This window comes from Strongylocentrotus purpuratus, unplaced genomic scaffold (genome assembly GCF_000002235.5).
Source record: "Strongylocentrotus purpuratus isolate Spur 01 unplaced genomic scaffold, Spur_5.0 spur5_scaffold_14, whole genome shotgun sequence".
Lineage (NCBI taxonomy): Eukaryota > Metazoa > Echinodermata > Echinoidea > Camarodonta > Strongylocentrotidae > Strongylocentrotus > Strongylocentrotus purpuratus.
Genome location: NW_022145599.1, coordinates 3,490,541 through 3,612,436, shown reverse-complemented (window position 1 = coordinate 3,612,436; position 121,896 = coordinate 3,490,541). Strand labels below are relative to the sequence as shown.

The window sequence follows — 121,896 nt, the reverse complement described above, 5'->3', positions numbered from 1 at the left end:
AAGCAATCTGACCCTGGTTCAGTTCGATGATCGCTACATTGTGCCATCATTTTCCAGAAGGACGACAATACTTGACGTTAATGGGACATCTGGTCTTTACTCTTCTCGTGATGTTCTGATGGTGTGTGGAGTCATCCATCCTTTCCAAGATTGTTTGTCCCGTGTGATACAGCCCGGTACGTTTGTCATTACCAGTGAAAACAAACTCATATTTGACAAACTTGTCTTTCAACCGTCTGACTACACCCTTCAAGAAGACGGATCAGTAAAACTGTGTTGGTCTGACTATGTGTCTTTCTTTGACTTTACCAACACTCAGCGTCTAGTTTCTAATATCGCTTTTGGGATATCATCCATGTGTCTCTTCGCCACGCTGGTGATTTACTTGGTCCTTCCTTCTCTCAGAAATATCCAGGGTTTGATCATGATACATTTCCTCGTCACTCTTATGATTTCTCAGGTTATTATCGAGTATGGCACGAATTACCTCACAACTTGGCCGGTTCTCTGTCAGACCATAGCAATCATAGGACATTTTTCTTTCCTGTCGTCTTTCTTTTGGACCAACGTACTGGCCTGGAACTTGAAGTGTGCTCTCGTCGATGCCCTTAGATCCAAGTCGGACAACGACAGTACCTGTAGGAGAATGGCATTCTTTTATGTATACGCCATCGGGTTACCAGCCCTCATCGTCTTAGCAAGCGTTGCTGTACACTTCGCCTCTGGTGGCGAGACTGGACCCATCATCCTTCACTACGGAGGAACACGACATTGTTGGATCTACCCAATGAATGCCAACTTTGCAGTGATGCTTGGACCCATGGCTATCAGCCTTCTAGTCAACTTCATACTGTGTATCTGGATCGTTTTCGGGTTTCGTAGAAACCTGAGACAGGCGGAAAGTCTACGGAAGAGCCAATCGAGACAGTCAAGGATGGAAGCACTTGTTTATCTAAAGGTATACATCGTGGCTTTCCAAATGCTTAATATTTCTCCGTTTTCTTTTTATTGTCGTCGTTCCTTGCTAATGAATTACGAATATTCAACTCCAATCGAGACGATATAATGTAGGCCTATCTCTTTCCAAATCATGATATCACTCGTACTGACCTCGATAACTTACCCAATGAAATTATACCCTCCCCCCCCCCCAAAAAAAAGAGAAAATATAATATATAATAATAAATGAATTAAATATTTTTTAAACAAAAACTAAGGAAAAGAAAAACACTCCCTCAGATAAGTCCCGAAGAACAATTACCACCATAAAGTTACCTCCTGGCAACTACCATAACGGACAATCGCTCTCTAGGACAACGGCTCCAGACCTCTTCCTCCGGACACAACTAGCCTCTATCCCGTAGTTTGCCGATTGATAAAGTGGGAATAATGTTGTCTTGGTTGTCCAGGGGTTAGGTGTCTAGGGTTGATTGCCCTGGAGGTGGTCTTCCAGATACGGTGTTTTTTTTTAATCGAAAGTTCTAAAGCTGTTCTTTATCAATCTTGAGCTCATACAGTGTGTCACAGTGCGCAAGCACTTAATTTCTCTGTTTCTCCTTTCTCCTTCAAAGATCTCAGCTCTGCTTGGATTCGGCTGGGGCTTCGGGTTCATTGCCGCTAATACTTATCACAAGTCACTCTGGTATGTCTACATCATCATCAACTCTCTGCAGGGTGTTATCATCTTTGCCGCATTTGGGATGAACAGAAGAGTCAGGAAACTCATCTATGATCGCTCAAGACAGAGTCAAACTAGCAGCACACGAAATGCCGATAGTGGGAAATGAGGAGATATGCTATGTACGTGGAAATACATTATTTTGTAGGGGGCGTTACCCGGGGGGGGGATGCTAGCAACGTGACATCTCCCTCTCATATTTATTACTTTTCTAACTCAAATCATCATGTGTTTTGTCAACAATTTTTATCCTTTTTCTTTTCACTATGTTGGCAGATAGAAATATTTCATTAAAAAAAACTTGTCATATCATTAATTTTCCCCAAACATTTTCATAAATCCTGTCGACACAATTGAAATGTAGGGATTTCCTCCTTCTTCGTTTTTTCCCCTTAGCTTGTGCATACTGTCTTGGGCAAACGGCTTCGTCATTTTTTATTTAAAATGGCTACGTTGCCCCTGTCAAGCTTTGATAGAAGGTCGGCAAATGAATAAGATATCAAGCTGATTGAAATGGAGTAATTTATTATGGCAAGACATTTCAGTTGATATTAGCTAGTCTTTATTCTAATGCTTTGCTATAGGCCATGGTGGTGCCAAGAAACATTTTTGAAGTGTATTCAGAATAGCTCATTATGTAACTGTATATTACTGCACTTAAATATTATTGAAATGTAAATATAAACCTAGCTAATATAGTAATACCAAATAAATAGTTAAAACACCCTGGGTGATGTGCGTCATAATTATGATAATAATAATCACTGGATATTCTGTTTGTATATAGAATAAAAACTACCTTTAGCTAGGTATAATCTTGTGTTAACAGCACTTTCTAGTTATTGCTTTATTATTCAAAGTGAATCGAACGTCAAAGTGGAGACACGTAATATTTCTTGCAATATTTCGAGACAATTTTTAGACATTCAAATTTTGAATCATTAGTTACATTCCAACCATAATGAATCATCGACCTATAAACTGATTAGACCCTGATCAATCTCTGCTTCATAATTATACTTAACAGAATAAGGAGTATTTGAAGCGCCGATAAAACATGGACCTTTTAACCATAACATTAAAGTATATTATGTTTATGATGTAAGCACATAACAGGCCAAGACGTAATATATAGAAATATCCCGCATACAGTTAACGACTAAATTATTCATACCCTTACCAAATTTTGTAATTTTTTTGAGTATGAGAAAAACGATTTGTCACAATTTATGTTTCTTGAAATTTGATATATCAAAGCTTATATCTTTAAGTATTTAACAAAGTCCCTAACTCGACTAATCCACTATTCATACTCGAGTCACAACCCCCCCCCCCCCCCCAAAAAAAAAAACAAAAAAAACGTGAAATTTATAAGTGGCATAAATAATTTCGTTTTTAAATGTATATTATTAATTAGACATTCTAGCCGTTATTTGATCGGTATTCTATCAATCCTTCTATAATTAATTATAAACTGTATATCATAAATGTAAATAATGCACATGTAGTAGTACGAACGGTCTGCGTATTATGCAGAATGTGAATACAATATATAAACAAAAGAGGGCTAGACGTAATAGAAATATATCCCTTCTAGCAGTTATTCGATTAATTCATTGTAAATTGTGTATCATAATGTATATTTAGTAAGAATGTTCAGTGTCTATAACCAGAATGTGAACAAAATATAACGAAACATACTATCTACACCCAGGCGCGTACGCAGGATTTTTTCAAGGGGGGGGTTTTAACATTTATAAATCGGTCCGAAAATTTCGCAACGACTCAGCCAGCCGCTGAATAAGCGGGGGGGGGGGGGGGGGGGGGGGTAAGAGGACACATTTTTTTTTTTTTTTGGTCCCAAAAAAATCGCAACGACTCAGCCGACCGCTGAATAAGCGGGGGGGGGGGGGGGGGGGGGGGGGGGGGGGGGGTGGGGGGGGGGGGGGGGGGGGGGGGGGGGGGGGGGGGGGGGGGGGGGGGGGGTAAGAGGACACTTTTTTTTTTTTTTTTTTTGGTCTCGAAATTGGAAATTTTGACATTTTGCTCCGTTGGGGGGGGGTAAGGTCACCTTTTTTAGGTCGGCCATGGGAATAATTTTTTTTTTTTTTTTTTTTTTTTAATAATTAAAAAAAAAAAAAAAAAAAAAAAAAAAAAAAATCCAAAAGGGGGGGGGTTTTAGGTTTTTTTTAGGGGGGTTTACACACAAAAAATTTCCAAAGGGGGGTTTAACCCCCCAAACCCCCCCCCCTGCGTACGCGCCTGTCTACACCTGTTTGCGTATCTCTGTAGACGGAGGGTACAGAGTCTGTACCCTCCGTCATGATTGGCGTAAATATTCACTTCTGAATGAGAAAACGCCTATAAACTAAAACAACAACAACACAAAAATTGTGTCCATCTCTTTTCTAATCAATGGCCTGTCCTCTCCCTACCAGATATAACATGGACGATACTTTTATTCTAATAGACCGGTTTACTAACACATTCAAATATATGGATGTTTTCTTTCCTAGGGACCTAGTGACGAGGTATTCATTAACCTTTCAATAATGAATGAACTACAATACTTGGAATCCAGTCTGCATACATTATTTGTTACTTTGTCGGCCAAGCCTTTAGGTTTTTAAGAACAACCTTTGCTTGCACACAATTTGAATATGTTAGTAAACCGGTTTTATTGGCAGAAATTAATCAGATTCAAAGCATCGGGGGGGGGGGGGGGTTAAAAGCGCTTTACTTCACCTAAAACATTTCAGTTTTGATGGCGCATGTCCATTGATAATGTGATTTACCTAGGCCCAATTATTAAACAACTTTTCCCCAAAAAAATGGGGATGACTTGTCCCCAGGAATCGCCGCCCCTGGAGACAAATAATTATATACATAATTATGTATATAAACTATCTATGATATCATCTTTAATTCTCTATACCACTTTCTTGAAGTATGCTTATCATACTGCACCGGCGACGCAAATGTTGTGGTCTCTCATATCAACTTTGTAAGGTATGGCTAATTATGCATTAAAACAAAGAACTATATTGATATCTTATGAAGATTCATGTTTTCACCAAGCCTTGTCATTTGCGTTTTGTTTTTTCTGATAGCGTGTAGAACCGAATTGAGAAAAATAACGAGTGGAGGCTGAATGCCTTGGACAACCAAGACAATTATGCAAATGTATATAGGTGGAAACATTATTGAGCCGGTGCACTGATTGTCATTCAAATTTATTCATGTAACTCACCATCACGACAACAGCTAGGAATGCCCGGAATCTAAGAAAGACATTCTATTATGCTGTTTGGTTGACGTTGGCGCCTTTTAATTGTGCATGTACAGAGGCCTGTGGAGGTTACCCACCTAGCGGAAACGTGGTGCATTAACACATTTTAAATAATGTGCAACACTTGTAAGTTGTATTGGATATGGGACCTAGTAAACATAGGTGTCGCTTCCCTCGTGTGGAACCGCTATACTCTTTGTAAAGCGCCTCACTTCATTTGAACAGAGAACGGTCTGGGACTTATTGACATTTTAACTGAAAAAGTACCCCCAGGAAATGGAGTTTGTTTGATAACAATTTTGCATCTTTACCATATTGGATCTGGATAAAGGATTTATTGGTCAAGTTGAGACGCTGACCTTCTAATATTTGGTAAGTTGTTCTGCGTTATAACATTTTGGTTGATTCGTCGCCAAACGTTAAAAGAGCGTGGTGTAACCTGAAACTTTAGTTTGCTCTATTTACAGACATGTGTTTTAATGTTGTTGTAGGCCCTTATCTTTCTCCTTTTCTATATTTCTCTTTTTGCCTTGATTATATTTTGTTGGCAGAGAAACATTTGTAATTGCATGTAAATAACAATTCAAGGCGGGTTTAGCTACGAGACAAGAGGCGTGAACCTCGATTTAATGGCGCCAACATATCTAGCCTTGAAGAAGATACTGTACACTCTCTTCTAAATAGAAGAGAGCGAACAGCATTTTCTCTTCTAGGGCGTCTTGTCTTCTAGGGAAAACATGCTTGCAAATTTTTGCGCATTTTTTCACTCCTAACTCAAAATATCCCCCCAAATATACGTCTGTTGTTATTTGTTGTATTTTAGGAGTTGCTTTCGAAAAGTTATTTATGATCTGATTGATCTTGGTACTTGTTTGGATAATCCCATTGGCAGCTCACTCAGGAAGCTATACTGGGATGGTAGGTGAGGCGAGTAACTACAAAGAGTGTCATGAATCTATAAATTATTTATGTGTCAAATGCAGAAAGCTCATATTGTGATTATATTTGGAAAGTTGTGCACTGGGTTCCCGGCCCCCCTACTCCGAGAACGGACGGACCCCATGCGTGTTACCAAAGTGTCCGGTAAAGGGGTACTTTTCGTGCGACAAAGTCCGGCCCGAGAATTGTAAAAAAAGGGGTGTATTAACTTTTCACCCTGAGATTTCTTTAAAAAGGGGGTGTTTTTTCTTTTTTCTCTCATCTCTTTGGACTCCTGAGAAATTATTCCGAATTTAGGGGGGTACATTGTGCATTGTTCATGATTTAGGGGGGGGGGGAGATCTCCAAGGCAGGAAAAGCCCGCGAAAGGGGGGTTCGGAAATGTTGGCAGTCCTCAGATAGGGGGTGCTTTCAAAAAGAGGGAACAAGCATATGCGTACCCTAAATAATAACACTGAGTGGGGGGGGGGGGGGGCCGGGACTAGGTTCTACGAGTTGGGTATTTTACATGTAAATTAAAATGCAATAGTGCTTTCTTTGATATCGATCACGCAGGAATCATCAAAGAATTCCATTCAAAATGTGTCTTTGTCTTCGATCCAGGTGTTTTTTTCATTCCCAAATCTCAAAGGGACGAGCGATATTCATTATTGTATTGTTAATTGGGCATTGATCTCATATATGATGCATTGCTAATCTGCATTACAATAATAACAACGAATTGATTTTGGTATCATTTACAGGTCTGAAACTTCTAAGCCATTCTCAAGTTGATATCTGAGCTTCTTGATCACGATGTCATCTGACGACGAGCAGGTGTTCCCAAATGTTAATGGCGACCCCGAGACACCTCCGACAGCTGTCTCCAGGCCGAGCAAAGCAGCAGCTCATCCTAAATACTACGACATGTTGGTAGAAGCTATCAAGGCACTCGACGAGAAGAAAGGTGCTTCTGTGATTGCCATCAAGCACTGGATCATCCAGACCTATCCTGAGCTCGAGCAGAGCAGGATAAGAATTTACTTCGAATGGCTATCAAACGTGGAGTCGACTCGGGAGCCATTGTCCGACCCAAGAAATCCGAAGCGATGGGCGCCGCATTGACAGGGCGATACAAGCTTGGTAAGCCACCTAAGCCAGCAAAGAAAGCAGCTGAGAAGAAGAAGAAGGTGGAGAAGAAGAAAGCAGCAGCAGTGGGGAAGAAGAAGATTGCCAAATCTCCCACAGCTAAGAAAGATCGAAAGGAGAGCGATCACGACATCTTTGATATGAAGATGATACCGAGGGAAGTGACCCCGATGGCGGGAAAACTCCTCCGCCTTACAGGAAAAACCGCGCAAAAGAAGTAAGTACCAGTGGAAAAGTCGAAGTCGAAGAAAGCAGTCGAAAACCGACCACGGTCTTCAAGTGCCAATGCGACACCGAAGCCACGAGTGAGTAAATCAAGAGCGATAATGCGACGAAGTAAATCCCAATCTCCTGCTCCAAGTAAGATCAAGAAGGCATTAAAGAAACCAGTATCAAAGTCCCCGCGAAGAAGCTAAAGGCAAATCACCGGCGAAGAAACCGATGTCCAAATCACCGGCGAAGAAACCGAAGGCGAAAGCCGCAACGTCTAAGGCTTCACCAGCAGCTACCGGAAAGGCAAAGAAACCAGCTGCCAAGAAGAAGGACAAAACACCAACAAAGAAGCTGTGAAGACGACGAGAAAAAGATAACCAAGTAAAGTGATGCTTGATTTGATTTCTGCAAAAGACAGGACAACACAAATATTTAACATCCTCTTTTTGAAACTCCTATCGTAGTATATCCCTGAATATTTTTCGTTATTTTTGATGATTCCCGATCTAGAACTGCTGTTCAGTGCAACTGGAAAAAAAATGATTTACATGCTCATGGGTTGTACAGAGGTTCTTTGCTTTGCACACTTTCTACTGTTAGGGTTGTCGTTTGTGTGGGTAGTCGGTAATGCATACGGTTAGCCACCTTTTCACGACTAATAATCATTTTTGATCATACTTGATTTTCGTGGACTTTGAAACCTAAATAATATACAATTATGGAATATAAGAAACGAATATTCAACTCTTTCGTACAGATCCCATTTGTCGTTTTATCTTTAATCATGTAGCTTTGAAAGAAAAATAAGTGATAAATATTGATTTCCGATTCCTTTTAAGTTACAGTTTCCACAATGGGGCTTATTGTAATGCAAATGTGAGCGCAGAAGGGAATTTTATAAACAAACACAAAATCAGTATTATCTACAGTTTTTCATGCGCATGACTTTGTCACCAAATGAAGTAGGCCTTTTACGTTTTCCACACGTTTTTCATACGTTTCCATGTTGACGGTATTATATAATCTGGCAAGTTCAAGGTATTTTATTTTAAGGTCCATATTTCCTATCGAATAATGTTATTTTAAGATGGTATATGAACATGTGTTTATATCTATCTTATCGTTAACGTTATTAGTATTACACAACGTTTTGATAGCCTAAAACAAATTCTCAAGTTGTGTGTTAGGATGCAGACCTTTCCCATTGTCAGAAAGTAGAAATGAAATATTTGTAGGACATGGCATAGCGTTGGGACTATAGAGGGCAGACACTTCTGGACAAAATGAGGGAAAGAAATGTTTACGTCAGTATTCCCCTCCTGCTGTACTTCTTCTCTCGTTCTATCTCTCTTTATATTGTTATCATCTCTCGATATCATTCTCTCTCTCTCTCTCTCTCTCTCCCTCTCTCCCTCTTTCTCTCTATTTCTTTGCCTTTCGATGGGGGCCACATGCCCCCTCCCAGGTTCTACGTCACTGTTTGCAAAGACTGCTCTGAGAGTTTCAATATTAAGCGTATTTTGTCTTGTCGAATTGTCATTTATATTACGAGTGTTCAAATTTTTAACAAACCATGTGGGATGATTTTTAAAAATTGTGATCGTTGCTCTCTGTTACAGTAATAAAATGTATTTAGTTATAAGTGTTTTTCTGTTTCTAGAACATTTTGATGTGGTGTTTAGTCATTTCTATAGATTTTCATTTAATTGTGTTCTTTCTAGATCGTTGTAATAACTCTGTTTATGCTGTTCATTAAATATTTTCTTTCTTGCGTTACCGTACTTAAAATGTTTTCATGCTTTTGATTACTGTCTAAACAAAGTTAAGTTCTCCTTAACAACCTTCCCTGAACATGGAAGATGAATGTTGTGCTGGTTTGCAGTCTTATAAGAAAACCCTTATAGCATCTTGAATGTTTATGATCAATGGTTATCCCTGCTTGGTGTTTGGACCAATCAGGGAGTTGGACCAATGTTGCATGCACCCGAGTGGTTTAATGATGCCGAAGGTCATGCATGTTGACGACGACGACGACGACGACGACGATGATTATGATGATGGTGACGATAATAATTGAGATAATGATGATGATGATGCTGATTGTGAAGATGACTGTGATGATGAGGATGGGGATGATGATGATGAGGATGATGATGCCAGGCGCGGATCCAGGGGGGGGCCGAGCGGGCCTTGGCCCCCCCCCCCCCCGCAAAAAAAAAAAAAAAAAAAAAAAAAAAAAAAAAGAGAGAAAAAAGGAAAAGAAGCGAAAGGGAAAGAGGAGAGAAAGGGAAAAGAAAGAAGAGGAAGAAGAAAAGAAAGGGGGAAGAAGGAGATCGGGGGCCGAAAGGGCTTTTGCCTCCCAGGCTGTTGACCCCCCCCCCCCCCCCCCCCCCCCCCCATATAACAAATAAGAGAGAAGGAAGGAAAGGGAAAGGAAAAGAGGAGATACTGGCGTACTGATAGGGGGGGGGGGCTAAGTGGAAATCAAATTCAAACGTGGTTTATTTCTAATTCCATAACGGTGGATTACAAATAATGCTAAAATGACATCATTTCCGAGATTTTTCCTCACTTTTTAGTAAATTATACGTTTGTATGTGTTTGTTGGAAAATGACAAATTCCTAAATTTGCAGCCAGGCAAGAAATATGATTCTTGAGATTCCTACATGTCAGGGCCCGAGGTACGGCGGGGATCGGAGCCCCGAGCTCTCCCCCCCCCCCCCCCCCACACTTTTTTTGAAAAATTATATTAAAAAGAAATAAATAGAATAAGAGCAAGAAAGAAAGAATAGTTAACTGCCAGTGTTAACAAATAATGAGGCATCAAATATGCTCATCTGACCGTGATTAAATGCCTAAAACCCCTAAGCTTCCGTGGGCTCTGCCCCCTGGATCCCACCAAAGGCCCTACGACGGGCCCTTAGATGCTCATCTGACGGTAATTTAATGCCTAAACCCCTGATTTTGGGGGGCTCCGCCCTTGGACCCAACGCCAAATAGTTACCTGCCAGTGTCACGAAATAATAAGGTATACAATAAAAAATATGCTCATATGACCTTAATTAAACGCCTAAAACCTCTGAGCTTCCGGGGCCGGCTTCGCCGCCGCCCCAGACAAGGATTAACAATCGAGAACGGTACAGCGAATCGTCTTCTTTCTCTCATAATCTTATGAAACGAGAAGCTTCCGCGCATTGCGCGGGAGGGGGAACCTGAATTCAGACAAGGATTCAGAGGCGAGAACGGTAATATTAATCTTTTATGATTTAATAAAACGTAACAGCTTCCGCACTTCGTGCGGGATGGAGGGGGGGGGGAACTTAATTCCGACAAGGATTATTTTCGAGAGCGGTACAACGAATCGTCTTCTTTCTCTAATGATTTAATGAAAATTAAAAGCTTCCGCGCTTTGCGCGGGAGGGGGGAACCTAAATTTAGACGAGGATTAAGAGTCGAGAACTGTACAACGAATCGTTTTGTTTCTCTAATGATTTAATGAAACGTAAAAGCTTCCGCGCTTCGCGCGGGAGGGGGCAGAATCTAATTCAGACGAGGATTATTTTCGAAAACGGTACAACGAATCGTCTTTTTTCTCTAATGATTTAAGGAAACTTAAAAGGGGGGAACCTGAATTCAGACGAGAATTTAGAGTCGAGAACTCTACAACGAATCGTCTTCTTTCTCTAATAATTTAATAAATCCTAAAATTTTCCGCGCTTCGCGCGAGAGGGATAACTAAATTAAGACGAGAATTATTTTCGAGAACTGTACAACGAATCGTTTTGTTTCACTAATGATTTAATGAAACGTAAAAGCTTCCGCGCTTCGCGCGGGAGGGGGGGAGAATCTAAATTCAGACGAGGATTATTTTCTAAAACGGTACAACGAAACGTCTTTTTTTTATGATGATTAAGGAAACTTAAAAGCTTCCACGCTTCGCGCAGGAGGGAAAGGGGGTAAACTAAATTAAGACGAGGATTAAGAGTCGAGAACTGTACAACGAATCGTTTTGTTTCTATAATGATTTAATGAAACGTAAAAGCTTCCGCGCTTCGCGCGAGAGGGGGCAGAATCTAAATTCAGACGAGGATTATTTTCGATAACGGTTCAACGAATCGTCTTTTTTTTATGATGATTTAAGGAAACTTAAACCCCGGGACGGGGGGGTTCTTGAATTCAGACGAGGATTAAGAGTCGAGAACTGTTCAGCCAATCGTCTTCTTTCTCTCATAATCTTATGAAACTTAAAAGCTTCCGCGCTTTGCGCGAGAAGAGGGGGGGGGACTTGAATTCAGACGAGGATTAAGAGTCGAGAACTGTACGGCGAATCGTCTTCTCTCCTAATGATTTAATGAAACGTAAAAGCTTCCGCGCTTCGCGCGGAGGGGGGAGGGGGGGGGGAACTGAATTCAGACGAGGATTAAGATTCGAGAACGGTACAACGAATCGCCTTCTTTCTGTTATAGTTTAATGAAACGTCAAAGCTTCCGCGCTTCGCGTAGGAGGGGGAGAGGGGGGGGAACTGAATCTAGACAAGGATTAAGAGTCGAGAACGGTACAACAAATAGTCTTCTTTCTCTAACGATTTAATGAATCGTAAAAGCTTCTACGCTTCGCGCGGAAGGGGTAAACTGAATTCAGACGAGGATTAAGAGTCGAGAACTGTACAACGAATCGTTTTGTTTCTCTAATGATTTAATGAAACGTAAAAGCTTCCGCGCTTTGCGCGGGAGGGGGAGAATCTAAATTCAGACGAGGATTATTTTCGAAAACGGTACAACGAATCGTCTTTTTTCCCTAATGATTTAAGGAAACTTAAAAGGAGGGGGGAACTGAATCTAGACAAGGATTAAGAGTCGAGAACGGTACAACAAATAGTCTTCTTTCTCTAACGATTTAATGAATCGTAAAAGCTTCTACGCTTCGCGCGGAAGGGGTAAACTGAATTCAGACGAGGATTAAGAGTCGAGAACTGTACAACGAATCGTTTTGTTTCTCTAATGATTTAATGAAACGTAAAAGCTTCCGCGCTTTGCGCGGGAGGGGGGAGAATCTAAATTCAGACGAGGATTATTTTCGAAAACGGTACAACGAATCGTCTTTTTTCCCTAATGATTTAAGGAAACTTAAAAGGAGGGGGGAACTGAATCTAGACAAGGATTAAGAGTCGAGAACGGTACAACAAATAGTCTTCTTTCTCTAACGATTTAATGAATCGTAAAAGCTTCTACGCTTCGCGCGGAAGGGGTAAACTGAATTCAGACGAGGATTAAGAGTCGAGAACTGTACAACGAATCGTTTTGTTTCTCTAATGATTTAATGAAACGTAAAAGCTTCCGCGCTTTGCGCGGGAGGGGGGAAAATCTAAATTCAGACGAGGATTATTTTCGAAAACGGTACAACGAATCGTCTTTTTTTCCCTAATGATTTAAGGAAACTTAAAAGGAGGGGGGAACTGAATCTAGACAAGGATTAAGAGTCGAGAACGGTACAACAAATAGTCTTCTTTCTCTAACGATTTAATAAATCCTGAAATTTTCCGCGCTTCGCGCGAGAGGGGAAAAACTAAATTCAGACGAGAATCATTTTCGAGAACTGTACAACGACTCGTTTTGTTTCTCTAATGATTTAATGAAACGTAAAGCTTCCGCGCTTCGCGCGGGAGGGGGGGGGGGGGAGAATCTAAATTCAGACGAGGATTATTTTCTAAAACGGTACAACGAATCGTCTTTTTTCTCTAATGATTTAAGGAAACTTAAAAGCTTCCGCGCTCGCGCGGTAGGGGGGGGGAACCTGAATTCAGACGAGAATTTAGAGTCGAGAACTCTACAACGAATCGTCTTCTTTCTCTAGTAATTTAATAAATCCTAAAAAATGTCGCGCTTCGCGCGAGAGGGGAAAAACTAAATACAAACGAGATTTATTTTTGAGAACGGTACAACGAACCGTCTTCTTTTTCTAATAATTAAATGAAACGTCAAAGCTTCCGCGTTTCGCGGAGGAGGGAGGGGGAAATTCGCCCCTCCCTGCACCTTCCCCCCCCCCCCGCATCATGTCACTGTTGGTCACCATTACGTACCAATATTTGGCTCGCAAAATTTCAAATTTGGGCCCCCCCCCCCTAAGAAATCCTGGATCCGCGCCTGGATGATGCTGATTGTGACGATGATGATTGTGATGATGAGGATGGTGATGATGATGAGGATGATGATGATAATGATGATGGTGATGATGATGCTGATTGTGACGATGATGATTGTGACGTTGACGATTGTGACGATGGGGATGGTGATGGAGATAATATGATATTGACAATGATCATGGCGATAATAGTTATCTTTTATCATTGAAGATTCGATCTCGTTTTGACGCCGAGGTTGATAATGTTCCTAGATTCTCATTACAAGGCCTATATTATCGAACATAAACTTCTTCGTAATGCACTGCGATATACTGTACACACACATAATCATACACACGCACATACATACTCTCTCCCTCTCTCTCTATCTCCCCCACCCCTCTCTCTCTCTCTCTCTCCCCCTCTCTCTTTTCTCTTTTCTCTCTCTCTCTCTCTCTCTCTCTCTCCCCCTCTCCCCCTCTCCCCCTCATTTATTAGGATGATGACGATCACAGTGGCGTATAATTTACAGCGTACTTGGGTCCAATCATAGAGGGGGCACTGATGTCATGACATGGGGGAGGTGACAGTCTCCTCACAAGGTAGATGAAACATGACCATCAAATAGGGAGGGATGGGGGTAGTGTGACGTGGGCATCATTGCACTCCCGCGTGTGCAGTGATTCAACATTATCCATTTTCATAACTATTATGCCATAGGCGCCTCCAGGGGGGCAGACTAGGGGTATTGGAAATTCGTTTTATTACAATGCCATAAAACATTGGAATCCCCTTCCCAATGGTGTAAAAGAAATAGGAAACTATGATCATTTTAAGAGGAAATTAAAGGAATACCTAATACTTGACAGTCAGAGAAGAGAAGTGAATGACATGTTATATGATTGAAATTGTTATTCTTCTGTCGGTTCATACTTTTTCATGTTGTATATATACTTATCTTTTCGTACGTTATAGAAATTCTACAAATTCATCATTATTTTCCTCTTCTTCCTTCTCCTCTTTTTCTCTTCTTTTTTCCCTTGTACTTAATATCATTTCTATCATCAGTTTAATGTTGTTATTATTATTATTATCTTTAATAAGTAGTTCTTTTAGTTTTCTTATCTGTCTGTAAATATTACTATTTTAACTTATTAATTTTATACATGTCTGTAAGGGACCCCACTGGAAATAAGCTCTCGAGCTTTCGTGGGTTGTCCTGTTCAAGCTGACTTATTTTTGATCTGTTATTATTGTATCTTGTTGTATGTTGGAAGCTTGTCGAATAAAAATCAATCAATCAATCAATCGGGGGGGGGGGGCAGGGTCGATACCGGGCGATGGCTGTCGGTGAGAGAGATATAAAAGGAACTTGAGGAAGAGGGTAAGCCGGACAGGAGTGGAATGAAAGAAAGGGGAACGAATAAAGAGGGGAAGACAGACAAAGGGTTAAGAGAATATACTTGACGCCCGTAAGAATTTGTGTAGCTGTACAGTGCGTCCCAGAAAAAACGAAACCGAAAATTATCGTTGTTTTATCATAACTTAATCACAATTATGATGAATAAATGACACATATTTGTAAAGCTTATATCCTCCTCTTTCATTTGATACAACTATTATTTCACGCGTGAGTGATTACAAACAATTTGAAGAGAGGAAAAGACTTAACTCCGTTTCGTTGACGATCAGCCATGCATCTAGTCATTCGTCTTCTTTGTGCCGTGGCTGATCTTCAAAGAAACGGAGTTAAGTCTTTTGTCAACTCTGGTTGTTGCTACGGCAGGCAGCCTGTGAAAAGGAACTCGTTTAATCAAATTATGGAAATGCAAGCGTTACTTTAAACAAACAGAACTTTGTTACTCCTGGCCCTTTTTTCCTGATTGAGGTGTCATAATTATGAAAGGGCAGAAATTGAACTTTCTAGAAATGTAATTTTCTCCTTGAAATTCAGATACCGCCCGCCAAATGACTCTTTGTTTTCCTCTCTTCAAATAGTTTGTAATCACTCATGCGCGAAATATGCATGATATGAGTTGCATCAAATGAAAGAGGAGGATCTATATATTATGTGTAATTTATTTATTATAATTTTGATAAGTGAAACATCGATAATTCTGTTTTGTTAAGTTTCTGGGACGCAGTGTGTAGTTAAACATCGCGTTGTTAGTGTTTATACAAAAGCTGAAGCACTTCTGTCTTGAAAGAGGGATAAACTGGTAAAATGGAGATGTTGGTTTAAGTGCTAAATAATTATCAGTGATAGCGGCTTCTTCTTTTCATCATCTTCTTCTTCTTCTTCCTCTTTTTCTTCTTCTTTTTTCATCTTCTTCTTCTTCTTCTTCTTCTTCTTCTTCTTCTTCTTCTTCTTCTTCTTCTTCTTCTTCTTCTTCTTCTTCTTCTTCTCTTCTTCTTCTTCTTCTTCTTCTTCTTCTTCTTCTTCTTCTTCTTCTTCTTCTTCTTCTTCTTCTTCTTCTTCTTCTTCTTCTTCTTCTTCTTCTTCTTCTTCTTCTTCTTCTTCTTCTTCTTCTTCTTCTTCTTCTCCAGACACCTCTATCATATTTGGTCGGAGGGCCAGCTTACGCGTCTAGAGATGGCGGCCAGCGGCATCATATTATCTCGGGATTCACGATATCACACTACGAGACTTTTATGCATCAACGAGAAATCCGTGAACAGCGTCGTTCGTACTTCGTCCATTGTGTCGAAATATCTTTGAAAAATGGGGAGAAAAAAGAAGAAGCCGATGAGACCCTGGTGTTGGTATCCTTTCTTAAAATCATGATCTCATGTAGATGTGAATTAATATAAGTTTGATATAATTATTGAAATGATTTTACTTATTTACGTGATTTGATGCAGGTGTCGGCTCGCTCGTTGCAACCACGTCTCGATAACCTGTGTGCGAGTGCATGCCCCCGTGTGTTGCGATTGCGTGGTTGGATCGCGTGGCTGTGCCTGTGGCATGATTGTTGATGAATTGAGGATAATTGATGCGAGGGAGGTAACTAGTTCTTGAAAAGTCATTTCATGCAGTGTCATGTAATTGGGTTTTCTATGCAGCTGATTTTGTTATGAAAACTCGGTTGCTAATTCCTTGTGTAGGCCTAGATCTATTGAGTCTGTTGACGTTGTGTGTCTGTTTTAAGCGGTGGCGCTGGTCCGAGAATAAGGATCGTTCGCATAAACGAAGGTATCTTCGTAAACATGGACAAATTGCATCCTAATTATTGATCCACGCGTTGACAATAAGAAAAAACGGATTACGTTTTTGATAATGCATGTGGACTAATTAGTAATTACGCAGCACAAAGACTTTCACGTTATGAACGATAAATCCTCAGGAAGACGGACAACTTTTAACAGTTAGACTGAACTGGGGATATTTTTTGACGAGGAATCCGTTTTTCGCATTATAGGTTTGGTGTGCTAAAACCCTTCCCAATGCAGTCTACGTGCATTGCGCGCTCAAGCAAAATTGGTCACTGTTTTTATTACCAAATCAAGATTCAAACCTTTATCACTTATCATTCGTGATCCTGAAGGCGATGCTCATCAAATGAGGTGTCATATGAAAGAGCAGGTTTGGCTCTACAGACTATATGCCCACAAAGGGTCAACTCAAAACTATCTTGATCAAAAACGGCGATTTATTGATTCCATCGTAGCTACGAGATTTCCCACCTTCGTGAACTGACCCCCTCGAGGGATAAGTAGTTCATGCGCATGATGTCAATAACAAGGGACCCGATGGCGTCATGTGCAATGTCAAGGGTCATCAGGAGAACGGACCTGCATGCAGATACACAATGAAGACAACAGAGAAGGGGTTTGACGATCAGTCTGCACAGTGTGGCGTGCACTATGTACTACTTTTGTGCCCATTCTGGACAAAAATTGGATGAATAAAATTGCCTAGATTTCTCGGGCTGTATCTTTTGATAGAAACATCAGTGAGTCTTGAAATTTTGAATGTGTTCTTCTGAGTAGTTGATTTTTTCAATTATTCAACCTTAATTTTTAAAAAAATTTAAAAAGGGAAAATTGAAAAATCCTTCCGACACCCTAATGCAAGTTTGTGACATTGTGCGGAAAAGAAACCTAGTCACCTCTAAATATAGCCTCAGAGGCTTGGTGATTTATGAAAGATGAAAGATTGGCAATCTTGATGCAAGAATTAACATTGAAGCACAGTCTACCAGTCTTACCAAGTGCACATTGCTTGTAGATGAGACTCTGTATGCTTTTACATTCTATGGATTTGTGAATTAACAAGTAGTTAATTTCAAATGTTGCTTAAAGTTAAACGATCCCCCCATCAATTTTCATGAAAATATGTTGCCAACCTGAACTATGAAATATTAAAAAAATTCTACCCATCTAATATAGGACTAATTGCTGCTTCAAATCCATACTCTTAAAAAAAAAAAAAAAAAGTTGGTAAAGTATCACTCCTTGGGATTAAAGAAAAGACTTACCCCTCCCATTCGATAGAAAAATATAAAAAATGAACCTGATCCGTTAGTCTACCGGTACTATAGTGTGATTGAAGGATAACTGAATGGAAGTTTAATCAATAGAAGACCAAGGTTGTTAAACAGTCCCCAGTTTTCCTTAACCCCCAATAATTTGTGTCAGGTACTGCAACCGAGAGTTTGATGATGAAAAAATCCTGATACAACACCAGAAAGCGAAGCATTTTAAGTGCAATATATGTTACAAGAAACTCTACACGGGTCCCGGTCTAGTCATTCACTGTATGCAGGTAGGTTGGAAACATGTCAGGTGGGAGATCAATAGTATTCCATGTTGTAGCCCTGAATAATTGTAGGATCCCCTAGCAGATAATTTTAAGGAGGTTGATATTAAGGTTAGATCAAGCCTTGTGTTATTGGATTTATCAGTCTGTTGCCGTAGGCTTTCTCATCAGGTGCAGTGCTTCGCTCGAATCCTGTGGAAAATGTTGTGGTACACATCGGGAACATTATGAGTGACTTGTGTCACTCAAGAGTGTATTGTTCTTGCACCTGCGTGTGATGAGATCGGTTATGCAACATACTGTATTAATCCTCTACCATGCTTTGATTGATACTTTAAAACATCCACTTATTTAATTTACTTTTTTACAATGTTTTAGTGTATTCTATAGTGTTCAAGATTGGATGTTATCTTCCTTAACCAAGTTTATTTCTATCAGGTACTGTAACAGGAGTTTTGAAGATGAAAAGGTCTTAATATTTCACCAGAAAACCAAGCATTTTAAGTGCCACATTTGTTACAAGAAGCTATACACTGGGCCAGGATTAGTAATACATTGCATGCAGGTAAGGCATCTCAATTTCCAGGAATCTTTGAAGCTGTTTGCAACTGTATGCATTCTAAAACTTTAAATTTACATTTTCTAGGTGCCTGCATGAACATTTTTTCAAATTCAGACCTTTATACACACCTTCCCCTTCACTCTACCACCTATTGATTGAAACAGTTATGCACATGGTTATCTGGGAAGGGGGGTGGGGATGAAAACCATTAGAAAAATATACAGATATTATCAATTAGGCAGGGGGTGGAGTACTGTAATTTCCCTGCACAAGACTAAATTTGTGTAATTCAGGATGAACATTTCAAGCTAAAACAAAATTGAATTTGAAAGGATATCATTGAGGCCATAATAAAGTACATCATTCCTCAATGTTTTATCACTTTTTGAAAAAGTTGTTTCCTTTTTCAAGGGCTATTTTAGACCTTTAAGAAATTCAAACTTATCCCGAGAAGGAAATCAGTAGCTAATGTATGGCCTACATGGGGCTAAATTTATTTCAATTTTTTAATTTGATACTGGTACAAAATCGTCCATCTTGTACCAGTATCTTTAGAGTGGCAGTTTAGCTATCCATATATCACATTCAAGTTAATATAATGACAGTGGTCATAAATATTTCTATGTCTCTTTCCTATCTTTATTTTTCATGTGTACCCTACAGGTTCATAAAGAGAATATAGACAAGGTTCCCAATGCCCTACCTCACAGACAAGATACTGAAGTGGAGATCTATGGAATGGAAGGTATTCCTGAGAAAGATTTATTAGACCATCAAAGACAACTAGGTGAGGCTTCATGCAGGGCAACCCGCAAATTAGAAAGTGATGTGATGTACATGTATTTGTACAAATCTTTTTGCGAAAAAAATTGTTGCTTACAATCAGTCAATTTTCAAGTGTTTTTTTCTTCATTTGTTTAAGGCAGAATTACGGGAGTTACTAGAGTTTAAGTAAACTAGAATAAACCTCAAGCATAGGGAAGTCAAAGGAATTCTCTGCTGGAGCTAGACAAACAATGATTCCTTGGCCTGTATTCTACTATAATTTAAATCTGACACTAGGTTTAAGATTTTGTTTGAAATCGGTTCAAAAAAAGAAGTTAATCTGAGGTCTAATATTTCCTTAGTTAAACATAATCTTAAACTTAAGATCAGGTTTAAATGAATTTCCAGAATAGTTTCCATTTTGTTAAAAGCCTTCAGTATATCTTCCATGCCATCCTTTTGGAGGTGTATTATATACTACACTAGCAGGACCCGCGGAAATCCGCGGGATTCTAGATGGGGGCGGGAGGTGTAAATAGATATATAGAGACTGTCTAAATTAAAACCACTAAGAACTTTATTTGCCATTCAGGCCATTAAAAAAATATACATGTTTAGCGTCCCCGCCCGCTTCCTTTTTGGGGGCCGCCTCCTATTTTTTTTTTTTTGAAATTTTTTTGAAATTTTTTATTTTTTAATTTTTTTTGAAAGAAAAAAAACAGCGTCCCCGCCCGCTTCCTTTTTGGGGACCGCCTCCTATTTATTTTTTTTATTTTTTTTAAAAATTTTAATTTTTTTTTGTAATTGTTTAATTTTTTTTTTTTTTTTTTTTTTTTTTTTTTTTTTGAAAGAAAAAAAAAACAGCGTCCCCGCCTGCTTCCTTTTTGGGGGCCGCCTCCTATTTTTATTTTTTTTTTTTTATTTATTTATTTTTTTTTGAAAGAAAAAAAACATGAAAAGCACTGCTAAAATGTATTTCTGTTTTTAAAAAAGAAAAAAAAAAAAATTGTCGGCCGCCATCTTGAAAAATAGCCAGAGTGTCAGGGAAAATGTACGGAGCGGCCATTTTGAAAAAAAAAAAAAAAAAAAAAGGGCCTCCTCCTTCCCATTTTTCGAAAAAACAGGATGCTAAACATGTTTTTTTTTTTAATTTGGCCTTATATATAAAAAAAAACAAAAAACGATCCAACTGTACCTGTAGTTATTCTTTAAGCCACTGGAACTGCGTAGAGTTCCGTAGTGTGGCGTACCGACTACGCAGAAATTAGGCTGCATATTAATGAGAAAATAGTCCCTGCGTAGGCTGGCGTACAGGTTTGCTTATGGTTGCTTACTGTGTAGAAAGCTTTTACTGCTTTGACGATCTGGCGTAGGGTAGCGTACTGTTGCGTAAAAAGGCGTACTTTCTGCGTCAAGTTTCTACGCCGAAAGTACGCGAAAAAAATTAAACATGTTGAATTGTTTTCGTTCATCTTGCGTACCTCTTTCCGTCCCTCAGCATATAGTAACGTAGGCCAGCGTAGTTGGTACGCAACACTACGCAACTCTACGTATTGACCCCACGCCAATTAGTGACCCGCAAGTGTCACAAATAAAGTATTAAAAATATGCTCATCTGACCCTAAACGCCTAAACCCCCCAAGCTTTCGGGGGTTTATGGCCCCTTGAAACCCGTGGACCCCACGCCTATATTATATATACACTCAACTCAGGACCCGCGGAAATCCGCGGGATTCTAGAGGGGGGGGGGCGCAGGCAAAAAATTAAGTTTTTTCATTTCTGGGGCTCCATTTCAAATTTTGGGAAATTTTCGGGGGCTACTTTTTCAACTTTCGGGGGCTCTTTTTTCTGGGGCTACTTTTTCATTAATTCATAAAAGCATAGGCCTACACTTTGTTGAGATTTGTTTAGTAGGCGAAGGTTTCAGGCTTAATACTTCATAGGTCTAATTGCCTATTTAAAAAAACAACATTTTTCTAGTTCAATAACTAAGTTTTCATGCATTGCTTTGATGCAAGAACTGTAACATAATTAAAAGATCTAGATTGTGATTATTTCTGACCATGAATTTCGATAATCATTTTTCAAAGTAAAATTTTCACAAGAAAATCAGACAGTCGTTTAAAAACGTACGTAGACATTAGTAATACTTTTACTAATTCTAAGCTCAGGTTTCGTAAATCTATTCACGAAACTATATTGAAATCGTGATGCAAACCAACAGATAACACTTTCAAAGTGTCAAATCTCTTCGACTCGAGCTCAGCTCAGCTGATCGAACTCGCACACACTCCAGCGTAACTCCATGAAGCTCGAACACCGACGCCGCAGGCCTCGGAAGCCTGCGGTGCGCGGTGCCGGTGTTACACTGCACTGTGTATGTGTGAGGACTGAAGGCAGCTTGCGACTGCAACTGTCAGTCCAATGGTTTTCTTGTGAAAACTTTCCTTTAGAAAGTGATAATCAAAATGTAGTATACATTAACCGTCATAATCACAAAATAAGCTTTGATTTCATACCTCCATTCACGAAAACTATATAAAAATCGCGGCAATAATGATGGAAATAGGTCTCTAAGTTTGGACGTGGACGGGAAGCTTTGTGTGTATCTCTGTTGCTTGTGCAGCGCTACTACAAAGGATATCCTATAGAAAGATGCTTTACTCGGGTAATCCCGACCCTGTCCATCGTGCATTTAATACGCAACTTAATGTGAGTGGATAGTCATCGATCGTGTGTCTACGGATGTCATGTTGAATATCCATGAGGTATCTCTGTCGTCACGCATATCCTGCATTATGCATGTCGCGTCTGTTTTCGCCCTGGACGTCGACACGGAGGAGGACCTCGGGCGGAGTATAGCCAATTCCACAGAGTAGACTCTCCCGCGGACGATGGCACCGGGCACGGGTACCCCGAGGGGAGGGTTCAGGAGGAGATAGCCGCACCAACTTGGGTCGGCGATCTCATTAAAAAACAATAGAATACAAAGGCTCGCCGAGACGTCGCGCCCCCCGCGGAGCCTTAGCGTATTATTATTATAGATATTTACTCCTTTGATATAGTAACAGTAATATCTTCACATTTAGAGAATAATAATTTATTTCTTTTCAAGCGATATTAATTATAATTTGATTTGAAATGTGAACTGTGAATGGCTTGAAGTGGAATGATGGCTCTATCTCCTTCATGCTGATAATAATAACATGTGGATTGTTTGTACTTGCAGCACAACAAGCCAGCAAGCACTCAGGTGGTGGTGGTGGAGGGGGAGGTGCGTCAGGTGGTGGTGGTGGTGATAAACCCGGTCCTAGCAGCCAGCCCCAGGTAGGAGCAACACCAGGCTCGGGGGTACCAGCAGGGGTACCAGCTATGCCAGGAATGCCCCAAATGCCTGGTATGCCCGGGATGCCTGGTATGCCTGGCATGCCACCCAGAGGAGCCATGAGTATACCTGGCATACCGGAGATGCCCCCACCCCCTATGCCGCCGGCAGGATTCCCCGCTATACCCCCTATTCCAGGGATGCCTCCCTTCATTCCACCAGGGATGCCCATGAGATTTCCTGGGTGAGTTTGAAACATTTATCATTTCTTATTATTTTGAAATAAACCAAACATCTAAAATATACTCATTTGAACTCATTATCGATGCGAAAGATATTTGAGTGAATTCCACAAGAGAGGTGTACATGATTGTAGTGAAAACACAAAAGCGGTTTTACGGCATTGCATGCATTTATTATGTTCTGTTTAATTAGAAAATAGGTGAGAAGATTATATGTATGATTAAAATTGTATTTCAACGTAACAACGTCTGCTATGTGTCACATTTTTCATGGAAAGGTCTCCGATGCTTCCAAGGCATCATCCTAGGTAAAAACAACATTCATATATTCCAGTACTAAAATAATATATTTAGGTTATTATTGTTTGACTGTGAATGTATGCTTTCATTGGTGATGTAAACAGGGGGTAGAAAAGCGAAGGCTTTATGCATGGGCTTGGGTGGTTGGTAGTTTTAATTTTTGCAGGGTTGATTCCAGATTATCCAAGCTGTCTATCTGTGCAAGATACGCCATACCAAACAGATATTTCGCGGTGATTTATTTATTTTGTTTCAAGTTTTTTTTATTGAAAGCAAACTAAAACAGCCAGAGGTTCAAGACTTAAATTTCAATGTAATGAATTTGTCATAAGGTCTTTCTCTTTCTAATTTTCTCTCTCTCTCACTCACAAAAGAGGCTTACCTGGTATCGTTGTTATGACCGAGATTCCATGGCATTACACCTTTTAATTCCGTTTCCAACTTCTCATTTCACTGCATCGATGCAAGGCATTTTCCAAAGAAGACATATTGGTTGATAAGCTTACCTTTATGCATCCTGGAGACGAGTATTTCCTCTATTCTGTGTTAACTGTGACTTGTTTTCTTATTGCTAGGATGCCAATGCCACCCATGCCTCCCCAGGCCATGATGCCCATGGTTGCAGGTCACCCTGGGGCTCACCCTGGAGCTCACCCTGGAGCTCAGGTGCCCATGTCCACCGCCTCAGCAGCAGCTAGGATGCCTCCCATGTCTACAGCCATGCCATCAATACCTCCCATGCAGGCTGTGTCGGTCGCAGCTACACCTTCGTCTCGTCCTCCTCCGGCCCCGCCTACTGCCAAGCCTCTCTTCCCCAGTGCTGCTGCAGTAAGCTTTCATTCATTCTTTACCAACTACAGTCAAACCTGCTTTAGTGACCACCTGTCTATAAAGCAACCAAAAAATTACTTTTTTTTTTACGAGGGCTCTTTTCAGATTTTCCCTTAAAAAAATAGCCCCCCTTAATTATTTTGCGGTGGCTATTTTGGAGCTCAGGGGGGCTTTTTATGCCTCCATTACGAAGTAGCCGGAGGCATTATGTTTTCGGGTTGTCCGTCCGTCCGTCTGTACGTACGTCTGTACGTACGTACGTACGTCCCGTTCTCGTGATCGCGTTATTTGAAGAACCGATTGATGGATTCCTGCCAAACTTTGGTCAAGTATGTATCTTGCAGAGCCGATGAACTGATTAGATTTTGGGGTTACGATGTCAAAGGTCAAAGGTCACAGGGCTCATTATGTATGCAAAAACAGCTCGTGATCGCGTTATCTGAAGAACCGATTGATGGATTCCTGCCAAACTTTGGTCATGTATGTATCTTGCAGAGTCAAAGAACTGATTAGATTTTGGGGTCATGAGGTTAAAGGTCAAAGGTCACAGGGCTCATTATGTATGCAAAAACAGCTCGTGATCGCGTTATCTCAAGAACCGAGTAATGGATTGCTGCCAAACTTAGGTCATGTATGTTACTTGCAGAACCGATGAAGTGATTAGATTTTGGGGTCACGAGGTCAAAGGTCAAAGGCTACAGCGCACATTATGTATGCAAAAACAGCTCGTGATTGCGTTATCTCAAGAACCGATTGATGGATTGCTGCTAAAATTAGGTCATGTATGTTACTTGCAGAGCCAATGAACTGAGTAGATTTTTGGTTCATAAGATCAAAGGTCAAAGGTCATGGGCTCATTATGTATGCAAAAATAGCTTGTGAACACATTCTCATTAGAACTGACAGATGGATTACTATTTAACTCAGGACATCTTGCAGAGCCAATGAACTGAGTAGATTTTAGGGTCATGAGGTCAAAGATCAAAGGCCACAACGCACATTATGTATGCAAAAACAGCTCGTGATCGCGTTCTCAAGAACCGATTGATGGATTCCTGCCAAAATTAGGTCATGTATGTTACTTGCAGAGCCAATGAACTGAGTAGATTTTTGGTTCATAAGATCAAAGGTCAAAGGTCATGGGCTCATTATGTATGCAAAAATAGCTTGTGAACACATTCTCATTAGAACTGACAGATGGATTACTATTTAACTCAGGACATCTTGCAGAGCCAATGAACTGAGTAGATTTTAGGGTCATGAGGTCAAAGATCAAAGGGTCATATATGTATATGAGAAATTGCTTGTAATCACGATATTCTGAGAACCTGTTAATGGATTACAATTGAACTTGAATTCGAAAAATGTCTTCTGTTTTGGTTTGTAAAATTGCTCTATGACGGAGGCATCATTTTCGACTGCGCGCAGTCGAATTCCATCTAGTTTTTTTTAAAGGTTGTATTTTTTTTAATCGCGGTTTTACCTAATTAAATTCCAAGCAAAGGCAAATATAGATACAATATTATGTACGCTACTATTATGTCATGTAGAGTATTGCAGACATTCAGATACCCATGATTTATTCACTTTGTGTTAAACGTGTGGCTTTATGATTTACATATACATGTAACTAAAACTTGTCAAAAGGAGTGTTTTTTTTAACTGTTCGTTTTTCATATCCTAAGAAAATATTATCAGTGACACGTGGGCTAGGAATTAATTTTTTTATGGGGGCTACTTTTCCCCATTGCCTAAAAAAAACCAAGGGGCTACTTCCTTAAAGCCATATTGTAAGCTGTAACAAGAAGTTGTGTTTTTCCTTAGCCATCATACTACTAGCAACCAAATTGGTAGGTAATATGTTATTTAGTCTTTTTTTCTGTCCCAAATTTAATTATTATCATGGACAATGCAATCCCATTAAAAAAAAATGTAGACCAACTCCCTTTAAAATTGTGTTATTTAGACCATTTATAACCATTAAATGTGAGTAAATATTTTTACTGTTGTCCCACATACCGATGTAGGGTCTATTTGTTATGCCGAAACATGCAAAATCATGGCCTTATTTTTTTTTATAGACTCTAATTCTAAAGGCCAAGCCAAAGCTAGTTTCATTTCGTAGACAGAAATTTATGTCATCATCACTCATGACAATTGGCCTGGCATCGATCGTATATAAATAATTTAATTTAATTAAACAGTTGTAAGAAAGATTCTGAGGAGTAGGAACATCCTTTATATATTTATTTACGTTTTTTTTATAACAAAATTCAATTTCTGTGTACGAAACTTGCTTTATACCGATTTTACAGGAAAAAATCCGGCATTGATTTTGCATGTTTCGTTATTACAAATATATCAGTATGTGGGACAACAGTAAAAATATACTCGCATTTAATGGTTTTAACTTATAAATAACACAATTTTAGACGGAATTACATTTTTTTTAATGGGATTGCATTGTCCATGATAAAAATTAGGGCCAGAAAAAAGACTAAATAAACATATTACGTACCAATTTAGTCGCTAGCAGTTGAGCTCTCGTCACTCGCAAATACTTATTTGCTTCATACAAGGAGCGTGCGGGCGGCGCGCGCTGAAGCTGAGCTAGTACGTTTCTGTGTATTGTCAATGTGTGCGGACTGCGTATGCATTCATGCTGTGCACAAAACTACATCGGAGCCGGTGGCCTGTCCGGCCGCCGGGAGCTTAGGCGCAGGCAGGCGGATACCGCTGTAGATCTAGCTACAGTAGGTACGACCGCCGATCCGCTGCAACTCACAAAACTTTTAAAATGTTGATGGAAGTTTCTAGTTTTGGAGTTGGTAGTTGGAACGGAGATTTCACTCAGACACATCAATAAATTGGTTTATTAATTCATAGGGAATATTAATTTATGGCGGGGGCGATTTTTAAAGATATTTTGATTTTTTTTCGCCCTCGTCTTGATTTTTACCGTGGCGATTTCAGAGGTTTAGGGGGCGAATCGCCCGTCGCCACCGTGTATTTTTTTCGTTGCTATAAAGACCACATTTTTTTCTCCCTTGAAAATGAATTCTCATTGAAACATGTAGTAAAGGTACCGGTCTACAAAGACCACCTTTTGTGTTTCCCTTGGACGGTTGCTATAGACAGGTTTGACTGTACCTGATATCTATCTGTCTATGTCCCATATCTTGGATGCTGTTAGGGCAACAATGAAATGGACTTTGAGACACAGGTTCTCCATAACTTTTTGTCTTCAGCCTTTCTAGTTAGCTGCTCAAATGATATTCAACACTCTGTTATTTGTTTTCTGCTTTATATAGAATTTGTGATGACATATTAGGTTTAGATAAATAAGAATGAACATGATTTCAAGGTATGAATCTCTCATGATTACTGGACTACTACAGCTCTCACTTTTCAGATTTTATCTACACGTATGCCATGATTGCTTGCAATTGATAAAAATAAGTACTAATGAATCACTGGAAATGTCTGAAAATTAATGTTGTGCATCCACTTAGCTCAAGAGATTGATTTTGCCATGAGACACATATCTTCCTTTATTGTGCAAAGGTATTTTTAATAGTTTCTTGTATAGGTCAAGTCTATAGAATTGTTATTGAATATGCTTTGCCTCTTGGTTTAAACCTGAACCTGACATCCTTTCTCTCCTAGACGGCTACATCAGCGGCTAGTTCACCAGGTCCTAGTGGTTTCTCAAGGCCGGACATCGTAGCACCTCCCATGGCACCATCCAAACCAACATTCCCAGCAGCAGCAACAGCAGCATCTGCCCCACCCAAACCAGCTCCACCACCAGCTGCATCTGTTCCATCATCATCAGCATCGTCATCATCGCAGCAGCCACCTGACCCTAAGCCTCCTGCGTCCAGGACAGCAGGTGGCAGTAAGGGCAAGGCCAGCACTATCAACACAAGTTCAAATAGTAATATTATACATCCAGATGATGAACGGTCATTGGTAAGTAGAGATCTACATAGGAACTCAGTCTGATAAATTGGCCAGAAAAAGAGGTTGGTCGTACAGTTGTTTCTTTGTTTTGTTTTTTTCACTTACAAAAGAGTGTTTGGTAACATTAAAGCAGTCTTAAAACCTTGTTATGCTTATACTGAGGAACTTTATCAAATTGATTAGTAAGCTTTTAAACATGCAATTAAAAACTTGCAACAAATTAATGTAAACATTGAATATTTGTAATTGTTTCTTGTTAGGTGCAAAGTTATGCAATAAGATATTATTTTACTTTTATTTATATTATTTCATCAATCAGCTAAAAGTATGATTGTTGTAATTGTCTTGCTTGTAAGAGGTTTCAGTATTCAAAACCTTTCTTAATCATTATTTGTTCTTCTCTTTCCTCTTGTTTTTCCTTCTCTTATTCTCTTTGTGTTATACAGGAAGAGATACGATCCAGGGAAGAGAAGTATAAGAAGGTCGCACCTGTGGTTCCAACGTTACCACCCCCACCACAGCCCCCTACACTTCCTACATCGATAGCCCCGCCCTCCTCTGCACCTCAGCAGCAGCAGCCACCGCCCCAAGCACCACCCCAGCCAAGCATAGGGAACATGATGGGTGGTGGGCAGATGCACCCCTCTATGAGGCTTCCAATGCAGATGGGTCATCAAGGTAAGGACTGCCACTGAGAAATGCTTGAAGACATCCACATTATAATGATATGAATATTACTAGCAAAGTGTCATAAATGTTTAAGTAAAGTCAGTGAAGCATTACTTTTGTTACATGCCAGTCTTGTTAGTGTACTGGCTCTCCGTCAATTCCTGGCCAACCTATTCAAGCTCAGTTCTGAAAATATGCAAATGATGTTCATAATGTGTATTCATTTGCAGGATCTATTAGAGACTGTTCAGTTGTGCCTGTTAGACATGCTTTCATACTTTGAAATTTGCTGATCGAATGATACAATGTTATTTTGGCTGTATTGGGTGAAGTTCCCCAAACAGTGTGTTATGACATTGGTGTGTAGCCATACAAAAATAACTTTGTCTTATTTCTTGTTTTCTGTTTTGTAGGTCACATGGGTATGCCTCCACAACGTATGATGCAAATGGACCAAAGAGGTTAGTTTTACAGTAATTTACATAAATAAAACTGAAATAATCATCACATTGTTCAGTTCCAAGATGAAATGTGAATGGCAACTCGTCGAAACTTTTGACTGGTTCAAATCTCTCTTTGTTTGGGGCACCAAAATCAGGCTATTGTATAAAGTTGTCACTGACAATGTCAAGGTCCTCATATTTAGCTAGGGTCTGAAAGTTCATTATCAGGTCCATTAAAAAAAAATTGTAGAAATGTTTAGTACTTTTTAGTATACAATGAATGGATAAGCAGTTGCATGATGTCTGCACACATGACTGAATTGCCGATGGAAAGATCTCCATATCAATTAAATCCCAATATTTAGAAATCCTAGCCTCTTGCTATGTCAGATTATGTTTCAAGCATTCACTAATTATTTCTTATATTTGTTTGTGTATATCAATGACACCTCTGAGCCATCATCCCTTCTCGTTGTACCCTTTCAGTATGATAAGATCTCTCCTATTACTGTATTCATTGTGTACTCTTGGTGTGTTCCTATTACAGGTGGTGGTTTACCTCCAAACATGCCTCAATTCATGCCTTCAGGACCCTATCCAGGCATGCCAGGGATGGGTATGAACGGTGTACCCGGTATGCACGGGGGACGCCCACCTAATATGCCCCCTAACATGCACCCTGGTATGCCCCCCAACATGCCCCCTCATATGATGCCTGGTAGAGGAGGCGGCGGGGGCCAGATGTACTGAGGAAGGGATCAGCAGCTCCGGTCGGTCAGTCGTAGCAGGGAAGGAGGAAGAAGACCAGCTTGAGAAGGTTGGACTTAAAATGTACATAGTTTGGTTTTCGTAATTCCAGATTAATCATCACTTCTCTGTGCCCGTAACATGTCCTCTTTTTGATGCACACCCAGAAGCTTAATGTGATGTGAACCATAGACGGTACCAACTATCTCATGTACACGGAGAACCTGCATGATTGCACCGTGTCTCTGCGCTCTCACCAGACATTGTTGAACATCTCTGCAACTCAGGTTTGAGATAAAGTCCGTATGATTACGATTCGAACCCTTGTCAGATGGTGATGGACTTTTCTGCAATGCAGGTTTGAGATATAATCTGTATTTTTTTTAAAAGAACTCTTGCCGGACCATCAGCCGCATCAAGATTTCAGGTTTGTCAGATCTGATGTACATATTGCATAAACCTGTAGTTATCGTAGCAAGAGTTCATGTCTGTAGCTTTCTATATATGGGAGGAGTACTTCTTTTGCTGACACAAACTGGAAATATTGTTATACCTTGGTCACACCGCAACCTGATTCCAAACCGACTGATTCTTGGTTGTTTGGGGTAACATATATTTTTCTTTGGGTTATCGTTGGTTTGTTTTCGGTCTAGTTGGTGTGACCGAGATATGACCCTAGTTCAGTCCTTGATTTGATTTTGATGATGATCTCTCGAGGCTTGTACAGTTTTTATTGTTTAAATGAAAATAATAATTGTGAGGCCCTGTGTAGAATATCATCTCAATAAAATAGGAAGTTCTTTGGCCATTTTCTGTAGGCAAAGAACACTGCCCTTTGTTTTGATTACACAATGGCCAAGAACATGCCAAAGAAACTCATTCATCTACATGATAATGCTCTGTCATGGGTTAGGTTGTCAAAATGAAAGGTAATAATCATTTTTAAAATAAAATGCACATCCCACAAATGTTCCTTTACATCATAAAATCAACTTTGGCTGTCAAGAAAAAGCCTTGCATGTTTCAATTTAAAAGTTTAGTGTCATCAAATGTCTTACAACCTCCGAATCATTGATTAGAAATGTGATAGTGCCAACTATGGGGTAAATAATTTTAATTATGTTTTGATGCATCATTCAAACTCAGTTGTTAATGTCAGTCCATCTTGCTGATATACAGATGGCTCTTATGATAATGCTTATACAATTTTAAATTAAATTTTATTTAAAAACCTAAATTATGTTCCTAAATCTAAATCCAAAGTATAAGAAGCTCATTTAATTTATAGGCAAAGAAAGCATTGTTAGGGCATGTAATTTAACTCTTAAAAAGAAGAAGGAAGTTTTCATTAAATCATTCTGTTTTTTTAATAAATCTTAAGTGATGAAATGAAATTTTATTTTATGCTATTAATTGAGATTTGTGTGCTCAGTGTCTCCACAACGAGTAAGTACATCAATTGGAATTTTTTGAGAATGTGTGTTCTTAGCATTGTCATCTCAATTTTTGTAATATCTTTCTGAATTTGTGCATGTGATGCGGCCACCATGTAAATACCATTAGAATGCTTATAATACTTTGTCATGAATTCAGTACGTATTTTGACGTTTGCATCCATTTCAGTTGTATTGTTTAACAAGTGACTCTTTTACAATGGAAACTCTGTATAGAGAGTTCTGACATAACAAGATACCTTGACTCATTTACAGTGGAAACTCTGTATAAAGAGTTCTGACATACGATACCTGGGGGGTGTTTCACAAAGATCCTTAGTTGAACTTATCTCTAAGTTGGACTTAAAAATTTTGGAAAGCTGTTTATAGCATCTTTGAAAATATTTTGTAAAAAATATTTTAAAAGGCATAAAATGTTAATTCAAATCATTCACATTTTCTATAATCAAGGAAATTTCTTGTTCTTGATGTGTAATTTATGAAAAGTCTAAAATACTTGCATTTTTTGTTTGAATGTATTTTATTATATGGCTACAAATGGCTCTCCATAATATTTAAGTCCAATTTAGAGTTAAGTTTAACTTAGGATTTTTGTGAAACATCTCCCTGATATAACAAGGCCAATTTTGCTGACCCTGGCTCTTTAGTTGCCTCTATGGTTTTTACCCTGATATAACTAGGTAATTTTTAATGGCCATTGTCCTCATTATGACAGGTTTCCACTGTAGCTGTGCAATCATGTTTAATAGGTCACTTTTGTAATGTAATCAAACCAACCATAATTTTTGTCCTACCTAGCAACAATTAATGTATGTAATTCGCATTCTGACTATTGAAATATAATTATTCGTAACGGGTGAATCAAATAATTTGTTAAATGGCACTTACAAAGATTTGTGCTTTAAATTTGATTACATTACGAAAATGGGCTATTGATATTTTCTGAGTCCATATTATCATGAAATAATCTTCTTTATCTAGCTGATTAAGGTATTGGCTTCTGTGAATCTGGAAATGATTGTTAATGTATAATTTGAGATTCTTGTTCATCATTGTTGAACAGAGAAACAAAATCTTTGAAAGGATGCAATACAAGAGATGAAATGTTGTTGAGCGCACTCAGCTGGGTACAAATGGTAAGTGTTTTCTGACAAGGTAGGACAATGCTTTTGATGATTATGTTATATTATTAAGACGTGGGTATCTGCAGATTAATGTCTGCCATTAAATTCAGAATAGAAGAATTCACAGCCCATGAAGTTCAATTGAAAACTTCTGCAATATTATTTTGCATCATAACTACAAGACATTTCATGTTAAAGCACCTTTTGTATAGCCTTACGTTGCCATGACACTGACATCAAGAGAATATAATTTGCAAATTACACTTTCCATTCTGGCATCAAATTATTTTCATAACGTGCTTAAAAAAGTAACAAAGAAATATCTTATTGTATTGGCAGTAAGATTTTGGGACATTCCAGTTGTATATCTTTGATTTTCACTCACCTTATTTGATGTGATTTCATTGCAATTTCATGTAACAATATTGGATGGCAATTCTGCATCACTATTAGACAAAGACATCAACAGATGCATATACTTTTTTACTCTCATTTTGGGTATGAGATTATAACAACCCCTCTCAAAAGTAATCCAGTCTTTAGCTGTGCATGAATTATTTTGTTATTTTTATTCAATTTAAACACTAAATTGTGCATGAGGAAACTGCTTAGCGAGGCATGTCAATTAAAGATAGTACCGGTAAACGTTATTTTAAGATTTCATTACAAGCTGTCCATTTTATAGCAGTTTACTACATTGCATTGGCACAGGTAGGGAGAGTTGGAAGTGTTGATAAAAATAAAATGTACAGTATATGTTTTTCATATGTTGTAAATGTATTTCCAACAAATTTTCTCCTTTTCATTGATCTGGTCATCATGGATATCGCTTCCCTTGTGAAACATAACCAAGTGAAGTGTATAACTAGCCAAAGATAAATTCAACATTTTACTTAAGAATCTTTAGGCATAAAAACTTCTTATTTCGTAAATATTAGAATTTGCACAATGTTCATTTAATGTGATTATGAATTGCCCTTCCCAGTGTATTTTAAGCCAGCCAGAGTCGTATGTTGTTTTAATTACCTGTTGATACCTTTCTTGTATATTTGCATGTTTATAACCATATTGTATGTTGACTGAGAGCATAAGATGTATTATCCAGCCTCGAGAGACAGGTTTGAATGACCCTTTCTTATCATGTTATTTTTTTCTTCTTTGTGCCTCAATGGTCTTTAACAAATCCATCGCGTAAAATTATTTCTTTGTATGTGTATAGCAGAATTTGTGAATAAAGAATTCAGTCTTTATTAAAGTTGTAATTCATTGTGTTGTGCTGTTTATGTATGATGTGATGAAGGAAAATTGCAGTAATATCAGCAGCAAGACTTAGAAGTGATTAATAAAAGGAGATATTTAATGTACACCTCTCTGAGGTTGTAAAGCTTCTCCATCAAAATATGTTTCATGTCTGTTGCGAATATTTCTGTAATTTTCGGTTTGTTTGATGATGAAACAGTGAGAATGTGAGCTTAAATGTTTAAATTTTCCTACATTTTCCAGATGCTGGTTTACAGCCCCTTTGCTGATCTCTGTAATGTATTCTCAAGGCAAGTTCAAAAATGAAATTGTTAATCAAATTTGTTGCTACTTTATTTTTGTTCATTATTTTGGGAAAGAAATTCAGCTGTTTCACTTAATTTTGCACCATATCACAAAAGTAAACATGGGACAGTTTGAGCAAATTTATAGAAACAGTTGATAACAGATTTTTAGTAATTTATACATCGTATGAAATTGATGGTTTTAAATTTAATTTCTGTGTTGAAAATTATGTTTAATGGTACTGCCCTGTATAGTCGAAAGTCGGCTGTTCAAACACAACAAATTGCTATTAAAATAAGTAAATAGACACTAGTTTAAAGATTACACTTCGAGACGGAAGCAATGCTGTAGATTGTTTGTCAGTTCAAAACGGCCTTCTTTTAATTGACCAGTTCAAGGTTAGCACATGTTTCAAATGACCCTGAATATCCATAGATCTTCAAAAGATGAAGAGGTCCTACTTTGTACATTTTGAAATAATCACTCCTACAGCGATGGACATGCTACATAAATAGCCTTTGTTTCGCTTTTTCAAAGAATAGTTCCCCATGTGCATCATGAAGTGCACTGCCTGTGCATAAATGAATAATTATTACATAACTTTCATGAGCACGTATCCAGTATTTTGTTGGCCTATTGAGTCTAACATGGTGTGTGTGTTTATATATAGAGCTGATAAACCTGTCCCAACCCAAGCCTTCTCTCTCCTTGCCTTATTTCTAATCACCATAGTCTCATCAACGAGGAAGCGCTCGGGCCTGCAGAGAAGTGGCCGGTTATTTTCTAAATTTGGAAAAACCGACTCTTCCCAAGGCAAGTCCTATTTTACGCATGTGCTCTTTTTCTAGATCAGTAAAACGTGACTTTCACAGCGGTCTTGCTGTTGGACGACATGCCCCATGTTGTCCCCAACGTGCATTCTCGCATGTTTGGTGAAAATAAATCAAAATATTTAACAGTTTGTGGTCATGTGGAGTACTAAAGTGTGACATTACATCCCACAAATTTGTCTCTTTTACAGCCTTTGTGCATACCAAAAAGCAATACATTAAATCTTCACTGATTTTGTCCAACATTTGTCACTGTTAAATTGGCAAGAAGTAATGATTCATATAAAAAAAAAAAACTGTTGAAGAAATACAGTTCTTCGTAATGGGGGTATGTGACGAGCACTTTGGTACTACGGTATATAGCATTTTCTGATAGCCTTTTCACACATATTCTAAAGCTAAATGCTAAAGATAACCCAACATTATCTGTTCAAGTTTTATACATAACAATACATCTTCTGGCAAATTTAGTCTGATCTTGCCTTTTCCAGTCTATGGCTTCCAGGTTTTGTGTTTCACATCTTCACATTTCTTAATTTTTTAAAATTCTTTTAGGCGTTTTCCTGAATTTTCAGTGTGATAAAAGGAGTTGCTATGATTTGAGAATAGTATAATTTCACCACAACTTAAATGGGGGTGCCGCAACTTGTCACATCACTGGATGTGCTTTAATTGTCAAAATATATTAATCTTTGATTAAACCTAAACCAAAAAGGAATCAGCAAAAGTGGATGAAATTCTCCTTTACAGCAACCAGTGGAGGTCTATAATCAGCATGAGATGTAGAATGGATGTGTAGAAGATGTGAAAAGGCTATGAGAAAAAAAGAATTCTGCAAAGCAGATTACTGTTAGGCAACCTTATGTTGTCCATGTCCGGTGAAAACTAAAATGAACCATTAATTCATATATTCTACCTGTTATTTGTGGTGTGAGGTGAAAATAACAATTTCACAGCAATTTGCTGTTGGATGGCCTTGCCATCCCCAACATGTTAATGACATGTTTGGCGAAAGATATTTTTTTTTAGTTGGTGTTGGTAGGTAGGAGGCCGCCTTATCACAAACTGGAAAAAACAAATGCAAGGGACTATTAAAGGTAATACAAAGTTTTGGTATGGGGTCATGAATTTGATCCAAAATGAACATATTGGAGGCATCTGCGATCCTACAATATTCAATGATCGTTGTAGCGGTTGAAATTGAGTCTAAATTGATGACATTGTGAACTATAAACTCATAAACTTTTTATGTTGTATAGCTCCCTCTCAACATTGATATTACTTAAACTTCAAAACAATGTTTCTTGACTAAAATCGAAGGAATTTCTATTTCCGTTTGAAAATTATATATCAGAACTGCATATTCCGAGATTTTCATGGTTGCAGCTATCATTGTATGGCCGTAGGCCCTATTTGACATTTTTGGGGAGCACTAATAAATTTGATGTTTAGATTTCTTGAAATCCTAAGTGTTTTAGAGCCCAATTTTTTCAAAGTTGCTTGTTTTTAACACTTGGTTTTACAATGGTAATGCAAAATTTAAATTTCTTAATCCAATCCTGTTAAAATATAAATATTACCAAAACTTTGTATTACTTTTAAGTTTTAGGGCTGTTGTCTTTGGTTCTGTCTGTAAAGGAAGTACAAATGTACCTGCATGTTTACTGATGGTAAAAAAAACAAGAACAAAATCAGAATTAAAAACCATTGTTGATCAAGCCACTGACTCTAATGTTGATCTATAAATTTCTCAGACGATATATACACTGAATCTATCAAGAATAAATCATATTGTCTCATCCTTTAATGAACAAAGGTGAGAAAAAATTATTCCAACTCTATGTGCAACAGTATGTATTGTGAATAGACTTCAAGAGTCATAGTGAAAATTTGTATTTACTTGTTTTTTCATTGAAAGAAACATTAAATTGATTTATTTCACGGGAGCCATCTTCTGGTGAAATGTACCCGGGTTTTTGTTTTTGGGCGAAATATTGACCTTTCCTCAAAACAAACAGGATATCAATGTATCTTGTCTCACTCTGGTATAAAGGTAGGCTTACTCTGACCCTCTCTTCTCTGGAGAATCCAGTCATTATCAAATGTAGATTTTATGAAGGTGTTTGATTCGTGAAACAAGGAACATTGCACACCAATATATATAAGAGGTTTGCATTTTGGTAATGTACCTGCTTCCAGAAAAAGATTTCAGAAAATGAGGTGAAACATCTGAATGAGTAGAAACATAAACTGGTTTTTCGGGGGTTTACAGTATCAGGACTGATGCAGACCCTACTCATTTTATTTGATGAAATGGATGAAGTGGAAAAGATCTGCGTTATTCCTAGGGGGAAACACCTCATTTTTGCTCCTATTCACCCCAATTACAGTATTCTGACCAATGACATGGTCCTGTTTACAGCATTTTAAACTCTAGTTCTTGTGTGTATTGACAATTTCACAGTACAATTACTCCACCTTGGATGAGTACTGTTGGACTTCTCCAAGTCCCCAACATGCCCGGGACATGTTTGGCGAAATATGAATATGACCAGATGTGTGTGATTTTTTAAAGACTATTCATACCTTTACCCCACTCTATTTCTCTCTCTTCCTCCCTCCCACTCTCTCTCTCTCTCTCTCTTTCTCTAGTTCTCACTCTCTGTGTTACTTAGGTTTAAAGATTTCCCTCTATTTAATGTTTGTCTTACATATCCATCACATCTCCCCCCCCCCCCCCTCTCTCTCTTCTTTCTTTCTTCCTCCACCCCTCCCGTCCTGTCTCTGCCTCTGCCTATCTTTCATTCCCTTTTTTTTTTACAGAATAATCTTCTTTTTTTTTAAAACATTGATAATATGTTCTTTTATTCTCTCCATGGCAGATTTAGAACAAAAATCTGAATAGTTTTTGGAAGAACTTCAATTTTTGCATTATGGACATGTTCAAAAAGGTCAACAAGTTCGGTCAATTGCAAACTTGCCATTAAAAAGAGACCCAACCAGACAAAATAATAAAAAATTATTTACAAAGGTATATTGTTAAAATCAAACCAATTTTGTGTAAATTTGCTCTGAAATTTTATTGATCTTTATTAAGCTGTGAAAAAAATGGAAATGATTTCAAGTGATTGTATATCGTGGCCAGTGGCCCCTTTCAGCAAGTCTTTAAATTTGTTATGCTTCCTTGAACATTGAAATTGTTATTTCTGGTGATCAATTACTTTCCCATTAGCAGAATATACCTTGTATATGAGTGACAAAATTGATCACCTATGTAATTCAAAATTTAACCTTTTCAATCTGTCATGAAAAATATTGGCAAATGTTTTACCCTAACTTATCATTTTTTGCTTTCACCTTGAACTATTCAAGTCTCCCCTTTTCAGACTTTTCCTTTCTATATTATGGAGACTATAACTTTAAAGAATTTTTAAAAAATCATGATTTTTCATTTGGCCTGTTACGCATTCTGATTCATAATAAAATCAATTTACAGCAAATATATCAAATAATTTGTGATTGTGATTTTGTTTACATGGTTCTTGTGTCATGAATCTGAGATGGGTGTTTACTGCTTAGTATGTCAAACTTCTGGGTTTCAACCATGTTTAAAGACCCTCTAAAGTGTTGGGAGCCCCAAATTTGCCAAAGATTTGATGGCAAATTTTCACTTAAATTGTATCATAATGTGAAATAGGTTGTCATTTTAGACTCACTTCTGCAAAGATTTCCCCCTTAAAAAATGTGTTTAAAGACGAATATTGATAAAAGAATACATGATTTTGGTTTTCTGTTTTACATAGAAAACCTAAATTTTGTATCCTTTCTTCAATATTTGACTTCAAATATATTTGTTTTAAAAATCCTTGCAGTAATGTGTCTTAAATGACATCCTCTTTCACATTATAATACAATTTAAGTGAAATGTTGACATCTAATTTTTAGGGCTTACAACACTTTAGAGGGGTTTTAAGATTGAAATGCCAAAGCAATGCTGGGTTAAGAGCCATCTATACACCAAGTTTGGCCAACCCAGTTCGAGTTGGACACAATATGATGACTACTGCTTTGTTGGCCAAACTCTGTATATAGATGGCTCTGCTTGCAGGCCCTCAGGAATAACACTGTTGGTACCTGTGAGACCGCTCTTGAAAAGCAAGACCATAGTATATATTATTTTATATTCATGTATTTCATAGTCAACAGATTGAAAGAATAGAAACGTCGGAAAAATCAACGCAGTGATCATTATAACTTACAAGACTGGCTTTACACTACATGTGTATTCTCAAATTTTGATGAGAATGATTTTATTTAACAAAAATGTGTCGTATCTCATATAAATTATCTTCAGCATTAGCCTGGCATTGTGTTTCATTCAGCAAGCTAGGTGGCAACTCTGTTGATTGGTTATGGTTGATTGTAAGATTGATGGGAAGATTGAATGTGTGGTTGAAGTTTCAATGACGTGGTGATATATTGGTATGTTTTGTAAGATATATACAAAAACACAATCGCAAAGACTTTCGGTAAATCAACTCGAGGGTAATATTGCAGTACCATATTGTATATCCCATAGAAATCACATTCACATCACGCATACCGGTAGTTCAAATGGTGATGGACAAGGCTGTAGAAATTGCCTTGGGTTGATTTTTCGAAAGTTTTTGCGATTGTGGTGATAGAGCATTGATTGGGTGGTGATGAGGTGGGTTTGAGAAACTAGTTGATTTATCAAATATTTCTTCATTTATTTCATTGCATTTATAAGAAAAAAACAATTGATAATAAAGATAAATAGTTGATTACCCGGTATACAAATACAGACAATTCAAAACGATGAATGAGGACTGGATTGAAAATCGTATTTCATTTTTCTTTTGACCCCTGTACACAATAAACCAAATTGGATGATCTGAATGCGAGTCAGAATGGAGAGAATACTTGAAGTTGTACACATATGCTTGATTGAAAGATGAATATTTAGTTGACTGGGAGAAAAGATTGGGTGAATTTGGCAAGATTGAAAAGCTGGTTGTTGAGAGGTTGATTGAAAGACTGATTCAATACATTCTCTCTCCCTCTCTCTCTCCTTTTCCTCTTTTACCTTCTTTTCTCTTTATTTTCTCCTTTTTCTTCTGTCACTCTCTCTTTTTTTAAGGCAGCAAAAAAAAAATAAGTGAGGGCAGCAGTCAATTCCCCCCTCCCCACGCTATCCACCACTAATTTATACATTATATGAACACATTACGCATATCTTGAAGTAGGGTGCTGGCAGGAAATACTGGTAAATACCGGGAAATATTGAGAAATGCTCGCATGCGTACCATTCAAATTTTTTATACCGGTAGTGTAATTCCTGGGTGCATTCCCATCCCCACAATTTTCAAGTACCCCCAAAGTGCCCTCTTTACATAGGAAAGATCCCCTTTTCGTCCATATAAGCCCCCCCCCCCCCCCCCCCCCCCCCCCCCACTCAGAGGTCGGAATGACCGCATGCGTGTTGCCAAAATGTCCGGTAAAGGGGTACTTTTCGTGCGACAATGTCCGGCCCGAGAATCGTAAAAAAAGGCGTGTATTTGACTTTTCACCCAGAGATTTCTTTAAAAAGGGGGTATTTTTTCTTTTTTTCTCTCATCTCTTTGGACTCCTGAGAAATTATTCCGTATTTAGGGGGTTACATAATTTGAGCATTTTTCCTGATTTAGGGGGGTCTCCAAGGCAGGAAAAGCCCACGAAAGGGGGGGGGGGTTGGAAATATTGGCAGTGCAGATAGGGGGTGCTTTCAAAAAGAGGGAACGAGCATATATGCGTACCCTAAATGACATTGAGTGGGGGGGGGGGGCCGGGGTTTTTTGCAAGTTCTTGGTACCCTGGTTACATCATGAACTATTTTGGGCAATTTAAGTAAAGATCAGCTGACTTTGTGCTAGGATATTACAAGCCGCCGTAGTACATATTACACAAGCTCCGCCATAGTATGTGAAGGTTGTGTTCTCGCCCAAATTCATGAAACGACTTGTTAAAGCCTACATTGTAAATGAATGAGGAGAAGTTAGTGTGTTGTTGGTACCCAGTACGGAATGGTCGAACTTCTCGAACTGATCATGCTAATGTGATGATGCCTCCCAGACAGTAGGATCCTACTACTACTCCGAGACTGATTTCGAGTCTTCTCCTCATGCTCCTTGTTCTTTAAGTAGGATCTACATGCAGAGAGCTAGCTGTTAGTGTTATTCGTTCATCGAGCAGGTGAGATTACCGGCAGTCTTGGCCCTTGGGGGCATTATCGTGCACTCGGCTTTGTCTGCTGAAAATAAAATCCTTCCCATAGGCATAGATTTCTAGACTAATTGATAGAGATTGCACGCATCCCTATTAAAATCCCTTTATGCAGTCTATGTGCATTGTGATACTCAATAAATGAGGTCAAAGGTGTAGATTTAGATGAACAGGATGAAATAGCAGGTTTTTCTATAGACCGAAAGCTTCAGTCTCTATACCGTCGGTTGTTCCACTGAGACTACGTCTGGCTCCACTAGACCTCCGGTTATAGAGACTGAACGATCGCCTATGCCAGCCTATGTTGAAGATATCACGGCTAGATTTTAGCCATTAGGCCCCTCCCACAAACATGAACAAACTTGCCACGGCCGTATTGTTATGCCCCCAAAATCCCCCAAAATGTCATTTTACCTCGTGCATATCCAATTTTACATTAGGCCTAGGCTATAATACATCGGTTCCACTTACTAACTTGATTGAAATAATCCGTTTAATGGTCCCTTTTAAGGAAATTATGGGTCAAAATGGACATCCATGTTGAAAATCTTGCAAGCCGTGTTAAACTCTCGCTGCCGTCAATCTCATCCCTTCTAGTCTACGCCGAAGGCAAAAATGATTATGAAGGAAAAACTGTGATAACGCCATTACGAACGTGTAGATGGCGCACAGTTTTTCCTTCATAATCATTTTGCCTTCGGCGTAGACTAGATTCCCCCAGCATTGCTTTGTGTCCAGTTATGGTAAGAATGTTGTTGACATATGAAAAAAAGTTGTCAAAGTTGGGGGTGCGGCCTATGCGGCGCTGCGACCTTATCGCCGGCAAATACGGTAATGGATTTTTTTTTTTGTCTGTAGAATTATAAAATGAGAAATCATAGATCTGATATCACATTTTCTAATATTTTCAAATCTCCAAAAACTTTGGTCACCCCTTCATACACGATAGAAACATCCGAAGGATAGCTATGTTTATGTTCTAAAAAAACCCTTTATAATATATCTTTGACATAAATGTACATTGGTTTTAGTGTTTTTTAATTCATTTTTTTCTACTCACATTTATATGAATCTAATTTTCTTCATAAATAAAATTTGAAATAAATGTATGATTTAACACGGACATATCTGAGAACCAACTTTGTGTAGAATTAATCAAAGTTGGCTGTCCTTTGAGGTTAATGATTAGTGTGTCAAAGAAAAGACCTTTGTACTTCAATATCAAACAAACTCCATAGTGATGGCTCTATGTAAGAGAGCTAATGAACTAACTTGACGCTTTATTATCTAAAAATACCTTGGTAAGCAAATAGTGCTTACTGTAGTGACGCAACAGCTGGATGTTGCAATTAATGCTCTTGGATGTACTTATCATAATGTTGGTTTCACTATCTAAGGGCTTGCATCGCTGTGCTGTTAACTTGGTATGTAATTGTATGTAGGGAGGAAATGTACTTTTTGATACCAAAATGTGACTTTTTTTGTCTTTTTTCACATCGATTCTTGTTTTATATTACTGGTATTTATTAGATGACTACTTTGAACTGATGCTGTTATACTAGGTCCTGTTGTAATTTTTAGTAATGTAAGTTACATAAATGTTATACTGTAAATCACATCAAATCTCATATTTTTATTGCTGTATTCAAAGATACTGTCAACATTACATTTTTCAGAAATCAATTTCTAATGTAAAAAAGTTCATGAAAACTGTAAAATATGATGATGTCAGTATATTTATCAGCTGATTTGTTTTGTCTTTCCCTTTGTAGGTACAAGACCACATGATGACATGCTGTACAGTGCAGTAGAGTTTTGTTTCCACCTAGATTGCATAGTCCAATCTCATCAAGTTTGATTTCATCTCTGTATTAAACCAACTGCTTCAAGATGGCTCGCATCCTAAGCCAGCTGCGTCTCCTTCTCTGGAAGAACTTCCTCCTTCAACTCAGACGCGTAATAGCGACCATCTTTGAGATTCTCATCCCCGTACTCTTTGCCTGCATCCTCATCGGGATCAGGCATGCTGTGGATTACACCGTCTACCCTAACGCCACCGTCTACGACACCTTTAACATCAACAACCTGCCGCACAATCTGACTATCTTTCCCTTACCTGTAACAGTATGGCAGATGGCTTACACACCCAACACATCCGCAACAAACCAGATCATGTCGCACGTTGTGAAAAATCTTGGCCAGCCGTTCGTTAGTCTCGTAGATGGTGAGTATTCTAACTTGTGGTCAGGACAATAAAGTAGTGATGTGTAAATGTACCCCTGTTTTATGTTTGCTCAATTTTAACATTAAGTGCTTGATTATTTCTAAAAAACATTTTCAGTCTAACAATCAGATGCTACATGTTGTCTAATAAATAATTTGAAAGTTGAAACTTATGTTTATTACCTCAAAAGGTTTTTTTTCTATGTAGATCAGATTTTGTAAACAAATCTAAAGCTCAATAGTTTGTTGTTTTATATCAAATCATCTAATTAAGATTGTGAAGAATTTTCTGGTTTTCCAAAGCAGTTTTTTTAATACTGTAAAGACCTGTACATACATCTCATTCAGTGAGCCAAAGTCAGAATGCAGAAAGAGGGAGAGAGCAAGATAATGAGGGGGGGGGGGGGGGGGGGGTAATAGGTAACTTAATTTAAAAATGATTAAGAATGATTTACTTTTCTCATATTGGTTTCCATGTAAACAGGTCCAGGTTTTCCAACTGAAGACGCTATGCTGGAGTACTTCGCCCAGATCAACGGCACCAAGGATTCTCCTTTGCTGGGTGGTATTGTGTTTCATAATGACTTCCCAGAGAATGGTGACTTACCGTCCAATCTCAACTACAGGTAAGAAGAGAATAACATCCCGTCTCACATACTTAAATTGACTGCACATCATATGACCTTGCCGTCCCTCGAACCAGTAAACACATAGGTGATAGGGCTTCAGCTCAGCCCTCAACAATCGAACTAGAGTTTAGAAATAGCAACGAGATGGAGTTTCTATAACAACTCTTTTGCTGCCTCATTGAAAGGAGAAAAAAGGAGCTTACATTTACTACATGTTTTCAGTTATCGTCCCATTACAGTATAAGGTTATCATCCAGCCAGAGGAACTCTCCTGGTATGATTTATCCAAAAGAGATCTCCTTGGTGGGATTCAACTCACCCCTCAACAATTAAACTAGAGTTTAGGAACAACAACGAGATAGAGTTTCTATAACAACTCCCCTTTGCTGCCTCGTTGAAAGGAGAAAGGAGAATCTTACATTTATTTACCAATGTTTTTTTTGTCCCATTACAGTATAAGGTTATCATCCAGCAAAGGGAACTCCCCTGGTATGATCTCTCCAGAAGAGAACTCCTTGGTGGTCTTTAACTCAGCCCATCAACAATCAAACTAGATTTTAGAAACAGCAACGAGATGGAATTTCTATAATAACTCCTTTGCTGCCTCATTGAAAGGAGAAAGAAGCTTACATAGACCATTTGTTGTTTGTCCCATTGCAGTATAAGGTTATCATCCAGCCCAAGGAACTCTCCTGCTATGAGCTCTGGAGGGCAAAGCTCCCTGAATGATCAGAAGAGTGAATGGAAGACAGATGAGCTGTTTCCTTTCATCATGACCATGGGACCAAGGGCTAAGCAATACTCATGGGGCGGTGACCCTGGTAAGATTATGTGTGTTGAAACTTTTTTCTGAAGCCTTAAATAATTATAGCACATAGACAAAAAACCCTGAAATCATGCTCTGTTTTTACGATGATCTCCCTTTGCGCATTGAGATACACTACCTTATGGATGGAGAATAACTGTTCAGATATTGTTTAATAATAGTATGGACTGCATGGGCATGTGTGCAATGCTTCCACTTTAGTTCATTTAACCTTGAGATGCAGTAACACATCATTACATTCTACAAGCAACTGGCTGACAGTCTGTCAAATGGTTATTTCTTTCTTCCAAGAATCAGATACAGATTTGTGCTTTATAAAGTTTGTTCCCATGAAAGGAATTCACATTTTAGTTAAAAAGAATGAAGCCAAGAATGAACCCCATATTAGACTCTTTAAAGTTTCTTTTTAAAGATATACATGTATGTGTGTATACCTTATGGAAAAGAAGGGGTTAAAGCCCGTCTACACTAGTTTAGCCATGAGGGATTAGACCTCCCTACAAGGTCACTGACGGGTGGTTATCTCATCAAATCAGCTCTCAATTTGCATAAGAAAAAGAGGAACATGGGGGACAACAGTCACCGCTTAGACATTGTCTGCTATATAGAGGGCGCGCAAGTAGCTATAAAGAGTGCAGTGGGGCTTTAAGGAATCTAAGCTTGTAACCTTTCTTCATTTTGACAGGGTATATGAGAGAAGGCTTCCTTTCCCTGCAGCATGCCATAGACAAGGCTTTCCTGCAGTACATGAACCCGACCCTGACGGATCAGTTCAGGATTGACATGCAACGCTACCCATATCCTCCATACCTGGACGATCTGTTCATCCTGGCCATACAAGGCCAGTTACCATACCTTCTCTTCATCAGTCTGGTCTATCCCATGATCAACATCGCTAGGACTATCTGTCTGGAGAAGGAGAAGAGGCTCAAGGTAAATTCTCTTTAAAAATCAGTCTGTACTAGTTTGGCTAGGGGGATTAGACCACCCTGCAAGGTCACTGACAGGTGGTTTTCTCGTCAAATCAGCTCTCAATTAACATACGAAAAAGGGGCTCATGGGAGACAACAGGCACCGATAAGGCATTGTTTGCTATACAAGTTTAAATTGTTTCCATTGACTCTATGAATTGGAGGTGTATGTCATTTATGTGTAACATCTACAAAAGTATGAAGTAAAAATTGGATTGCTATACTTACTTTAAAGGCATTTTAATGCATGTACATGTAGGCATGGTGGTATTGGATGAGAGTTTTTGATTTTTTCTCCCTTTTGGGGGCGGGTTGGGGGGGGGGGGCATTGATAGAAATACTAGCAAATCGATTTGAAGTAAGTGAGTCTTTATTACATTGACTTTTTTTTTACATGTATAACCATGAGAATAAATCATCAATTTATTGCCCGAGATAATCCAGGAACGAGCTACCTGCATTTCACTTGGCTATTTCACAAACTATCTGAAAAAATATCTGTTTCCTTCTCCTGTATCAAAGTATTGACACTGCCTCTTAATCTATGGTAAAGGTGTCAAATAAATCGTTATTTTATCACCATCTTTTATATATTTCTAATTGATCATCAGGAATCGATGCGTATGATGGGCCTGAGTAACTGGCTCCATTGGATGGCTTGGTTCATCAAGTTCTTCGTCTTCCTCCTCATCTCAACCATATTCATGACCATCCTCTACACTGTCCCAGTCGGACCACAGGGGGCGATATTTAAAAGCAGTGAACCTACTGTAATCTTTGTCTTTCTGCTTCTCTATGCCGTGTCAACTATTGCTCTGTCGTTTGCAGTCAGTGTCTTCTTTTCAAAAGGTAAAACTTCAATCATGAAGCACATAGAATCACTTTTTGAAAGTCACTCTGACCAGGTCCCTTTTGCAATTTGTGACCCATATTGGTTCAAAACCACAAATAAGTTGCTAGAAATTAATTTGTCTTTGTTTTGTTAATTTTCTCCAACTGATTTCAAGATTTTTCTTTGATTTATGAGCAAGCGATAGCATTTACTCAGAAGACCACACTCTCCTTTGTTTGCTCCATTATTGATTTAAAAAAAAAAAAAATTTTATTGCAACTATATTAAAGTAGTCACCCGAAGAATCAAAAGTGTTTTGAAAATATGTTTGGGGCTCGCAGTAATCATCTCTCAAAAATGTTAATTTTGAGATCCAGATTTTCTGCCTTCAGCGGTCCTTCGTAAAGCATCAAGACTCATGATGTCACATGCAAGACACAGCTAGCCGCAATATTACATTTTACGTCTTTCCATGATATCTACATGATTTTTCATCAAATTATTTGTGTTTTTCAAGAGAAAATATTTCCATCTATATATAATTTGTCCATAATTATCAGTTTTCTTGAATTTTCTTTCTGGTGACAACTTTATAGATGATTTCAAGCAAGTTTTTGTGAGGTTGTTTTTATTGTATTGGTTCAAACATTCAATCTAGTACTGCGACATACGATGCCCATACTAGATCTCAAGATTAGCTTTAATAGCCTTTTTGATGGTTTGGACTTTGCTCTCATTACAGTAAAGTTAACAATGTAGATGTGAGTCTGAGCAAACATCGTAAATTTCTTTGCCCTTCTTAAAGTTTGCTGTACCTCTCATTAAGTAAATGTCTGGTCATAAAAAGTTCAGCAAACTTTAGATTTTCAAAGGGAATTGACAAGACGTTTATGACGGATGATAATACCTCTACAAGTATTTAAATCCATAAAGATAGACATTTTATATTTACATTTCATTGAGTAATGGCTATGTATGCACTGAGCAACCAAATGCAAGTCACGCAAGTAAAGTGAACAAATGACATCATTGTTTACCCTGTCAGGTCAGTTTCATAATTTGGTCACTACAGGCAATCAAATTCATAAACGTGCATCATCTTACAATTTATGCCATTTTCATTTTTTGTCAAAAGATATTCATGTTCGATTGTGCATTATTAACAAGTAGGCTTGATGAGCTTGTTTTTGGTATTCCGTTTCATTCATAGATGACCAATTTACTAATTCAGAAGTAGGTTCAATGGATATGGCATAAAATAGGGGATAAAATTATTGTAATCACACCTAGGGTCAACCTATCAAATTTCAGGGGGTACACGCTAGTGGGACAATAGACTATTTTTTTTTTTTTTGGATTTCACTAATATTAATGTGAGTGTAACAAATCCTGAGATAACTGTCAGAGGGCCTGGTGAGAGCATTGAGTATGTGTTATGCACTGGGAAGGACTGTACTTGCTCATACAAATGTTTTGACGCAACTCCCAGCCACTTGCACACCTGTATTTTGTGCCATATGTTACCAACCAGGGTTCGTCGATTAGTCTCAACTTATCTGCGATTGATATCAATCGCAACTGTGTACATAAGAGATAGGAGATACCCCTCCTAGACCTTGAAATCAGATAAATCAAATACTTATGGGACATACCCTGCACTTGTCCTCCATGGGTGCGTTTATCAACTTTTGCTACTCAGAAACATCGTTTCTATTCGCAGATAAAGAAACGTGCATACAAACACGATTTGCGGGATGTCACGTTTATCAACTTGCCAATTTGCCTGAATCACGTTTGAAAATGCTGATTATAGGCTAGAAAAGAGTTGATAAATGCACCCGATGTGAAAAAATCACAGATCAGTGATTGTGGTTACCTAGTACAGACAGACAATTTAAGATTCACTGCAGTTAACTGCCACTAAAAATAACTGCTGCATTTCCAAAATGTGTAAATGAATGACAACTGCATGCAACAAAGGTCCTACGTGTATTTACTTAGCATATCTTAACAAGGCTTGAGTTTGTAGTCTCAAGGGCACATTGTAGGTACTGGTATATTATGTAGAGGTGTCATATTCAAGTGGCTTTAAAACACTTGCCTGGAAATGAGAAGGTCATGACTTTGAGCCCCGTGCGGCCTTGGTGTCTTTTGGCAAGACATTTATCTACGTTTGCCATCTTCCACCCAGGTGTTAAATGGTTACTGGTAGGAAGGAATTCCTTGAATGATGTGAGCACTGAAATAGGTAGCCTAGCTTGAGCTGAGGTAATAATGTAGCGTCTTGAGCAGCTTGTGCTGTGATTGTAAGTTCTATAAATGTATATCCTCTTAAAGCCTGTCTACACTAGTTTTGCCAGGAAGGATTAGACCTCCCTGCAAGGTCAGTTACAGGTGGTTATCTCATCAAATCAACTGTCAATTAACATAAGAAAAAGGTGATCTTCGGGGAAAAACAAGCACCGCTTGTTTATAGAGGGCGCAAGAAGCTACAAGTAGTGCAGTCTGGCTTTAACATTCTATTTATCTTTTTGTTTCTTACTTTGCAGCCAACACTGCTACTGCAGCCGCAGGGATAGTATGGTTTCTCTCCATCGTACCCTACACCTTCATGTTTAACACCTACAGCTATCTATCAGCTGCAGAGAAGGCAGCAGCATGTCTACTTTCAAACTCAGCCATGTCTGTTGGTCTCCTACTCATCGGAGTATTTGAAGGAACTTGTAAGTTCATTTAATTTCTCTTTCTTGTCAGTACTATTCAATTTAATTTATTTGGCATTACCAAAAAAATGAAATCATGAATACAGAATACATAATAGACCCTCTAAGATGCAACTTGTGCTTGTAAGTGTGGCTCTTGTAAAAATAAACGCAATATTGAACTAAATTGCAAAAGAAATAAAAATTACAAGGTATATATATTTATGTTTAGTATAACAAAAAATGACTGACCATTTACGGCAGCTTCATTTTGGTCATTACAAAGGCATCGCTTTAAGTACTTGCTTGAAACCAGTTGAACACAAAGGGAACATAAAACAGGAAATGAGATGACGTATTAGTGCGATTTATTAACCCTTTAATTACCAGACATGTGACATCCTCAGCTTTGCCTTAATTGACTGTAAACCTAGTTCTCTTTCATCTGTTGTAGCATCTCAAAATAATCTGAAAGTTTTTTCCTAAACCTCCCCTGAGAATATTGTGTGACCTTTATTAGTAATCTCCTTGAAAGATAACAGAAGAAATACTTGTATTCCGAGATTTGTATTAAAAAAAAACAATAATAGTAATAATAATGTACATTGCTATTTTGATACAAATACTAGAGACAGACTTTTACATATAAAGGCCCAGCCTTCCTGTCTTGTCTCCAAATAATGTCATTAATGTACATATTTAGATTTATTTACTTTTTTCTTTTGAGTACTTATACATTGATGCATGTTACAGGGCATCTACACGTATTGCTTGATAGCTCTAATTCATTCTTGTGCCTATTCTATTTGATCAGCTGAAGGAGTACAGTGGTATAACATGGCGCAACCGGCCACTGCTGATGATAACTTCACCTTCCTAGCGGTCCTCATCATGCTCCTGGTTGATACCATCCTCTATCTTCTCATTGCTTGGTACTTTGAAGCTGTGTATCCTGGAGAATATGGCATCCCAAAACCGCTCTACTTCCCTTTCACCGTAAGACTGAGAATTAGCTTCTTTTTGGGGTGATCTGACATAAATATGCTCTGGGGGGTGTTTCACAAAGACTAAAATCGACTTTAAGTTGGACTTAACTACGACAGGCCGTTCATGTCACTGTTTGCTCTTACCATTTTGATCTTTAGATCATATTTTTTACTTCAATAATGAATCATCGTATAAAAAAAATGTAAATTCTGTTGATGACCATGATTTGTACATGTATGTCCTTTGAGAGACCAATGCCAGGTAATGGTGAGAGTAAACATTGGCATGAACAGCCTGCCATAGTTAATTCCAACTTAAAGTCGATCTTAGTCTTTGTGAAACACTCCTCTGGAGACATTTACGCCAGGCACTACATGTATTTATATACATTTGGATTGGGACAATCTAACTATGAGTGAACGTTGTGGCGTCATGTTATCAAAGACATGCTTAGAGATATATTTAGGGTAAGGGTTGCGATTGTGTTTTAAGTTAGATTTAGAGTTGGGGTTAGGCGAGTGTTGGATTTAGACCTGAAGTTAGGGATTGGGTTAGCATTAGAAAATGACTGTGAAGCAATTGTATCTGGAGTAGTTTGTTCTGCACATTTTGGTTTCATTATAATAGGAGTAGGCCTAGTGCTTTACATTCAAATGTGCAATAGTAGACTAAATGACTACATTATGTCACTTGTTGCCATAGTTTTAACATGTGTCTTGAAAGTATAAAATACATGTACATGTATTATAGTGTGAGACAACGTCAATACATTATGTCATTATACCAACTTACACGTGGCACTTAACCTTATTTGTATGTTTGGAGGATTGCCGAGCCACCTATGCTTTAAAATATAGATGCCATAGTTATTTTTTTCAGCAGTTGTAGTTCCTCATATTTTTTCTCTTTGAAATCTTAACAGAGGAACTACTGGTTTGGACCTAAGAAGGGTAGCTATGCTATAGACGTGGAGAGTGCTCCTGTACTCAATGGCTCATCATCAAACCATGACTTCATGGAGAGGGATCCGGTGGGGATCAAGGCAGGGGTGCAGATCAAAAAGCTTAGCAAGGTAGAGTTCCGCAGTCTGAAGAATGTTACAACGTGTAATGATGATGATGAGGAGGAGGAGGATGATGATGGTGATGATGATGACGATGGTGATGATGATGATGATGATGATGATGATGATGAAGATGATGAAGATGATGATGATGATGATGATGATGATGATGATGATAAGATGATGATGATGATGATAATGAAGATGATGATGGCAACAACGACGATGATGATGACAAGTTTGATGATGATGATTGTGGTGATGACAATTGTGATGATGATCATGATGAAGATGACAATTATGATGATGATGAAGATAAAAGTCAGAGTAGAAATGGTACACGTATGGAAACGAATGCATATACATATGTCAGTTGATAAAATTTGTTTCAGTGAGAACATTTTAATAGTTTGAAGTATGATAAAGGTCAATAATGAAAAAACTTACCCGTGATCATATTGATTGTGAAGATAGTATTCATGTAATTGCATTGTGCGTCTTGATGCTAGGAAATATTTAGAATATGATAATAATGGAGGAATTTAGACATTCATAATTATGCTTCTGTCCTTTAGCTAAAAAAAATTAAGTGAGAAAAATTAGAAAGTGAAGAGTTTTCCTTTTTCAGAGGATCATTTTTCAAGACTCTTCATTCAATCATGTTTTAATAATCGCTCAATAACCTTTGACCCACAGACATTTGGAAAGAAGGTAGCAGTGAATGATCTCTCAATCTCCATGTATGAGGGTCAGATCACAGCTCTACTAGGTCACAATGGAGCTGGTAAGACAACCACTATCTCCATGCTGACTGGACTCTTCCCACCGACATCCGGCACAGCGGTGGTCAACGGTCACGACATCTGCATCGACATCGATGGTGTCAGGTCCGACCTGGGTCTATGCCCTCAGCATGATGTCCTCTTTGATGATATGACTGTGGAGGAACATCTGTATTTCTTTGCCACGGTAACTTTAGAGTTAGAGTTAGATAAGATAACGAAAGATTGGCTTTGGTGATAAGTGAATTAAATATTAACTTATTGCCAGGGTAACACTTGGGAGCGCTAGGAGTGTCACGTATGACAGACATGAGCGCTGTACAAGAACCCACTATTATTATTATTGTCAAAGCAGTGTTTTCTTCTGTATCAGAGTTACTTGTTTTTCTTCAACTACATTTAAGTGATTTCGTACTATTAACATTTTTCAAATGTTGCTTTCATGAACATGTGTAGATTTTGATTGTTATTTGCATCATTGCTGATAAGAAACTTTCTCACCATAAACCAATAAACCTGCAAGATAATGTGTCTTTAAGGACCTAGCTAAATACATGTACATGTAAATAATATTCCTAGTTCTGTGATTTGTAAATGAAAGATAAGGTCATGTCATGTGTCAATGTTTTTAAGAGACATTGCACATATTGAGCAATGAATTATATTCAACAATTCTGTATTTATTGTCCTGAAACAGAAATTTATGAAAGAAAATACCTTTGTATAAACAAGCAAAAACAAGGAAGTAAATGTATTCACACACTGAATACATGTACTTACATGTAGATACATTCATCAAAGCATAATTCCAGTGGCAGTTCTTGCTATTGAATTGTTCTTTAATGATAAAGCAAAAGGCAGTCATGTGATGAGTACTTCCTGTTTCATTACCTTAAAATGAAACCACTTAAATTAATAATGAAACTAGGAATAGAAATCACAATGCTCATATTGGTTTAGAAATGATTAATTATACAATTTGTACAGATGTAACTGCGTAATTTGTTATACTTGTTGATAAGGCTTGTTTTGGTCTTTATATGTTTTAGAAAATGTAATTTATAAACATTACACAATCCAAACAATTATAATCACATATGTTTAATGGATGCTATTTCACAGCGTTTTATACATGCCCTAGTTGTTATTAAAACAGGGCCCCGTCTTATAAAGAGTTGATATCAATCGCAACTTATTTGTGATTGATATCAGTAGCAACTATGAACATAAAACACAGGAGATTGCAAACTTGCGATTGATTGGAGGACCTGCGATTGATTTGGATCAATCGCAACTCTTTATAAGACCGGGCCTAGATATGCTCTGATGCTATTGTGAGCAAGGAAGTACATGCAGTCCTTACTGCTATCGATGTAGATTCCCTCCTGTACTTTAGATTGTGATGCTTTGTCCATTGGATTTATGTACAGTCAAACTGCTTTAGTGACCACCTGTCTACAAAGGCCACATTTGTTGTTTCCCTTGAAAATGGTTTCTCATTGAATCATGTACTAAAGGAACCTGTACATAAAGACCACCTGCCTATGAAGACCACTTTTCTTGTTTCCCTTGGGCGGTCGCTATAGACAGGTTTGACTACATGAATCATAATTTGTAATAAAATGTATAATTTTTCGTGCAATGCAGCTGAAGGGTTACCCTCCTAAAGGCGTACAGGATGAGATAGATCGTTACATCACTTCCGTGGGTCTGGAGGATAAGAGGTTTGTCAAGTCTAAGGCTCTCTCCGGGGGTATGAAGAGAAAGCTGTCTGTTGGTATCGCCCTCATAGCTGATTCCAAGGTGAGAAAGCCAACCCTTAATGTTTCAATTTTGGAGTAGCATGTGACTAAGTGAAACACCAAGAAAATCTGTTCATTATGAGATCATATTAGAGACAATACTCGTAAGAGCCATGCTTCACATCCCAAATATGTCTTTATTGGGACCCGATGCATGCTCAACTTTCCAAATAGTCTCAGACTGATACTTGATGAGTCTCCTACAAATTATTGGTATAGGGTGTTCAATCATGTTTAAAAGATTACAGTCAATCAACTGATGGAACTGCATGATCCCAACAGCTAACTGGCAGCCTACACAGACCTCACTCCCAATGACCCAGATTTGGATTGTTTAGGGCAGTTTTTCAATGTGCTGATTGTGGCCAATGGTAGTACAGACCTGCCAACCAGTACGATTTAGTCGTATTTAGTACAATTTTTAGAAGCAAATACGACAGTACGATTTTCCTTAATAAAATACGATTTTCAATTTTTTTTTTTTTTTTTTTTTTTTTTTTTTAAATATTTTTTTTTTTAAATATTTTTTTAATCAATATTTTGTGTGTGCGTCCGCCAAAATGGCAATGTCAATGGCAAAATGTCCATTCTGTCCTGTAAAGTATCCTACAAGCATCTCACATCAGCAATTTGGGGATGTTTATTGGTTCATCGAACACACCAGTCGTGACGAAATAATGCATATTCAACCAATGATCAATAAAAAAAATCTTCCTGTAGGTAGAAACTGTAAGAGGCATTGATTCGCGTAACAATCCGTGTTTATTTTCAAGAATACAACTTTTGTCAGTAAAATACAACTTTGACACTAAAGAATACAGTTTTTGAACTCCAGAGGTTGGCAGGTCTGGTAGTACAGCAAAAGAGTACTTACATCCAAACTCCTTGGAAATGGTAAGGATGTTTATTTTAATGTGATATATGTTTCTGCAAGAATCATACATTGATGATGATGTGGTGATGGTGGTTTGTTTTACCTAAGAAAGCATGTGGATGCTTGTAAGTAAGCAACGTGGAGACCGATGGCCTCAGCTCATCACCAAGGGACTTGGTAATGCAGATTAATGCCTTACCAAAGGGCACTAGGATATCGACTTGGTTTTGAACCCAGGATCTCCCTTTTACAAGCTAGGCCACTGCTCTACCACTGAGCCACCATGCTTCCTCCTTACTATTATCATCATCTTTATTTCTTAACACAGATTGTTATGTTGGATGAGCCAACCTCAGGGATGGATCCTTCCGCACGTCGGTTCACATGGGATCTCCTCCAGCAGCATCGTAAGGGACGTACCATGATCCTCACTACACATTTCATGGATGAAGCTGATCTTCTAGGAGACCGCATCGCAATCATGGCCGATGGTCAGATCAAATGCTGCGGGTCATCACTCTTCCTCAAAAAGAAATATGGTAAGATGAAGTTCTCTTCTGGGAGATACATTTGAGTCTTTTTTTTATAATTAGCAATTTCTCAGAATAGGTCCAGTTTGTGGCCACATAGTTTTTCTGACAATTAAAAACCTGCTAAAGAATGGGTCTGCATTTTTGGAGTTGCTCCAACTAAAACAGCATTGGTAACCAATGAGCAAGCTTACAGGTCATATGTTGTCATTTGTAAGCACACAATGGTCTTTAGTGAGTAGCTGTTTGTAGTATGAAATACAACATGCACATGGAAACATAGAAGATGATCTTGGATGGATGAATCACAAATTTATTTTCAAGGTACAGACAGCATTCTTGTAAAGAATTTCATTTGTGTTCATTTACAGGTATTGGGTATCACATGGTGATCGCCAAATCCGCTGACTGCAATGTGAATGCAGTGACCGAGATCATCAAGGATTACGTCTCTGGAGCACAGATGGAGAACAATGTCGGTGCAGAGCTCTCGTATATCCTACCGGAGGAATCGGTAGATAAGTTTGAGCGTCTCTTCTCACAGCTGGAGACTCAGAAGACAGAGCTAGGGATCGATAGCTATGGTGCCTCGGTGACTACCATGGAGGAAGTCTTCCTCAAGTGAGTCGTTGTGATGAGGAAAGATTATATGAGAGAGTGAAAGAGAGAGAGAGAGAGAGCATGTGAGAGAGGATTGAGAGGGAGAGAAAGGGAGAGTGTGAGAGAGAGAGAGAGAGTCTGTAAAAGCTATGGATTGTTAGCTATGGTACCTCAGTGAGTCGTTGTGATCAGGAAAGATTCAATGAGAAAGAGTGAGAGAAAGAGAGAGATAGGATTTAGAGGGAGAGAAAGGGAGGGAGGTAAAGTAAGAGAGAGTGAAAGAGAGAGAGGGAGGGAGAGAGAGAGAGAAAGGGGAGAAGTGTGAGAGAGAGTCTTTTTGTAAGAATTAGGATTGAAGTCTTTCGCAAGTGGGTCATTTTGATAAGGAGAGATTAAATGAGAGAGAGAGAGAGAGAGAGTGGAAGAGGATAACAGGTATGGTACCTCTGTAACTACGATAGAAGATGTCTTTCTCAAGTAAATCTCTGAACAAGAAAGACAGAAGAACAAAGAGCTCAAATAAAACAATAGATAGGGTTATATTGAGCCCTAAGGACAGTGGGGTAAAATGAAGATTGTCATTGTAGAAGACATATTTTGATGACATCACAAAGGGGTTAGGGAAGGAGACAGGATATAAAACCACCTACCTCTCTCAAAAAGAATATAGGAAGATGCCCATACAGAGATGTATGAAGATTTGATTAAGACATAGATTAGGGATATAATTAGATTAAAGGTAAGATGACTTTACTAGATCAAACTTAAAAAGAGGAAAACATGAGTGGTGGGAGTCAAAGGATGTTCTGTAGAGAATGGAACAAAAACAAAAAAATCCCCACCAGTATCATGCTACATATGTTCTTTTGTATCAACAGTATATGACCATGGACAATTTTGCAAATATTAGACAAATATAATCAACGTTTTGAAACAAGAGGATGGAAAAGTACATAAACCCCTAACTAATTCACTATAAATACAGTTATAATGTAATTGAAACACATTTTCTATGACAGGGTTGGCATGAACATGGGCCAGAATGAGGAGAGTGAACCACGTTACCGAAGCACCTCCAATGCTGAAGCTAGTCTGGATAGTCTACCAAATGGAAAAACGGATGCACCTAAAGAACTGCCAGACCAAGCGTACGACAATGCAGCCTATGTTCTGGAAGAACAAGAGCTTGAATCAGGTATACAGACTGAGACATACCGGTAGACCAACTGGCCATTAGATCTCATGACCCCTCCAAACAATTGTCAGCAGGACCATTGAACTAACATTGTTATTCTGGTGGACTGTCGAAATCAACAGACAGTTTAAAAGAATATTGGTGTCTGAAGTAAAAGGAAGCAAACAAGAATGGTATTTGTAATTTTGTGATCAAGATTCTTTAGATACATTTTATCATCTGTTGGACTAAATAACATCATATTCATTGCAAATTCCTTTATATGCAAAATTGGGGTTATAAAGAGGATGGACAAACTATGTTCAACTGTGGCAGAGAGGAGTAGACAATAGGAGATCTTTTGTCTGTCCCATCTTACCAGAACCATGTACTCTCACAATCTAGAAGGGTTTGCACCTGAAGACTGGATCCAGCATCTTGCACTGGACAGGGATATTGTAGTGATGCAAGAAGAAGATTGCCAAAATCTCTTGACTAGCTAGCTGTACCTTTTTGATGTTACCCAATGTAAATATTGTATACTTTAGCTTTGTTTAACAATGACTTTCTTTTTTTCTTTCAAATCCGTTTCTTTTCATTTTACAGAAATGCAGCATGAAAGCGTTAACAGCCAAGGATCTATAATTGTTCCTGATCTGAACACAGGCATTGTGCTGTACTGGCAGCAGTTCCGTGCCATGTTCCTGAAACGAGTCCTGCACACGTGGCGCAACCTGATCCTCATCGTGGTCCAACTCTTCATCCCAATTATCTGTACCCTGTTTGCTATCCTAGCCACCAAGTTCTTGCCCTCTCCCGGTAATTCTACGCCTATCACACTCAACATGGAAACCTACGGCAAGGACACCATTGCTCCCTTCACGTCCTACGATCCATCCAGCTCAGTCATTGATCAGCTCACCAGGCAGTATGCAGACCAGTTCATCAACACTGGCACAACAGCAGTCAACGTCTCCACCAATGCTACCTATGACATGTTGGACTACCTGATTGACAGGCGAGAGGAAACCTTGTCAGAATTCTTCCGGGTTAACTTGATCTCGTCAACGTTTGATGATGTGGTCTTGCCGAGCAACGCGACGCGTGTTGAAGGTGTCGCCTTGTTCCAGGAGCAACCGTACCACGCCCCTCCCATTGCCCTCAATGCCTTGGACAATGCTCTCCTACGTTACTATCTGAATGGCAGCTACCAGATAACCACCATCAATCATCCATTGCCAAGGACGATTGAAGAACAGGCTAGTGACCAGCTTAACCTTGGGGTGCAGACAGGGTTTGCGATATCTTTCAACATGCTATTTGGGATGTCATTCCTGGCCAGTAGCTTTGTGGTCTTCCTCATCAAGGTAAGAATTAGGATCCGTTATCAAGAAGAGAAATACACTCGATGTAATGTGCAAACAAACAAACTTGTACATCATTTGCAATTCCGACCAGTTTTGCCGTAAATATACACAAGTCATTTGAGTCTAGAATCAAGTCTACTTTATGCATTTAATAATAATAATAATAATAAATAAACCTAACCTATATAGCACCAAATGCACTCTATGGAGTGCTCAAGGCGTATGTAGAAATAATTACGAATTAAACAGAAGCATTTTTACATGATTTTTAAAGAAATCGGATGTTATACACTTTTTGATGTCTTCAGAAAGGCTATTCCATAAAGTAGGACATAGGATCTCCCCCCCCCCCCCCCCAAGTTTTATAAGGTTTTAAAGAATTTGTTGAGGATACCAATATGAATCATAAGAATAATGTTCTATTTTTCTATGGATAATTTTTTGCTAACTTTCCACTGATGATGTACTGGTAATTGAAATAAGGAGTAAGATCTAATGTTTCATGTCAAATCCTTACTACTTTTTGTGTTCTTTTTCACTTCAGGAGAGTACAGTCAAATCGAAGCATGTCCAGTTCATCAGTGGTGTTCGCATCTCTAACTTCTGGTTCTCCACCTTTCTTTGGGATCTCATCAACTACCTGGTGCCCTGCATCATCTGTGTTCTCATCTTCATCATCTTCAGCATCGAAGCTTACGCTGGTATCAACAGTCTCTCGGTACTCCTCATCCTCTTCCTACATGGCTGGGCCATCATACCCCTCATGTACCTCCTCTCGTTCTTCTTCACCACCCCATCCACCGGTTTTGTCGCTCTCACCATGTTCAACATCATCTTCGGGTCAACGACCTACATTGCCGTGGAGATCTTGTCGGTGCCTGAGCTGGGGCTAGTTTACATCGCTGATATTCTGAGCTGGACGTTCATGTTCTGTCCATCGTTCTGCCTAGGATCAGCATTGTCTAACTACTATAACAACTATCAAATCGTCAAGATCTGTACCGAGAACGAAGTTGCTAGACAGCTCTGCAATTCTCAACCAGGTAATTACATAGACATGTAGCATCTCCTGCATACATGCCAACCGTTCCGATTTTAACGGAACTGTTCCGTTTTTGAAGTTTTTATAGCCCTAAAAAACGGAACGTTCCGATTTTGGGGAATTTGGCTTTCCATACATAGCATTGATCCGATCGAGTGCTGAACGGATTGCATTGCGCAAGGTGCGTGCAGCGTGCACTGATATGTACATACAGTGGCAGCGTGTTGCTGCGCGCCACGTGCACTCTGATATGTGTTTCCGTACGTAACATTTCCGTACGTAAATACTTGCGCTGGCAAATCTCGTAAGTATAATTTCTATACGTTTGCATGCGCATATCAGCATGCATGCATTCGCTATCGCGGCTAGCGCACTGTATAGGGTCCCCATGCAAAGTACGTGTTTCGAGGTACCGTATACTTTGTGATTTGTGATTTGTCTCGGAAGAAAATCTGTCAAAATGAGCGGAACAGCAGCAAGACAAATTCAGAAGTACAAACAGGAATACAAGGAACAATTTCCCTTTATTAGAGCAAGCACAAAAGGGGAGGAATATGCATACTGCATTTATTGTCGGCAAGATGTCTTGTTCTGCTGACATTGATTTTGACAACCTCATTTACATGTAGCTCAATGAGTTACAATAATTTTGGATTGTTGACTGTTGTCTGGAAAGTTGAATACCATTATTGCCAGTCTCATTTTATGCATAGATCTATGTCATGTATAATTATTTAAAAAGTAACTAGACTTAAATGCATCACTTTGCATGAGTGGCTAATTAAATCTAGATCTATGTCTATTATCTGCTCTGCCTCTGCCAAGGATAAATTAAAATGTGGAATTCACTTCAATCACTTTTTTGTTTGGTATGACACAAATATTACCCATAAACTTGGGTTGAATTTTAGGGGAAATGGTCCCTAAAATAGGCTCAGATTGCACCAGAGAGCATCTGGAAACCCAGAGCTTCCAGGGCCCTAAAGCGGGCCCTGGACCCCGGCTAAAAGTACTTCGCGCTTCGCGCTCGTGATGTGCGCTTTGCGCACATAGTGTACAGATTTCTGATTTTCAAATGTTGGCATGTATGCTCCTGGTGAAATGCCCGTATGATAGATTTGGCTTTTGAGCTGAATTCTTTGTTTTTCATTCATTTGTTAAAGGGAATCATAATCTTGATATTTTCCAGAAAAAAATGTTTCTTTGAAATTAATTCAAAAAGTATTTACAATATATCCTTTGAAAATTGCAAACTGAACATGTGTGAAGTCCAGAGATAATCAGTCCTGGAGAAAATTAGACCACCATGAAAACAGAATATTATTGTTTGGTATCTGTTAAGACTAGTATTACTTTTTAATTCGGAATGAACCACTGGCTGTAATGAATTATACTTTTTAGAATGATGATTTATAATTCCTTAGAAGTTAGAACTCGGTACAATAAAATCTAAAGAGGTTTAAGAGGTATGATAGATTGTATACTGTTTACATGTTTTTTTTTTCAATTCCAAATTAACTTTCACCAGACATCCATTTCCAAGAGAACATGTATGCTTGGGAGGAGCCTGGTATCGGGAAGTTTTTGATCTTCCTGGCAATAGAGGGAGTCCTGTACTTTGTGCTGGTCTTCATCTACGAGTTGGGATGGTTCAGGAATCTCAGATACTTGCTGCAGAAGAAGAGGGCCATCAATGTGATAGAAGATACACCAGCTAACACTGTGAGTTACAAAGACAGTAGTGATGATGATGATGATGATAATGGGGACCGTGGTAGTGATGTTGGTAATGGTGATGATGGTGGAGTTGATGATTATATTTATAATGACAATGATGGTGATGGTGATTGTTGTGATAATGATCTTGATGGTGGTGTTGATGATCATGAAGACGATGAAGAGGATGAGGGGTGGGTTGTTGATGCTAATATTGGTAATGATGATGATGGTGGAGTTGATGATTATGATGGTGATGGTAATGTCACTGACTGTATTGGTGATTGTTGTGATATTGGTGTTGCTGATGATAATGATGGTGATGAATACTCTGGTTAGAATATACACTTAAAGCCCCACTGCACTACTTAAAGCTACTTGCTCCCTCTCTATAGAAAACAATGCCTAAGCGATGACCATCGTTCCCCCATGATCCTCTTTTTCTTATGTTAATTGAGAGCTGAGTTGATGAGTTAACCACCTGTCAGTGACTACGCTAGGTGGTCTAATCCTTCCTGGCCAAACGAGTGCAGACGGGCTTTAAAGGTACTATGTCTCATTTGCAGGCCAAAAAATGAAAAGGTTAAACTCCAACGGCATTTGAAAGTAAATACTAATTTAGAACTTCCCTAAAATTAGGGGGGCTTGAAAATGTCTTTAAGTGGGAAAATGAGGACTAGAGAAAAGGGACATAGTATCTTTAAGACTAATGCACATTTTTCCATTTCACCTGTACCTCTTTGTGAAGGAGGATGAAGATGTTGCAGCAGAGAGGAAGCGTATCCAGACCACGCCCAAAGAAGAGCTCTTCAGAACCAACGTCCTGGTGATGGAGGATCTCCGTAAGATCTACCCAGGATCCAGGAGGAAGGCTCCGTTGGTGGCTGTCCATGGGACCTCCCTGGGGGTGCCTCCCAGGGAATGCTTTGGGTTGCTAGGGGTTAATGGAGCAGGGAAGACCACTACGTTCAAGATGCTGACAGGGGATGAGGATGTGACGGGAGGAGAGGCGTACGTTGAAGGCTTCAGTATCAAGGATGATTTGCAGATGGTAGGTGATTCTGGCATTGTTGGTCAAACAGTTTTTGAGCGTCAAGTAACGCCTGGGTAGAATGCTCCACAGGGAGTGGGCAAGTACTGAATCAGATGACCGGGGTAATAGCATATCTGTAAAGCGCTATTAAGTGCTATATGAAAGCGGAATATTATTATTATTATTATTCTGTTGTTAAGCAGTTCAGGGGGGGGGATACAAAGATATTTTGTGAATGAGTGAATACTTATTTTGGAACAAGATCCAAACATATTGGACAGGAAATTGCCTTCTTATTATACACTTTAAATACTTGAAAATTGGAATAGAAACATGTAGGACCAAGATGGACATGTATATGTAAAAATGAGAGTAGTTTATTCTATGCATCCCTAAAAGCCATTAATAAACTAGCTATTTTCTGAGATCAGACTTTCTGACCGATTGAACTACACAACTCCTTACATTCCCTACACCATTTGTTCAGCAGTCAAGTATAAATGTTTTACAGTGGTGAACAATGTTGAACACTTCCCTTGTAGAATGAGATAATGTATTAATTACAATTCTTAGAAGTCTCCACAGTGGAATATCTACCAGGAAATCTATCATGTTTCATTTTAAGTTCCTTGTCAGTATTTTGGAAGATTTACAAGCTGTCTGCTTTTTCATGAAATAGGTTCAGCAGCGTGTTGGGTACTGCCCTCAGTCTGACGCCTTGATTGATCAGATGACATGCAGGGAGACATTGTTCATGTATGGTAGACTGAGAGGTATGCCTGAGGTTAGGATACCACCTCAGGTTCATAAGCTGCTTCATATCTTCAGACTGGAACCTCATGCTGATAAACAAGCCAAGGCACTCAGGTAAGATAACAATTGTGCATAATTTTGAAGTTATAGAAAGTAGGATATTTTTGTTGGAGAGCATCCTATTGGCTGAAAAGATGCCATGTGACTCTTGACATTTTGTTATATGTGCAAGAGCATGCTATGTAACAACTTTTTTTCATGGTAAAATGCAAACAAAATAAAATACGACTTTGCACCGCTCTTCCCTGTGTATGCCCATTGCTAGCATTGTCTTAGCTGCACGCATCTGACGCCTGAATCCAAAGGATCGCAAATACCCTCAATTTTATATAACAAATATTGCGTGCGTCTGTTGTTCAATATACCATATATTCACCTCCAAATTAAGAATTTATCAGTTTTCCCAAGAGGTCTTTATATACAGGTTTCTTTGTATATTGCATTTTTTCCTTGGCTATAGTATAAGTTTCAAATCTTTAAAAAAAAAGAGGCAAGTGGGGAAAAAAGCTTAAGAATTTCATAATAAAATTTCATATTTATATTCATAAATCCAGAAATTCATGGAATGAAATGCAAAGTACACACTAACAGTAATGCCATGTAACAATTTCTTTTTTAAAGATTATGTTTCACTTTCATCAATCTTCATAGAAATTGCTATCATTCAGGCCATAACTATTTCAACACCTCAATCTTAACAACGTTTGTTTAATTTGTGTACTAGCTCTTTCATATGTATTTCCATCTTTGTTTATTAACAATGTTTTCTACTGGAATCTATTTCTCTCCCTCTTCCATGTGTAGTGGCGGTAACAAGCGTAAGCTGAGTACAGCCATAGCCCTGATAGGTGATCCACCCATCGTCTTCTTAGATGAACCATCCACCGGTATGGATCCGGTTACTAGGAGGTTGCTATGGGATGCACTCTGTAAGGTGCGAGATGAAGGCAGGTGCATCATCTTAACATCACACAGGTATGACAAAACATCAATTGATCTCTAAAATTATGTGTCACATATTTAACTAAGTATTAAGTTATTATCTCTTTTGTTATTTAAAAAGTATTGAAGCAATTCTTTTCTTTTAACACACAAAACCTTCATTACATAGTTTATCCAGATTACAGTATACTTAAGTACATCTACATGAAATGTACATGTTATTTGTAAAGTGTACAGTGTTTGATATTTAAGCAGAGACATTAGCATCATTGCTTTAGTTTATTTTCATACCAAAGTTTTCTTGTCTAGACTTCTTGTTACATATAAGTTTGTTAATAAAAAGTTACATTGATTGAAATTGAGGATATACTGGTGGTTTTGTTTATATCTTCTTCCTCAGCATCCATGTTCTTGCTCATACTAATGTATTGTGGCATAAGGAATCCTTATAGGTGAAGTACAGACCTTGGAAAATCTATCAGTCTGTCTCTGTCTATCTCTTCTCTTTTAAGATCCGGAGGGGTTCAAATTTGAGGCTAAATCATACATCCTGTAATAGATGGGTGTAGTGTAGTGATATGACAAATATTGTGCATTTCTTGGCTTTGCCAAATAATTACTGAGAGAGAGAAAAAAAATATTTATAATGATCTATGGTCTCCTAATGTCCTCGACAGCATGGAGGAGTGTGAAGCCCTGTGTACCAGGCTTGCTATCATGGTGAATGGAGGCATCAAGTGTCTAGGATCAACGCAGCATCTTAAGAGTCGCTTCGGTCACGGCTACACCCTCCTTGCCAAGGTAGCCATCACCATAGAGGGCGGTATTCCAGATCTACAACCTCTCAAGAATTTCATCATGGCCGAGTTTCCAGGTGAGATGAAGATTTTGATAGGATTTGTTTTGATTATTAGACCCACTTGTGGCCCAGATTTTGATGGTAATCCGTCAGTTGGAGTTGGTCTGGCAGTGTGTCACGGCACATCAGTACTATCAAACAGGAGAGTTGTCAAAGTAATCAACGCGTAAAGTGTACCAATCAACCAAAAATGTTTTGTTTTGTATGTTATGGGTTCCATGTCCCTCTACTAAATTAAAATATAAGACCTTCAAATATTTCTTCTATAAAGAATTACATTTCAAGCCCTTTTATTTTGAAGGAAGTTCTAAATTAGTATTATCTTTCAATTGCCATTGGCATTTAACTTTTTAATTTTTTTGAAAAACATGTAATGATCCCCCGACCAACAAAAGTTTCCTGTATCATTTTGGTCTCATTCTATTTTCTGCCATCAGGGAGCACTGTGAAAGACGAGCATCAAGGGATGGTCCACTACCACATCACCGATCCATCACTAACATGGGCAAAAATATTTGGGACTATGGAAAGGGCGAAGACCATCTATAACATAGAGGACTACTCGGTCAGTCAGACCACGTTAGAACAAGTCTTTGTCAACTTTGCTAGGATGCAGAGGGAGGATCTCAATCTCTCATAGACATAGAGGCTATTTTCATATCCACACAAATATATTATTTTTTAGTATATATTGATGACAATGTGACAAAATGGAATATTTCAGAAATGATGATTAGGGTATTTTGCATTTAATAAGTGACTTTGAAATGAAATTATGAAGCTGTAAAATGATTGACAATTAATCATGAAGAATAATAGTATACCAGTCTCCGATTTTTGCAATATGTTATGATTTTGTGTAGTTTATACTGTACATAATGCCAAAGACTAATTTTTTTTTAAACTTCTGTCATAGACTTATATGCATTGATATTTTTAGATACATGTAATATATATTTGAATAATATATGTTCTTAGAGTTTACAGTATAAGGTAAAATTAGAGTATAGTATCGTTATTTCTTATCATCAAATTCATATTTTCTTTTGATTGTTCATTGTAAGATAATAAGAAAATACAGAGAGCATGGATATGCATAATTGTAATTATTTGTTGATTGGTGCAGCTGATACATGTTGATGTAGTCGCATGAAATGAAATGTCATATTTAGTGGCACATGTAATATAACAGACCAAGAGAGAAACCAAGAACTACCTGGGAGGGTAACATTAAGATGTAGAGTGGGATGTTGACACCCTAGGGAGTGTACTAGGATGGCAGAAAACAGAATTGTATGGAGAATGTTGCGATCAACCTCCAAGTTCAGAGAAGATACCTTGATAGATAGAATATGTGTATTCTAAAACTCGAGCATTCCAATAATGTAAGTACAGGTACATTTAATGTACAGTTTTGAACTCATGTGTGATGACATTCGTAGACATGCAAGAAGAAAACCGACATGAAAAGCTTTTTCTGTTCCTAATGACAAGAGCTGTCATTTTTATCTCTGAACAAACTCTTTTCAAATCTGGTAGATTTGGTAGATTTTACAGCTGTTATTGTGATGTTTCAACATTATGCTTTGTATAGTGTATATAAGTAGTTGGTATATTGTCCCAATGCATCCAGCTCTCTTCTGGATGTACTCTCTTGTTTTTTGCCTTTTTTTCTTCTTCAAAATTTACTGCTCTCATCTGGAGCATGGTCATAATTCCAAACTAGATGTAGATAAAGATGTAGAAATTTCTCTTCATTGTTTGCATACTGTACCTGAAGCCCGTTAGTGAACAGTGGAATACATGTATGTCAAGTTTTCATCGCAGCGCATCGGTATCTTTTTAGTTCCCAAAAACATTTGTGTCACCTGTACACCTGTTGTATTACCTCAATTTTTTGCACATTGGGTATCAGTAGTACTGTATAATTGTATGTCAACATGCGTTTAGTGTGCCTTTTATTTACAGTGGCTTATTCTAGGGAAACTAGTATATTAATTATGCAATTTTGTATCAGTCAAATTACTTGCGATGTTACTGTATATGTATATGTTTTGATCAATTAGAAAAGAAATGAACCTCTTATAGAATTATGAGAAATATTGTTTATATTAATTTATGAATAAACTTGTCTGGTAATTCACTGCACAGTGTATTTCTTATTCAGCTCTGCACATGTATTTCATTGTAGGCCTATGTGGAACATATATCAAAGTGCAAATGTACTACTGTATGTCAGTCGTGAGATGTCCTTGAACTGTTGAATGTGTATGCTCTTTCACAGGTTTCTGCTGAGTATGGAGGACCTGAAATACAGGTATATCAGAAGAAGAAAAATGTGACTTTATATCAAAGGGCATTTGTGATTTATGCTATTATTCCTAATGCATTTTTATATTATTTACCAACCAATTTATACACCTTTAAGCCTGTCTGTACTAGTTTGGCCAGGAGGGATTAGACCACCCAGGATGGTCACTGACAAGTGGCTATCTCATCAACTCAGCTCTCAATAAACATAAGAGGATCACGGGGGAACCAATGGTCACCGATTAGGAATTGTTTTCTATATAGAAGGAGCAAGTAGCTACCTACAAGTAGTACAGTGGGGCTTTAAGTGAACACAATTAGTAGATAAGGTTAAATCCTCAATCAGAATTTCACAGTATCATCAGATTCTTTTGTTGTTTTATTATTTTTTAAATGATGAAAGTGGTTTTATCGTAGTGTAAGAGATACATTTATTCTTAATTTAATGGCATATCGAGGTTCCCATAGACTGTCTTATGTTGGACTTGGCATTGGTCTCTCAAGGGAAGTGCAAATCGTGGTCACAAATCTACAGAATTGACATTTTTGTATGGTTCATTGTTGAAGGAAAAAAATAGTGAGAGATCATAATTTTACATCTGGTTCAAGACTTTTTAGGGGCATAAATTGTCCACCATAGTACAAGTACAAGACTTAAGTATAATTGAATTTGAGTATTTTTTCCCCCTCTTCAACAATGAACCATAAAAATCTGTATGAAAGATATTTTTATATTGATTTTATCTTTAATATAACCTTTGCTAGGTGAATAAAATGTGAAATGATAATGTTTATTCAATTCTATATGTTATGCTAAAGAGGAGTAGTGTGTGTGTCATTTTGCCAACATGTTCTGTAGTTCAGTTGCTCACATATTTCATATCTTTATTACTTATGTGTACATGTTCATCTGTCATTTTCGAGAACATTAAAAATCTAATTATATCATCAATTACTAGTCGCCACCATCAACACAATCATAAGCCCCCCCCCCCCCCCCCCCCCCCCCACTCTCCCAAACCAATTTATTAGCATCAGAAATACCAGTGACATGTACCTACACCACTCTAAACCGTCATGGTTTTTAACGTTTGCAGGCCAAAAAATGAAAATAAGGTCAAGGTTAACGACTATTAATTGTCGAATTGACTTAAGAGCTATAGAGCCAGTAAAGTAATAGTCTGATTTTCAGACCGTTGTACCGAAATGGTCGTACGTTTTATGCTGCGCAAAAATTCAATCAGTTTGTATGTTATTACCAAAGAAGAAAACGAGCCAGTCAGTCACTTAATAGTGTCCGACAGTGAAGTCTAGCAAGTAAACGGGTTTCTTTGCATAATTAGAATATAAGGACGCTGCTAACGTTTAAATTTCACAGATAGGACATACACAACATATTCATAATTCCTGCAAAGTTCTACAGAATTTATCTTTAAAGACCGTCACCACTACTGGGCCAGAAGAGATTAGACCACACAGCGAGCCAGCGAGGTCACCGTGACAGGTGGCTATCTCATTAACTCAGCTCTCATTTAACATAAGAAAAAGAGGATCATGGGGGACCTACAGGCACCGATTGGGGAAGTTTTCTATATAGAGGGAGCAAGTAGCTTCAAGTAGGACAGTGTGCCTTTAAGGTACTAAGATCCAGAAATGTGAAGCATTAAGATTTACTTTTACACCCCTTTGAGCAAGTGCTTGCCCATCACTCCAAATTTGTGTACATCGACAATTTTGACATACAGCCATAGAAAACAAATTATTAGACCAAGCTCCTTTTATTGAGGTATCTATGCATCATTGTAACAAACAATTGTCGTACTTCCTTGATTGCATAACATATTTCAGCAATGGTACCTGTATTTCATGTCCTTACCACCAAATCAAAATTACCAGTAGCCTTTTGTGGTCTAATAATTCCATTCCCAAGGCTGTATGTGTAGAAGATTGAACACAAAGAACAGTTGAGGCCGGCTGGTTATGATTTGCACAATATTTATAACAGCTTCATTAAAGTTCTGAGTATAAGTCAACAGTGTATTAATGAAAGATTACATAGATATAAGTTCCATGATTTTGCTTCAAGCTTTCACAAGTTTGACTACTCTACTGAATAATATGACATAATAAAATATGGTACATAAACATGGACAATGCAGCAAGCACACTTGCGAGTGAAGCTTTTTCTCAACAGAAAACATGTATTTGAAAAATGAACAAATAACCTGACATTGTCATTAGTTACAAGTATAGAAATGTAACTTGAAGAAATGTGTGGTACAAGACTCATACTTTCAGTTGCTTTATAAACAAATACACATATCTTCATCCCAATAGTGGCTTAATTGAGATTTTGTTTCCAGTTTAATTGTTCTATAAGGCCCATTTAGTCGGGTATTATACTGCTTTTTAAAAAAAATTGACTAGAACAGCAATAAATGAAATGTCACAAGCATATGACACATGACATTTTATACTAAGATTTTTAAAAATCATGTAAATTTAATAATTGCAGGCTATTTTCCAACCTGTGACGTACATATCCGAACAGCAAAATTAAAAAAAGTATTTAAAAGGTGATTGTTTTTGGTTGTTACCCCAGTTTCTACTAAAACTCTTTTATTTAATCATCCTAATGTAAATCACAATTTCCACAAAAAACAGAAGCCCTTCTAGCGAGTCCATAGAATATTATCGCTTCCTTGCATCCATCTTCTTCTTTCCATAGTCCATCTTCCTTCCATAGTTGCGCTTCTTTTGACCTTTAGGGATAGAGTTGAACCTCTCTTGTAGCTCCATATATTTTCTCTTGTTATACCTGTGTGGAAAGGGAGACATATATGTTAGTTACAAACAGTCATATTCTTAATAACAGCAGTCCATTTCCACTAGGACATACTAGTATTCTAATGACTGAGAAGCAGTATTTTGCTGGGGGTAATCAAACAAATTCAAATAAAGATTATAGAATTACACAGAAACTATATCTTTAAACATCACCATCTTTGTTAACTTATAGTTTTGTATTAAAGCCCCATTGCACTACTTATAGTAGGGAGGTGTAACCCCCCCCCCCCCCCCCCTGGCCAAACTAGCACACATGGGCTTTAAGTTTCAGGATGAAACACTAAAAATCGGTTACTATGTGAAATCATAAATACATGAATAGTACAACACAGGCATATATGTATGCTTTGGTATCTCTGTGAAACATATGACATGTGTACTGCACATTTTTTGTTTTATTTGACGAATACGTCTTTTCCCTATCCAGAATGTAACAGGGGCTGGAATGTATGTGAAGTAGACATTTAATTGGCTATTCAATACTACCCTGAATTCATCAAGGTTAAGAAATCTTTTGATTGGGCAGATGAATCATGGATTTCTTTACAAATGTAACATAATTTCCAACCTGCCTTTGACGACATTTTTGGAAGAAATTGCAATAACACAAGATATGAAAATATATAAATGTAAAGCAATACTTATTTAGTTTCCCATTTGGTCATGTAAATAGTAAAACTTTCATAATTGCAGGGTACTGTATGCCTTCTATCGGACTCTCCTACAAAAAACACTTCCTGAAGAATGAAACAAGGACAAATATTATTTCCAATGAAAAAGATTTTCCAGTAACTTACCTCCTCGTATCTGAATCTGCCAGTAATTCATCCACCAGGGTTTGCTTGCGTTGTTTCTTTGGAACGCGAGAATGGTAGAAGTCTACAGGGTTGTCCACAACCGTACCAATCTGGTAAGAACAAGAATATTGGTATTAAAAAAGTACATGGACATATTCAGACAATGCATTTTGAAACTTGAAGCAAATGGGAAGCATTCAGCATTTCAGGAGCTAGAACGATACTCCTCCACATACATGTAGGAAGACAAAGATTGAGAAAGCTCACAAATGTTTTGCACCTTTTCACAACCTTCTCCTTATGGTATGGGCTATCAGTGTTATCAAAAGCATTAGCCTCTAAGCATCTCAGCACAATTACAAAATGCATTCAGAAAAAGTGGAGATAAAAAATTCAAAGTTTTCTTTAACATCAAATTTTTAATTTACCAGAGACTTTCTAATATGCTTTTTCAAGCAGTTTAACATAGATTTTATATACACGTTAACCACATCAACGCTGGTTAAATAGCGTGAACAATAAGAAATCTACTCATCATATTACATACAGATACAATTGAAATACATACCTGGACAAACTTTGGGATAGCTGCCATATCATTGCTTTTGTAGAATCTCTTTGGATCGAGAGTCGATCTCATCCGAATCACCTTGATGTCATTCCGTAGCTCCTCCGTCATCTCTGGAGCCTTCATGTTGAACCACCCATCTCCCTTCGTTGACTCTCGCTCTTGCTGTTTGGGGGTAATTGAGTAAATGAGTAGGTGTAACTATTGAACTGAAATCTAAAATCTTCTTAGTTTTAAGTGCTTCAAAAGACTATTCAAGAAAACACGATAATTATTTTAAAATGTAAATGTAGAGTCAAACATGCTAGTAACCATCAGTACTACAGACAAACATCATTTATTTCATTGTCAAATCCATATTTCTTTAGGGGATTTCATGAGCTCCCACTAATATTTGCTGCTACTGGTATTTCTGATGACAAACTGATACTCAGATTGTCACCATCAGGCGCGGATCCAGGGGGGGCCGAGCGGGCCTTGGCCCCCCCCCCCCCCCCCCCGCAAAAAAAAAAAAAAAAAAAAAAAAAGAGAAAAAGGAAAAGAAGCGAAAGGGAAAGAGGAGAGAAAGGGAAAGAAAGAAGAGGAAGAAGAAAAGAAAAGGGGGAAGAAGGAGATCGGGGGGTCGAAAGGGCTTTGCCTCCCAGGCTGTTGACCCCCCCCCCCCCCCATAAAACAAATAAGAGAGAAGGAAGGAAAGGGAAAGGAAAAGAGGAGATACTGGCGTACTGATAGGGAGGGGGGGGGGGGGGTTAGTGGAAATCAAATTCAAATGTGGTTTATTTCTAATTCCACAACGGTGGATTACAAATAATGCTGAAATTACATCATTTCCTCACTTTTTCCTCACTTTTTAGTAAATTATACGTTTGTATGTGTTTGTTGGAAAATGACCAATTCCTAAATTTGCAGCCAGGCAAGAAATATGATTCTTGAGATTCCTACATGTCAGGGCCCGAGGTACGGTGGGGATCGGGAGCCTCGAGCTCTCCCCCCCCCCCCACACTTTGTTTGAAAAAGTATATTAAAGAGAAATAAAATAGAATGAGAGCAAGAAAGAAAGAATAGTTAACTGCCAGTGTTAACAAATAATGAGGCATCAAAATATGCTCATCTGACCGTGATTAAATGCCTAAAACCCCTAAGCTTCCGTGGGCTCTGCCCCCTGGATCCCACCAAGGGCCCTACGGCGGGCCCTTAGATGCTCATCTGACGGTAATTTAATTCCTAAAGCCCCTGATTTTTGGGGGGCTCCGCCCCCTGGACCCAACGCCAAATAGTTACCTGCCAGTGTCACGAAATAATAAGGTATACAAAAAAAAAATATGCTCATATGACCTTAATTAAACGCCTAAAACCTCTGAGCTTCCGGGGCCGGCTTCGCCGCCGCCCCAGACAAGGATTAACAATCGAGAACGGTACAGCGAATCGTCTTTTTTCTCTCATAATCTTATGAAACGTGAAGCTTTCGCGCTTTGCGCGGGAGGGGAACCTAAATTCAGACAAGGATTCAGAGGCGAGAACAGTTATACCAATCTTTTATGATTTAATAAAACGTAAAAGCTTCCGCGCTTCGCGCGGAATGGAGGGGGGGGGAACTTAATTCCGACGAGGATTATTTTCGAGAGCGGTACAACGAATCGTCTTCTTTCTCTAATGATTTAATGAAAATTAAAAGCTTCCGCGCTTCGCGCGGGAGGGGGGAACCTGAATTCAGACGAGGATTAAGAGTCGAGAACTGAACAGCAAATCGTCTTTTTTCTCTCATAATCTTATGAAACTTTAAAGCTTGAGCGCTTCGCGCAGGAGGGGGGGGGGGGAGGGGACCTGAATTCAAACGAGGATTAAGAGTCGAGAACGGTACAACGAATCGCCTTCTTTCTTCAATAGTTTAATGAAACGTCAAAGCTTCCGCGAATCGCGCAGGAGGGGGAGGGGGTAAACTAAATTCAGACGAGGATTAAGAGTCGAGAACTGTACAACGAATCGTCTTGTTTCTTTAATGATTTAATGAAACATAAAAGCTTCCGCGCTTCGCGCGGGAGGGGGGAGAATCGAAATTCAGACGAGGATTAAGAGTCGAGAACTGTACAGCGAATCGTCTTCTTTCTCTAATAATTTAATGAAACGTAAAAGCTTCCGCGCTTCGCGCGGAGGGGGGGGGGGAGGGAACTGAATTCAGATGAGGATTAAGATTCGAGAACGGTTCAACGAATTGCCTTCTTTCATATAGTTTAATGACACGTCAAAGCTTCCGCGCTTCGCGCAGGAGGGGGAGAGGGAGGGGGGAACTGAATCTAGACAAGGATTAAGAGTCGAGAACGGTACAACGAATCGTCTTCTTTCTCTAATGATTTAATGAATCGTAAAAGCTTCCGCGCTTCGCGCGGGAGGGGGGGGGAGAATCTAAATTCAGTCGAGGATTATTTGAAAACGGTACAACGAATTGTCTTTTTTCTCTAATGATTTAAGGAAACTTAAAAGCTTCCGCGCTTCGCGCGGGAAGGGGGGAGAATCTAAATTCAGACGAGGATTATTTTTCGAAAACGGTACAACGAATTGTTTTTTTTCTCTAATGATTTAAGGAAACTTAAAAGGGGGGGGGAACCTGAATTCAGACGAGAATTTAGAGTCGAGAACTCTACAACGAATCGTCTTCTTTCTCTAATAATTTAATACATCCTAAAATTTTCCGCGCGTCGCGCGATTGGGGAAAAACTAAATTCAGACGAGAATTATTTTCGAAAACTGTACAACGAATCGTTTTCTTTCTCTAATAATTTAATAAATCCTAAAATTTTCTGCGCGTCGCGCGAGAGGGGTCCACGATTTACAAGCATCGCTTCACAGTGGACCTCTCCGTTTCCAGCTTAACATTAATAAATTATTTTAAGCAGCAATATTTCTTGATATTCAAATATGTAATTCTGTTAAATTCATATTTTGTATTGCATGGTTACTACTTTGATTGTTTATTGTAATGATATTTCTATGAATACTGTATTCTTTTGCTGGAAATGAGAAAAAATAAAATTGAATTGAATTGAAAAAGAGGGGAAAAACTAAATTCAGACGAGAATTATTTTCAAGAACTGTACAACGAATCGTTTTGTTTCTCTAATGATTTAATGAAACGTAAAAGCTTCCGCGCTTCGCGCGGGAGGGGGGGGGGGGGGAGAATCTAAATTCAGACGAGGATTATTTTCGAAAACGGTAAAACGAATCGTTTTTTTTTCTCTAATGATTTAAGGAAACTTAAAAGCTTCCGCGCTTCGCGCGATAGGGAGGGGGAACATGAATTCAGACGAGAATTTAGAGTTGAGAACTGTACAACGAATCGTTTTCTTTCTCTAATAATTTAATAAATCCTAAAATTTTCGGCGCTTCGCGCGAGAGGGCAAAAACTAAATTCAGACGAGATTTATTTTCGAGAACGGTACAACGAACCGTCTTCTTTTTCTAATAATTAAATGAAACGTCAAAGCTTCCGCGTTTCGCGGAGGAGGGAGGGGGAAATTCGCCCCTCCCTGCACCGACCCCCCCCCCCCCCCCCCCCCGCATCACGTCACTGTTGGTCACCATTACGTACCAATATTTGGCTCGCATAATTTCAAATTTGGGCCCCCCCCCCCTAAGAAATCCTGGATCCGCGCCTGGTCACCATGTGTTTTGCTAATAATGATGATACTCCTTGTTAAAGACTTACAAAGTTACTAAATAGCATATTAACATGTGGGAGAATACATTACTTTGAATGCAATCAACAGTGAAAGGGTTAAAGTTAAAGTTAAATGAAACTTCACAATGTTTCAGCCATTGATGAAAGAGACGACAACCAACACACAATTATGGTCACAAATGGTGTGCTATAACAGCACCATGGTGGAATATATCACAAGAGAACTGGATCATTCTTAAAGACTTGAACAGTATTTTACCTTTCTCTGCTTCTTCAGCTGTCTCATTCCAATCTTGTACGGAGGTATGCTGTGCTTCTTCTCAAAATCTGGAGTTAACACACTCTTCTTTATCAGCTGCAAAACAGAGAGAAAATGCAAGTTCAAAGTCGTCTAGTATAATACACCAATTAATCTTAATATGTGCATTAACTGTGCATGATGCCACATATATGTAACAATTAATATTTCTTATTTTTGCTTAAATTGTAATTCTATACTGGAACAGATGATCTAAAGAGGCTCTCAAGCCACAGAAGAACATATAGAATAATTTGATTTTTTTTTTTAATTGTTAAAAATGTCCCATTATCTTCCTTCGGAATGTCAAGAGAAATCTTGTAGGAAAGAGAAAATATAATGGATCATTTTGAACATATTTTCAAAAGACATAACAGTTTACATGTTCTTCCATGACTTGAGAGCTTCTTCTGACTTGCCAGATAAGGGAGTGAATGAATACTGTACTTACCTCATCTTTCTGGCTCTTGAGAAGGATATTTTCCACAGCCGTCTTGCTTGACATAGCATCCTCTCCATCCAGATTGATATAACAATCTCCCAGGTCCATACCGACATCAATCTCACAGGGAGCAGCTAATGAGGGCAAGCTGCAAAGAAAAAACAAATAATTTCCGTAATTCAGAAATTCTCTTTATCAAAAGAATGTGTACATCCTATGCTCGTTATTCGATAACACCAAGTAATCGATCAAAAAAACTTTACTTTGATATTTTCCTTGCACATATTAATTTTATAGGGTGATTAAACCTTAAGTTCCTCAACATTAAAATTAAAGAGGAGATATATCAAAGGCTAAACAAAAAAGTTGAAATTACACATTTCTGATTTTACTTCTTCATGGGTTGAATTTCCTCAGACATTTTTTTGTTGTTGGAACTACTTTGTGTCAAAACAAAAACTATAGAGAAAAAAAAATGAAGAAAGGAGGCAAGGAGAGAAAAGAAGAAACAGTACCAGTATTAATAGTTGGACAAGAAACTAACAATTCTTTTTTCATTAGCATATTTGTAAAGATTTCATTAAGTGTTCTCAAGGCTCCAGCAATACTGCATCATTCCGAAATGTGATGCTGAGGCACTTCAGATATTCTCTTGATTAGAGTCGATTGTTTTTTTCAGGAAAAATTTCAGTAAATAAAACATATTCTGTCTAGACCTATTTATAATAAGAAAGAGCAGAACAAGATCTCTTGCTTTAAAATGATCTAAATAATTTTCAAAATCTTCTACATTTTTATTTTCTCAAGCGTGAATGGTATCTAAGCATTCAGTCTTTGTCTGTGTCACCTTAAATACAAATAACATTTTCACATCATGATCATCCAAGTCAGCAACTCAACTGTATTCATAGTTCCAGCTCGCATGCAATTGCACTCAATTTCAACTTCAAAATACCTCACATCACACCATCAAACCGCCATTGCTGTATAAATTCATAGCACATGTGATCTAACTAAGAGTAAGAATCAGACGTAAAGATACATGTAGCCAGTTCTATTGAACAAATTTAAATAAACAACATAAAATTATGTTTAACAAACTGTAGACTACACATTCATTTATCATGTATCAACACTCCGGCCATGCGGCCAGGGAGCTCCGCCGCCTACGCCACGGCGCGGCAGAGCTCCCTGGAGCTGGAGCTGGAGCTGGACACTCGGTCCAGTTAAAATGTGCCTGGGTCTACCTTTTCTTCTCCTGTGAAAGTTTCTGCTTGCTATGTTTGTTTTCACTACTTTTCTTTGATAAAGATGAATTGTCACCACGTTCAACGTTCTCAGAGTCAGACTCTTTCACATTTGTTTTGATTTGTCCATGTCTAATTTTTGTGGAGCTGCCGACTTTATCTATCACAAAACTCGACGGGAATTCAAATTCTGAGTCATTCTCGTCATTTTCCGAGTCACCATTATCCACATTTAATCGAAAATCTGGCTTGGAGTCAATGACAAACTGCGGGAAAGAGTCATTTGAGGCATCCGAATCATCGTCCTGTTCATCCGTCCTCGTATCCTCTAGCTCAACGTCTTCCTCCCCCGAAGTTTCGGGTGCTTTCACAACCATCGATCGCTTCCTAGCGGCAGCTGTTCTGTGAGACTTTTGAACAAACAATTCTGTCTCCTCTCCAGTTTCTAATCCTGTTTTACTGCCAGCTTCCTTCGCGGTGGATGATTTGGAAACTTTCTGCTGCACTTTCGATTCACTATCTCTGTTTTTTCGTGTTGATTTTCCTTCTGTCTTCTTGGGACTTCGTCCACGTTTTGCTCTAGTCAAAGCCATGTTGCCAATATTTATTATGGTGTCTTTCAAAATCGAACAAAATAAGATTTTCCCAGCTTTTACTCCAAAACAGTTCCACCGGCTCCCCTTTATGTTAACCGGGTGGCATATAAAAGACAACGTAATATGAAATAAACATTGACTGTATTTCAATTATAATACTCATGTAATTTCATCTTTAAAGAATGTCCTTATTTTTTATATAAAAAGTTTCAGTATGCAACTATGCATATAGGCTCCACTAACAGCTTGTAAAAGTTGTATATGCTCTTTTCTTTCCTAATTTTCCGCTTTTCTTCAGGCTCTACTTCTTTTTTAACTGACTTTATCTTTTTGACCACGCACAATAATCATTGGGAGGGGTCGGCGTTTCGCCCACCTCCCGATCCGCCTATAAAATCCGCCTGCGACTTTGCGTTTTACACCCTGGCCTGGACCTTTTCCCAATAAATTTCAAGGAACCGACTGGGAAAAGTCTATCCATGACAAGATATTGCGCGCGCACGTAGCTCTTCTGCAATGCTCAACGTACGTCCTATTATTATGTCCAGTGTCGCGGTACGCGGTACATGTACTTTTGTATCGAGACGTACGAGTGAGAGAAAACAACGAATAACAACAGAAGGAAATAGAGAAAAACAATAAATAATTAAAGAACAGAGAGGAAACAAAGAATGTCATAAGCAGAGAGAGAAAACAAAAACTAACTTGAAAGAAAGAGAGAAATTAGAGAAGGAATTAATCAAAGTAAGGAAAGAGAGAAACCAAATAATATTATGGTTTTTGTGGTTTAATTCCGCCTTCTTCAGGGTTTCAATTTTTGACGTGTAGCCTACTTTCAAACCATTTGCTGATTCGGACCCCCCCCCCCTAACACACGTGTACACATATCGACACATACACAGACTACACTCGACATAATATGTGTAATGGTAATGTAATACATAAACTGTGATTTAAATATTGCACTCGTACCATTTTCTATTATTGTGGGATCACGTCTTTCATTTTTTAAATTCATGTCATTTGTTTCTAAGACCTAATTTCTCTAATTCTCTTGACCCCTCTCCCTTCATATTTGTTTTCTAAGACCTCCCCCCCCCCCCCCTCATCTCTCTTCATATTTGTTTTCTAAGACCCATTTCTCCCCCGCCCCCCCCCCCCCCCCCCATCTCTATTCATATTTGTTTTCTAAGACCTCTCTCTCTCGACCCACTCTCTCTCTCGTATGTATTTCTCAGACCCCTCTTTCTTTCTCTCTCATTAACCCCCTCTTCATATTTGTTTCTAAGGCCTCTCTCTCTCTCTTCATATTTGTTTCTAAGACCCCCCCCCCCCTCTCTTTCTCATTTCTTGATATTTGTTTCTAAGACCTCTGTCTCTCTAGCTCTCAATTCATGATATTTGTTTCTAAGACCCCCTCTCTTTCTCACTTCTTGAATTCATATTTGTTTCTAAGACCTCTGTATCTCTCTCCCTTTCTCTCTTTCTCATAAGTTAAATTCATGATATTTGTTTATAAGACCTCTCTTTCTCTCTTTTTCCATTCATCACTTTGTCTAGTGTAATGTACAGACACATAACATATAAAGGAAATTATACACCAGTTTTACATGAATTCATTTGCACTTTATTTACTGCTTTACATTCATATACTTTTTTTTTTCGTGAAGGTAATCTAATCCTTCAATGTCAGAGAAGTAATACAAAAGATACAGGAGTATGTGTATGCATAAATAGTTATATAAAGAAGAAATATGTAGTAAAAGTGAAAGCAAACAATAGTAGAAATTTGAACAGATAATTTGACAGTGTGTTAAGATTTAGATGCAAGAAATGACTATAAGAAATTTTTATTTGAAAATACATGCACATGTAGATAAAAAGAGATCTGAACATAGGCGGATTCATGGGCGCAGAGGCGTGCACCGCACTTTACTTTGGAGATAACGAACTGAATACACATAATAATGGATGATACGTGAAAATATTTTTCTTCAGCGAGTAACAATATTTCACGTATTTCGCGAAAATTGATCATCCAATATTATAATCATTATTTAGATACTCCACAGAGATATTGTGATTTATTCACCATTTTTTATAATATACTAGTACATGTACTTGTAAACTGCATCTTGGCAATTGAAGCTTGAAACGAGTGCAAATAATGAAATTTCCCAAGCATTTATGTGGTGCTGGTGCACAACTAACATGAAAAGTTAAAAATGTTTGAATTTCAAGAAAACAGTAGGCCTACCGTAACACTAATATAATCATTTACCTGTACAAAGTCGAACATCTAGAATTTACATATCCCAATCCAAGTTGTTACTTGAAGTTATCGTGCAGCAAGCTTCTTAACTTGTTGTTCTGAACTTGAAATCCTATATCTTCTCCCTTAATCTTCAGTATTGCAGCTGCGTACGGTGTGTATAAATGCTGCATCGACGTACGTCTGTGCATGTACGATTCGATTTGGAACTGGCGCGCCCGATCGAGGAGCGTAGACTAGACTCATTCAAGCAGTTTCATTGCTATTTACCGGGAAAATGTCCAGGCCAGGGTGTAAAACGCAAAGTCGCAATCCGCCTATAGCATTATACTCCATGGTCAATATTATTTCATTTAATTTATTTTCATTTATTTTAATTTATTTTTATATTTCTCATATTACATATATATTTCAAACTAAAGTACAATTATTATTTATTGTGATGAAATAACAAGCAATGATACATAATAAATAACATAAAAATAAGTGGTCAATATAGAGTACTGATTTAACTTAAATAAATATGGGACCTACATGAAAGCAAGTTATAAAGCAGTAGGCCCCGGTGAAAATATTTGTGATAATGAATGGAGGACAGCTATAAATAGTGACCAAGACAAATACATCCAAATACAAAGGGAAAGAAAAAAGAAAGATTCATGCGCTGGTGCTGTTTATATTTTCCTTCTTTTCTTACAAAGTAAACAAAACTACACGTACAGGCAGGCGCAGATCCAGAATTTTTTAGGGGGGCCCAAATTTGAAATCAATTTGAAATTTAGTGTGCTGATATTTGAAAATCGTGCCGGCCAATATTTCGCTCAGTGGGGGGGGGGGGGGGGGGGGGGGGGGGGGGGGGGGGGGATAGTGACCACTAATTTATTTTTGTTGGCCCTCAACATTTATAAAAAAAATCGCACCCCCCCCCCCTAGAGCGCCAGGGGTGGGGGGGGGGGGCATCTCCCAAAAAGAGTAAAATTAACGTTTTTACACGTTTTTTTTCAGGGGACGCCCCCCCCCCACCCTGGATCCGCCACTGCGTACAGCAGGCACGTAGCCAGAGTTTGATTGGGGGGGGGGGGGGCACATACATGTAAATGATCGAGGTCAAAAAGAGTGATCTAAAAAAGTTCAACCGATCGATACGTAAAAAACATTACTGTTCGGGTAGGCTTACGTGAAACTTTTGTGTTGCTCTGACGTGTGGGATAAGCATGAATGGATCTGTTTTTCCGAAACATATCCAACCTTACATTTTCTCACCTCGGACCCTAACGAAATCCTGGTACCGACAAAGTCTGATTTGTAAACCTATATTTTAGTTTAGATTTTGCAATTAGAAATGATGTCTTATAATTATAATGTGCATTTCTTCATGGAGATGTATTAGGATCATAGAGATATATACTTAATAAGTGTTAGTAGTATATATCTCTATGATTAGGATAATGATTATAGGACCTCTGTGGCGTTTCTTGAATAGCGCCACCTTGGGTTACATTCTGTATGTAGCGAAATAACTTTTTTTTTCTCAAGGATTCGGTTCAGGCGCGCCGGAAGCAGTTTGGAATTGGGGGGGGGGGGCAAACATTCCAAGGGGACTCACTTTCCAGTGGCAGTGGCGTAATGAGCAAAAACGTTTGGAAGGGGGGGGGGGGCAGAAGAAAAATCTGCATCACCACCAGTCCACCACTCTTACACGTTACAACTTACATGCACGCCCCTCGGAACTTTTTTCAAAGTGTATTAGCATCAGGTATAGCGTAAATTAGTGTGGGGTCCAGGGCCTGGGCCCGGCAGGGGATCAAGGGGCTAAGCCCCCGGAAGCTCAGGATTTTTAGGCATTAAAATACGGTCAGATAAGCATATTTAGATGCCTTATAATTTTGTGACACTGGCAGGTCACTAATTGGCGGGGAGTCCAGGGGCACAGCCCCTGAAGCTCAGGGGTTTCAGGTATTTAATTACGGTCAGATGAGCATCCAGTGGCCCGCCTTATGACCCTTGGTGAGTTCCGGGGAGCGGGGCCCCCATAAGCTCTGGGGTTTTAGACATTTAATTACGGTCAGATCACTTATTTTTTTCTCTCTCTTTCTTTCTTTTAATCCGTAACATACTTTTTCTAAAAGTGAGGGGTGCTCGAGCCCCCGAGCCCAGCCGTTCTGCAGGCCCTGACATGAAGGCTGCTAAATAAGCATTTTTTCTTTCTCGCCCGACTGTAAATTTGGGAATTTCTAATTTTCAACAAATGCATAGAAAGGTATAACTCCTTTTTTTGGAGGGGGGGGGTGTTTTTTGTTGTTGAGGGGGGGGGGGGCAAATGTGTCTCCCCCCTCCCCCACTTCCGGCGCCTATGTACAGATTGTTTGCGAGGGTCCAGGGAAATTCTTATATTGCAGGCCGACATAGATTCACAAAGCAGAAGATTGGATGTTAGTTTGACTTTAGGTGTACGTCATCCAAACCCTAGTTTTTTACTTTCTTAAAGTTCTTCGCTGTTGTCGAATACTTGTCTCTTTGACCGTGCAAAGAAGAATGAAAATAAAACTATTGTGATGAGGTCCTACTATTCTTCCACGAGAAGAGGTGACGTCACTGCAATAATCAGATCATTGTTTTGATTTATGGTTCTCTGAACTTAACGTCAGTGTGAGACTATAGGCCTAATCAAGACATGCTTCATGACACCTTGTGATGGAAGAAGATTACTTTGTTTTTGTTTTTCTTCAGAAATCCCAACGTTCTATATAATTAGGGCAAGTCAGTTCAGTTGCATACCCGAGATCTATAATGAGATTGATCGTGGTCGCACCATTATCCAGATTATTGATCACCCATCATGTCACAAACAACCTCAATGGTAGGCTTATTATATCGCACGTAGTCCGAGATTTATAGACAGTAAACTTCTTCTCTCGAGATTCTCATATCTCAACATTTAATAAAATTAATTATCTCAATAGTGGACTGATCAACAATATGCACCTATCATACATCCAATGAATGTTTAAAATGAACAGGATTGATAACCGTGCGGTATTCGAATATAAGGCAGCTCATACAAACCAATTATGATCATGTTGTTAGGGTTAGAAAAAAAAAGCATAGGGTTAAAATATACTTCCCTTCTATTCCCGACCCGTAATTCTCATGGAAAATAGACTGAGTAGGCCCAGGAGCGTACGCAGGATTTTTTCAAGGGGGGGGGGGGGGGGGGGGGGGGGGGGGGGGTTAACATTTTTAAATCGGGCCGAAAATTTCGCATCGGCTCAGCCAGCCGCTGAATAAGCGGGGGGGGGGGGGGGGGTAAGAGGACAATTTGACATTTTGCTCCGTTGGGGGGGGGGGGGGGTAAGGTCACCTTTTTTTAGGTCAGCCATGGGAATAATTTTTTTAATTATTATTATTATTAAAAAAAAAAAAAACCCAAGGGGGGGGGGTTTAGGGGGGTTTATACACATTTAAATACCAAGGGGGGGGGGTTAACCCCCAAACACCCCCCTGCGTACGCGCCTGAGTAGGCCTACACTCGATCATTGCCTTGGTGACAGATCATTTAATTTGACTGTGATCGCATATGCCAATTGTATTGATAGTATTGATAGGAATATAGTCGGAACGTTTTTGTAAGTAAAGAGAAAAGGGGAGAAATTTAATTGCTTATTACTTTCCAATGCACTTATCGCGATCGACTGATATCAGTCCATTGTCTTGATGTTACTACATGTATTTAGCTTCACTATTGTGCTCCTGTGACCAGTTTAGTTATAATGTCTTTGCGGCCCATGGGATCGCTGATCTCCGAAATAGCGGAGGGATAATAATATGACGATGATGTTGGTCAACATGACTTGTGTTATATTGTTTTGTTTTTAATCATAGGCCTAAACTTCAACTCTATAGGAGTTATATTCCTCTCAGTGTAAAATGAATGTATAGTTTTTACCGAATAAATACCTCTGAATAGGAAATTATTAAAAGAAAATATTCCTCCCAGATGCTAACTTTCAGATATCGTATTGAATGACTAATTAACCATTATTATGTTGCAGAGCCCTACATGACCCTTTTCTTCCCCAATGCAGTTCAGCCTGACCTCTTTACCATACTCTAAGAAATTGGGCACCCCATGGATCTTACCATGGACACCCTGTCTGTCAGATACTATTGTTTAGCATGAGACAGATAGCTCAATTAATGGACGGCGTGTTGCATACAGTGACCTATAACCTATATCGATTTAGAATAGACTACATAATATCCTTCACGGTCCACGAACCTGAGATTTAGAGAGGGAAAAACAAATTATAATCATGAACTGCTGACCTAGCTCTTAAAACAATCAACGTAATAAAGCAGCACATCATCAATCAAACAATCTTGCTCTGCATTCCCTTTTCAATACTACTAACGTCCCTAGACGAAACACCATACGTAAACCCAAACCCAAACTAAAATCTAAGTTTAACCCTAACCCTATTCATTTGGCAAAATAATTCTTGGGTCAAATAGATAGGCCTAAATATCGGGTCAATACGAATCTTTCCCAGAATCATGATTCTTCTGATTTGTGATTTCCCCTTTTACGTTTTGTTCAATGGCTTTGCATACCGCATGAAGTCTTTCGTCTATGTCTGATCGTCAACGAAACGGAGTTAAGTCTTTTGTTAATTCGTTTGTTGCTACGGCAGGCTGCCAGTGAAAACGAATTCGTTTAATCAAATTATGGAAATGAAAGCATCACTTTAAACGAACAGAACTTTGTTATTCATGGCTCATTTTCCTGAATGAGGTGTCAAGGGGGTGAAAGGGCAAAAACTGAACTTTCTAGAAATGTGAATTTGTCTTCGAAATTCAGGTACCGCCCGCCAAATGACTTTTTGATTTCCATCCTTCAAATTGCTTTTAATCACTCATGCGTAAAATAAACATCATATTATGAGTGTTGCATACGATGAAAGAAGACAAATATGTGTCATTTTTAATTATAATTGTGATTAAGTTATGATAAAACACCGATAATTCTCGGTTTCGTTTATTGCTGGATCGCGCTGTATAATTATCATTTCTAGTATGTTGTTTACTAAATATTTGTAAAATATCAAATATTACATTTTTGGTCTCGTTCGACGAGTTTCAGAGTGATACACACGTGATATACTCTGATGAATTTCGGATTGGGGTAACGCGAAACTTTTTATTTCTGGAAAGGGTGCTGTGACATAAAAGTTGAAAAACGCTGGACTGGACAACAGTTACTATAGACCGTTCAAAAGCAAGAGTTCACTCCGGGAGGTGGCGGTAGTTGGGAAATAGTGGGCTAATTTGCACCCGTCCGAGCTTGTTTGTGATGAGCGTATCGGTCTGGTGAACGCAATTTCAAGCTTCGGGATAATACCCCGAGTCTGAAAATAGTGGGTTTATATTTGGCAAACTCGGGCTGATTTCGACATGAGAACCTATAACCACCAAAAGCTATTATATGTAATTTAATGACAGCTGATGAGGAATCTATACATATTGTTTTACTGTTCTTTACTAGGCAGAGCAAAACAAATTTCGTTCTTAAACCATTGAAAGAGTGTTTGATCCCGACTCCTTTAGTATAATTTTGTGTGGTATGTGTTCACGCTTGGATGAACAGGAGGCATTGTTTGCGAGAGTACACAAATTGATGTGATGTGATGTTTGAATAAAACAATTGGAATTTGGGTATTAATTCGGTCGTTGCAGCTCCAAATGACATCCCTAACAAAATTCATGCCACACATACCAAATATCAACAAACATTTTGTGCGAGTGTGTGTGACTTTGCTTCTGCAAAAAGCATATGCAATGCATCTCATTTGATATATATAATACAAAATTCTTAGGTGTAATGATTGATTCAAACGTAACTTGGAATAGTCATATTAACAACATTTGCATGCTAGTCTCGAGAAGCATAGGCATTTTATATAAATTAAAATATTATCTATCACAAAAGTCACTATTTATGCTTTACAATTCCTTCATTTTGTCATACATATCTTATTGTAACATAGTTTGGGGCAATAGTAGTAAGATGAAAATTGTGTTAATATATCGTCTCCAAAAGAAAGCACTTCGTCTTTGTACACATTCACATTATTTAGCCCATACTGATCCAATATTTTGTAAACTAAAAACATTAAAAATCGCTGACATTCACAGTTTTCAAACTGCAATCTTTATGTATAAATGTTGGATAAATACTATACCTTTGGCATTTCGAAATATTTTTGTTTACAATAGTGATATACATTCTTATCCCACACGACACTCATCTGATTTCCACTTAACAAACCCCAAAATTATTATGGCCTATAAATCGATAAGACATCATGGTCCAGACATTTGGAATGCTTTACCTGACAATATTAAACACTCTGCAACTCTTTATTCATTCAAAGCATCGATGAAAAAATATTTAATATCTACATATTCAAAAACATCATAAGGGTCTCAGAGGTTTTGATTGTTTATTTAAATTAATTTTAGATGACCAGTTCATTAACAATACGAATCGAACACTTACTTCACCTGCACACACCCACTTGCACACACTTGCACATTTTTCTTCTTTTTTCTTTTTTCTTAATTTCTTTCCACTTTTTATTCAGATACTTTCTGAACAAAATCTTTATATGTGACTCTTTATTCCCTACATTCTCCTAAAAACAGCTCCATGTACCCCCCCCCCCCCTTCCCGGCTGCTATCGCCTCAAACTTCTTTGCTTATGATAGTTGGCCTCTGCATTTATGTTGATTATTTTTACTTACCTCCATACTTTCAAGCTTTCAATTATGTATTTTTTTTTTTTAAATATTTTATTTTGTGTGTATTAAGTTGTCACTCGTGATGTAAATCAATTATATTATATACTATTATTGTTATTTGAATGTTTTATATTTGATTTATCAATAAATGCAGAAACATCTGCTAAAAAAAAAATATTCAATTCATTCTCTCACTTAAATCCCTACATACTGTATAGGCATCACTTTGGCGCAAGTCGATTTTTGCACTCCCGCAAACAATGCCTCCTGTTAATCCAAGCGGGAACACATACCACACAAAAATGATACCAAATGATTTGGGATAAAACGCTCTTTCATAAGTCATGTATCTGTTCAAAGATGATTTTTAAAATAATTAGCAATTTTCACGAAGTGACGGAAGCGAGGAAAATCGTAACGCAAAGTGAATGCAATTTTTTTCACTACCGTCACTTCGTGAAAACAGCGACGAATTTTCTGGGTGTAATTTTTTTTGACTCGCACGGTACAGGCCTGAAAATACTGGGGAGGGGAGGGCTTCGCCCATTTGCTAAATACGTTCATGTATTATCATTTTACCTGCCTCGTAAGACCCCCCCCCCCCCCCCCCCCCCCCCAGTCATGATGAAAGTGCCCCCCCCCCCCATGCTTCGCTACTGCAGGAAGGTATCAAATACAAGTAATGCTTGTCCGTCATACATCCGAGCAAAGGATGGAACTTCTACAACGACTTTAGGAAGTAAAATGCGAGTTAAGTAACATGATAAAATGAAGCATGTTAAAACTATTATGATAACACATGTTTTGAACATGATGTTTATTCATATAAAGAAAGAGATCAAAAAAAAATTCAGACAATCTGAAGAAAAATAATCTGATGACAGGATGGATAAGGAAGTTGCCTTGGTAATTTGCGTGTAGCTGTTTCCTATACCTTACAAAGAGAGAGATCATATTGAGATCAAGTGATTCATTGCTAACATCTGCTTGCAATAGATATCGTGTGTCTATAAGCAAAAGGCAAAAGGAATATAATGGTTACCATAAACATAATGTTACTTTCATTCCACTTTTTGTTATATCTCAGATTCAGAGACGATTTATGGTTTATTATTCTTTTCATTTACATATTTTTAAAGATCTTTGGTGGATATTATTCCGTCAAAGGAATATGCTACAGGGTCTTAAAAGTCTGTCCGTTGTGATGTTAATATACCCAAGAGAACCGAAGCAGCAAGATTCTTCGTAATTGACAGATTTAATTCATGAATGTCTATTTCTCGATTGATTTGCAGAACATGAAGAATAGAACATTTAACCTCAACAAATCGCCACGTTTTCTAATCCGACCTGACAACAGAGATCATCCTTGCCCGTGAATCAAAGACTTTCATCCTTCCATCATGGAGCTCACGGACACGTCTTCCTTCAGGCCACGCTCTTAGAAGTTAGGACTTCTTTTTGTGATGTGACAAGATTATCGATTTATGAGTGGACAAATGCAAGACGAGTTTGCGGACTTGTGAAGAATGTAGTCTTTGAGGAACAGACACCGAAACAGGCATTCTGTTCTGAACATTCTGACACTCATCACTGATAATGATCCTGTCGATATTAGACGCATTTCACAAAGAAGCAATAATTTTGATACAAGGAAGGTGTCCATTAATGTCGTAGTTTTATTTCGATTAATCCAACACAAAGAAAGATCTACAACAACAAATAAAAAGGAAAATCATATCTAAAATCATCTTCTATTGGGCGATATTTCAATGCTAATTTTCTGTTATATCTTTTTCTTTATTATTGTGGCTATCTTGTTATTCTTTACATTATTTTGAAAATGAAATTAATTCGCATAGAGTGACTATACTACTACTACTACTACTAAAAATATACACACCACGTATCTCTCACTATATTATTAGAAGAAAAAAACAATTGAGAGGAGAAAGTAGAAGAAAAAAGGCGAGAGGTTTAATAGGTGAGACAAAGTAAATGTTAAAAGGCCATGAAAGATATTCTGTCATGACGTTGGTTTATAAAACACGATTGGATATTGTATTAGAAAATGATCCTCAAAAGACACAAATTATTTCTGTCATTGATCACGCTTACACGATAGGTTCAGATGATGTTATTTCACATCTCTAATTTTAGGATAACCCTAACAAACTTTGTGCAAAAATACAGGGGCCTCATTTGAATTATTATAGTAAATTTTCATGATTATTACTGTTGTTATAATCATTATTTTTATTTCTAGGAATCCGCAAAATATGCCTATATCGTATCATTGTTACACGTTGACAATAATCATATTTTATTTTCACCCGAGATGCAGCAAGTACGCTTTACATGCTTTCAGAAATAATTATATAGGCCTACTTGTGAACATCAAAACGTGTTTGAAAACTTTGTGAAAATATAGCCATATTGTTTGTTTTTCCATTGGTGATAATACCGTCTGCCTAGGTGAGACTAGCTTGATTTTATTGGTTGATATCATTGGATAGATTTCATTCAGCCTTTTGTGTATGTCCCGCTAGCTGTTCACCGGTATCCAAGGCATTGTCTCTCCCGTACTTTGTCAAGGGACTGCCGGTCGCGAAGTTCCAACATGGCGTCCTTAGCAACAGCGTTCTAAAGGGCAGAGTCCACCAAGCGTGACTATCGCAATGCGGGTTGCTCTCTTGGTCGTATCTATAAACATAAAAGCTTTTGTCGTACAAGGGAGTTCACGCGCGGCGCTGCAGTCAGTCTGCCACTTTATAACATAATCTTGTCAACTTCGGACAAAATATCACCAGGATAGCCAAGAGAACATTATTCTTCTCAAAGACTCGAGTTTAGGAAATTATTATCAATTTCCAGCAACCATCATAATAATCTTGTCTTGTCGTCGGAGTATATACTCGCACGCGGGACAATATTTTTAATCGGATTGTCGACACGAGTTAGGTTTGTTTCACCTTCAAGACGAGTTAACTTTATTGTTTTTGACAATAACTAAAGAAATCAGCCATCATGCAGGAATATAGTGGTCAAACGATGACTTCAAGTTACTTCAAGGCGCAACCAACCATCGGGACAAGTTTCCTACCACCACTAGAGAGCACGATGCGCGCCTCGTACAAGAGTTATGCCCCACCATTCGTGGTAAGCCAGTCCCTCCATCTCCCGTGGAAGGCTTCGACCTACTACCGTGGAGCACAGCAGTCCATGCCCATGACCCGCAGTGCACCAGAGATCAACCCAAGTACCTTGTACCGTGATTATACCATGATGAAGGTACCCCCTATGATGCCATCAGCCAGGACCGCTCTCTTCTCCAAGTACACACCCCATGACTGGTTCAAGAGCAACAATACCAACTACCGCACCTCCGACATGACACGAGGCGCCGCCCAGCGACTCCGAGACGAGAACGTCCGCCTCTGCCACGACACCGATGCCCGAACCGTCAAGACACAGCAGGATTCCAGCAAGAATCTAGGAGATCGTCTCGCCGACGTCAACTTCTGGAAGTCCGAAGTCACCCACGAGTTGGACGAGATGGGTAAGGAGATCGGTGATGTCACGGAATGGAAGAGAAGGTTGGAGAATGCTCTGAAGAACACTGAAGGCCCTCTCCAGATCGCACAGGAGTGCCTCTTCAACCGAGAGAAAAGACAGGGCATCGATCTCGTCAACGACGCCGTTGAGAAAGAACTTATCAGGGTAAAGTATAATGTTCTTATATGTTCTCTCTTTTCTCCCGTTTTTATCTTTCTCTTTCATTACATGTAAATCAATGTCCGGTCTTTTACCGTTTTTTTACCGTGACAGATTTTCATATTTTGTCCAAAGTCTTCCAAAGATATTGTTCATTCTATTACTGAGTAATGCATATAACAACAAATTGTAATTTACAACAGACATTAATCTTTCGTGACTTTAGATTTATTATACATACACAAAAATAATGTTCTAAATTTGTTTCGCTCAAACAAAGTTAAGAAAACAAATTATATTTAACTACCAATAGTGAAATTAGAAAATACATTTTGTATATGACAAGAAAACAAGCCAATTGCATGTTTGAGACATCCTTTTATATGTGGATCTCGCCTAACAGAATCGTTAGGGACTGAAACTTATCTTTTGGGTTTGCCGAAATTGGCTCTCTATTTCAAAACCGGAGGACAAACATACACCTGCTTTGTTTACCAAATAATGCCCCCTCTGGCGAGGCAAAAAATAGTACCCAAACCAACTATAAATCCTTTTTAAATATATGCCGTCTACTCCCCTGGAGACCCTCTTCAGATCTTGTCTTTTATTCATTGGTGTGTCTTTCGGCTCAGTGAAACTCTTTAAAAACACTCATCGCCTCTCAAATAGACTCTGTCAACAACTTTCACTGATGCCTGCCACTTCAGTCTGTGTGTATGGCTCGCGTTGGTCCAGACCCATAGCAAATAACTTTTGAAGAGTTGGATATATACACATTACTCAATTTTTTAAAGACAAACTATTTATTTTTAGGGTACGTTTTTAAAGTATGACAAAGGAATGTCGAAGGAATGGCAATATTTCTATGATCTAAATTTCATTAGGTTTGACAATTTGTATCTGATTATCATAACAACTAAAGTATACTAGATTAATAAATTAGAATCGTCTGCTAATCAAAGCAGGCGTGGGGGTCTACTCGAAGTGCAGTGCGCATGACGGTTACCATGACGAAGACAATGCTAATTGGGCGGAGCTATTGTGAATCCATGGTACCGGGAACAATAGACATCATGTCAGCATTGTCTCACGAACATAAACACACACTGACTCAAGTTTGGCATTGAGATACACATGTGTTCGATAGATATCGCGCTCTTATTGGTCCGTCTCACCCGTGACGTAATCGCACCCCTCCTCATTCATAAAACTGAAGAAACTTTATTGATGTATCGTCATGTGATGATCAGTTTCATGCAGGACCATACTATGTATTCGGGCGAGTGCACTATAATATTATTCTCTCAACTCCAAACGAAAAAGAACCCGCTTGCGGAACAAAATCCCCAAATTTGAGCACACTGGTTTCACATCTGAACAGAAACTTTAATATTTGACGAGATGTTTTCATTTTATTAGACAGACCCAAATTATATCAATGGCAAGACAAACATTATTATGATAACAAATTACAGGTTACTTTTCTAAACTTTGAGACGTGATAGAGGTTTCTACAGAGAAACTTGTCACCATCGAGTTGAATCGTTAGTTGCACATGATAACTTTAAAAGAGAACCCCAAAGCTCCGCATCGAAGTATTTTCCCATTTGAGTCATAGAAGAGAAATCTAAATAGTTATTTACATAAATTATACCAATCAAAATTATGTAAATGAAGATTGTGGATTGATTTTTTTTCTCCTTCATCTCTACCAAATGCGTTTCCCGCGACCCATATTTTAATCAAAACTATGGGTTATCAGGTTGACATTTTAGACTTAATTGCATTCGTCATGAATTTCCTTTATTACAAAAGAGTCAATTCTCTTAGATCGAAAATGTAATAAACATTGCTTTGCAGTCGATAATGTTCATTATGGAGCAAAACTCAAAACACCATCATTTCATGCTCGCTCTCTCTTTCTCTCTTATTGCTTCGTAACGTACTGAATGATATCTAATATGCCCTATTTGTTATACCAAATTGCCTAACTAAAACTCTTTATTTTGCTTTAACAGGAAGTGAACACAATTAGGAAGAGTCAAGATCACCTGAGGAAGATGATTGACAGAGCCAACAGTCAACTCAGGTAAGAGGATTATAATATTGAATAGATTATTAAAATACTACAAAATAGAACTTTTGATATGAAATCATGCAGTGTGGCAAAATATATTTGAATAAGGTGCACTCATTCTTTTAGTTTACTAATTGATAAGATCTTCATTATCTTTCACCTAATAATCTTTTGCTTCAGGGAGGGAAATACTGATATTCTTAGTTAAAACAAAAATTGTCCAACTCTCAAATAGTTATTGTTGGGCAAGATTTGCTGCCCGCAACATGGAAAATGGAAAACATAGAAATGGCTTAAAATCGGGACAATATCTCAATCTCACGGTCTATAAACAAGAGGCGACATTATTAAGCTTATACACGATTATGATATGGGTTTTTATCTTTATAACCAATGGCCAACAAACTAATCTCATATAAGTCGAGAATTTAAATCATGTTGAAACTTGACTGATGAGCATGTGCATCATTGTCAAAGAATATCATTCTTCGGCACGAACAAGGACAATTTTGATTCACTGAGAATTGAATCAATAACGTTGTGATCATTATCTTTGATCTTTGGTGAATAGTCAATCAGGTATGTGGCCATTTTTCGGTTAAAGAAAGCAAACAAGAGGCTGATAATTATTGGAACTGCATGCTGCAGTCGAAGGGAAGTTTGAGTTTTCCGAGTTTACTGGTTCTTTGACTCAATGAAAATCGTTGCTTTGGCGACGAAATGCCGCAGAGAAAGAAATAATCGTCATTCGGCGATGTCCATATGCAGATGTTCTAGGCACCTGCATCATTTTGTTCGATAAACATCAAGGACAGCGTCATTGAGTGGGCTAAATACATGATCGGATGGCGTGAAAAACTATTCATTCTATTCTCATGATGCACGCCATAGATTCGATAAATGTTTTTCTTTTGGTATTTTCACACAATTTGTTGTGATTCTCTTTGCTAACTGTGGTTTTCTTGAATAAGAGAAATAAAAAGACGGTTCTTATTTAGGTTCTTCTGGCATTGCAGACTGAATAAGGGCGGGGTTATCTGGTTAACAGAAGACGGACCATGATAAATTTAAATACATGTATTTTAAACCATTTCTCATGACGATACTATAAGCGTCTTTCCATTCCATCAATACTACTACTTAGCCAATGAACGAAAATTGAGGGGCAATTCTATAATTCAAGTGGTGACATCTCCGTTGCGCACTTCTTCCTTTTCTCGATGACTTAATTACGAATTCCACTGATTTTATGACGGTTTTTACAACACTGTCGTGCCTGTGTTAGGCAGATTTTTATGATTCATTAAGTTTGCTTTTCACAACTACCCCGATCCTGCCATTGAGACACTTCTAATGTATACGTCTCATTAGTTGAATGGAAATTGTTAGGTGGAGTACTGAAATACCTCGAGCGTGAACATAAAATCCGGGTCATGTGTTCGATCAGCAGGTCAATCTTTACGATGACGCAGACATTCGAACACTACTATGGCGCGACACAGTAGTGTTAGAATGTCTGTATCAGGGTAACCTGGTCATATTTCCTACCCTAATCATGTTGATAGAAGAGGCAAATTGTCCGCAAAATTTCAGACCATCATTACCTTTTGTCATAGGCACGTCGATTAGCATAATTTGACATAAGCTTCTAACAAACGCTATCAGATATCTCCAATAAGTTAATGTCAATGATCATAATGGTTGCTAAATATATCTATTTGATATCACACCTTAAAGTCAATGTTCTTTACATTCGATTGCATTCTTTATGATATGTATCTTAACTTTTAGAACCTAATCACTTTTTGTGTCAGTCGATATTTTGTCATGGCAACGATCGATTAGATGCACCCGTCGTTGACCGAGATTATTTAAGAGTCACATAACTGTGGTACCTGACCCCTTTAATTGATCATAATGAGAGCAATAGGCGAATCGTGAACAAATAATGAAGGGCACTTAATGTAAACATATTTGCGATTGCTCTTTTACAGTCTGTTACAAAAATGCACGAACGTTGTTTTCATAACTGTCTGAACAAATGTTGCCATTTTATTACAAGAATGTACTGGATTTCAAACCCTTTAAAATGATAAGCTGTTAAAGGGGATAAGCACAATAATTCTCCTTCTCTGACAACTCGGATCTGAATTATTAGTAACAATATAGAGCCTTCATCACTAGCAACAAAGATAATCATTTTATATCGACTATATGGAAATTATTATGGAAGGGCTCTATATTGACCACTCCCAAATAAGAGCTATGATGCGTCTTCTATCTCCATGACAGCGGATTTGACCATGGCATCTTTTGCCCTTGTAGACTCTTGGTCTCCACGACTACCGACCTTCGAACCCTATTTGGTACAAGTATCTTCCAGTTGTTCTTGAATGTAACTTGGTAACTCAAACAATGTCCGTTAGCGTCGTGTCATAAAACGCTCTGCTTGCCTTTGGTATTGATAATATTGACTTCTGAGGGTCAGTACTTTATTGGATCGGACACCCAACCTTTCCATAATTCTCCATTCAACATTGGTGATGGAAAACTCCCTTATTACGCAGTTAATCCTCCCGATACTCTGTATCCATGGGCCCACATAATACCGATTTATCAAGAGGCGAACAAAGTGAGAATAAATTACATTGAAACCGATTTTTTTTTTTTTTTTACTCTATACTCACATCTGTCTACCATGAATAATTCAAAATGATTTTTGACGCCACGTTTGCCCGCCCTTGGCTATATATCTAATCAATTTAGGATGAAATTCAATTAATCTGTCAGCTGACTATACAGCCTTCCCCATGGTGATAATGGCGTTTCTCATCAATAGTTGATTCAATATTAAAAACGCTTGGTATATAATATGTCTCCGCCGGATGTTTGAGTAGATATTTTAGCTGTAGGTTTGATTGATTATTATGCCTAGCAACACAATAGTCTGTGTTCTCCACTTCTTTTCCATTAACAAATGTGAATAATTAACAATATCAGCAATAAATGAACACATGCCCTTTTGATGTAACTCATACATAATTAGAATTGTTTTCGGCGTTTACAATAATGTCTGATAGATTACAAAATCATTGATCTTATACAGATTATACGATGAGAAGAAATCACATTGTATAGACAACATCAGTCTTGGAGGAAACACAACATCCCATGAGGGTCCATTACTGGTTATTTGATCGCATGTTACATGTCCTTTAATCGTAAATTATGTGAAATGAGAGCATCGTTTGGTGTAAAAATATCGTTTAAAAGACCGCTTAAAAAGATCGAGCGCGGTATAACATTTATCAACCTCGATCTCATCCACCTGTCGCATTTAGCCCAAACTCTCGTGCTCGCACACAATCACACTAGATCGTCTTCTTCTCCTTCGTAGTAAACATTGGTTTCAGTGAATGTGAGAATGTGTAACATTTGACCTTCACGACTCCAGGATACCGCGTATATCCTCAACTTTTCTGACTGAACCTACTATGACCTGACCTGACTCGACCTGACTCGACCCACATACATAACTATGCTTAAAATGTTTGAAATGTTCGCAATATCACAAAACATTCTAGACAATGTTTGCACGTATATTTTTCAGTCGTCACATGATAATGGCATAGGCAGAGCATTTTGATAAGATCAATTTATATTTGATAAAGAAGTATTATCTTCAGTGTCGGTGATCTCTCCTACTGTTGCATTGTCCTTACATGTACCTCACGTCTGCAAGTTCAAGTATCAATTGCATTTCTATTACCTCTTACAAACCAGTTTATATTTTAATCAGAGGTATTGATCTCACACTGTATACCATGATTGTGTTTGTGTGCTTAGTCTCAAAGTTCGGCGATATATTCAAATAGGAGAGATTTGAAATAATGAAAGACTTGATGTTTTAGTAAATGGGGTGTAAGAAACATCTGATGTTGGTTATGTTAACTCAAGTTACATTACGTGAGAAGGACCTAGGTAAACGAATTTGGAGTAATATTACAAATCTTCTTCTCTCTGTTCTCTCCCTCTTTCTCACCCCTTTCTCATCCAAGAAAGAGGGTTTTAGTTATTTTGCTATTTACTGTAATATTATATACAGACTTTTCCTGAATTTTGTTTTCCCCTCTTAATTTTATTTTACAAAAACGAAAAAATCCCGTTTTTTTTCTAATTTCATTTTCATAATACTTTGAAGTTAAAAAAATTGTCAAAAGCATACGACATACACAGTGGTATCACTAATTAATTCGTTGATTATTTCCCTTTTGTTTTGCAGTATGGACCGTGCAGCCCAGCATGAGTTGGAGAAGGACTTGACAGATAAGTTCCGTGCTCTATCTATTGATAACAAGTGTCATCAGCTAGGCAAACACATCGTCAGGCATGGGATTCTTCCGCGGGGTGGAAGGTGTCGATCAGACGTAAGTAAAAACATTTATTTCATGCCATTAAATTCTGTTTTCGTTCATGTAGTAGCACTTTCAATTTCTGTTGCCAGTAAGAAATGAAAAACATGAATAACCGCTTATCTGTCGCTTAAGCAAGGGCTATTTATTTAGGGGTGGAAGAAAAAATATTACAAGTTGCAATCTCTTTCCAAATCGAAGCCCAGATTCGAAGCGAACGAAAGACCTATTTAAGTATGGAAAGAATGTTAATAAGCTTTAGATAGATAATAACGACCCTCTCGGCGGGTTTCGGACGTTGTAATCGCACTTTTTAAGCCCTCTTTTGTGATTGTCAGTGATGCTTACATAAGACACCTTATAACTAAACAACATGCGGATTATCTGTGTAAGGAGATCGTGGAGAGGCTTGAAATAAATCATGCAAGCACTCTAGTAATTGGTAACGTGAGCGCTGTATTTTTCTGTTCTGGTCTGAGAAAAAGTTGTGAATTTAACAATACAAGAAGTTTCACTCTCGTCACTCATCAGATGAGATATCAGTGCAATATAGATGAATGTATAAAGGCGATGCCGATTCGCTGTATACGTACGGCCCGCATGCTCCCCATGTGAAGCGAGCGACGCGGTAACCATAGAGATCACCATAGTAACCCGTTTCGCGTCCGCCCGCCACCTGTAGATTCGGCAGCGGGCGAGCAGTGAAAGTCTCTTCCGAATATCGATCTCGTCCTGTAAATTATCGATCTTTGACTATTCAGAGCTAACGTGGCGATTCTTTTGTTTACTGTAAGACATGGGCGGCTGAATGGGGGTAATGATTGTTGTCGGTGTTGCTCTTAAGAATATATGCAGACCAGCAGAACGAAACATTGAAAATGTTGTCAGGCTTCCGATGTTAGCTTTTGAGAGTGGTCGATAATTACATGGTATCAAATTGTTTGCGACAAAGAGAGATAGAGATAGAGTCGATTGGAGAGCTGGTCCGATGGGAAACCATAGAACGACGAATTAAAAATTTAGACCGGTTTATTCATTCATAATTAATTTGTGTTGTTGTTTGCATTCACGTCCTTCCTGAATCCTTACTTTGAAAAACAAAATCGAAATAGTCTGACAATAAGAACTATGAAACATAATGCACCTATGAATATATTAAAACATTTAGGTACGTTGACTAGTTAAATATAAAATAAGATTGCTCACCACCGATTGGCTATATCATCACCGGAGGATCCATAATGATTGGGGGGGGGGGGGGTCTGAAAAAATCATGTCAAGAAAAGATAATGAAATCATTTTGTCGCCCGATTTTTTTTCTTTGCGGGGGGGGGGGGGGGCATGTCCTCGTATCTGTCATTCCCTATACTTTAATTTATTTGAAATATACGACACGTATAGCATTGTGTTACAAAAAAGCCGGCGAAGTGAAATCTACTCTATTCTATTTTTAGAGCCAAGAAAACATACATGGGTCTCTTAAGTCATAACATTTTGCTTAGCCTCTTTCAAACATATCAATATTTTCTTACCCAAGTAACCGAAACCCTCTTTTGTACTACAGTGCAATCACATACCTTACTGATACGGAACTTTGCTCAAGATAAACATGCTTTAGGAAGGAGTTGCTTTGCCTTTCTTGACTTACTTCTTAAAATAAACAAGCCGAACAAAACAAACCTCCTACTAAGTTAATATAAAAGGGTTCTGGTAGTATTTGATTAAAGAACACTTAGCGATCAAATGTTAGAAGCGTTAAACAGCGGCGTGGTGTTTCTTTGGTAACCGCTCCTTAGCAACACGGTGGGATTGTTAGTTTGCCAGCCTGTTATTCTTAAGTGATCAACTTTACTTGGTTTTGATCGCTTGGGTAATTTAGTAAATTAAATATTTATGTCATTTTACCGAGCTAGCGATATTGTAATAGCCGTTCACATGACAACAGTAATATCCTGAATCATTTGGCCTCGGCCCGTACCTCGCTGACTTTCAATCTCATAATGCCAATTATGAATAACTGAAACATGTTTTTGATATGAATTGGTTCATTCCAAAATGGATGTTGACGGAAATATCTACCAATGTTATAAAGCATTTGCACGGTTTTTGTAATATTGTGAATTCTCGTAACCGTTTGAGCTATAAAACGCGGGTGGGAAAAAAAATACCCGAAGTAAATTCATAGTTTTGCGCGGAACATCATATACATGTATTGATTAAAGATCGAACGTTAAGTTCTCTCTATCGTGTCCATTAACTCTACGATGGATTTGTCCTTCCGCTGGGCTTTAGAATTTCATAAGGTACTGGAAATAAGCAATCCTTTTCATGAATAAAATATCAAATGGAAGCAATAAACTCCGCGATAGGGAAGTCAATTGAATGGAATATAAACAATGGCCCTTTTCATAATGGGCTTTTATGCACCATATTTCATTAGAGAAGCTTTTGTTTGACACGACATTGGAATCAAATATGAAACAAAATATTGGTAAAAATAACTCAGTTGACCTCGGTTCGATTTTGTTTCACCGGTTTTCTCATAATGGCATTATCATTTGCATATTTTAATTGCCATGACGACGCATCACGCAACTTCCATCGGGTATTACGGTGGTGACATTATTGGCATTGTGTCTATTCTTTGTTGTATGCTGTATAATAGATCAAAATACAATTTTAGGCTCAAGTTTTATTTGAAAACCCCAGATTATTATCCTATTCTGCATGAAGTTACTCCTTTGTTAAAGGTAAAGACCAGTATTGGCAACGCTCCAATTTCAAAAAATGAAATGGAAGCTCTCATTACCAATCATGTGAAAGAATATGTTTTGACTAATACATGATGATAAAAAATTTGCCGGGAAACCGCCTACTAATTCATATATTTGGTAAATTTATTTCTCTCATGGTCTGGTGAGAGAGATAGGGTAGTCCCATATACATCTTTCTGTGTATAGTGCTTGTAACTTTACGAAGAATGAGCCAAATTTCTTATCATTTTGATGATTCCAGAACCTTGCAGATGCTAGATGCTAGATGATCGACCTTTTCTGATCGATTCCACAACGTTTCTTTCACAATGCAATCGCATGACCATTACTGGTCTTTACCTTTAAACAGACTCAATTAATAAATTATTATTTGAATTGAAATAAAAAAGAGTTAAAATTCTAATAATAACTGTTACAGATCATATTAATCAATCAATGTTTTATTGCTCGACTGAAAGTAAGAGCGAAATAAACTATTCTAACGATTACCGTCGTTTCGATTTCTTCTCTCCTCTTTACAGTGTAACCGTGCCAGAGAGTTGGGCCAAGTTTAGCAACGATAACATCCTTCGATCACAGCGTGAACGTAACTCTTCTAAGGGTCTCCGATCCGACGTCGATTCCTCGCTCCAGGAGACGTCTAATGATATGTGGACTCAGTACAACACCGTCAATGTGGCCTTCAGTGGAAGGATCGCAGAGACCATGGATGCTAGGAATAGCATCTCGGCTCATCTTTCGAAGGTAAGTTGGGAGGAAATAGTTGTAGATGTACTATAGTAAAAGTACGAGTCCAATACATCCGTGTCCCAAAGTTTCTTGTCCGTGTGAAATAAGTGAAAGACCAAAAAATAACTGTCAAGTTAATGAAAATATTGTTTTGACCCTCGACATGGACATTCATGAAAAACCAAACGCAAACAGAAAATTATGCATATCCAATATATCTTACATGATATGAAGGTTCGCAAAGAGATTATTCCTTTTCTTTATAATGAGATTCTTTACGTAGAGCATCTTTTGTTCAGCTTCTTAATAATGATAAATTAAGATTTTGTTTTGAAAATATCCTTTACCTAGGGTCTTTGCACGTCCACCCGGACTCCTACTTATTCTTTTCTTTTTATGTTTAATTATATGCTTCGTGCTAAACATTGCTCCGTTCCCTTTACATTTCGGCTCCTCCCACTAAACTAAATATTTTGTTCTCTCTCTCTCTGTGTTATAGGTTCTGCAAGAGATTAATGAGATGGAGAATAACATCTCTCTTCTTCGCAAGTCCATCAAGGATAAGGAAGCACCAATGCAGGTAGCCCAGAGCAGGCTAGAGAACAGGACAAGGAGACCTAACGTCGAACTCTGCAGGGATCAGCCACAACACAGGTACGTTGCAATGGCGATTAACCCTACCATAAAACATTTGATTTATTCTGTATTTATTCATTTTGTTTGTTTACCGCGGCGCATGTGATAGCACATGAAGCCATCATGCTACGTTATACCCCAGTAATGATATTTTGTTCGTCCTTAATATATCGGCCTTGTGTCGATATATGACCAGAGTGTAAAGTATACGTTTCCTATAGTGCATTTAATCTTGTGGACCAATCTTTACTGATTTTGCTGTCACGCCATTTTCTGTATCATTCATGACTTGTAAAACTGACGGGAAAAGTCGTCCTGAAAATAAATATGACAGTATGTAAAAGACAGTTAGTATACAGAGTCCAACCGGAATGAAATCATCTTAAAGATAGAGTGACATATTTTCATTACTAATAGTTGAAATGAATTATTTCACAACTTCTTATTCACATTAATTTTTGTACAATACTAAACATTTTCTTTCTCTTTTATTCATTATTACAGGCTTGTGCATGAGGTTGGTCAGATCTACGAGACCGTCGACATTCTTCAGAACCGCCTGCGCGCCGCAGAGAGCGCTCTTCAAGAACTCGTCCGCACCAAGACAACTTTGGAGCACGATCTAGGAGTCAAGAATAACTCCCTCTACGTCGACAAGGAGAGGTGTATGGGAACCCGAAAGACCTACCCAACGACAGCCAAACTTGCAGGGTACCGAGGCCAGTGAGATCTACAATTCGAATCTATGCAATGATGCGTAGGTCATAGAAAATTAGACCGGACTGTGATATATATATATATATATTTCAGCTGCCTTGACAGAACATCTGTCTTTATGTGAAGCTGCTCGCTATGTGTTTGCCTAGGACTTGGTATGTTCTTAGTTCTCGCCAATGCAGCTAAATCACTATTCTATCCCAGAGAGAGATAATGATTATATAAGTCCTTTTTGTAAGGTCAACACCTTGATTATGGAATATAATTGAAAGAATTAATTTGAAGGCAACACTCAGATTGTGTCCTCGACCTAGGTCATAATATTTTATAATATTTAACAGCTAGATTACATGTATTTAATAATCAGTTGAATAAGTGCATTGATTGAATTTTATTATCGAGTTGTGAGTAGCGAGTATATTATGCAAACAATCCGTCCAAATTATTATCTGCAATCGTACTTGCTGCCTTTAAAATATCAGATGCCATGATTACATGTATGAAGCGGACATGTATATTATTATTTAGAACAGCTTATGTTTAGAAACATCACACTACAACGCAATGTATGACAAAGTATTACAGGAAATAGTAATTATATTAACACTCATCGTGGTTGATAATAAGAACAGTGGAACTAACCAACATGAAAAAGAACCCTGAAGCATATCCAATCATAGGGAATAGATCGAAGTAAGTCGGTAAATAATACATCTTGAGATAGAAAACATATTTATTTTAGAATTGTTTCATATATTATATATTACTCCGACTTTTCACAGTTCATGTGGTTCATTCTTTTGAGTTATCGCTGCCAAAATGTAAATCTGCCTTATTTCTTGATCACGGGACTGTCAATATATTTTGTACCGATATGTTTTGTATTAGAACCTAATAATTATTGTACAGATTAATATTATTTCATTTTACTCATAATTTGCATTATTGGGTTAACGCAACAGTAAAATTGAATGATCTTAGTATTATTACCGGTAGTTATACCATAAAACTATTATACTGCTATTGCGTTTAGCCACTATTTACAATATCTGAATCCGTCCATTCTTTTTGTGCATTATATAGTAGCTATATGACTCTCCTCATATGGGCTTATTTTCATGGCACTTAAGAACACCGGTGTCACTACATCGGAGCAAAAGAATACACATTTTCGGGAGGCCTGTAAAGCAGATAGTGAATTTTGCAGAAAAGGTTGGAAGGCATATTGATATTTTTATTTTATTCCTGCGAGCGGGAATAACAATGCCGAGATGTCTTCTGGCAAGCATAAGCAGAAACAAAATAAACAAAAAGCTAAAATGTACAGGTATATTTGAAGCGTATCCTTTACTAGTAGTCATATGAGGAGAGTTAGATTTATTAGCGTTTTGATGAACGCACAATATTATACATGTATTTCACTGCGGGCCGATTTAGCCCTTGCCTTTCTTCTGCGTTTTCATGTATTTTATTTTTCTTTGAAAGAGTGATTTGGGAAAATGGAATTTGCTGCTTGAACAAAGGGTGGTTATTAACGTTTCCCTTGGAATGTTCCATCCACTTTCATGCCAATAATGACGATAATAATTATGCCGTGCCTCTCTACAAGAAAGTGTCTTTATATTTTACCGTTCTGTGGCAATAGATCGAGTTGAATTCTGCTTTATCAGATTTGAAATGAAAATGGATCGGCGTTTCGGAAGTGAACAAAATGTGAGTAACATTGAATGAAAGAAGAGTTTATTTTATCATTGAAAGGAAGAAGGAATCACGAATGGTATTACATGCTGTAAATATTATAATGGAGAAATAATTCAGATTCTATTGAAGATTGTACATATTATGCCTTTCAATTCTTTAAGATGTTGCCTTGTGCATGCTGGAACCAATCTGAAGCATGGAATTGTTTATTTTCTTCATATTGATTAATCAACTATGCAATTGTGATGTTGTGTCGCTCATTATTCTGGCGTTTGGACACGAGTGTGTGTACAGTATTCACGTGTGAACAATAAATCATCACTAAAAGTATATCAAAGATATCTGTGTGCGTCTTATTTTATGTCAGTGTGATCTGCCTCTGATCTGGTATGATGCAAACATGATCGTAAACCTAAAGTCAATAAACAGTTTGCTCTTTCTCATTCTCTTTCTCATTCTCTTTCTCTTTCTCTTTGTCTCTCTCTCTCTCTCTCATTCTCTTTCTCTTTCTCTCTCTCTCTCTCTCTCTCTCTCTAAGTTTGCTCATCCTTTCTCCAACTTTTCTGGCCCTTTATTGACTTGAACATTATGAAGAGCCATTTGTAGCCCGAAAATATTCAAGTATTTTAGACTTTTCATAAATTCCACATCAAGAACGTGAAATCTCCTTGATAATAGAAAATATGAATGACATTTTATACCTTTCACAAATATTTTCAAAGATGCTAACAGCTCCCCGTGATTGTAAAGTTTAACTTAGAGATAAGTTCAGCTTAGAATATTTGTGAAACACCCCCCTGATCTCAATATCGTGACATTGAAAAACAAAAACAAACAAAAACGCAAAAAAAAACACAACCTTACGATGAAGGAGATGGAAAAGGGAAGGAAAGAGCGATGTTTTCAAAAAAGCTATTAGATGTGATTCTGTTACATCACGATCCCTGATCAGTCCAAGACTCGCATGACAATAATATAACACACACTTATCAAATACAGAATACAGAAAACAGCTTATGATTGGGGGTAATTGGGGATACTTTATTAATATTTCTGTAATGCATTGAGCACTTGGACATATAATCAGTCACAATGTGTGACATCGTCATATAAGGATACCTTGATAACTCCACTACACATTCCTTAAGAAAGATACATTTGTACAAGTCGAATCTAATATCTTTTTGAAACATTATAGAAATTTTTTTATGAAGTGACATAAATACCCGACCCAGATTTTTAATATATTTTGTACAAGTATTTCTTTCAAAAATAGTTACAAAGTTTTTGTATTCATTTTGCATTCTTTCACTTAAAAGTACTAGGGAGTTCATGGAAGGGTTTAGAATTACGAATCCAATAATCTTATGAAATTTCGATAGATGTGATCACTGGAAGGAGAATGATAATATTCAATGGTCACTGACAAGTGCTTTTATAAACACAAAATGATCAAGTTTTTCATGTAATTTCTTATTTCAACACCAGAAGTCAGAAAAAAGCATTTATACCATTAAAGGATGATGAGCTTCAAAATATTTTACACGATACCTCACAAAATCGAGTTTAGAAATTACTTTTAATAGTTACTATAAATTAGGTATCATATTTCTAATGACAAAACAAAAATGTACATTCTAATTTAAAATCTGTAGTTCTAAACAGATGCAGTTTGACCCTTTAATTACTAAGCTCAAGATGATAATCCTTGGAATCCTTGTGTATTACGTAATATAAGGTAATGCCATATCAATAGACACAGAATACAAAATATCTTCTTAGACTACACATAGCCCTAGTGTACTCGACCTATTTATTCATTTTGTTGTTGTTGTTGTTGTTGTTTGTTCTTAATCTTAGTCTTAATCTAACTTCAAGATTATGTATCATACAAGTTATACAATATATATATATATATATATATATATATATATATATTTTTTTTTTTTTTTTTTTGTACAGTAACCTCAGTATTTTGATAGATTGTATGAACAATATTCCGGAATTGGTGCACTAAATTGCTTTGTGGAGATTTAGATTAAGTACAAGACTTCCCGATGGATTATTGTTTCATTTAGCTTTTTTTTAAAGCAACAGTTGAGGATAAAATACCTGATTGAACAAATTATACAAGTTATTTTTTAAACAATGATGTACATGTATTAATACTGGTAGCTAAAAATAGACTAGGTTATATATTTTATTTTTAATGGAATGATGAAAGTCGAATGGACTGAATAGATAAATTTAATTGTTTTGAAAGGTAATGATTTAACCAAGATAGATGACTCTAGGTTTGTCATCTTCTTCGATCTCCTTGCTGAAGAGTTCCTTGTCACTTCTCTTCTCCACCTTGATGAACTCGTTGAGTTTACCAACCATCTCGTCCAGTCGGAACTTGAGACCGTCACATTCAACTTGGATCTGTTCCTTGCCTGCATGGGGGTCAAAATAAAAAAAGATGATTATTTTACAAGAGATGAAAAATGTACACTTAGGAATAATATACAAATAATACACATCAGTAAGGGCATTAGTAAGAATTACCCACACAAGCTACCTTTGGAACAGTCTAACATGCCCAAGCGATAGACCAGGGTGTTTGGACTGTTTGTAGGTACCGAGTGTAAGTAATTTTACTAATGCCTGAACAAAATGATGTGTATTATTTGTTTTATAAGATTATTTTTTATTTGTTTTATAAAATAATGTTTTATAACATGATTTTAAAAATGACCGGTCATTACCATTGGATAATGACCGGTCATTATCCAAATTACGCGTTAGGAAAAATAAATGTCTGGTCATGTGTACGCTCTCAACCAATCATTTGGTTAGGACCCACGTCATCATCTTATAGCAATTGATAACTTATATTTATTTCAATGTTATAGGTTTCAGATATCAAATTTCACATATTCCAAGCATATATCCCATATCCCACTTCTTGATCATTTTGAAGTGCTATTTTTTTAGGGCTTCAATATTACACCATATAACAGACACTGATAACATGTAGGGCCGTGCATCTCAGATATAACATTGTTAAATGATGCCTTTAATACAACAGAATTCTCATTATACAACACAACATGCAGGAGAAAAAAAATCTTGAGTTTGCTTACCTTCGATATACTCCTGCTTCTTGACTGGCCTGTCGTCGGTACGCTTCTTGTTGATACCGGTAAACTTCTTAAAGCGATCTACCATGAAGTCAACGATCTCCAGCTGGTTCTTCTTATCCAAATTGGTGGCCTTGACGAGAGCGAAGGACTCGTTGACGATGGCCAGTAACATGTTGATCATGATCCACATGACAATCACAACGTAGAGGAAGAAGAAGAGAGGTCCCAGATACCGATCCACCTCCAACATAGCAACAAAGTCAAACTTGCCTGTCATACAGAAAGGATTGAAGAGTTAAAACTAAGTTACAGGATAGTAAATAACCGGGATGCCAGTTAGAATTGATCAGATGGCCTGAAAATCACCTAGAATGAGCTATTTTGGACACAGAAAAGCTTAAACTATGGTCTGAAAACAACTTGCAAGGGCCTGAAAAAGGGCATCTCAGAAACAAATATTAAAAATCACTCCCCGTGGATGGAAAGCAAGGTAGTCATGCATACATCATCTGTGCAGAGCCAGAAGGGCATCAGTTCTGTGTTAAAGTTCATGGGTTAATTAAAGCTCTTCTGGCTCCAAACAGACAGAATATATTGATTAATTGGAAGTGATACTTCAAGTTCAATTTCAAGTTCACTTTATTCAATTCCAATAAAAGCATAGACACATGATATAAGTCATTTCTTTACAATCTGATAAACAGAAAAACAGATGCACATTTTACTTCATATTTCAACAAAATCAAACCACCCATATCAAAAGCAACCCCTTTTTTTCCCCTTTGTTTCTTCTTCTTTTATGGGGGGGGGGGGGGGGGTTATAGCTGGGAATCCTTTCTAGTTAGCTGCTTGGAATGTCTTTCCATTGACAAGTAAGGTAATTAAAATACAAGTAAACAATGTGTATTTTCAAGCATTTCAATGTCAGTCAGGAAAGATAACTTACCGAGCAGGGTGCCAAAGAGAGACTCTAAGGTTCTGAGGAAAGAGGAGTAATCCCGAAGCTTGTAGAAGACCAGGAAAGCAAACGAACTAAAGCCAAGGTAGATCACGAAAAACATGATCATGAAGAGCGCCAACTCATAACCAAACACCTGTCACAAAAGGTAAACATAAGATATAGATTACTTGCAGGTCTATACATCATGTATACTGTATTGTCAATACTATTATATTCCTATTTCATTTGTGCAGCTTGTGCTTTTCATGGAATTTCATCATCATGGATTGTAATGATGACCATCCTGTATGCACAGCAGAAAAACTATATGACTATAACAAATATTGTTGCTCACAAAATAACTATTATGTCTCTGTTTTATAGGTATATAATTTTTTTTAATCCTTCATTAACTCATCCGTATAAGAACAAGGCCCAAAGCATAAATTCATGTTCTTAGATATCTAGAAAAGCAAGCAATGAATAAATAATAACTGTCATTTAAGTAGCATTGCTAAAATTTGAAACTCTATTTAGCTGCAATGACACTCACAAATAAATGCTGCATTTAAATGGATGTCACATTAAAAAGGGCGGGGTGGGGGTAAATGAGCATACCTGGTGCACATACAATATGCAGCACTAGAGAAAGTACAGTAAAACCTGTCTATAAAGACCACCCAAGGGAGACAAGACAGGTGGTCTTTACAGGCAGGTGGTCTTTATGTACATGTTTCTTTAGTACATGTTTCAATGAGAAACGATTTTCAAGGAAGACATAAAATGTGGTCTTTGTAGACAGGTGGTCTTTCTATACAGGTTGCTTTTCTATACGGGTGGTCACACTGAAGCAGGTTTGAGTGTATATGAGTACTTACCGTGAGAGTATCAGTGAGTAGAAGCATGTTCTTATTGAACCTCAAGAGGCGTATGAACTTGATTGTAGCTATGAAGAGCAGCAGACCCACCATGGTAGTGTAAACCTGTGGTTATATAGACAGAAACAGCAATTAGATGAGAACTGTTACAAGGATGTTCTGATGATAAATGCTTACAAAGGCAAACAGCTGCCCCCTTCTCCTCCTCCTCTTCTTCCTCAATTCTTTTCACCTTTGCATTCTTCCTATTTTCCTTTCACTCATACTTCAAATTTTTCCGAGGCATTCAATTTCGTCCCCTTTGTTGCATTTTTCTCTCATTTTGTATATCTTTCCTGTTACTTACATATGTACTACAAATAACCAGATCTGCTCCTGCTCATTACATATCTTTCCTCATATCTCATACAATCTCTCACTCTATCTCTCTCCCACTCTCTTGCTATGTATACCTCCCTTTTCACCTCTTAGAGGAGGAGGTGCGCCTTACAAGTGACCACTCTTATGTGCTCTCTCGTTTTCTGTTAATTTTAGTGTCTTTTTGTGATCTTTGTGATTCTATATTTACACCAGTGGAAGAAGTTTATGCCAGGAACCTACTGGAAATTTTCTGCGTTGTTATATGCATCAATTGAACAGTTTTTAATGAAAAAGCGATTACAGACTTGGGTGGACAGTGCTTTATAAGCACCGTTTTATTATTATTATTATCATGAGCTTCATGTTTATTGTTATATTGTTACTTAGTTATCAAGAAGTACATGCATTTATCTATTTCTTTTCAAAATTTGTTGTAAAAAAATATAGCTCGTGTTAAAATCTCCTTCTTTGTGCATGTGCTAGTATACACTGTATTTAAAAAAGATATGCATTCAACATTGTTAATTTAATGTGCATTATATAATTCTCTAAATGTTTTCATATTTGCACGTATAAAATTTGTCACGTCCCTTTAGCTGAGCATCGCTTGGGAAGGAAATGTGCGAATCAAAAATGATATTATTGTTCTGATTTCAGCGACTATTCATCTCTCCCTCCGGGCCCATGTACTTACATCATCCCACATAGCGAGGTATTGGAAGTTGTTGAAGGTGGTAATGTTCTCTCTGATGTCGTTCATGAGGCTGTTAGCTTGAAGGAGTCTGTAGAAGTAGGATGTCAGAGCACCAGTAGCAAAACCAATTGAGACCACCTCAATGATATTCCAGGGACTCTATACATCAACAAAAACAAAAAAATCATCAAAACCGTTAAGTTGGTGTACATGTAGCACATTACGTGAATACTTCAATGCTATTTACAATATTTATAGTGGATCTGAAAGCCACTGTTCTATTTGTATTGATTAAATGACCATGAATATTTTGTTCCCAGTTGGAATAAAATTACGACCCTTTTTTGGCAAGTAACCTTTCTATAGAGGTGCTCATTATACACACTGATGGATTGAGGGGGGGGGGGGGGGTAAGCCAGCCTATACCCCCATTAAAAACTTGGTTGAAGATCTTAAAGAAAAAGCAAAAAAAATGTGCCCATCCTTACTGTATTGTGTTCTTCTGCCCCCTTTAAGTTTTACACCCCGAAAGGCACATTAAAAACCTTACAATTTCTGATTTGGGGTGTTTTTTAAAGTAAATTGAAACGTGAAAAGGGAGGTAAGTCAAATATTTGTCATTAATTTTTTTAATCATGCCCCATATGTGCCAACCTTCCAGGAATGCGCTGTGTTTAGTATACTCATACAATGAAGTTTTCTATAAACGAGAGGAATCTAGGGTTCTTTACACGAGTCCGAGGGCCAAAATCTAGGACTTCTTTTTGCAAAACAGGAATGATTGACAGCTACGGTACCCCCTCCCCACTTAATCTGCCCCTGAATATAACTGGAATCCTACCTTGAAGTAAGCCTTCTTCTCTTTCTTGATCTTGCGGAATTCTCTGATGGTGTAATAGACCTGGAGGATCACGAAGATGACCTCACCGGCCATCACCACGTAAGCAAACGGACCGTAGTAATGGTCAAGCGTCATGGTCTGGAACTTGCTATATGGCAATGCACCTGATTAGGAAGTAAGGATCGGAACATTTCATTTCATTTTCAATCTCAATCTATTGTCCAATATTGGAAATTTGATTAGCTCACATTTTACAAAGGTACAAAGAATCAAGACAAGTTTACATACATAATATATATCATATACTTTGACATAGAAATCCTTCAGAATATTGCTATACAGAAGTTTCCTTACATTTCCTTACATTATTATAAACAAAATAAGTGAATTATTTTAAGTGTTCATCATATTCATTCACAGTCCCAATGTGAGATGTGGACAAGTCCAATGTGTTTTTTCCGGTACATTACCAGCCACATAGTCTACTTTTAGTATACCCGATGATTGCATTAACTGATTGGATGATTGGATTAAGCTCTGGATGTCAACTGTAGTCTCAGGACTGCATGGTTTTGACAAGCACAGTCAAGGTACCTCTCCTATCCACCCCTAAAATAACAACTGCAAGGCAAATACTCCAGTGATAACTGCTCTGCAGTCAATATCCTACTCTAAAAAAAATTCTGAATTTCAACACTGGACCAAATAATTATCTAGCCCAAACCCTAAAACTTTCATAAAGCACAGTTGTAATCCTAAACCTAAAACTTTATTTTTGAATGAAGTAAAGCGAGGGGGTGTTTCACAAAGATCCTAAGTCGAACTTAACTCTAAGTTGGACTTAAAAATTATGGAGAGCCATTTGTAGCCTTAAAATAAAATATATTCAAAAGCGAAAATTCAAGTATTTGAGACTTCTTATTAATTCCACATCAAGAAAATGAAATCTCCTTGATAATAGAAAATATGAAAGATTTGTATCAACATATTATGGCTTTTGAAATGGCTTTTACAAAATATAGTCATAGATGCTAATGGAGTAATTGTCACCAGAGGAAATGTTGAGTCATCGCAATAGCAGCATCCTTTCTACACTCACCTCCTGTTGGTGAGAACTCAATCACACAGAGGCTCAGGACATGTATGTTGGTGGTAGGATTGTAGAGTGTAAACTCCATGAATACAGCTCTGGTCTGCTGGTCAATCCACTTGAGATCCTGAAGGTAAGATAACATGGCCATGTCGTTCTCTTGGTTGTTGCCCAACTCGATGGTAAACCCTCCCCCGTAGTAGACGTACTGTTCAGCCATAGCAGGGTACGAGTCAAGCTCAAGCCAGCCTCTGTACTTCCATGGAGAGGCATAGCGATCGCTGTCCCAGTTTGGCAGATTCATAGTGTCTTTGGAATAAGAGGGGGGGGGGGGGGGCAGGGAAGAGCAGTAAATAATTAGACTCAGATATTTGGATGTAAGGCAGAAAGAGATTTTTTTTCCAAATCTAAAGCATTCTCGTCTTATTAAATACAGCTAAACATGCTAAGACAACCATGAAATGAAGTTAGAATTACAAACAATTCACAAGTTTGTGTAAGCAGTAATAAACACAGTTAATAAAAAAGAACTACATGTCAAATGGAAAGTGTTGACATTGACATTAGTGGATCATTACCATCATCATTGTCATCATCACCATCATCATCACCATCATCATCATCATCATCACCATCACCGCCATCATCATCATCATCACCATCATTTTCACCATCATCATCATCATCATCACCATCATCATCATCATCATCACCATCATCATCATCACCATCATCATCATCATCACCATCATCATCATCACCATCATCATAACCATCATCACCATCATCACCATCATAATCATCATCATCACCATCATCATCATCATCATCATCATCCCAACCTCCATTGCCAATACCACAACCACCACAACCACCACCACCACCATCATCATCATCATCACCATCATCATCCTGCTGCTCCTCCTCCTCACTATCATCATCAACGCAGTCAACTTATTTACCACTGTAGTTGACTGGTAGCCATCCTGGATGGTAGCTATCTTCATCATCATCTGCAGCCGAGTATTCATCAGTGCAATGGTTGATGGCTACCTTCATGATCTCTTCAACCTTGCAAGAATCTATCAAATCAAAGACACAAGTCGATAAAAAATCCCTCAGACAATGGAATGACGGTGTTTAAAATGTTCTGTCTTTTCCTTTGTTCATTCATAAAATCCATCCACGTACCATATAATGTTACTTCAATAATCTTAAATTAGATCTTAGTTCTGTAGAAACGTTTCTGGACTTAGCATTAGCGTATATTAATGCATTACTGCATTGCCCACTTTCCAGACATTCAATGCACCTGCTAAAGTCCGCCTAAGTCTGTTAACTTCACTTCTGTAGAAACAGATCAATTACAGTCCGATTGGGATTACTTTCCTAGTCTATTCCAGGTATACAAGAGTACCGAAGTGTGACGTCATACTGGCTAAGTTGCCAAAGTTGCTGGTTCCAAACAATTTTGTGCTAAACAATGGCGTGGTGATTACACCAACCCCAAACACTGACTTTGCCCTGCTCCAGCTCGTTGCTTGAATTATTTTGCGGCAAACCTTGTGCGCAGGTTTTGTTCTTTAGAACCAGTAACCTGGAGGACAAGCGAATACGACATCTGGGGGGTGTTTCACAAAGCCTTTTATCAATGACAAATGACAAAATTCAGTGACAAATCAGCTGATAACCAATCAGAAGCAAGGATTTCAGTAGCTTATAACAAAAACTGTCATTTGTCACTGATGACAAGTTCTGTAAAACAACCTCCAGAACTTTGGTAACTCTGAACCCTTACTTTCTGGGTTTCCTGTAGAAAGAAAGACAGTGAATGTCTCTTACCTGCATACACACGGACTTGTCGGAGACGGGCTGTACCCAGGAGTACATGAGCTCTGTCTGTGATGAACTTCTGCTGGGTGTGAGGCAGGTCAGGCTGGCCGTTGTAATGGTTCCCAGGATACAGGGATGGCACCAAGGTCTCCTCAAGATACTGCCAGGCATTTTCTCTACTAGCAACCTACATCAAAGAATGGATCGATTAAATTAAATTAAATTAAAAATTTAATTAAATTAAAAGTCGAACCTGCTAGTAAAAAACATTTTCCTGTTCACCTTGAGTGATCTTGATACACAGGTTTCATTGTAGTAGAAAAACACACCAAATCTACATACACCAAACATAAATGATGTAATTTTGTAACCATACAAGGCGCATGGTATGGTGCAAAACATAGCTCTGGGAATCATCAAATGCACATTTGATCCAAACTGAAACAAAATTTCAGTTCAAAGTTTACTTAAACTTTCCTGAATGAATGGTGGTAGTTATTTTACCTGACTGCTAAGAAAGCATAAATATTTTTAAGTAAGCAACCAGACAGCCGACGGCTTTAGGTCCTCTCCGAGGGACGTGGTAATGGGGATTAATGCCTTACCCAAGGGCACTAGCGCATCGCCTTGGTTTCGAACCCGGGTCACCGGATTACGAGACCACTGCTCTACCGACTGAGCTATCGCGGCTCCTCGTGAAGTATTTCCAAAATGGCCTCTAGGTGATCTAGAGACTATAAGGTAACCCCCCCCCCCAAAAAAAAGAACCTTGAACAATGCACCATGGCCGTTGCTCTTGTCCAATATGGCGTATTGAGTTGAGAGCTGAGTTTTGATGGTATACTTACATTATCAAGGGTACGAATGCCGTGGTATTGGGCCCCACTGAATGTGTTGGTGATGGACTGAAGGACACCATAGCTGTTCTGATCACGACTTCCATAGGAGATGAGGAACATGATGTACAGGTAGAACATGTACACAGAGATCTCTTTCAAGATATCCATCATTTGTAATTCCTTGAATCTGTAAAAATAGGAGGAAAAGGAGATAACAAACAATCAATGTCATTATCGTTATCATCATACTCATCATCATGGTAATCATCATAATTATCATCATCATCATCATCATAATCATCATCATTATCATCATCATCACCATCATCATCATCATCATCACTGCCATCATCGTCATCACCATCATCATCACCACTGCCATCATCATCATCATCATCATCATCATCATGGTTATCATCATCATCATCATCATCATTATCATCATCATCACCATCATCATCATCATCATTATCATCATCATCACCATCATCATCATCATCATCATAATCATCATCACTACTGCAATATCATCATCATCATCATCATCATGGTTATCATCATCATCATCATCATCATCATCAACATCATCATCATTACAATGACTAAATGTACATGCATCTTCAAGCTCACCTTGTTTCTCTCATCTCCCCCAAGGTATCTTCATCGGGAGGCTTCACAGGACAAGCAAGCTTCTGCTGCTCCAGCTGAGCTAGCTTCTCTGGATCCTTCAGCTCATCCTCCGTCAACCTCTCATGGATGAACTCCTCATCCTCCTTCAGAGCTGGAGACTTGGACTCGTCCTCCTTGTCTGGTTTCTTGATCACCAAGGCAAAGAATGTCGCCAAGCACAGCACCTTGTAGAAGAAGAAAAAGAGAAAACTATTTAATGATCTATTTCATAATCTTCATCTGTAAATCAACAATAAAGGCCCCATATCATTTCATACAAATCTTACTTTGAACTGTAAATATCAACTGTACGTTTTTATGTGCACGTACTCAATAATAGTAATAATAATAAACATACTGATATGTCCATTCATATAGTGCAGCTGCATATACATGTACATGATATGAACTATACAAATATACTCTACTGCTTAGTACCATATATCATATAATTACTTCAGCTGTACCTGAGCTGCCATGATAAAAAGTTTAAGGTTTCAAGAGTTCAAGGTATTTCTTCCTACTGGGTACCCATTTACTTCACCTGGGTGGAGAGCAAATTTATAGATTAAAGTCTTTCCAAAGGCCATTAATATCATGAAGGAGCTCAAAACAGGTTCCATGTGATGCACAGTTTGGGGACTGACATGTATCTGCTAGACCACAGCACTTCTACTTGTACCCATGACAAGAAAGTGGATAATCTAACTAAACAAAAACTAAACCAAAAAAGCTTTTCAGGTGCACCATTTCTAAATTCATTCACACTCATGAAGATAGAGCTCACCTTTATAGGCTGCGAGATGAGAATATCTTGGAAAAGAGAGAAACAGATGGACTTGAGCCATTCAGTGGCCTTCTCTGGTCCAAATCCTCCAGCCACCTCAACGGTCAACCAGAAAGCCACGCCCACTGACCCATAACCGACAATCCAGCCGATCAATGCGCATTGCCATGGTAACGCAAACTTTTCTTTCTTCTTCTTCTTCTCCTCAGTTTTCTTGAGGCCGGCGACAAGATGGAAGCCATCATCTGTCTTGATCCCATTATTTTTCTTTTCTCCATCTTCCTCTGCTTTGGCTTTCTGCAAGGGGTTCAAGAACAGAATAAATGATTACCAAGATGCATCTTATATCCGGCACTACCCACACTAGAAGACAATGCTTCTACGGGAAATGGCTTCATTTAGGGAAAACGAAATGGCAAAAATGTGTATCGGATCCCCACATTACATCTGTCTTTGTAAATTATTACATGAACAACAAGATACAAAACTATTCTACTTATCAAAAGCGACTTATAGTGTAGCATGGTAAGGATCATGATTGAAACATCCTTATGCTAGAATTATGAATTTAATCTCAATTTTTAAAATTAATTTTAACCTTTGCAAAGCAGTAGTAGGTGGTTTTTAACTGCCCAAATTGTTAATGACTAAGTCTGAATCTTTGCATACACTATAATAGTATGGTCTTATTTACCAGGGGTAGCCTAATCAGTATCAATACTGATCTTTCTCTGAGCCCTGCAATTATTACTACCTCAAAATTGCCTTTTAACAATTTAATACACCTAAGCCCCGTCTAAATAAAGAGTTGATATTAATCACAACTTGTTTGCAATTGCTACCATGCATAATGCTACCATGCATAATGTTTTACGTGTAATTTTACTTTCTCACTGATGTATACCTTGTAAAAGAAACTGCAATTCGGCTCTCGGGCCGCGAATGTTTTTTAATGAAATAAACCATTTTAAATAAATAAAAATAAATAAATTGATATCAATCACAGCTATGTACATAAGAGACAGGCGACTGCAAACTTGTGATTGATTGAAGGACTTGAGATTGATTTGGATCAATCGCAACTGTTTATAAGACGGGCCCTGGATTGAGAGGGGGAAAAAGCAGGTTAGACATCTTTCCCAATGAAGTAAGCACCTACACATGCAACTATGATGGAACCCAGGGGCTCTCAAAAATGAGAGTGAGTAACGGAAATAGCCTTCATCAATATACTACAAGGCTGCCGTTTCCCTGTATCATCTATCCCTCCCTCCTTCATTCAGTGCATACCTCTTCTTCCTCCTTGTCTTTGTTATCCTCCTGGAATCGGATGGTGCGACTCCTGGCCGACTTGAGCAATCTCTTAGAATCATCTCCCGTGTTGAGGAAGTCAAGCTGTCTTCCTAACTCATCCTCCGCTTTGTCATCCATTTTGTCTCTCTTATCCTGCTCAATTTCTTCTTGAGTTTTCTGGGGTCTTCAACAACTACAGAAAAAACATAAGCATGAACGCTTTTTAGACTACTTCTTCAGGGTTAGTTCTACCATCACTATAAGCAGCATCATCATCATCATTATTATCACCATCTACATCATCATCACCATCTTCACCCTCCTCCTCCTCCTCTTTCTCTTTGTCTTCGTCTTTGTCGTCTTCTTCTTCTTCTTCTTCTTTTTCTTCTCCTTCTCCTTCTTCTTCTCCTCCTCTCCTCTCCACTCCTCTCCTCTCTCCTTCTTCTTCTTCTTCTTCTTCTTCTTCTTCTTCTTCTTCTTCTTCTTCTCCTCCTCCTCCTCCTCCTCCTCCTCCTCCTTCTCCTTCTCCTCCTCCTCCTCCTCCTCCTCCTTCATGTTCTTATTCTTCCTCCTCATCATCTTCCTCTTCCCCATACCCCTCCTCTTCCTCCCCTCCTCCTCCTTCTTCTTCTTCATCTTCTTATTCTTCCTCCTCATCATCTTCCTCTTCCCCAAACCCCTTCTCTTCTCCTCCTCTTCCTCCTCACTCTTCACTAGAATCTTACCTGGCTTCCTCTTTCTCCTCCACCACCAGTTAATCTGATCTGGAGGAGGCTTAGAGAGGCGGAACATCTGCACCACGATGAGATTAGCAGGAACACCATGAGGGAGCTGATCACACCCACTGTAATCTCAGCAATAGAGATTGTGATAGGACCAACAGCAATGCCACCACCTACAAGAAACAACAGAAAAACAAACAAAGCTTGATTCGTCTCTTTCCATTAAAAATACAACAATGACGTTCCATCTTGGATTGCTCTTAGTAAACTCTCTTAAAATGTGTGATATCATAATTATTAAAATACCTGAGTTTGTTTTATGTAAACAAATGATAGAGCTATTCAACATATGCAACCTTAGACATTTCCCCCAAAGTTGACAATTTTTTTTATGGTAATTCAAGCATCCTACATGTAGCAGAGAAGTCAACCTCTTGACAAAAATAAGACGGAGTATCCTTTAAAAAAAAATTAAAAAATTAAAAAAATAAAAAAAAATAATAATAATAAATCAGAATTTGTTGTTGTTGTTGAAAAAAAGATGAAAAATCACATATAAGATTTTAAGATCGTATTTCACTCTTATTATTGTACTAAATACAATTAAATCGTATTGCTTGGCATCTCTGATGTAGGACAGGAATGAGTCTATACCTGAGCCACTGGTCACGTCAATGCCATAGAAGAAGATGTTGGCCATCATGCTTGAGAAGAGAAGCGAGAGACAGCACAAGGCACGTTGGCAGCGCGTGAAGGTGCTACGGGCAGGACGAGCAAACACTGAGAACCATAGATGACCATCGGTGAGGTTACGACGGGTCTTGCTGTAGAACAGGTAACCAAAACCAGTCAGCTCGCTCTTTCCTGCGATGGGGATCACACGCTCAATCTGAAAGAAGATAATCATGTGGATTGGGTGAAGAAAGTGTGATGTACCGAAATAAAAGCATTGATTAGGTTTACAAAGGTTGCTGATAAAGGACACAATTGCCTTAAGCTCATATGGCACCTATATCACAAAGTCCGACACACATCTGAAAGGCCAAGTCGATATCTACGTAAGAAAGATTAAAACCGTTGCCCAAATGGATTGAAGCAGGTTTACAGAATTCTTAATTCAGGACCTTTCTCAGTAACCACCTTTGGATGACATGGTTTGAATCCCTGTTACTGCACTAACATCCTTTGGTAATACATTAATCTACATTTGCTACTCTCCACCCAGGTGAAGTAAAATGGGTAATGCTTTAGTCAACTCACCTGCCCGTCATCTTCCTCCACAGCTAGCCAGCGATCACACATGAAGAAGTACATCTTACTGGTCTCTAGATCCTTGATGACCAGTCTACTCAGGGCCCAGGACGGATACTTGCCGCTGTTGTCATGCCAGATACGCAGATGCAATAGGTTACCAAGGTGACGGGGTGCAGACATGATGAAGGAATCAATGCCTCCTCGCTGGAAGGTACGTCGTTTGGGATCGATGAGGAGGCGGGGTCGAGACTCCTCGGCCTCACCGGTTATAATCAGGGACACCTTGGCGGTGGTAGCTGGGAATAAATGAAATTCAGTCACATTCATATATTAGTGAGCCTCACATGTCTACAAACTTTAAACTACATATACATGTACATGAACATGGCTTTTTGCAACAATCAGGATCTGAGGCTACATGTAATTTTAAAATGTGCTGATGTTAAATGTCTATGCCTGCTTCCCCTGATTTCTCTAGAGTCAAAAGAAGTGTTTTGGCCATCTTGCGGTTTCGCAAAAAAAAGAAGATTTTGCTTCAAAAAAATTGGAACAAGTATATTTTCCTATTTTGATAGAAATCAGTGCTAATGTTAATACTTACAAGCTCCAGAGCGCATTCCGGTGAAGACTGTAATTTCATAGCTGTAATGATCTCTAGGGTCATTATCTATCAGTGGAGTGGCACCAGCCTGTAAGATAAATGATCGAAAAGATGAAAATACAGATCAGACCGAGTCTTAAATCATGAGACTACCGGTAGATATTTTCCTAAGCCTATACAGGCCCCTGTTTCATAGAACGTATTATCAATAGCAAAATAATGCTAAATTTCTATGACAAATTTTCACTCAGCCAATCAAATGCCATGATTTCCATAGCTTATAACAGTTACTGTAACTTGTTATCGACAAAATGTTTTGTGAAACAGGCTCAGATATTCTTTTACAATGAGATGTATCTCAGATTTTATTGCATGCTACATATAAAATGATCCTTGATGGGGAATGCTTCTCACTGATGAAGATAGAGCAGAAGAAAAAGCATTTGTGTACTAAAGTTGGATGGAGAGCGTAATACTTGTAGATATGTGTCCAAAATGATTAAATTCAAAGGACTGCAACAACCTACATGAAAATTTGCAATTAGATAAATGACTTTAAAAATAAATGAAATGATAGAAAGGTTTTCAAATATTCATTGTGAGGTACAATAACAAACTTGAGTGCCTATACATACTATGACCTCTGAATGCGAACATATGATTCATACGATACAATATTAACCTACATGTATTAAGGATGATTTCATTTTCATTCAATAGGCCTTTTCAGTGGGTTTCTCCCAAAGGTGATCTTGGCCTTGGTATTCAACAAATATGGTATAGACAATTGGCACAGAGTTGAACTCATGAACTTTAGAACCACACTAGAAAATTTTAAAACAAAATTTCACGACAAATTCAGAAAAAATCATGGAATTTCTTATTCTACGAGAGAGTAAGGCAGCTAATGTTGCAAGGTATCTGACGAGATATAGTTATGTGAATTTACCTTGACCAAATCTCTCTGGTCTTTCTTGTAAGCCCAGAGCACGACGGTGAGATAGACTGCAAACATGCACACCATGAAGACAAAGACAACTGGATTCTCATTGAGCTTAGAAAAGGCTGACTGTGACAGGTCAATGGAGTTCATAGGAACCTCGAAGCCTCCACCGAAGGCGGTCAAGTGAGTGCAGAAACACTGGGTATTCAGTAACCGAGAATTCGGTCCAACCTAGAACAACAAACCAGACGGCACAAAAATAAAGTTATTTCATTCAGAAATAATAAATCATGTAAAAATTGGAGGAATTAAGGCAATGTACTTTCATCTTCATAATACCAGTTATTGATATTGGCTTTGCTTTCACTTTTCATAAAGTGGCCTGCAAATAAAATACTTAAGTCCAATAATCTGATCATTTCATACTTATATCACAATTTAAGCTTACGCTCGACCTAGTAGTAGTAAGCTTATGCCCTACATTATTAGTGTGCTAACTATCACTGGCAGATCTCTACTTGTTCCCTTCACATTGTAGGACTGTAAAATATGATAAGACCAACTTTGTTAAACTACACATAGTGCTTGTAACATCTACCATAAATTATGATAATTTAAACAAATTTTATGATGAGAATTCCTCAAACGTAAATCCAATTGAGCAGCATCTTACTTTCCACAGACAGGAAAAGGAACTCTTAAGAAACACACCACACATCTTCTTTAAAGGTAAAGACCAGTTATGGTCATGCGATTGCATTGTAAAGAAACGTTGTGGAATCGATTAAGAAAAGGTTGATCATCTAGCATCTAGCATCTGCAAGGTTCTGGAATCATCAAATGATAAGAAATTTGGCTCATTCTTCGTAAAGTTACAAGCACTATACACAGAAAGATGTATATGGGACTACCCTATATCTCTCACAGACCATGAGAGAAACAAATTTACCAAATATATGAATTAGTAGGCGGTTTCCCGGCAATTTTTTTATCATCATGTATTAGTCAAAACATATTCTTTCACATGATTGGTAATGAGAGCTTCCATTTCATTTTTTGAAATTGGGGCGTTTCCAATACTGGTCTTTACCTTTAACCTATTACAAGATCATTCCACATTTTGTGATTTGGCTCCATAACTTTTGTTTCACAGCCCTAAGATAGAAGTATTATGAGACTCACCTCACAGCCATCAGTGCCCCAATCATCAGTCTCCTCATCGTAGAACTGACACTTGGAGGTGAAAGGTCGGATACGGTAATGGACAGGCCAGAACGCTGTGTCGATATCAGCATCAGATCCCAGGTATTCACTAATCGAACTCTCATTGGCTCCACCGATCGATTTGACACCGACGTAGACTTCAGCCATGGATCCATTGAAGTAACTATGATTCAAACATAACAACATTGTCATGACATTGAGTTCACAAGTACTCA

General features: G+C 38.1%; 6 protein-coding genes across 8 annotated transcripts in view; 4 read left to right on the top strand and 2 right to left on the bottom strand.

Moving 5' to 3' along the window:
* The first annotated feature begins 5,108 nt into the window (after nucleotides 1–5,108).
* Nucleotides 5,109–9,028, top strand: LOC579744 (histone H1.1). The gene is given in 6 exon segments (XM_030983991.1): nucleotides 5,109–5,339; nucleotides 6,650–6,915; nucleotides 6,918–7,169; nucleotides 7,172–7,254; nucleotides 7,256–7,418; nucleotides 7,453–9,028. Coding segments are annotated over 5 exon segments (864 nt in total). The 5' UTR covers nucleotides 5,109–5,339; nucleotides 6,650–6,701; the 3' UTR covers nucleotides 7,605–9,028.
* A 6,976-nt stretch (nucleotides 9,029–16,004) lies between these two features.
* LOC579274 (BUB3-interacting and GLEBS motif-containing protein ZNF207) lies at nucleotides 16,005–33,815 on the top strand. Of its 3 annotated transcripts, none has more exons than XM_030983988.1 (10): nucleotides 16,005–16,132; nucleotides 18,567–18,693; nucleotides 19,354–19,477; nucleotides 22,685–23,024; nucleotides 23,301–23,330; nucleotides 23,898–24,150; nucleotides 27,820–28,125; nucleotides 28,563–28,794; nucleotides 29,199–29,246; nucleotides 29,776–33,815. In XM_030983988.1, exons 1-10 carry the CDS (start codon nucleotides 16,092–16,094, stop codon nucleotides 29,976–29,978), a joined length of 1,704 nt encoding a protein of 567 aa, XP_030839848.1. In that variant the 5' UTR covers nucleotides 16,005–16,091; the 3' UTR covers nucleotides 29,979–33,815. The 3 variants fall into 3 exon arrangements, with proteins under 3 accessions (XP_030839848.1, XP_030839850.1, XP_030839849.1); XM_030983989.1 differs by lacking the exon at nucleotides 18,567–18,693 and adding an exon at nucleotides 18,008–18,134 and having other exon boundaries at nucleotides 16,007–16,132; XM_030983990.1 differs by lacking the exon at nucleotides 23,301–23,330.
* A 7,140-nt stretch (nucleotides 33,816–40,955) lies between these two features.
* Nucleotides 40,956–67,120, top strand: LOC586285 (ATP-binding cassette sub-family A member 3). Its single transcript, XM_030983987.1, has 22 exons — nucleotides 40,956–41,180; nucleotides 42,983–43,434; nucleotides 43,918–44,059; nucleotides 44,723–44,883; nucleotides 45,574–45,821; nucleotides 46,471–46,708; nucleotides 49,241–49,414; nucleotides 50,208–50,389; nucleotides 51,303–51,452; nucleotides 52,140–52,412; nucleotides 53,873–54,028; nucleotides 55,230–55,440; nucleotides 55,803–56,052; nucleotides 57,051–57,226; nucleotides 57,812–58,572; nucleotides 59,117–59,615; nucleotides 61,143–61,336; nucleotides 62,079–62,381; nucleotides 63,043–63,230; nucleotides 63,981–64,151; nucleotides 64,796–64,992; nucleotides 65,415–67,120. Exons 2-22 carry the CDS (start codon nucleotides 43,101–43,103, stop codon nucleotides 65,615–65,617), a joined length of 5,211 nt encoding a protein of 1,736 aa, XP_030839847.1. The 5' UTR covers nucleotides 40,956–41,180; nucleotides 42,983–43,100; the 3' UTR covers nucleotides 65,618–67,120.
* A 2,583-nt stretch (nucleotides 67,121–69,703) lies between these two features.
* LOC586304 (deoxynucleotidyltransferase terminal-interacting protein 2) lies at nucleotides 69,704–77,786 on the bottom strand. The gene is made up of 6 exons (XM_786092.4): nucleotides 77,163–77,786; nucleotides 75,925–76,063; nucleotides 75,435–75,530; nucleotides 71,500–71,664; nucleotides 70,932–71,041; nucleotides 69,704–70,105 (listed from the first exon to the last, which is right to left on the bottom strand). The coding sequence occupies exons 1-6, from the start codon at nucleotides 77,753–77,755 to the stop codon at nucleotides 69,979–69,981; spliced, it is 1,230 nt and encodes a 409-aa protein (XP_791185.3). The 5' UTR covers nucleotides 77,756–77,786; the 3' UTR covers nucleotides 69,704–69,978.
* Nucleotides 77,787–89,528: 11,742 nt separating this feature from the next.
* Nucleotides 89,529–102,015, top strand: LOC586326 (tektin-3). Its single transcript, XM_786113.5, is given in 7 exon segments — nucleotides 89,529–90,548; nucleotides 92,561–92,631; nucleotides 96,902–96,989; nucleotides 96,991–97,046; nucleotides 100,327–100,549; nucleotides 101,034–101,188; nucleotides 101,675–102,015. Coding segments are annotated over 7 exon segments (1,509 nt in total). The 5' UTR covers nucleotides 89,529–89,855; the 3' UTR covers nucleotides 101,898–102,015.
* A 3,782-nt stretch (nucleotides 102,016–105,797) lies between these two features.
* REJ5 (receptor for egg jelly 5) overlaps nucleotides 105,798–121,896 on the bottom strand; it is a gene marked incomplete at its 5' end in the record, with an annotated part of 35,235 nt that continues 19,136 nt past the window's right edge. The window contains 21 exon segments of the mRNA NM_001098451.1: nucleotides 105,798–106,023; nucleotides 106,714–106,983; nucleotides 107,660–107,807; nucleotides 108,532–108,636; nucleotides 109,586–109,744; nucleotides 110,427–110,590; nucleotides 111,526–111,825; nucleotides 112,479–112,598; nucleotides 113,359–113,536; nucleotides 114,198–114,375; nucleotides 114,819–115,042; nucleotides 115,645–115,941; nucleotides 116,935–117,116; nucleotides 117,119–117,130; nucleotides 117,663–117,751; nucleotides 117,754–117,832; nucleotides 118,314–118,548; nucleotides 118,920–119,209; nucleotides 119,515–119,602; nucleotides 120,464–120,688; nucleotides 121,640–121,844. Coding sequence (NP_001091921.1) covers nucleotides 105,860–106,023; nucleotides 106,714–106,983; nucleotides 107,660–107,807; nucleotides 108,532–108,636; nucleotides 109,586–109,744; nucleotides 110,427–110,590; nucleotides 111,526–111,825; nucleotides 112,479–112,598; nucleotides 113,359–113,536; nucleotides 114,198–114,375; nucleotides 114,819–115,042; nucleotides 115,645–115,941; nucleotides 116,935–117,116; nucleotides 117,119–117,130; nucleotides 117,663–117,751; nucleotides 117,754–117,832; nucleotides 118,314–118,548; nucleotides 118,920–119,209; nucleotides 119,515–119,602; nucleotides 120,464–120,688; nucleotides 121,640–121,844 — 3,712 coding nt within the window.

Excerpts from the sequence above, each read along its gene's own strand:
- LOC586285 (XM_030983987.1), top strand. The coding sequence starts at position 43,101 with ATGGCTCGCATCCTAAGCCAGCTGCGTCTCCTTCTCTGGAAGAACTTC. Across the intron at positions 51,453-52,139 it reads AGATCAAAAAGCTTAGCAAG|ACATTTGGAAAGAAGGTAGC; the intron begins GTAGAGTTCCGC and ends TTTGACCCACAG. Across the intron at positions 57,227-57,811 it reads AGAACAAGAGCTTGAATCAG|AAATGCAGCATGAAAGCGTT; the intron begins GTATACAGACTG and ends TTCATTTTACAG.
- LOC579274 (XM_030983988.1), top strand. The coding sequence starts at position 16,092 with ATGGGGAGAAAAAAGAAGAAGCCGATGAGACCCTGGTGTTG. Across the intron at positions 23,025-23,300 it reads ATGCCCATGAGATTTCCTGG|GTCTCCGATGCTTCCAAGGC; the intron begins GTGAGTTTGAAA and ends TTTCATGGAAAG. Across the intron at positions 23,331-23,897 it reads CTTCCAAGGCATCATCCTAG|GATGCCAATGCCACCCATGC; the intron begins GTAAAAACAACA and ends TCTTATTGCTAG.
- LOC586304 (XM_786092.4), bottom strand. The coding sequence starts at position 77,755 with ATGGCTTTGACTAGAGCAAAACGTGGACGAAGTCCCAAGAAGACAGAA. Across the intron at positions 71,665-75,434 it reads AGCTGAAGAAGCAGAGAAAG|CAAGAGCGAGAGTCAACGAA; the intron begins GTAAAATACTGT and ends ACCCCCAAACAG. Across the intron at positions 70,106-70,931 it reads GCAGATTCAGATACGAGGAG|GTATAACAAGAGAAAATATA; the intron begins GTAAGTTACTGG and ends CTTTCCACACAG.